This window comes from Hyperoodon ampullatus (genome assembly GCF_949752795.1).
Source record: "Hyperoodon ampullatus genome assembly, chromosome: 15".
Classification (NCBI taxonomy): Eukaryota; Metazoa; Chordata; class Mammalia; order Artiodactyla; family Ziphiidae; genus Hyperoodon; species Hyperoodon ampullatus.
In genome coordinates, this window is record NC_136928.1 from 38,276,226 (window position 1) to 38,420,404 (window position 144,179).

General features: G+C 45.9%; 1 protein-coding gene across 9 annotated transcripts; it reads left to right on the forward strand.

The window, feature by feature from the left end:
- Positions 1-4,373: 4,373 nt before the first annotated feature.
- BCL11A (BCL11 transcription factor A) lies at positions 4,374-101,370 on the forward strand (the record flags this gene model as incomplete). 9 transcript variants are annotated; one of them, XM_079720486.1, is made up of 6 exons in its annotated part: positions 4,374-4,428; positions 11,360-11,689; positions 86,146-86,247; positions 91,508-91,650; positions 92,188-93,250; positions 101,269-101,360. In XM_079720486.1, the coding sequence occupies 6 exons, from the start codon at positions 4,374-4,376 to the stop codon at positions 101,358-101,360; spliced, it is 1,785 nt and encodes a 594-aa protein (XP_079576612.1). The 9 variants fall into 9 exon arrangements, with proteins under 9 accessions (XP_079576612.1, XP_079576607.1, XP_079576613.1 ...); XM_079720481.1 differs by having other exon boundaries at positions 91,508-93,402; positions 101,269-101,370; XM_079720487.1 differs by lacking the exon at positions 92,188-93,250 and having other exon boundaries at positions 101,269-101,370.
- Between the last annotated feature and the right edge of the window lie 42,809 nt (positions 101,371-144,179).

Consider the following 144,179-nt stretch of genomic DNA (forward strand, 5'->3'; position numbering starts at 1 on the left):
TAAAAGCACTGTCTTTTTTTTCTAAAAGGTTACGTCTGGAGGCCACGCGGCTCATACTTCATACCGAAAACTACTGAAAGGACTATGAAATCCTCTATGATTTACACTCTCTCACTGCATTAGGGTATAGATCTACTCGACTCTAAAAATACGGTGGGTTTCTAACCGACGTGAATATATGTGCATTATTTCAGAAAGTCTGTTAGAAAACTTGTCAACACATTATAAAGCATAAAACAGGACTTGGCTATTAAGTACGAGATCAGAGGCAGAATATATACTGCAGGAAGTCCTGGGGAGTCTCCTCCGCGGGCAAGATAGAAAGGGGGAGGAGGGGAGGGGAGGGGTCGTCTGTTGGCCTGGAGTTTACACGCAATGTCGTCACCAAAGGTTTGGGAAAGAGCCCACAGAGCGTATTAGCTCCTCAGTGGAATCAGCAGAGGTTCTACAGCTCCAAATGAAGTTAACCGAACGGCCATAAAATGATTTTAACGTTGTCATAATTTATTATTTTCTGAAAGCTACTTTTGGAAAGTAAATATACTTATTGTGTATCCAAGTGTGCGCGTTTAAAGTGACCTTTCACCCCTCTACAAACCCACCTGCATCATTAATCAATACTTACGTAATATTTTCAAAGCTCTTAAAACAACACATTTTTATTTCTTTAAACACACATACAAACCTTCCCCCTCCCCCAGTTTTGGGCGCTTTAGCGAGCATCCAGCAGCAATGAGGGAGGGGGCGTCACTCGTAGGGGCGAGCAGGAGGGACCGCGAGTGGGGGTCCGCGACGCGGAGGGAATCAAATGCCGATACACAGCCCTGGTTTTCTGGACTGGGTGAAATCAGGCTGGGGGAGGGGCGGGAGTGGAGGGCAGTTCCTGTTTCACTCTGGGCATTTTATGATGGTGAAATTAAATATATGTTAATAGTGGAAACGTCGCTACTTACCTCTCCATGGGCACCCAGGGAAAGCAGCTGCAAAACTGGGTTTTAAATGTTATGTTTTAACATGTGGTTTCGGAAGGAACCCCCTGGACTCTGAAACAAGTGCAGTAACATAGCAGACCTACTTGTAACTAAGTGCCTAATACGCTATGATTTTTTTTAAAAAGAAAATCAATAAAATGTTGCCAGTTATTTATTGGAAATAACCACAGATAGCGGCCCTGATAGGGTGCCGGTTTTAGAGAGCACACAATTGTGTAATGAATTGTATTTCAGAAGACTGTTAAATGTGAACCACAGAATCTTTCAGAGGTAATAAAGTCATTACTTTTTACACTACAGCCAACCCTGAAAAGCTCTATACACACCATTATATATAAATCATACATATATATTTCCACAACACACATTCACCCATTTATATACCTTTTCTATATATGAACTTTTATGGATGGATGGGAAAAATATTTAAATTTGAAAAGCTCGGTTCCGAAATAATCTGACTCACTATTGTTACCTGAAGGGGCTTTTATTTTATTTATTTTTCAAAGGCCTCCAGTTGTACTTTTTTCTTCCCTCTCCTCACCTTCCCCCCAACCATTCTCCTCCACGTCCCGCTCCCCCCACCCCTGCCCTGCAATAACATTCTTTTGGTCGCTCCAAGGCTAGTGGAACAAGACAAAAAAATAGACAGTAGTGGAAAAGAGATGCTGACCTGCTCTGAAGAACTCGTGAAAAAGGGGAAATGGTGTAACGCACACGCTACAGAGCTTTACTGCAAGTGAATCTTCCCGCTTCTTAAACAGGTTTTTAGTTTCCCCCCGCCCTTAAACTGGAGGAAAACAATAACAACAAACCATATTTACACAAACCCAGCCCAGCCCACATCTCTCCTAATGTTGAGCATCAAAACCTCCTTTTCTTCCTTAGAGGGGCCCGAAGCTTCGCCGAGCTAGGCAAACCAGTTATTTTCTAATGGGTTTGAAACTTTATGAAGGCAACATATGAATAAACAGCCGCTGGCCGGCGCGGCTCGGAGATGGGTGCGCGCATGCAAGCCCGGGGCCCTCGCTTAAAACAATAAAGCCCCGCGCCGGGTAGGTGAATTTACGAAAACGACGTCCCTTAGACTGAGGAGGGGGAAGAGAAGACACAAGGGGTTGTGGAGCCGCTTGGAGGAGAGCGAAGGAAGGCTCGTCGCTCTGCAGACACACACTCACACACGTCCACCTGCAGCTCGGAGTGTCGCGGGCCGCGGCTCTCCGCCTCCACCCTGCACCCTCCGCGCCTCCCTTGGACCTGAGTCCATTTTGCTCTCCCCCCGTGCCCTTCCGGATCTGGAATCGCAGCGCGGTCTCGGCGTCGGCGTCGGCTGAGGCTACAGGGTGGCGCAGGCAGGCGGGGAGGCTGGGAGGCGGGAGACGCCGGGGGACTTTGCGGGCACGTTTCTGAATAAACTTTCCAATCGCAGGGGGTGCTGTTGCTGTACATTTTACGTAAAACTGAAAGTATCCCACGCCAGAGTGAAGCCCGCTTTTTGACAGCAGTAGCGCGCGCGCGCGCGCATTAAAGAGACAGGGGTTTATTTCCAACAGGTCTTCCCTAATTTCCTGGGAACGTCTGCAGAAAGGCCAGAGAGGGGCTGCGGGCTCCGGGATGTGCGGCTCCGCCCGGGGCGCCCGGGGAGCGTGGCGCTGACCCGGGGCTGTCACCGCATCACTGTGGCTTCCCCGCTGCTCCCGCGAGCCAGTCGCTCTTTCTTCATTCCCCATTCTCTTTCCCCGGGTAACAGCACTGGACTAGTTGTGCTCTGCCCGTAAGAAACACTTTCTTGCCATTCCTCGGTGCTTTTGCAGTAGCTCTGGAGTGGGAGGGGGTGTGTCTTTCCTTGGGACCTGGCTTGGGGACCTCCCGCGGCCCCGGGAGCAAGTTCCCAGGCACTGGCACTCCCGGGACTGCCCGGGCTTTGTCCTCTGGCCGGCAGCAGCTCCGTTGAGGTGGACGCCTCGGCGCCTCCCTCGCCCTGGGTCCGGGCACTCCACTCCCGGGGCTGGAACCTGCCCCGAGTCCGGCTCCCTGTTTTTTATTCCTCGGCCTTTCTCTCCCTTTCCGCGACCGTTGAGAACCTCGACTCCCTGCTCCCAGTTGCATTCAGACCCTATCGTTTGTCGGGACGTTCAGATCCCCGGCCCCCCTGCTTGGCCTGGGGGGCGCCCTCCCGGCCCTTCGGCCCTGGTCTGCACCGCTTCCCTCGCCCTTGCCCCCTCTCTCCAGGCCGCCCGGGCTCCCGGAGGCCCCGGCGCTGCCCTTCCGGACCCGCAACCCTCCAAACTTGAGCTGGACTCTGCTTCGCCGCGCGCTCCTTCCCGCCTCCCCTTGCCTGCCGCGTAGCTGTAAGTTGGAGGCTCAGCTCTCAACTTCGGGTGATTTTTCTTTGCCATTCTCTCCTCGGGCAAAGTTTCCCGAGCGCAGCCGCGGCCTCAGGGCTTTTGCTTCGGCCCCCGGCGTCCGCACGCGGGGTGCGAGCGCGGCGGCGGCGGAGAGGGGAAGTGGGTGTGCGCACGCAGGAGGGTGTCCGGGAGCAACTCTACCTGGCTTCCCTCCGCCCGCGCTTCCCCGGCCCCTGCAGCCTCCCCGTACACTCTGGGTTTTGTTTGTTTGTTTGTTTTGTTTTTTAAATTTTAAATCATCTTTCATTTTAGAGTCCGCGTGCGGGGGTGGGGAGCAGGGCGCGCGTCTTGCTCCCCACCCCCTCCGCCCCCGCCACCCCTTTCTTCTCTGCCGGCCACGCCGCTGCCTCGGCGCTTGCTGCGGCCACTGGTGAGCTCGCGGCCCCAGCGCCCCCTCCCCTCGGCCCGCCCCTCCCACGGGGGCCGCGTCTGGCGTCTGCGGAGCCCCCCGCCCCGCACCTCCCCCGCCCCGCACTGGCCATTGGCTTGTCCTGGTCTCTTTTTCATGTCCAGCCCCTGATGTGTGTCCATTGGTGTGAGCTTCCCCTTCCCTCCTCCCCTTCTCTCCTGCTCGCCCTGCCCATGTTTTGTGTGTCTCTGTCCATCCAGACTCCTGACGTTCAAGTTCGCAGGGACGTCACGTCCGCACTTGAACTTGCAGCTCAGGGGGGCTTTTGCCATTTTTTTCATCTCTCTCTCTTTCTCTCTCTCTCCCCCTCTATCTCTCCTCTCTCTCTCTCTCTTTTTTTTTTTTTTTTGCTTAAAAAAAAAAAAAAGCCATGACGGCTCTCCCACAATTCATCTTCCCTGCGCCATCTTTGTATTATTTCTAATTTATTTTGGATGTCAAAAGGCACTGATGAAGATATTTTCTCTGGAGTCTCCTTCTTTCTAACCCGGCTCTCCCGATGTGAACCGAGCCGTCGTCCGCCCGCCGCCGCCGCCGCCGCCGCCGCCCGCCCCGCAGTCCACCATGTCTCGCCGCAAGCAAGGCAAACCCCAGCACTTAAGCAAACGGGAATTCTCGCGTAAGTAACCCAATAATAGTAATAATAATTATTAATAATCACAAGAGCGCGCAGGACGAGAAGCAAGAGAGAGGGGGAGAGAGGGGTGTGTGCATGCATTAAAAATTTTTTTTTCACGAGAAAAAACCTCCGAGCGTCGGGATAAAAGAGATTAAAGGGAGAGGGGGAAAAAAAAACCCCAATCTCATCCCATCCCGAACCATAGCCGTATGTACACTTTTGGGATAGCACGAACCTTTTAATTTTATTTAATTTTACAACAATTTGACTGCTCCTCTTTCCTGCTTTCCTCTGCTTTATTTCGCTTTTCGAAAAGGAATGCAATGATTTCCCCTCCAGTTTTGCAAAATAATGGACAATGCTGTGGATGCTAACAACTCTCGTGCAAACCTAAGGGAGGGAACTGAAGGGGAAAGGGGGGTTGCTTCCACTCACCGTAGGAAGAGAAACGGGGGGGTGGGGAGCCCAAGTCTAAAAAAAACAATTCCCAGGGAGAAAAGAGGTGAGACTGGCCCTCGGACATCAGCGCGCTCACGGTCAAGTGTGCACCGGGAGGAAAGTAGTCATCTCCACAATAGTGAGAAAGTGGGATTGTGGGAGGGGGCCCCCGGCGCTCTGGAGTCTCCCGAGTCTGGAGAGGGACCGCGGCGGCAGGGAGAGCTTGGGCAACCGGGAAGGACGGGAGCAGCGGCCGGCGCTGCCGCCTTTTGTTCCGGCCCGAGGTGGGTGTTTGTCCCGCTGCCTTTTGTGCCGGCTCCTCGCGCTTGCCCTCCCGCGCCGCCGCCGCCGCCGCCGCCGCCGCCGCCGCCGCCGAAGGGCAGGGGCAAGGGACGGGGGCGAGCGGGAGAGGGAGGGAGGGCGCTCTGGCCGCTGCCGCCCGGGTTGCCGCTGCCCGCCCCTCCCGGCCGAACCTCAGTGGCGGCGAGAAAACGTGAAAAATAAAATAAAATAAAATAAATAAAATAGGGCAAAATTTCTTGCCCCAAAACAGAAGCCTAACGCTCCGCCGGCCGTTTTCTGCCACGCTCTCCTCTTTGACTCCCCCATCGCCCCCCTCCCAGCAAAAATCTCACAGTCTCTAATAGAGGGGATAAAATACAATTATCCCCTTCACCAAAACCTCTTTAGTTGCAAACTTAGAGCGCCGGCGGCACAGAGAGGGAGCGAGGAACTCCCTCCTCTTACTATTTTTTGGAAGATTTTCAAAAAAAGTGGAAGTGGATTTTGATTGGGAAAAATCTCGTGTCTGAATGTTTACAAGCACCGCGTGTGCGGGAGCCTCCTGCCAACAAACAGACAGAGAACCGAGCGCTGCGCGGCAGCCCGGGAGCGGGCGGCGGCTGCGGCCGGGCCTCGCCGGGGCCTCGCCGGGGCCTCGCCGGGCCTCGCCGCGCCCCCGCCCCGCCCGGGATCGCCCACCCGGCGCCCGCCGCCCGCCCGCTGGCACAGCGGCAGGCCGTGCAGCGACTCAGCGCCAGCCGGGTCGAGGGTCCTCTCTGACCCCCCAGCATAATGCCCAGACCTCCTCCCTGCCAACCCTACTGCGAAATCGGCTGGGGAGAAACTCGGCTTTGCAAAGCATTTTTATTCTGCAGAGCAGCCGTAAAAGCGAGTTCTGTCCGCCCCCTACCCCCGACGCCTCTAGCCCCCAGCTCGGGGCGGCGGAGAGGTCACCACGTGCTTTCCCTGCCCCCCTCCCACCGGGACAGGCCACCAGCCCCCAGCTCCTGAGCGCGGCCAAGCCAGGTGGGGGTGGGTGGTAGGTGGTACGGGAGTAATATGTTCGAGTATGCTTTTGGGGAGTGTTCGACCCTGGGACTTCACGCACCCCTCCCTTGAGTTCTTGTCCTCTACCACGGGCCTGTGTCGGTCAGGGGGCCCTTGTGAGTCTATATTGGGGGTGGGGGTGGGTGGGTAAGTGGGTTGCTGTCTCCTGGCTAACAGAATGCGCCTGGAAAGGCAGGCGGTGGGCACTTAGGAAAGTTTGGCTGCAAGGGAAAGAAAGGAATAAGAGGGCCCACCTCCTTCCCCCTCCTCATTCATGACCCTTATTTTAATTTTTGCTGCAATTTTAAAGGACCACCCTATACCGAGTTCTGTATTTTTTTAAAGGGGTGTGTGTGTTTGAGGGGGGTGCGCAGAGGGAATTGAATTTTTCACTGGGCCCTGGAACTTGTCACACACTTCGAAAGCTCCCCCGCCCGGGCACGTTGCGGGGCCCTCCCTCTCCCCACCCCCGCGCATCCCTCCCTCGCCGCTCTCCCCCGCCCCCCACTCCCCCGGCCGCGCCGGATGCGGAGCAGACGCGGCGCGCGGCGGTGTGAAGTTACAGCCCGGCCAGGTACCGGCGGGAAGGAAGGGCAGTGTTCGCAGCACTCGGGAAAGCTGGGCCCTTCTTCGGAAGGATGCATTGGGGGCTCCAAGGACGGACTGAGGCGTGCAGTCCGGGCTGCTCCCCCGTCCCCCACCCACCCTGGGCCCATCCGGAGATATTCCAGGCTGGGTGGGTTATCCCCCTCTCGCCGTGTCTCGGCTGGCTTAGCGTTGAGGAACCAGTTTGAAGGGCGTGCGGTGGTCTAATTTTCTGGGTGCGCAGGGGGGAGCGGGAGCCATTCCGGTCTTCAGGACCCCCTTCCCCTCCCCGCCCCCATCCTCCGCTTCTTGGGCTGGCTGAGCCATTCGGTCGCTAGGAGGCAGAACAAGATCAAGAAAGCTCAGCGAACTTGAACCTGTACCAGAGCCTCCCCCACCCCCGCTCTGCATTTCTCGGCCGGGAGGGAAGAGCTTTGCGAGGGTGGGGGTGGGGGAAACGGACGGTTAGGCAGAATTCCCTTTCTCCCCCCTCCCTCCCATCACCCCTTATGTCTTTGTTCTTCATTTTGACTTTAAAAATGCTTCTTGCCAGGGCTGCAGAGAAGCGCGCGGCCGACACCCCCGGGCTCCGGGAGTGGAGCGGGGTGCAGTTTTCGTTCTCTTTCGGGCGGGCATTTTTGGTAGGGAGGAAAGGGGAGTGCGCGCTCTCCGGCTTCGGGGCAAGGCCAAAGGGCGGGATCCTGCAAGTTTGCACTTAGTCTCCAGGTTCACTTCTTCCACCCCCTCACCCCCATGCAAAGCGCGGACCGAGGCGGCCACAGCGGGCTTGCAGGGCTGCTCTGCAGCCCGACCCCCCCGGCTCCTCCGCCTCCTGCAGCTCTCGCCTTGAAGCCCGAAATCACAACAATAGTAATAGTTATCATAATGATGCGGGCGAGCGGCGTCATTAATAATGAATAACCGCAGCCGCCGCCGCCGCGCTGCGCACACCGGTGCCGGGAATTGCGGGAGAAACGCATTTGCAGAGATCCCTCAAAGTAAAAAGTGTGAGCCTCTGGACACAGAATGAATTTCAGGACCCGCGCTTTTGGTGTGTGCGTTGATACCGAGACAGCACCAGGTTAACCTGCCGAGTTTTCCAAGCCTCACTTCCCAGTTCTCCAACTGGTGGTCCTGGGGAACCGTCGTCACCCCGCGGCCAGGCAGGACCGCCGTGGAGGCAGCAATCGGGTCCCCAGGCTGCCCGCCGCCTCCCGCCCCGGGTTCCCGGCCCCACGGCCCCGCGGCAGCCGCTGCACGTGTTCCCAGCGAGCGCGGCCGGAGCCTGCGGCCAGCACGCTGCTCGCTTTGTGCCTCAGAGTCCCGGCGCCCAACTTCACTTTCCGCACTGCCCACCCCCGCCGGGCCCCCTGCCCCCGGCCTGTCGCCCCTGCCTTCGCTTTTGTTTCTTTGCTTTTTCTCTCAGCATTTCAGCCTCGGTTTGCTTCCTTACCCTGTTAAGACAATCAAAGGGAAGGACTTGGAAAGCAAACTTGAAGGCAGAGCTCTCTTTCCCCCTCCCCCTCCCCAGCAGCCCTCGTTTCGCTAGCTCCTTCCTCCTTCCCTACATTTCTTCTAAGGCTTTTTTTTTTTTTTTTTTTTTTTTTAAATTTATTCTTTTGCAACTGCAGAGAGAGGAAGGAGATCTCAGTCAGCCGCTGGGGCATTGAGACGTTTCAGTCAGTCTTGCTGTTTGAACGCAGAAGCATTTTATTTTCAATTTCTTTTTCCCCTTGTAGAGAATTCGCGGCTAATTATTATGATTATTTGCCCACTCCTTTCCACTTCAATCCTGGACTCCCCGCTTTGTAGCCAGGGCTTAGGCCGGAGCTTAGAAACGGTGGTTGTGTGGGAGGGAAGGAGGATGGAATTGAATTGAGGGAGGGGGTAAAATGGCTGAGGTTAGGAATGTTTTTAGGGAAAGGGGAATTTGCATTAAAATACAGAGAAATTATCAGAGCCCAGAAAGGAAATGTTGATTGCCACTGAGAAAAGATGTCAATGCAAATCAGTAGACTACAGCAAGAGAATTGTATTTTCATATTTTCTTTGTGCCCCACTTCGTCTGATTTTTAATAATATAGTAGCAATGATAAAACATTTTGGTATTTCTCTGAACATCACTAGCCAAATGTTTAGCAGGGAGCCTGATGTTAACCGTATTTCATACATTAGGATATAATTCTTGTTAATTAGCAATAATTTATGTTAAGAGCATAGAAAATGTTGAGGTTATAGGTTTTATATCTGTACATTTGATCGTCTTGTTATTTTCAAGAACTTTGCCTCCTATAAAATTAATTAGGTGAAATGTGGAGGTGTAATCAGCAACCTCTGAATTACCACTTCATTTCCTGGTTTTGATTGTAAATCAGTTCAGTCACTACATTTAGAAGACTTTAACCAAGTCTGTTTTGTACCACATTACCTTTAACTGTTTGATAACTAGGGGAATATCTCCTTTTGCTCCCAAATAATATTTCCATTTTCAGAAATGTGTCAGGGCTTGGGAATAAAAAACAAATCTTAACGGTGGAGTTTAAAAACATGTTTTTATGCAAAGGTTCTATGTACTACTAACTTTAATAAAATGAAGGTTTTTTCCTGAGTCTTTCTTCAATCCGTAAACCTCAGAATTTGTAGTTAATGCTGAACAACAACAACAAAAGCCACATTTGTTAATGTGTACTTAAAATTCTTAATTCACATAGGAGGGATCTTGGAGAATGACTTCCTTATTCAGTTCCTCACTTGGTCACAATGAAAGCAAATAGGAGAAAAATGACATAGAAGCACTATGCAAAAGCTTTCTGTTTGTCTCCTTTTATTTGAAAAGTATGCATGTGTATTTATCTTTTGGTCAGTATGTTGGGCAAAGAAATATAAGTGCTTACTTTGCTGTCTTTATTAGTAGGAATATAACCTTCATATTCCTGTGGTGACCTTATGTTAAATTAGGAGGAGTACCAGAGGCTAGAAATTATGACATGTCCTACTTGAGCACAGGTGCAGCTAGGCAGGGCTCTCTCAATATTATTTCACCCAGCACATCTGGGAGTTACTCCAGATCTTCCCCCTCAATATTCAGTCTGGATAGGGTTGAAATAAATTTAACCTGAGTTCACTGGATTTTTGCACTTTATCAAAATCTGTTCCAATATTCTACACTCAAATTAAAATCTATTTTTTGATTCTCTGTGGCTTTAAGTTCATTAAATGTGAAATTGGCAGCTTGCTAAAGAAGGTCAGACTGATTAACTGTTTAAGACTTGTACATTTTCTGCTTCAGTTTTATTAACTGGCAGCATCCTGGATATGTTTCGTATTTTGTAATTTTGTGTGTGTGTGATAGAGTAAGCATAAGGTTTCAGGAGCAGAGACTTACCAACTCTCTTTTCCCCTTTGGAAGTTTAAAAAAATGATAGAAGCTGTTCAAATAGATGCTGGAGTATTTTGGTGCACGGTTAAAGAAAAAAAAGAAACAGGAATGAAAGACATATCTACCTTGTTATACCATCCGCTGGTGATTATGTGTGCAGAAATAGTCCCATAATGAAGCGTTCTGGAGCTCATTCAGAAAATTAGACAACTTTGACAACATTAGGCAAAGTATTTCAAGTCTAAAGAAAGGACTTCTCAGCCTTGATCTGAAATGTCGCGTTTGCTTGACCATTCTGATTTTTACGTGATGGGGGCCACCAACTGCAAACATGTTTAGAATATTTTAGACATTCCTTTCTTCAGAATGAAAAAATGACTAATTGGCTTATTTTCTTAAGTACTCGAAAGTATCCCATTTAGCTAATGTGTCTGAGAAGAATTGCCAGTGAATTTGGTATTTCTTTGATTTTGTGGCACTGCTGAGAGTGAGATCAGAAAGGTTTTTGGCAGTGTGAATTATGCTGCGTTATGACTATTATTTAGATCTGTTTCACAGGTGAATGCAGTCTTTTTCTTATTACGGCAGTGTAAATGTGGCACATTTTCTGTGTGATGTAGTAGCTTTCTAATTTATGAAGCCATGTCTCTGTATATTTAGAGTTTATATGTTCACACACAAAGGGTGTGTGTGTGTGTGTGCTTATTCACCTCTCCTTTTATTCTTGGGCACAATAGACAACTTACTCTATATGAAAAAGAAACAAATTTGGTTTCAATCCATGTTTTTACCAGTTTTTTGGGGAGTAGTTATTATTTAAGCTTACTTTATGTTTCTGCATTAACTATTTATTTAACAGTCACATTCTTTCTAAACTTACAGACCAGACACATTTGGGGTGTGTGTATGTGTGTGTGTGTGTATATGTGTGTATGTATGTGTGTTTTCTCTGGAAGTATGCAAGTCAGGCAGTTTTCTTTAAATATATGATGATTTGCCTCATTGATAAATTTGCTTTCTTGTTGACAGTTTCCACATCCGTGTACATTTTAGACGCTCACATTTTTCTGGGCATTAAATGGAGGAGGCTAGAAACCCTTTACATAATGTGCTGGGATGGGATGGGGTTGAGAATGTATTTCCCCGTATTCTCTCCTTTCTGGCACTCTAATAATTGTGCTTTTGTTTCTTCAACCACAGCCGAACCTCTTGAAGCCATTCTTACAGATGATGAACCAGACCACGGCCCTTTGGGAGCTCCAGAAGGGGACCATGACCTCCTCACGTGTGGGCAGTGCCAGATGAACTTCCCATTGGGGGACATTCTTATTTTTATCGAGCACAAACGGAAACAATGCAATGGCAGCCTCTGCTTAGAAAAAGCTGTGGATAAGCCACCTTCCCCTTCACCAATCGAGATGAAAAAAGCATCCAATCCCGTGGAGGTTGGCATCCAGGTCACGCCAGAGGATGACGATTGTTTATCAACGTCATCTAGAGGAATTTGCCCCAAACAGGAACACATAGCAGGTAAATGAGAAGCAAGGAGAAAAGCTGTTTGCATGTTTTCTTTTCATTTTCGGAGGCGCTGTAGCCAAGCACTAGGAGTGGTGAAGTGCTTTTTGTATTTCTCCATGTGACTGTCCATGACAGCCCTGTAATGTTAAAATAATCATTCCTATTGCTTATGTCCAGAACACACAAAAATAAATATTTTCCACTTCACCGAGTCAGATGTAGGCAGAATAGGTTACACACACCTGATACCCTCTCTCTGGATCTGCTGATTCTGAATTTCTTTCCTTTTCTCTCCCCTTCTCATTTTTAAGTGTTGAACCTTACTACACCTAGCCCAGTTTCCAAGGTCCATTTCCAGCCTTGGTGACAAGTCAGAGGCAAAGTGGCGTATAGGCATTTGTAGTTTGGCCAGTGACCTGTTTGAGTCAGAATACCTGATCAGACCTCACTAGGGGTGCCGTTTGTTCTCGATGCTTCCATGAAGTTGGGTGGGCTGGAAGGGCATTTTGGAGGGGCTGGAAAGAGTTAACTGAGTTTCAGGGCTAGCCTTGGATCCATATTGGCTGTCAGCCCGTATGGGGCTGTAATTAAACACAGCCCCGTGGTGGGATGACACCGTGACCTTGACTTTAAGATGCCATTTTCGACTGGCCAGGCCAGAGTAGAGAGGGCAGTTGCTGAAGCGCACAGACATGCTTACTCGAAAAGTTTAAGGGCATGTTGGAAATTTCAAAAGGTTGGTTTGACAGGAACGGCTGCTCCCTGCAGCCTGCCTCCTCAGCTAAATGATAAATGCTTCTCTGTGCTCTCTCTCGTCTCTGATGTGGTTTTGACAGATGTATCTTGATTTTGTTTGTGGTTTACACAACCACATGTCACCCTTACAAATGTCCAGTCCAGACTTCCACTGTTTCTGCTATAACGTAATATAAAAATTCTCTTGGAAAAATACATACACACATTGAACAGCTCTGCTTCCTTTGGTTAATTTTAGCAGAAAGGTAGCTAGGGGTGTGGGTTTCTCAACAGCTCAAGGGAAAAGGAATTAATGGCTAACAGAGGGACTTAAATCCCTTCTCTAAGTGATAAACAACAACACTGTACAGCGACCCTTAAAACATTTTTAAAAATGAAACAACGGTGATTTAATGTACAAGATGAAGTGAATGCAGATTCTGTGGTAACAAAACCGGCATGCCTGTCGGCTGGTCACTCCCCTCTATTTCCCCTGCTGCTGCCCCCAAAAGGCAGACGGTTTGTTCAGTTTTAGGAAGGGTAGTGCATAGAATCAATTGATTCATTGGAACTTGTCCCTTCAACCTAGTTTGACCAAAGAGCGGAACTGTAGTGGGTCAGTAGTCCAGAGGGGATTAAATGTCGTAGTATTTCTTCTCCCCCACTCTGGAATTTGATCATTAAAATCAAACATGGCATTTTTTCTTTTTTCTTTTTTTTACTGCTGTCTGCAACAATACTCATACTTTTCCTTTAGTGAAATGAGAAATCTGCTGCCAGGGAAGGTGCATTCACAAAATATTTTTCTCGAATGCACCACATGTAGCTTATATGACATGCAGGTTAAGATTTTATCCACCCCTCCCTGCCCCCCAGCAGGATATGGCAATGACCATTTCCATGTGCTGTCTTGTGACTGGAAGGAAAATGAACAGAAGTGTAAGGCATGATTAATGAAGCAAGAGCAAGCGGAAGGGGATTTGTCGTCTTAGGAGATCCAAAGCCTTTCTAAATCACCAAATATGGAGTAACACTTGCGTGATGTAACATCGTATTTACATATCGAGCTGCTCGTTTAAAAGACAAAACACAGTGTCTGTCAAGCAAGAATTAAAACCACACTTCTTACTGAGGTCCCAAATAGGTTATTCAGTCTCAGATTAACCAGCTTGAAAATTCTGTGCCTCTGTACTTAGAGGAGAAATCTAAAAGCTGGGGGGAAGGCTCTATAGTGAAGGCTTTTCGCTGTCACAGTTGTAAATCTACGTAGGGAAGAAGAAGAGATATTTTCCTTAACTCTCTGGTTGTCATAAAGGTTCTTTTTTTTTTAAGGACTAGTGCAGTAAGAGAGCTCAAAGAAGCCCCCCAAAAAGCACATTTAAAATATATTTTATAGGGCTAATGCTAAGTAATTACACTGAGATGAAGAGCTACCTAAGCTATCTAAGATATTCAATGGGTGCACCAGTGCTGCGACCCAGGTGAGGTAAACCTTTCACTCACGAATAGTTACAAAGTCTTGATTCCTTTCATTGTGTTTAATCACCTGTTCCCACCCTGGAATTGGCTGAACATAAATAGCGTGGTCACATCGCAAAGCGAGATGTCAGTAACTAGAGTCACGACTTTTCATAATTCACGGTAATGAATTAAGGAGTTTCCTATGGTGAAATTAACATTCTGCCATCGCACATAAATTAAGATGCCCTGGCCCTTAGGTGCCCCTGAAGCAAAGTTCTGGAAGACGGCTGTGTATTCCCAGCCCATTTCCCTAGAGCATGTCTTCACAACTCCAAGTCTGCTTTTCTTTTTACAGTGAGGAAGGAAACAATAAGAGTAATCATTCAGTAGATATTTTAATTGTGTCACAAAAAGAAAGGAGAAGCAATGCTCTGTATTAGGAAAGAGATACATTGATGAATCTCTAGAAGAATATGCTTGGCAACCATATAAAAGGTAGTTATTTAAATGCGCTGTGTAGGAAAGGCCTTATTAAAGTGATGTAAGTTGGATGTGAGCTTACTGTGTGCTCTATGCTGTTTTATAGGCAGGAAGCTGGAATCAAACAGTGACAGATCTTCTTCCTGAGATAAATAAAGCTTAGAATTTGGGGCTTTCACATAGGAGATTGAGTGTTCTTTAAAACTTCAGTAAGATGGTGTGGGTTTTGGCTGTACATAGGCCTCTCAAAGCCGAGTATTTTTTAGAAAGGATGATTTTTACCTGGTTGAATACACACGTATATGTTGATCCGTTTTTTTTTTTCATTTTATTCAAAATATTGTGTGATTGTGATCCACTGAGACCACTGAAGTAGTACTAATTTAACTGGAAATGGGCAGGTTATATTGTGCAGGGCCCAGTTCATCAATGTTATGTGTCAGATATCCACCATCAGATATCAGCAGCCTTTGACTGGCAGTCAGGGCTTTTAATTAGGGTTTTGTTTTGTTTTCTAGACTCATATTTTATGAGGGGGAAATATTCATTGAAGATTAGTGACTGTGGAGCTGCTGTTCACTTATAGAAAAGGCCAAAAAATATTCTCCCACAGTGTCAGCTTTGAGGTTTTGGCTATTGCACATAGAAATCTTTAAATTAGGGTTGGGCTGTCATAAAGTTAGCTTTTTGAGAGAATGGGAGAAAATATGATTAGTCCTGTAAAGTGTAGTGAAGTCTCTCGCTATTGATATATAACGTTTTTTCTCTTTAAAATCATGAACATAGACATTGATATCAGGGCATTGAAAAATTATTTGCCTAGACAATACACCTCATACCCAGATAATAATATGTAAGACAGAAGCTCTGTGAGAGGAGAAATACTAATTCAATCCAGAAATATATAAGCATGTTACTTAAAGGTAAATCAAGTATAACATACTCATGCTTTTTAGAATTTAGAAACTCAACTTTCCTTTTCTTTTTGTACCCATTTGAATTCTTTCTTATCTCAGACTGAACTGGAAGATGTACTTTATGGTATAATTGTAAATGAGACTATAAATTATAGTATCCTATTATAACCTCTTATTTTTCATTTCTCTTTATTTGTGTGATTCTGAATAAAAACCACTGACTTCTGAAGTGAATTTTTAGCATGGCAGCTAAAACAAACAAACAAACAAAACCCCAGTTTACTGGTGAACAATTTATTTAACCTTCACATCCAGAGACTAAAGAATATTGTTTCCTAATAAATACCTAGGATTTTCACTGGGAGCCTGTGTTTGTGGGACCATTACCCAAAGGCTCATGTTCATGAGACTGGGAGTCCTATATACAAGATGTATTTGTAAATAAGACAGAGAAAGGTTGTGAACTGGCAGCTTGGATGTTTTGTCAAAGTACAATGTGAGAGAAACTCTTTCTAAGACAAATTGTAAATAGAACTGTCACAGCGATTGCATGATTGAGCCGCAGAAGTGTCTTACAATTGTTGGCATTGTCAGAGGACTTTTGAAAGCTTAATTAAACACAGTGGCCCCCATGGCTGCTAAATTTACTTCGGCAAGCCAAAAAGAAAAAAAAATCTACAATGTGGAAGATCCCAAAGATCCCAAAGTTCTTCCGATGTTACCCTTTCCGTGACACAGAAAAGATGCATTGTGCATTTCCCTAGTTGTCTTTTATAAATAGTTTTGAGAACAGGGCCATGTGATATGAAGATCATCCTGTGTGTGATGTGGAGATTGTGTTAGTTTTTCTGTCTCCTGCTGTTACAGACAGTTAATGTAAAAATGGCCTTCTATTGGAAACACAAATATGTATTCACTTCAAGAACAGGAGGAGAGGGGGAAAGTTTCCCTCCCATTCTCTGTGTTTATTCTATGAAAGCTTAAAAAACAGTGCTGTAATTTCTCAAATCACCCAATTCCTCGTTGTATTGCAAGTTGTGTCTTTTACTTTTAAAGGACCTGAAATCTGTTTTGCACACCTTTCTCCTGGTGAATGTGGCATTTAATTGTGGAGCTGCCCATGGGCTGGAAAATGCAAGTGAGTATAGACACGTGCAGGCAGCGTCAGGACAGCAAACTTTAAGCTCAGGGAAGAGGTGAATTGGATGCATATTAATGGCACATTTTAGAATCCTGGAAAATCATTATTGTCACACTGCAGCCTTAGTGCAGTTTGGCTAATGTTGGGGGGGGTACTAAATTGAAGTATATAACAAATGTGCAAATCCTAGGGAAGCATTTTTCAGAATTTTGTGATTTCTTAGTGAAAGTATTTCAAAAAGGAGAATAGGTGAATGGTGGCCTTGTACACTAGTCAGTGAAAAAAAGAAGAAAGTTCGGCTCTCGTTTGGGGGGAAAATATGAAATTTAACTGAAGTAGCACAGCTAGGGAGATGCACCGAGATTGCGTCACTTGATGTTAATTTAATCTACTCTGGTTGCTCTGTTCACACCCTTATTGCACAAAGAAATCATTTGACAAAATTTACCCGAAGCCCAAGTCTGTTTTTACATACAGTAGTACCAGCTTTGTGCAATAAAAGTTACTTAGCATCAAACTGGACCCAGCCTGGCACCTTGCCACCTTTTTAGCAAGAGATTTAATCACCAAGGATCTTTAGTACCTTTCTGCTTGTTCAGATTTCATTTGGGTCATGGTTATGTCAGCAGTGTTGTTATTACAAGGATTAAAAAAAAAGATTTAAACTTAGGGCCCATTTTTAACACTATCTCAAATCGAACAGGTTTTAATTTTATGTGTCAATTTGGAGGATATTAATAAAGTTCATAAAATATATTCAGACTATATATTTTAATGGATAATGACTAGTATTTTTATTTGTAATACCAATAGAAAATTGGCATCGTATCCCTCCCTCCTCTGTTCTGTCCTCCTACCCAGGTAAATAAGCATCCTTAAACTGCTTCTCCCCTTTACTCCCAGGGGTTAGAGCTCTGGCCAATATCAGTAAATTTACCTTTGTAATTTGCCATGTAGTTTTTACAACAATGACCTAATTAATTTGAGCACGGACCATATTATTGCTAGTAGAGTCATTTTCTGTCACAAACTTAATTTCTAGGAAATGTAACCTGACGAATAAGAATGCTTGAGCTCTCCACATGTGCTCCTAAAGACCAAAGGCAGATTTAAAATAATAATAAAAAAATGCCAGCATTATTAAAGCTAGTATGCTTGATGCCAAACTCAATTTGAAGCCAGTAAACATCAGACTGTATTTCTAATCAGTTTTAGAATGTAACGTATTCCATATTGGGTTCACTGGAATTTGTCTCTCTGCTTTTTACTGGCCAGCTGCACTCCCTATGCATTTTTAAAACATTTCAGCAAAGGCTTTTGCTGTTCTTAGCAGGGTTAGTAACTTAGGGTCTATTTCTGAGCTCATTCGTCATTCTGCGATGGCATTGAGTTAGGTTGGCAAGGGAAGGATTTGAGGCACGGGGGGGTGGTGAGGTCACTTCTGACCCCAGCAGGGAATAGGTGAGCTTCATTTGCCTTTACAATAGGCGCACAGCTACTGCACCTTGGAAGATCTCTCAGGTGCCGCTCAGATGGGCGCATGTAAATGCCCTGTCAGATGCAGAGCTGGAATATTAATGCTTCTTCCACCAGCGCACCATAATAAAGCTGTACACAGCCAGCTTAGTATGCAGCTAGTCTGGGGAATTGTGTAAACTTAGATAGCCCAGTGTGAAAGACAGCGATGTAAAAATGCTGGATATGCCACAGTTTCCATTCTTGTTCTCCTTTGATCTATAGCAAAATGAAAACATCATCCTTTCCTCCTCTTGGAGTTGTCTCCCCGACTCTGCCACCTCCCAATCCCCCACCCGAATTTTTTTGCATGTTCTGGTATGGAGAAATGCGACATAATTTGTTTCATATGGTTAATTACAGGCATTTGAATATTTAAAATTTTAAATAGCCACAGTTCCAGGTTTTCCTGTTAAAAGTATGTGATTTGAACAAAGGGAGTACAGTGTAAATATTTGTGGTGATTTGCAACACCCCTCTTTCCCCATTAAACACACACACGCACACGCGCACACACAGACATTCAGTTTAAATCTAGCGCTAACTTAAAGGACTTTTGTACCTTCATTTGTACTCTTTTTTTTTTTTTTTTTAACCAACTCTCAACTGGAACTCCATTAAAATATTTTACCATTATTTTTGAGTCCACTGTTGCTTGAGGTTTTAAAGAGGATTTTTATAATGTGTTCATTTAAGAGTATCAACAGCTGTCAGAACCAGTTGTGGTAAATCCACAAAACATACAAAGAAAAATACACACGTTTCCTGAAACAAAACACTCGGAAAAATAAGCTGCCAAGAACTGGCGAATGAGAAGTTTGCAGACAGGGCACCGGAGCGTTTCACCTCTCGGTTCACCCTGGAGACTGATGTGATCGGATCTGATGCAATGCCGCTGGAAGTCTTACCTGCACAGGTTGCTGCTCTGAGCTAGCACCCTGCACAGGGGCCAGGCCAGGCCCCAGCTTGCTCCCACTCTGCCCTCCTTTTTTCTTTTTGATCTCTTTAGATAGATAAAATACCAAGTTCTTGGTGTGCTAAACAGCAAGTTATACCCACTGGAGGTGAGATGATTAGGTTTAAACTTCCTCTAAAAGAGGCGAGAAGACTCCGTGCACACCCTTTTCCAGATAGGGTTCTCAGCCTGTTATTCAGAATTTAATCGGCCCCGCCAGGGAATTCCCAGTGGGGACCTGGAGCAGGCATGTTGGTGAAGGGGATACCTGGGGACCTGTGGCCACTCACAATGAGTTTCTGTTTGTATCTTTGCTGTTGTTAGCATTGGCAATGAACAATTACACCTACAATTTGATTTTAGTTTTTGATAGAGGTGAGTCCACTGATTAAAAACTACCATTACAATGAAGGATGGAATTATTGTGAAACCTGCAAAGGTGCTTTCAAAAAGAACACAGGTGCTGTGGTGTCCCCCCTTTCTATTTTATTTTGGAACTTTCTAAAAAACACAGGGAAGCCTTTTGCTAAGCATCGGGGCATTTACATTTATATTCATCAGTTCATCTTCTTGATACGTAATGATGCATAAAAAGCTGCAGGAAAAAAATCACATCTGCCAATTTTTAGGGAAATAAGGTGTAGCTTGGATTCTTACCTTAGCTGGAGCACAGGGTACTACATGCCACGTCTGCTTTTTAGGTTTTAAATATGGAGTTTCTCTTTGGGTCAAAAAAAAAAAACAAAAAATCTGCAGCATTTCCTTTTACCGGCTCAGGGGATACCATGATTTCGTGATTTGTGTACATTTCGGGGCGGCTTACAATGAGCCATTTACGGCTTATTTCAGCCCCCTCTCCCAGGCCTTTGAGTTCGTAGTTAAAACAATGCATTAACCAATGTTAAATTTTAAATTTCATGAGTTTCTCTCTCCTGCTCCATCCCGTTCTAAGATTAAAAAAATTATTCTTTTACATTTAAAAGTGAACACTGGCTACTGAAGAACGATTTAAAGACTGAGAAAAATTTTAATAATAAATCGTAACCTTCTCACGTTATGTTTTTGTTATGTTAAGGGGAAAAAATCAATAAGGAAAAATTTAATTCTGATAAAGATACTCTTGGATCTTTGAAAACAACTGCTGTCCTTTTAACTAAAACATTTGAGCAGCTTCAAAGACTATGTATTTCTTCTGATCTTAGAGCTGTGTGACTGGTAGCAAGAAAGAAAAAAAAAATCTTATTCTACATACAAGTGGATTGCTTAACAAGTCTGCACAGACACGTACTTGTTTGTACAATAGAGATAAAAATTCCTGTATAAAAATAATTCAGCTGCTGACAGCAAGCATTGTGGTTGGACCTGTCTTTTGTGCTTGTCCCAGCTCCGGGCCCCCTCCTTCACTATCTGCTTGGGGCAGCTTGCTGCCTGCAGACTCCTGACCAGAAGTTAATTGCTATATATTAAATATATAGGTATTGTATCTAAAGGGGAATGTCTCAAGCCTTCCTATATGCATTCCACTCTACTTTCTGATGTGACTGCGGCATTGCCAGCAGAGGGGTGGCAGGCAAACGCTCTAATAGGGAAAATGACTTGAAGGCAGTTAGGGGAAATTTGGCCTTCAAGTCCCATTTGCTCTGCAGTGTAGCATCGGTTTCTAAACTTTTGTTTTTAATCTAATTCTGATTTACTCTGTCACATCCCATATCAACCCTCATTGAACTCTACTCATGTAGAGTAACATTAGTGTCAGATGGAATTGGTCAGGACTGCAGACCTGTGGTTCATACAGATGGTCGTGAATGTGGGTTCTGTGCAGCTTTGCATCCTGTTCTTTCTAACAAACGTTAAAATGTGGCACATTTCTGAGCAGGTCCCATGGGTAAGGGAGTCAAGGAATTGGGGATAGTACCTGAGGTTTTCTCCCTTCCCTCTCCTCCTCTTTCCCACTTCCTTGATAATACCTACATTTCGGGTAAGATCAACTCCAGGAAAACTGAGGCTGGGGCGGTGGAGAAAGGGGGAGAAGGGTGGCAGAGAGAAGCTACTGGAATATTTTCAGTGGGGGTTCAAACACAGTCACCAAAGCAGAGAGCCCTTTGGGTCCAGCTTTGGAGCAATAAGCATGGGCACGTGGTCCTTTCAAAGCTGTTATTCTCAGTCTGACTTGTCCACCATCTGAGAAAGGGTTTACACGTAACCTCCGTGTTTTGACCTGGATTGAGTGTTTGGGATGGCAGTGGGGGAGACTTTCACTGGGAATGCTGTCACTAGAATTTCTTGAATGTCGTGAGGGTAGTAAGGTATGTGCTAGCATTCAAGGTGTGAGTTAGGTTCTTCTCCAGACTGGTAATTGGGAAGCATGAAAATCCAAATTCCCACGATGCTCTCTAACAACTGGGGTTGGGCGGGGGGTGGACACCCTAACTTTCTGAATGTCAGCTGATGTCTGTCTGACCTGTTCCTCTTGGGTTAAATGCTGCCAGTGCAGGAGGGGGGAACCCCCAGGAAGACACATACCCAGCGACAAGATTTTCACTCCTCAGAAGTAGACCAGATCTCGTTCCTCTGCCTCATACCCTCTCCTTCCTTGCTCTTTTCTCTTTGGAAGCAGAAACTTCTAAAATGAATGCCACTCCAAGCCGATGAAAAAGCTGTTTTTATACCATAGTGGATGTTTACACAGGAGACTCAACTTGAGGGGAAAAAGGCTTTTTGGGAGGGTGGTGGGACTTGCGTTAATCTGTTTTGTTGGAGGACTGTGCAGTATTGCCTAGGAGCAACTCTGGGCTGTTTTTGATAAATTACCATGTTTAGAGATAGGTTTGGCTCTTAAGGGCTTAGTTTTATGAACAAAGTCCGTAACGATGTTTGCAGCCTCTGTTTGTCTCTTAGCCCCTTGGCTTCACTAGAAGCTCAATGTTTAGTTTAAGCTCAGTCTGGAAGATATAACAATTTTGCATTAAAAAAATGAGGAAATCATAGGAAGAAAAACCCTTTGCTTTTTGGATGAATCTTACTGATAATTTGCTAAAGCTCATTTGAATTTTAAGCACTTCTTTAATCTTCAAAGGCTAAATTGCTTTATGAATATGCATGGTGTGGGCAGACTTCAGTTCATTACCTAGTTGTAAATTCTAATGACCATTAGGTCCTTCCAGTAATTGCGAATTGTTTTGCATTTTTGATTGGCCTATTAACATGTACATTCGGTGCACATCAGGCTGGCCTGTCAGCCTGCTGAAGGAGAAAAAAAAGGTGAAAATTGTTTATAGCACCAAGATTCTTAGATTTTCAATCTTGCAAAATTGATGATGTAAAAAAATTAAAGCCGTGTTTTTTCTTCTCAAGATTGAAAGTTCACCAAGAGATTTGACATATTTAATTTACATGATGACTTTGCACTCCTTCATTAATGCAATTTGCATATGAAGCTGTTGTTAATCACTTTTGATCATGTTTTGTGTATTAGCTGCCTCAGTGGCTCTCCTCCTCAGATGCCCCAGTAGAAAGGAGCAAAATGATGCATCTTCTTGCCAAGTTTCCTTTAGTGAATTGAGGAATTAGATGTCTAACCTTGAGTAATTACATATGTTCTATCCGTTTTCTTTTAACGTTAAGTACAGTTTGTGGAAGTGTTGGCTGGAAGTCGTTCTCATTTGGGGAGAAGACTATAAAATTTAGGTGTATGATGGAGGCACATCCAGATACGTACAGAAATATGTATGTCCCTGTTCCCTCATGCAAGTTGTCGGGCATTTTCACTGTTAGCAGTTTGATGGCGGAGAGACTTGACTCTTCCAGTGTATTAAGACATCAGGCTCATTTGGATGAGAGACGCCTACAAACTACAGACCTTTCTAACAATGCTTTGGGTCTCTGCTTTGAATAGATGGCTTGCACCTCCACGTCTTGGGCCTGGGTTTGGCTGACTTCTTTATCTTTTAGCTCAAGTAAGTGTTCCTGGGGCCTTCTGCTCTTAGCTGCTCTCTCTGTGGCCTCGCCTCCCTTGTCACTAAAGTAAATCGTGGTCTCTGGGCTACCGGGTGCCTCCCTCAAGGTACACAAGTGCCCTGGCTGTGAAAACAAGGTGCTAACGAACGGTTTCCGATTTTTGAGAGCCTGTGATTTTGGTGTTTGCCTTTGCTGTTGAATAGCCTGTGCTGTATTATTGATGTTCGTCTTTGGTTTAGGAGTTTATCACTGGTTAACAAGCAGAATCAGAACATTGAAACTGATATTCTGATTAAAAGGAATGTTTAATGAAAGAAAATAAAGTGTGATGGAAAATGAACAGTGTGTAAGAAACATAACTGCAGTTTTAACCTCCGAGGGACCCTAGCACTGCCCTACCGTGACTTCTAGCCATACCATGCTAAAAGCATGCTTCAGTTCAAAGTTGTTAATATTCAGCTGGGAAACAGTATCCAGAACACAAATAAATTATTAAGTGCATGAACTTTTTAGGCAGTAAGATGAACTGATGGGGTCCATCTGTGAGATCCAGGGGCTTTTTATTTGTGTGTGTCGAGCGATTCTGCCCTCTCCGACTTCACAGCCTTTGGTCTCCGGCCAACTGCATGCATAATTGATTCCACACGCACTATCATTTTCTTGATGTAATTGCTTTACTAAGATATGATGAAATCTAATGGATAATTTGCTATTTGAAAATGGGCAAAAAAATGTTCATATTTTTTATTGGAGGGAAGGTAGTAGACAAGGGGGTATTCAAATGACCCGGTATTTAAGAAAACAAAACAAATCGAAAAAGGCAAAGCTAACTTAGGCAGGCTGCTTCGTTCTCGTTGGTTGTGGGTAGGAAGGTCTTTGTGACATATGGAAGCCAGTGTGTAAATCTCTCTCTTTCTATCATATCACACCCCCACCCCCATTCCTCCTCTCTCTGTCTCTCCCCCAAACTTTACAAGAAAGGGATCCTAACAAGGTAAAAAGTAAACAATTTAGTCATCACAAGCCTTATTATTCAGTCTATCCAGGAGTTTTGCCATGTCGGTTTATTTAACTTCCAGGAATGTAAACACTGACACAGCCCTAGAAGCAGCAAGAAAGATTACAGTATTAGAGTTAAAAACCCTGAGCATGGAGTAGCTGTGCTTTATACTCAGCTATAATAACACTTTACATTGAAACATAATGGTAAGTCAAAACCGACTGGAAACTTCTGCTTATATGGAGTACAAATTTCATTCTAGTAGATTGGCATCATCTAGTGTACCAAGAGTAGATTGTTATATAATGGAGAGACTGTATAAATGTCAAGTACACAAATAACTCTATAGGAAGTAAATGAAAAGTATTAGAATTTCTTAAATCACCATTAAATTTTGTTGGTGGGACAATCCCATTAGCTTCTTCAAAATCACGTGTGGCTTTGTGTAAGTCTTTTAAAAATGTATTTTGAGGGAGTTTACAGACATTGAAACATTGTTTTAATCCAAACCAGTTCATGCTTTAGATGTACCTTAAAAAAAGTACACTGTTTTTCAAAGTACTTAAAGGGAGTGGAGGGGTAGAAAGCATATAAAGCGAATCCATCTCACTGCGGTAAACTGTTTTTCAAGCAAAGTCATAATAATGAACAACACATGATCTGAAATTTGATCAGCAAACATACACTTATGCCAAGGAATTTTCTTTCTTTTTTTTCTTTTCTTTTCTTTCTTTCTTTTTTTTTTCTTTTCTTTTTTTTTTTTTTTGCCGTTCACATACCAAGGTTCTGTAAATCAGTAAACCAGGCAGAGAGTAACTATTGTAAGGGGGTGACCAAATCGTAATATACAGAATGGCACAGCTAAGCTGTCTTTTGGAAGAAACATTAACATCATCACCACTAACAACAATGACAAAAAAAAAAAAAAAAAAAACAACCCTTTTTACAAAACTGGAAATGACAGAATAGTTTTAAAAGGAAAAAATTTAAAAAACCCACCCTACCTTCTGATGCTCAAAACTTCAAACTATTAATAGACCACCAGTGAGATAGACTGTCTTTGTGCCTTGAAATGCAAAATGAGGGAAATAATTAGCAGAGGAACAAAATTCTCAAAATTTGAAGAACTTCTGTGATTACTGGGGGTACAGTGAAAAGAAAATGCAAATTTTCTCCTGATCTTAATTAGATTCGATTGTGTGGTGGGTGTGTTGGATTTGGGGGGAAGGGAGGGGGTAGGGAGTGCTGGGGGTGAAGCGAGGGGCTTCGGGATGTGGAGATAGGTTAGCAGGGGCCTGGTGGTGTGGCAGCAAGGCAGCTTACAGCACTGGTGCAGTGAATGGTGCTGATGGGGCGTGAATCCTAAGCCCTTAATTTAGCAGGGCTCATTTCTCTCTGGGTCTAGAGGATTTCGTTTGTCCTTCCAGGGGAGGAGTGGGCACTGAAGTAACAGCTTGGGCTGCCTTAGGAAGGGGAAGCCGCCTGTGGGTAACTTTTCCCAGCCACATGGGAAAGCTGTATGAGATGTCATGGGCCGTGCTTTGTGCACCATGGCCATCAATCAGCCTCTCAAGGTGGCATCTGCACAAAACCCCCAGCACCAGGGCACTACTGTAATCCCCCCACCCCGCCCTGCAGCCAGACATGCTCTTTAGAGTTCAGTGGTGATGGTTGGCCAGCGTCCTGCCAAAGTATGTGTAGCAAGTTTCACTGGCTGGATTTCCCCTTGTGTGAGATAATAAAAGCCCTGGCTAAGGCTTCTGAATCTATTTTTGTTTCATTAATATTATTTATTATGTATTTTATTAATATTTTTAGGAGGGACTGTGCTCTCATCTGACCATTTGTAGTTGTAATTAATACATTCCGTACCGGTTGTAAAAAGTGTACTTGCATTTAATTGCGAGTCAGGAGAAATTAATGGATGTGATTGGAAACAAAATTCACTTAAAATGTTCTTGCAGGGAGCAAAAGAAGGGGTAGTCCCTGAATTTCATTTCTTTTCTGGGTGAGTGTCTGTGCTGAGAGGGTCCAAAGGATTGTGTGGGTCTAACGGGATGCATGTATGTGTCCAAGGGAAGAGGGGGCCACAGGGGGAGCAGGAAAACCTGGGCAGGAGGAGGGGCAGCCAGGAGCTCCGTTCTTTTCTTTAATTTCTGAGGTTACCGGGAGGGCCTTAAGCAAAGTGGTCGAGTCCATACGCTCCCGAGAAGGTGGTAAAGAAAAGAGGTTAGTAGCGAGAGGGAAGGAGCACAAAGGGAAAATTGTACGTTGGGAGCCTTGCTCTCCTGGCTGTGGTGTAGCCAGACTGGTTTAGCAGACAGAATGATAGATTGTTTTGTCAAGGGTCCCAGGGTGTGCCCTGAACTTGAAGCACTTTGTTTATCTTGAATAGAAAGGGAAAAGTGCAGACATAATCGATGTCTAGTTTTTAGGAGCTCGAAAGAGGTAGGAGAACAGAGAGGAGTCGGGGAGGTGGGGGAGGTGCAGGCCTTGGTTGTGGCTGTCCATTAACAGATGAACTTGGCCGAGGGCCAAGCTTTAGATGCGAGCGTGTCAGGGCCCCAGTGCAGCCAGGCCTTTTCAGTGGTGGGTTTTTTTTTCTTTTCTTTCTTTCTTTCTTTTTTTTTAAATACCTGCCGACTGTACATCAAATGCTCCCAGGTCTTTGGCTAAAGGCAAGAAAAAAAAAACATACACAGCTCAATTTTTTTTCCCTCTGAACCAGTTGAGGCTAGTCTTTTGGCTACATACACAGTTTCTATCATCTTTCCTGGCTTGCCGTTGGGAAAAAAAGAGTTGTGATAACTCCAGTAACCCAAGGGCTGGGGATCGGAAGGGTTGGTGTGTTCAGGAGACCAGAGTGTGTGAGTGCATGTGCCGGAGTATCTGTGTGCCGAGCCAGAGAGGGGCACGGCAGGTGGGCCTGCATGTGCAGGTAGGAGATCGGTGGGAACCCACTTTTTTAAATGGCTGAAGTTAAACTCCTCGTTGGAAAGGACCTGTGAACTGATCTGTTGGTGGCTGAGCAAGATCATATACAAGCAAGGCCCAGGAAAGGCCAGGAGTGGGGGGAAAAAATGCCCTGTTGGAAGTACAGCATTTCCCAAGCAGGGCTGATGGCAAACCCATGTGTCTGGGCTTGTTCTGTTCTCGATCATCTTATCTTCTTTGGTCTGTTTCTGTGTTTTTTAGTTTATTGTGACACTATGTATTCACTTATGAGTGTTGGCAAGCAAGAGTCATCAGCCCAATAACTTCCTGACATTTTTGGCTCTTTTAATGTGCAGTCTTTGCCCTCTTGCCGCAAGTGGCGAGGTAATTGAATTTCCCTGTTACTCACTGGCAGGCGGCATGTTCTGGCTCCCAGCAGAGGGGCTGCTGGGGCTAACGCTGGGTCCAGAGGATTCCATGTAGGGGACACTGGGGTTTTCAAGTGGTCTGGAGGCCTGTCCAAAGTGCAGTTCACACAATAAAAAACATTTTTTCCCATCATGGACTTGAAAAGGCACCATCGTGAACATCCATGTAAAATATGATAAAATCATGTATACTTCCCCAGGCTGAAGCCTCACAAGGGAGGTGGATTTTTTTTCCCTGTCTTCGTCTGGGAGCCAATAGAAACTGGGAAAATTTGGAGGTCCCTGGGCTCATCCCACAGATAACCCCCAAAACTCAGCCAAGCCCTTAGATGCTGTCTTCTCTCTCACCGAGGTTGTCTTTGTAACCTGCGTGGTAAGAAAAGGAAGAGGGCCTGAATGAGGGGAAATAAACTCTTAAAAATATGTGTATGTCCTTTTTTTTCCTTCCCTTTTTAGCCTCTGTGAGTACATAGAATAAAATGGCAAAAAAGTGCTGCCATTTCTGGTTGTGTGAGCTTGGGCACATTTCTTCATCTTTCCAAGCTCCGTTTTCCTCATCTGTAAATGGAGGCGGGGGGTGGGGTGTCCCAGGACCCACCTCATGGGACGTTGTGAGCATTATATGAGGATGCTTGCCTGTTTTCCCAAGTGAACACTTGAGGAAAGCTAGTTACTATTATGATTATGACTCATGGCTTACAACTTTTTTCTCCTTTAAGGACTGGGATCTCGATGTAGTTTCTCCCTGTGTGGGGAGAGCTGGTTGGGATGAGAGAACAGGGCAGGGAAGGTTCTAAAGCGCTCACAGCCTCTTTCTGCCTCAAGGTGGGCTCCTGTGGGAAAGGGCCCTTGGGTGGAGAAAGCTCAGGAACCCTTGCAGATCTGGTGTGGTGGGGCGATTGGTGTGTGGGGGCTTCTCTCCATCGGCAGTTCCCTCAATGCTTGGCCTCTCTCTCTGCAGTCATGTGCTGCCTCACCAGGAGAATGTGCCTGGGTGTCTGACATAGTTGCTGTGGGTTCAGTGTCCTGCTTCACCACTGACTGGTCAGGAGGGTTTGGGTGAACCACTTGACCTCTGTGAAATGGAGACCACTCAGAGAACCTCCCTGCCAGGGTCTATGCAAGGGGTAAATGAGAGAAAGCATAAATACACAGGATGCACACCGAGAGTTGCCACTGCCATACTGTGGATCCAGCACATGGTTACTCTACCCCATAGCAACCCCAGAAGGGAAGTCCTATTAGCCCCATTTGGTGGAGGAGGAAATCGAGGCTCACCAAGGGTTAAGTAACTTCCCTCCTTAAGGGCTCACGGTATCAAGGATTCTATCCTTTAGCTCTAGTCATTACCGTCTGCCACCTCCTCACGAGGTCTGCAGCTTTCTGCAGTGGTGCTGGGGCACCAACTGGGCGGGAAGCTCTGGTGCTGGAAGGTTCGCCCTCCTGTGGGTTCTGTGGTTGAGTTTTTCAGTCTTCTGGGAAGGAGAAGAATGTTCCCATCCAGTCCCTGGGCGGCTGTCCTGGGCGTATTGGAGGAGTCTTCGAGCTAGCTGTTGGAAAAAGCAGCAACGTACGGAATTCTGCTTTGCAAGTAGCCGCTTCTCCATCTGTCCAGAGTGATCCACAAGTGGGGCGAGGGTCCTGAGAAGATGAGGGAGGGGGCTTTACTATGTGTGTGTGACTTGCTTAGGAGACACTGGAAGGCTGACCAAGACACCCAGCTAGCGCTTTTAAGGAAGGGCTGGTGGAGTCTGGCTTTCAGCAGTTCTGTTCTGTTGTCTCTTTGGCATTCTCTTCACTCACTGCACCTTTAAAGGGTCCGGAGAATCAGAATTACACTGTGAGGGAGAGAGTGGGTGTGCGTGTGCGTGTGCGTGTGCGTGTGCGTGTGTGTGTGTGTGTGTGTGTGTGTAGGAGGTCCTGAGCGGTAATAATCTGCTTCAAGGCGGTTTTCATTTCTGGCCAAACAAGCGCTGTGGTAAGGCGAGTCCGGAAAGCAGGCGAGGAGACTTGAGGGAATTTTTGAATGGAAACTGCAGTCAACAACTCCATATGATCCACATGTGGCTTTCCCCGAGGCAAGTTTTCAGCTGCATGGTGGCCTCCCCGAGTCACTCCGCAGGCTGCTCTGACACCATTAATATTTGCTGAAGCAAGACCTGAGGTTCGTTGCAGAGGGATTACATAATGTATTCCAAGGCCAAATGGCAGGGGTTTCCTTTTATTACCCATCCTTTCAGATTGGCTGGGCCACCAGAGACCACCATTTCTATAATTTTAGAGTCTTTGGGTAGTCAGGAGGCGCCTACTGTGTGCGGAGGCCCCATGGGGGAGCCGACGAGTTGACCTCAGCACCGACAAGTGTCACCTGGGACCTCTGCTCACTTGGTAACCGTTCTCTTCGAACCGAGGCAGGCTGTTTAGGTAGACCCACCACCAAGAGGTTGCCGTTGGCATGGATGCAGGTGGTCTTCTGAGTGGGCAGTGGGGACGGAGGTGGCTGCTGAGAATACATGTGGGTGGAGAACTGCAAACCTTTCATTTCAGTTCTCACTCAGCCCTGGGACTAGATCCGTGCTTCCTTCCTTCCCCCTCACCTCTTCACCTGGCTCCCCACATCTCTACATGCCCCAGGTTCAGGACTGAGCACCCCAGAAGAGAAGCTCTGAGTTTTGTTTGCTGGGACCCCTAGACTGAAAAGCTGAAGTAATAAAGAAAATACCATTGCTTTAGAGCCCCTAATTCCCCCCCCACCCCCAGTTTTCTCTCCATTCTCTTGAAAATCAGGCCAGCTCTCTGATGGTGGCCTTTTGTTTCTTTTTCTTTTTTGGTTCTGCCTTCGTTAAGGTAAGCACGAATTTAATGTCCCAAGAGGCAGGCCGGTGACCTTTCAGGCCAAGTGCCTGGATGTGGCAACGCTATAATAAATATTGAATGGTGAGAGCAATGGAAATTTAACAAAGCCATAACTGAGGAGACCGCAGAGGGGCAGCGGACTGGTTAAGAGGCTGTTGGATGAGCTGGGTAGTATTTCTACTACAACCTGATTGAAATGTCGACTAAAAATCAATGCTGTTGACTAGTGATAATTTACTGCATTCCCGGTGCTAAGTAGTTCCCCGCTTAAGAATGTGTTGGCTGGGCAGAGATTAGTGCAGGGAGTTGTGTGTGTCACAATGAATCAGACGCATTATAGGTCAGCCCTTTATTTGTTTCATCATGACTTTTACACAGTTGTCATGTAATTTATGGCTGCTTTCACATTGTCAAACATTCTCATTGCATCTTCTTCCTTAACACACTCCTGACACAGACGCGCTGTCTTGGAAGGCTTGTGTTATTTCCTAATCTGAGAGGAGGCCTATAAACCATCAAATTACACTATCTTTGGGCTAATCTAAATGTGCTGCAGATTAAAATCAGAGCTCATTTGTCCCTGATGCAAATTATTAAGTTCTAATTATAAATATCCATTTAATTACCCCATACATTTTTATTTTGCGGACCCTTTTGAGCACTGCTGTCTGCGACGGGGGGAGATGCATAGGAGACAGTCTGTGATAATTAATGTACACTCCCCAAATGGTAAAGGATAAACATATGCTGCTTTGTTTGTCTTATTTATTGATTGATTAGATGTATAGAGATTTTGGCATTGGCACAATTCGAAGTTGAAATCCTTTTAAAAATGAAAACTATTTTAAAATCTTTGGGGAAAGAAAACGCACAATATAGCCAACCCAGAGCTTTCAGTTAGAACGCCTTGTCCTGAAATACGGGATTTTAACCAGATTCTAAATTTGATCCAGTCTAGATTTTGCAGGAGTTAAGAGTGAGAGAAACCATACCTGTTTTGCACCTAGAATGTGAAATCATTGTTATAGAAAAACTGTAATCTTAAATAAAAAAACCAAAAACAATATTCTGGTTTCCAGCCCTGCCACTATTTGCTACTAGGAAACTACAGTATCTGCCTGTAAGAGGAAGACAGTTCAGTTGAGAGCATTGTGATGAACTGTTTTTGATTACCAAACAATAAAGTAAAAAAAAAAAAGAGAGTGATAAAATAAAAGTTAGAACTAGACATTTACTCTTCCATGAAAGCAATGGAAAAATTACCAAGACTGGTTTGGGGGATGGTGAGGATTCAGGTCTTTTGGGATTTTTCTAGAACCAAACTTTGACTTTTAATGATAGTAGAAAGACACTGGTCTGGCAGCCAGTATGCCTGGGTTCTGACCCTGAGCTGTGAGACCTTGGGTTCCCTTCATTTCTTGGTGTTTTAGTTTCCTCACCTGTAAAATGGGTAGTCTGGACCAGCTGGGTCCTTAAGCCCCCGTCATATACTAGCATACTCTGAACACCACAGGCAGATTCCAAACTTCCTCTCCTTCGTGCTCTTTTTTGGAATCTAGCTGCTGAATGGGGCTCACCTGCAAAGAGGCCAGAATATTTTCTTGATTTGCCTCAAAGTTGGAAGCTACATTGGAGATGAAGGCTTGGGCTCATGATCCCTCGGCAGAAAGCTTAAGAGCAACTTTCCAATTGCTGGAAGCAAAATGGAAGCATGGTATAATGGAATGGTGATAATTCACAGAAGTTTCCAGCCTTACAAGATCTCTCCATCTTTTAATTATAGCAAGCTGTTTTTTTGATAAACTCTAAAGAGTGTAATGTGTATTTTCTCCAAGTTTGCTTTTTTGGGCAACTGTAGCTGTGTCAAAATAGAAATACGTTTGACAAAGAAATCAGTTGAATTCAAACAACCAGGTATTTTAAATTCAATTAACTGACTGAATTCAGTGATATTTTCCTCCTTCCTCCCCCCAGAGCTGATTTCTCTGTATGGACATAGCCTGCATATGCTGAGTTCTTGGAGTTACAAATTCTTGCTTGTTAGAGGCATCCGATGCAACATGTTTAGAAGAACTCTCCCTCTGTTAGTGTTGAAGACAGCATAAATTGAAGGAAAAATGTTCTTTTTTTATTCATCATGTAGGTAAAAGCATATGGCTGCTTCTGGGACATGTGATCTTTGCAATCCATTTTCTAAACTTGGTGTTTACCATTGACTTTTAGCATGGATGTTTCCGTTTTCCATGCTGTCCAGCAGATACCATTGATACATGGCATTAAATTAGATGTAAAATGATGTTTTCAGAAGCATGCTGAAAGCCAACATTCAAAGTTAGCCCTTGGATAATGATTATCTGAAACTTTCTTTTATTATCCCACGTGCTAAGAATAAGGGGGAAATGAACCAGTTGTGAAATACGTGTTTTTGGTAGGACACAGGCACTCTTGAGATCTATAGCTTCAATAAAGAAGTAATTTATTTAAATTACTGCCTCTTTACTTTATAATGTTTTAGGGATTTTTTTATTAGGAGTGCTCTATTAGGGCGCTGATAATCAGCTATTTCAGATTTTGTATGCTCTTCTGTCTCTGGTAAAAAAAAAAAAAATGTTGGGAAAAAAACCCCAACAGTGAAAAGGAAAAAATTTAGCTCTAACTTAAGCCAAATGAATATAACGGACGGACCGAATGAATGGCAGCCACCTAGAGGCACTATTTTCCCCTTCGGTTGTTACCTGAAGAGAAAGCACGATAACATTCATGCCAAAGAGATAGGCGACAAAATATGTATTCAGATATGAAGTTTAGGATTTCATAGCCCGATAGTCTCTCTCTCTCTCTCTCCCCTCCAATTGTATTGTGCAAATGTATCAGCTGTTGTATTGTTAATGTCTGATAGGATGCTGCTGCTAGGACAGTCTTGGCTTACTAATGGGGTCAGCTGTGTCACAATGTGATATATGGATTATGTTTACCATGGCATATTTTGTTTGCGAGCTGGGCTGTGAGATGGGAGCAGATGATAAATGAAGATACCCTACAGTTTTCACACTAGTTCCTGTGGTCCCGAGTCTCCAAGACAATCACAAGCAGTGCTGACAATGGAGAAGTATTTATGGGGGCATAATTGACTTCAGAGTTTTACATCTCTGGCTGAAGTTTAAGATGTGATAGTCCATTATGTTAATGTCTTTATTTAAAGGTCCTATTTGACTTCAGGGTTTGTTGCTAAAACCTTGGTAAATTCATGAATCTTTAGGCTAGTTAAATGACTTTCCAGTGGCTTTCTGTGCCTGGATGATTCATTTGCTTTGGCTCCTGTGTGTGTGTATGATTTCTAAGTTTATTTCTCAAGTTTCACTGGCAATGAATGATTTTTCTTACTGGAGTCTTGTGTGGTACACCTATAAAAGACTTGTGATGTCTTTTGAAAAAAAATTCCCCAATACAGCAACACTATCGTCATGAGATAGCATATATATACACATACACACACTTATACATACATATATACATGCTACATGAATACACACATACACACGTTACATGTATATAGTGTGTGTATATATAGTGTATGTATATACAGTGTGCGTGTATATCTACATATACACACATACATATTCTATATATACATATAGAGAGAGAAACATTGAGAAAGTAGGAAGATCTTTAGATTTACCATGATTCCATTAAGTTAGTATAAAAGTTTTAAAAAATTGTTCACGTGAATACCTCTTTTCATCAAATTCTGATTTAGGCAAATAGCATCTTCATACTATTTGTCTTTGAGGGTCTGTTATTCACATAGCCCTGGATTGAGGGGCATAGTTGCAAATTTAGGGACAATAATCTCAAGCTGAAATCACGTATGGCCGCCTGTACCTTTTGCCTTCGCTGAGTTGAGAAGGCTGGTTTTTCTCTTGCTCGGTGGCTGTAACACTTGTTGCCTGGAAGTCCCTTCTTCAGAGTTCTGCCAGGAGTATATTTCCCCTGACCTGCCTCTGCATCTGGTTAAATGGACTTCAGTAATCTGTACAGTTACTTCTTACTTATTTTATATCCTGAAAGATATTAAGTCCAACAAGCTTTTACTCACCGAGTCTATAGAGAAAACGGCCAGGCAATTTTTGTTTCAATCTCCGTGTCTCTCTGGAGCAGTAGTTCCAGAGGCTGATCAATAGGTTTTATTGTAGACCTTACTGTCTTTAAAAGCACTGTGACCTTATCCTGTCTAAAAATAGTATTTGCTCTTGCCTGTAGAACCTTGACCTGTGAAAACCCATTTGGAACATAAGTGACATATCTAGTCAGCTGTATATCCAAGACATGCTCTGTGAATGAATTCTGTGCAGAACTGTCCAAGAGAACACTTTCTTCAACGAAAAATAAATACCGGTTCTGAACACTGGGAGTGCACCTGCCTGCCTGATGCGGTGATGAGCCACCTGGTGGGGAGTAAGGGAGACTTGGGGGCTGGTGGGCATTGAGAGGGGTGAGGACCCTCATAGAGGACTTTCGGAGCGTGCATTTGGCCCCCAGTAGGGCAAGGAACTGCAAGGGGCAGGAGTTTGGGCTAAAGTGCAAGATAGCTTTAAACAAAGTCTGTGACCCTTTTTAGAGAGTGTGATTCTCCCAGTGCTTTCCTTGGCAGCTTTAGTCTGGAACCCTGGTGAAAGGGATTCTCCCAAGCATAACCTAGATAGAAAGAAGTATTTCAGAGTCTAAAGTGACTTCCCTATTTAATGATAAGAAATTACTTTCACTTTATTTATTTTTTGGTGTGATAATGGTTTTGTGGGTTTTTTTTAAAAAAAGAATCTTTATCTTTTAAAAATACATACTGAAATATTTACTGATGACATGATGGGATGTCTGGAATCAGTGTAAATAATCAGTGGGCAGGGTTGGCAATAGTTAAAACAACACTGGCCGCGAGTTGCTAGTGGTTGAAGTTAGATGATGCGTACCCACGAGCTGATTTATCATTCTCTCTACTTCGGTATATATGTGAGATTTTCCTGAAAATAAAGGCGCTGCCTGAGTGGTAAAGAGCAAAATGGCCTTGTTCGGTGGGTATTGTTTCTTCACCAAGGGTTTGGCTCAGAGGCAGTGAAGAGACGGGGGTCCTGTGGTGAAGAAATCACCTGTGAGCCCAAGTCTTGCATCTGGAAGGTTCGCTGTTAAGGGGGTCATCTTAGCATCTGCACTGTGCTCCATGCTCCTGGAAGAAAAGAGAGCCCATGGGTTTTTTGGTGCATGAAGAAGAGTTGGAGGTGGAGTTTGACCAAGTTTCAGCACCGGTGCCTCTTTTCACCCTGGTGGGTGTTAGGAAGAAGGAAGTGGCCACTTCCCTAACAGTGTTGAGGAAGACAAGGCTCTTGGGCCTTCCTGTGGCCGTTGGAGCCCTGGCTGTTAGAGAAGCGTGGTTTGCCTGACAGGAGGCTGACCACGCTCTAAGGAAGAAGGGGACAAAAAGTGCTAGTCAAGGGAGGACTGGGGCACAGCCCCCGACAGGTGAAAGGCAGGGGTGCAGTGATTGCACAGTCATAAAGGGGCATCACGTTCTCCTGTTTAGCAACAGCCAGGACAGTCACCTGCCTCCTGGAAGCTGAGACCAGCCTCTCTGAGCCATTCCCAGGCACGGGTCCCCCTGGTTTCACAAAATGTCTGCTCCTGCTTGCTTCATGCGGAGGCTATTATTAGCAAGTGTCACTCAGTTATCTTGAGAGTGGCGCTTTTAGCTGCCATCTAAGTGGCAGCTTGGGTTTATAGCAGATTAAATTAAATTTTAGGCTGGTTTGGCTTCACTGGCAGTAGACAATAGGAGCAGCTGTTGTAGACATGTATCCTGGCACCCTCCAGGACCGGTGTGTGCGTGTGCATGTGTGCACGTGCTCAAAGGTGCACCTGTGGGAGTTCTGAGCATGCAGGTGACTCTTGGGTGATTAGGGACCTGATAGGCCGTCGTTGAGGGAATGGGGAAGGTGCCATTGTCTGGGGCTGACTGCTGGGCTACACCTCCTTTTTCTCTTCTCCCCATTTCATTACTTCTTCAAAAAAATGTTCAGACAAATAGTTTCTCCAACTTGGTTTGATGGTGCTTGGTTGGCAAAGGAAGTGCACAAAGCTGGAATAATCTTTCTACTGTTTGCACATCCATGTCAGTGTTTTTCTGCAAAGAAGGGGCTAAGCTTGCATAAAAACACCAGTGGAAACAAGCAGAGAAGGGTGTGGATGACTTCTGGCTTATTGCAGCCTGGTGACCAAGTTGTTCTGATGGGTGATGTAGGCAGAATATCTGGCTGCCCCCTGTCCTGCTTTATGTCTCGGATTCCTGTAGGTCCAGCAGGCAGACCCGCATGGGAGTGGGAGAAAGGTTTTTGCTCTTTTAGACGCAAATATCTTCTTGGTGCTTGTGCCTGGTGTGGTTGTGCCTGTGAATTTAGGACCTTTATGCCTTGTACTGTTGAGTCAGAGCAAAGCAGTGCACACCAACATCACTTTTAAAAAATGCTTCCGAAAACTCTGTGGGGATAATTTCTCTTTCTTATAAGCAGAATGCAAATGTGTACATTATTCCACAGAAGGGCAATGCTCTTTACTTTCATCATCTAGATTTAAAAAATTCTGTGGCACTTGATTTCAGTTCCTCAGACTCCAGAATTTATACTCACTGATTAGTAATACATTATGCAAATAATTCAGTTTACATATCCAAATACTGTTTTGCATCATTCACACCTCATGTCTTGGAAAAAAAAAAGTGAAATGTTTCCTCAAAATAAACAAAACCTGCAGAAGAGTTTATTGTAAGGGTGAAAATTAAAGAGGCACCCATTTGCCTGGGAACTTTTGAGGAAAATTTTAAAGATACTCCTGCATAAATAATTTTGCAAGGTTTTTTATTTCTATTTTTTTTGGCTTTTTCCCATAGGCCATGCCTTTCAAGGTATAGTATGTTATCTTTGGCTTTCTGCAGTTTTCAATTTTTGGAAAAAAGAAGCCATAACACCATTATGCATTTGTGCATAAATACATCAGCTGTAAGTGAAAATTGAAGCTGAATTATTTGAAGGAGGTACAATAATTGCTTACCAGTGACATGAGTGTTCTGCCAGAGAGAGGGGAGAGTAAGTAGGTACAAACTTTTATGCTCTGTGTCAAGAGAGAGTGAAGTAAGCATAGCCACGAGTGCTTAAGTTATAGGTTGGCAAATGGCAGTGCCAAACGAAAGTGTCTTTTAGCAGCCAGTGGGTTTCTGTTGTCACTGGAGTAATTCACGAGAACACCGGATGTGACCTGGAGCCCCTGTCTGAATAAGCACGTTCCCGTGGCCACGTGAATGTCTAAACCAGTGGCTTTGACCTCATGTGTCAGAACAGAATTGCCCTCAGCCGTCTGCCCAGGATTTCAGCGGCTCCAACCTCACTCTCTGGAGTAGTTCACTTAATGCTGTTGCAGAGTATGTCAGATTTGGGGAGAAATTTCCTTGAGAAGGCAGGGAGGACGGCAGGAAGGGAGGAAAGCAAGGGGGGACCTTATTTTCTCTCTGCGGCGTGAATGCTGTCATCTCTGTCGGACGATGCTCCACACCCATCCCTCCTAAAAGGGTATAGACACGTTTTTGGCACCACGTGAAGTCAGCGTTCCAACATGTTTTTAATCTTTAACTTTCACATCGTTAGAAGTCTCATGTACTGACTTTCAGCTGCCTGGAGATAGTTCAGGGCACAGCACCTGACAGGTGTAATGTTTTGTGTTTTATGTCTGAAAAATGCCTTAAAGATGTTGATACCCACATTCTGAACATGCATGGTCCTTCTTGCTCCACTTTTACACCTACTTTTTTTTGTAGCCCGTGTCTGATAGGGCCCTTGGTGTATTTGGGAGACAAGAATCTTCTTGGCCTGGCATTACCTACCAGAGTGTCAGGTTTGGGAAATCCCAGTACTCTTCATTTTCTCTCCCGGGTTGAGAGATGTCTGCCATAGCTCTCATTTTGCTGTGGATTGTGGGGAGACAGATTTGGTGGGTGCTGTGGCTTCAGGTCTCAACTTGAATGGTGGAAGGTCAGCAACAAGCAGCCCCCTGAACTGCTGCCATGAACGACTGTGTCGATTTTTGCCAGGAAGCATGTTAATGGGGTCCATCCAGCTTGACTTGAGCCTGAGGAGTCATTGCTGGGTCCTCAGGATGCCCTGCGGCACCCCGCCTTACGTCTGTCTGCCTCTGGATGGACTTTTAAGGGAACTCTGTGATGATGAGCAGGCTCTTAATATTTCCTCAGCATTCTCTGGTGGGCTATTCCCCACCCTAACCCTGGCCCCGCCGGCGTGTGGCGATTCTCAGATGGAGCGCGATGCTTCTCACCTTGTCCGCCAGGTCCGTGTGTGTGAGAAACTGACATTCTCACGTGCGATGTCCTCCCAGGCTGGGCCCCACCTCTTACTCTCCACTTGAGTAAGTGTATTGAAATTCAGGTGAGTTGGAATGCCATTTTACAGGCACAATCTTGAGTCTACTCTAATGCAGACACTTCGAAAGTAAATACATTTTATTAGTAATAAGTGGTAACATTTCTCTGGACTCACTTCACTACCGGCTGCAGCACAGCCATGCGGAACCGAAAGTCTGATCCACGCCGCCTTCACCTCCAGTGCCTTAGGCGATGGGGGAGCGGATGCTGGTGGAGGGAACCAGGCAAGGTGATGTCAGGCCCAGCGTTGTCGGAGGGAGTTCGGGCCTGATTTTGTCTTTTTAAATTAAGATAGCAGAATCTCAGTAATTAAAGTGTTTTTTTAAAAATTTCTCTCTCCCTAAAATTGACTTTCAGGGCAAGGCTCTTGTTTCTCAGTGACCAGAGTATCTGCAGAATCACAGATGACAGTACAAGTCTTCGGGCATGGACATTTTCCTTCGTGCAAGGGGGAAGTAAATACTTACTGAGCATCTTCTGTGTAGATGTAGAATTGTGAAGTCCTGTGGTTTCCTGTGTCTTTTATAGATGAGGCATGTTGAGGCTGAGAGGGGTCAGGTGCCTAAGTCTACTCACCGGGCAGTGATAGAACTGACAGAGCCCGGGGCCTCACGCTTTCATCCCTGGCTTTGTCCCTGGCCCTCTGTCCCAACTCTCCTGGCCCAGCGGGACCCAGGGTGGCCCTCCTGCGCTTCTTCTCAGAGACCCGTGCTACTCCCAACGCTTTTAGGTATGACAGCTGCAGTGGTTTTCAGAACTTTTGGAGCTTTTGCTGGGGGAAGATCCCGGAGCTCTCTGGGCAATGCTGACCTAGGGATCCCGTGGTTAAAACCCAAACAACAAACACCCAACCACCCGGGCCATTGCAGAGGGTGATCGTGTTGCTTTGCCTTGTTCCTTTCCACGTCCTCTGCCTGGTTTTGAGTGGGCCTTCCCGCTCCGTTTCCTGATAGGGCTCCCGTGTTGTGGCAGTTCTGAAGTTTGCACCAGGTGCGCGTGGAACAGCTTGGTGGTGTATCCAGATCACCAGACAGATGGGGTGGATGGAGTTGGGGTGGTGGCGCCCCTCTCACTGCAGATGGGTCCTGAGAAGTGGTCGGCCCAGCCTCTTCCTCCACCAGGGCTCTATTTTTAAAGACACCTCTCCTCCTTATCTGGAAATCCTTCCTTTCATCTGCCTTAAATCCCTTATGCTTCAGTTTAAACCCATTTCCTCTTCATTCCAGAGAAGACAGAGGATCTCATCCCCAGCTCTGGGCTGAACCCCTCATAGTTTAGAACTCTTTGCTCCCTGCCACAGGCTCCTTCCTGAGTAATCTCTAATCCCTAAACTTGAACTCATAGATCTATTATTTTTAAACCCATTTATTATTTTTGTCCCTCTCTTTAGAACTTCCTGGTCTCCCAGATCTTTTACTCACACATTAGTCTAATTACTGCTGAGTGCAGTGACAAGATGCCTTAGTTTTCCACATTCCTTACTCCTACAGCTGCACTTGGGTATCTTTGCTTGTTTGTTTGTTTTTTTTCCCGGTACGCAGGCCTCTCACTGTTGTGGCCTCTCCTGTTGCGGAGCACAGGCTCCGGACACGCAGGCTCAGCGGCCATGGCTCACGGGCCCAGCCGCTCCACTGCACGTGGGATCCTCCCGGACCGGGGCACGAACCCGTGTCCCCTGCACCGGCAGGCGGACTCTCAACCACTGCGCCACCAGGGAAGCCCTCTCTGCTTGTTTTTAAAAGACCAGTGCTTCATTGATGACTCATGCTCAGCTTGATGTCCACTCGGAACCCTAGATCTTCGGCAGCCATCTTTAAGTGCAGTTAAACGTTCACTCAGCCGTGTGGATGCCACACCTCTCCCTTGCCAGACACCCTTCTCTGTCCTTGTCTACACTGAACTTGGTTCTCCCCTCCTGTCCGAAGTTCCCTGGCCACCTTTCTGCTTCACCAGGTGATGGAGAGTTACGATCCTGTCTCTGGAGGGGCCTCCTCCCTCTTGGTTCCTCTCCCACTGACAACTTCACGGAGGCTTAGAAATACAGTGAGTGGCCTTTCTTGCCTCACTCGCTGCTGGGGAGAGAGCTGTTCGTAACTTTCCTCTGACATCTGGAGAGCATAGGTTTTGGAGGAGCAGAGCCCAGATTCCCCACGAGCCGGCAGAGCCAAGTCTTCTCGGAGTTTCCAGCACAACCTGTGTTAAAACAATAGGAGTTGGTCATTGTGTTTAATGGTAGAACAGAGTCTAAGTGCACGTCATAAGCATATCTTTCCTGTGTGCTGGGGTGAGTGGAGGTGACCGTGAGTGTGTAGGATGACATGAAGAGCATCACAGACATGGGAAAGCATTTCAGAGCACACAGACATGGCGTGAGTAATCGCAGGCTTATAGCCACAAGGCTGCATTTTCAGTCCCTGCCTCCCTTTTTTGTACCCCAGTTCAATCAGTTAAGATGGAAAAAACGTGATGAGAAGAGGGGCCACCCGCCCTTCGGACTCCAGTGTGTTTGTAGCCCAGGACCCCTGTGTGAGTGGTGACCCAGCAGAGCCCGGAGAACATGCCCCGCTTGGATCTTTCTCGGACTGACTGGCTCACTTCCCGTTCTGCCCAGCCCAGAGGTGACTCGGTAATCCCCGCAGTGTATGACCTCACAGTGAGCTACGTGGTCTGGGAACTTCTGCCTCCAGTCTCAAGTCAGGGGCAGAAATGGGCCATCTGGGAAGCTGGGTGATCAGAAGTCGGTTGGAAACGCCTGTGTCCGTGTCAGAACCCTCCGTGCACCGCCATGTTCTCCTTTCCTGAAAGCACTGGGCTTGTGTTTCAGGGAAGAGGGAGGTAGCCAAACCCCACATACATGCACTGAAGGCTTGTTTCTGTGTTGTCTTCCCCCTGGGCTGGAGCTCCAAGGCCCTTCCTGCAGGTAACTAAGAACATCTGAGCCTGGACCTAGCACAGCCCTGACGGTCGCTTTCTTTGGAGAAAGCGTCGCTCTGGGATTAGTGAGAAGGCATCCGTAGTATCCATGTTGCCTCGTGGGTTTGGTGTTTTCTCCTCCCCAGACTATAAGCTTTTTGAGAGCAGGGATCGTGTTTTATTTTTTGTGTTTTCATGCCCCACGTAATGCTAGTTCATTATGGGATTTAATTCATACTTCGTTCTGGCTGACTGATTGGAAATGGAAAGGCCAGGCTCTGAATCGGATGCTTTGGCTCCCGAAGTGGAAAGGTGCCGAGGCTGGGCAAGTTTGTTTGCCTCCTTTTTCCCTGGGGAGAAGATGAGAGAGCTTGGGGCTGGGGTGAGGGATGGCATCTTTACAGCCTTCACTCTGTGCTCGCCTTTTCTCTTGGCCGAGCAGTAAGGTGTCTGCTTGTAGTCCCTGCCCCTTCTCACCTGAAAGTGGGTGCGGGGAGGCTCCTCAGGGCTGGGCAAACACGGGGAGGGCAGCTAGGGGTTCCCCTGGGGGTGTGGGAAGCTGGGAGCCGCGTCCTGCAGACAGCCCGGAGCTTACCGGAAGGGAGTACGGCTGCGCTCAGAGGGACCGAGTACTGCTGTCCTGGCAGCTCTGGCTCACGCTGGGTTGTCTTTGGGTGATTCTCTCTCTTTTTGGTGTATGTGTATGCAAGACCTTTGATATTTGAGTAGGGAAATTCTCACTTTGTGTTACCCTCTTCAATGTGTTGGGAAGAGAGTCATCTAGACCAACTAGATTTCTTTCATAATAAAAAAGAACCTCAACTGAATTCTATGTTTAGGTGGCTTGTTCTCCAAGTCCCAGGACTGTCCAGAAATGGGTTCCTCAGAAGGGCCAGTCTCAGGACTCCTGTCGCATCAGTGGCCAGGGCAGCCCACAGCCTTCTAGTTGAGCTGTCATCTTTCTCGTGGTACTTTTTTACCTGTTCCTACCTGTAGGAGGTGGCCAAGCATGAAAGCTTTCCCCTTGGAGAGCTGTTGGAGCACTGCTGGCTGGCAGTGCTCCAAAGTATTGGTAGCCCAGGACCCGTTTGTAGGTGTTGACCCAGCTGTGCTCCATTCTAGAGCTGGGTCTCATTTCTAATTTCCCAATACTGGCGCTATGGGGGTATTATTTGCTGTGGGAGCCCTTTTCCCATCCTGGCCAGGGTGGCTTCTGCTGTGGGTGAGAGTGGGCAGCCAGTCCTTTGAGGTTGGGGGAAAGGAGAGGGCCGGACAGAGAAGATTCCGGCAGGACTTGAAGATATGCTCCAACAAAAGAGAAGCAGGAGTTCTTGCCAGAAGCTGACCCAGTCCCCACGCCTGCCGAAGGCGCTCGCAGGGGTGGTGTGGCTTCTGGGCTTTGGGCGGTGGCTTCTGCTGCAGAGTTGGGGGGGCACGGAAGCAACATCTCCCTCACCATCTGGCAGTGAACACCACTGAGGAGTGGGCCCCCGGAGGCAGGAACTCCACCTAGAGCCCCTCCGAGGACCAAATTCCTGGTCCCCTCCTTCTCCCACATTCTCCCATCGTGGAGCGGGGTTGACTGCATGGATTGGACACTGGGACGGTATTGGAATGTGCCTCAAACCTACTTAGCATGTGAGCCCCTTGCTCTGATCATCCTCCTCCCAGGCGAGGCCCTTTCAAAGAGTAGTGCTGGATGAGAAAGTCATTCACCACCCTTCAGAGATCTACATGGATTTTGGTGGGGGGTTGGGCGAGTCCTCACAACTCTCCCCGAAATGGGACTGTTCCGTGGACCGTCCTTTCCCTGCCTCTCGGGGGTAACCAGGGCTGGTGGTGTGGTCAAATGTGACTTGTCCGCTTTTGCCCTGGGTGTTCTTTTTTGGGTGAGATTCACCTCTGAGACAGCTCACAGGTGAAAGTCCTTTCTCCTTGTGTCACTGAGTGGCTGCCATGTGGGTTGGCAGTGTGGTCAAGTGTACTCCTTCACCGTGGGTGTGCACTTCAGTAAAACCTGCCTGTTCTACCCCTGGTTAAAAGTGACTCATAGTTGAGAAACTGAAAGAAAATAAACCGACTTCACCAGACTGTGAACCTCTCCAGGCTCTGAACCAACTTTAAGCAACCTAGGGACGCCCTGGTGCCTACATCATGGAAGCCTCTTAAATGAGATAAGCAATGTGAAGTTATTGGAGGCTTTCATTTCCACAGGATCAAAGAATTAGAGCTGAGAGGTGAAGCTGCCATCTAATCTCATTGTTAAAATTCAACATGTGTTCATTGAGCACTTACTTTAATGCCTGGCACCGTGTTGGGTGCTGGAGATGGCAGAGGTGAGCAAGACCAGGCAAGCTCCCGCTCGTGAAGCATTCTCATTTAGGAGAAAGGGTGTGTGTGTGTGTAGGGGTGCAAATCCCTTATACCCGAGAGCCAGACACGCAGCCAGAAAATCTAAAGGACCCAGGCCAAGAGAGGTGAAGTGACTTGCCCAGGCCACCCAGCTACCTAGCAGAGCTCAGCCACAACCCAAATAGGTTTTTCTGAGTCCCAAATCCATGGTTTCTCTAGCACGTCATGCAGCCTGCTTTAGCGACTCCACAGAGCTAGATGTGGGGTCTAGGTGCCTTCTGAATCACCCCCTTAAAGCATCCCAGGTGAGCAGGCTTCCTCTTCTAACAGCTCTCCAGGGAATCTGCATACAGAGCTTCCTTTGCAACTCCCAAAGCCAGTGTTTCTTATCCTTCCAAGTTGTTTGGATAAAGTTGCAGGCCCAGATGGCTGCATACTTCTTTTGGAGTCACTGAGATACTTGTATTTCTTGGGAAGAGTTACTGTGTCTTTGGCCCAGTAGTAAGTACTGAACCCATTCTTTTGCCTTTGAACACTTATCCCGTTACTGGAAGGACAACTTGCTGAGTTGGGTGTAGCAGATGAAGCACCTCACATTCTTATTTATTTGTGTGTTTGTTTGGAAAGAGAAAATAAATTCCCATTCACTTTACCATCCCTCTTCTTCCTGGAGACAGAGTGCACAAAGCTTAGAGGAGAATCAAAGGCACCCTCCCTGGAACCATGTCTAACATTACAAGCTTCTTCTGTGCCTATTGTATTTTCAACTTATTACAGCTTTTCTATGGCTCGGAAAAACCCTTGACTGAGTGATGATTGTTTTCATGAAATGGTGCAACATGTAAAGCTATAGTTGTCATTAGTGCAGTTATGTAGAGTGTAGCTCTTTAAGCCTTCAGTTTCAAATCAGATTAGCGCTCTGTTAACTTAAATAGCCCCCAAAAAGAAGAAAGAAAGAAAAAAAAGAACTGTCGGAAATCAGAGGGAAATATTAGCATTATGAAACATGTTAACAAGTGGCCATTAGCACTTTATGTCTGCATGAATAGCATCTTTAAGTGTTTTATTGGTAACAGAATAGAGTGGAGTCACAGAGAACGGCATTACTTTTCAAATTGGCAAGTTCTTTAAATTCAGACTTCTTGTTATTGCCTGCCGGGGAGCATTTATTCACCTGTCAAAATGTGAGCCAGGGTGGGAAAAGGTACTTTAGCTTTCCTGGCTGATCCCGGGCTCTCAGGTGTGAGGGATTTGTCCCTTCACTGTGGCCCCCTCCACATCCTCCCCACCAGGAGGAGGGAGAGCCTGAAAGCACAGATGGAGGAAGAGTAACGCCGTGCAGGAAGCTGGCTTCTCCGGGCTCTGTGCCTGGCCCAGGGCCCCTGCACTGCGCTGATGTGCGTGCCCACGTCTCTGTATGCCTGGATGGGTGGCTGGCTGCCAGGAGTGTATGGGGACCGCTGAGTGGAGGTGGTGGGGAGCTCTGAAGGTTGGCACCTCCCCAGGCTCAAAGCGTCTTCTCCTTCTAGTGAGTCCTCATAAGCCTTAGGGAAAAGACTCTAATTTGGTCTTGACTGGCCCGTCTCGAGTCCCCCCCACCCCATTCTTCTTTTCCCCAAGCCAGCTGAACCCCTCCATTTATATTCTAATGCAAGATGCTCTTCCCCCTGGGCTTAAGGGCCGGTGTGGGCTGGGGGCAGGATAGACTCCAAAGCCCAAGTGCACCCAGATCGGGCTGCCTGGGTTGAGTGGCCTCCTGGCAGGTTAGAATTCTGGAGGTTCACTCATTCATTTTTCAATACTTTTTTGGAACACTTGCCACGTGCCAGGAACTGTTCTTGGTGTTGGGCATATAGTGATGATCAAAGCATTCAAGTGTCCCTGCTCTTGTGGGATATCCTAGCTGTGGAGACGGACAATAAATGAATGAACAGGTGAGTTATAGAACATGTCGGAAGATGGCCAAACTGCTTCCCTATTCCAAAATAGGGAATGTGTGGTGAACATGCTTTTAACAGGGTGGTTAGGGACCGCCACTCTGAGAAGCAAGGGCTCCCAGGAAGTGAGGCAGTCGCCATGTGGCTGTCTGGGGGAAGAGGGTTCCAAGCTGAGCGAACAGCAGATGTGAAGGCCTGTGCATAGCCTGCCTGGCTGTAGAGCAGGAGGGGTCCGGCGGTCAGAGTTGAAGGAGTCAGGGAGGCGGGTGGAGGAGACCAGCCAGCGCCTGCCTGTAGGCCGTCGTGAGGACTCTGGTTTTGACCCCACGAGAGATGGAAGCCACTGGAGGAGTGGCATCGTGTGGCTTAGTTTCCAGAAGGTCACTTTGGCTGCTGTTTAAGACTTGACTGTGGGGTGGTGAGGCAGAATCAGTCAGGAGACTGTCGCCAAAATCCAGGCAAGACGATGGCAGCTGGGATCAGGGGCCCAGGGATGTGAGAAAGGGTTGGATTCTGGACATGTTTGGAAGGTGAAACCAACAGGATTTGCTGACAAATTGAACGTGGAAGAGAGGCATTAAGGTGGACCCTAAGATGTTTGGTCTGGTGCCTGGAAGGGTAGAGTGGCTGTCTTCCGAGATGGGGAAGGCATTGGGGGTGCTCGGGAGGATGGGATGCCCGGTTCAAGCTGTGGGTGGCTCCTCCCCCTTCTCTCCCCAGCTTCTCCCCTTCATCCTCCTCTTCTTCCCCTTCCTCCTCTTCTTCGGGCCCTGGGTGAGGGTTAGACTTCCCCTGTTCAGGGAGGCTTGCCCCTTTTGGGGCAGTTAGGAGAGATCTAGCAGACTGCCTGTAGCCAAGATGACTCATGTCAAACTCTAACTGTAGTTTTTTAGAGAAGGTGTTTTTCTGAACTTTTTTTTTTTTTTTTTTTTTTTGCGGTATGCAGGCCTCTCACTGTTGTGGCCTCTCCCGTTGCAGAGCACAGGCTCCGGACGCGCAGGCTCAGCGGCCATGGCTCACGGGCCCAGCCGCTCTGCCGCATGTGGGATCTTCCCGGACCGGGGCACGAACCCGTGTCCCCTGCATCGGCAGGCGGACTCTCAACCACTGCGCCACCAGGGAAGCCCTTCTGAACTTTTTACCCAGTTTCCTTCTCTATTTTTCTTTAGCTACCAGAGACAACTTTTGACTTTGTTTCTTGCATTTCTTTCCCTGAGCTTGTTTTCTCAGAGTTCAGGTAAACCATCAGGGGCTGCTGGAGAACCATGGGATTTGGAAATGGGTATATAAGCTCTTGCCCTGGACAGCACCCTCTTCAGATGCCTGAGGCTTTTTAGGAATCCACTGCTGTGTCTTGTACCTCCGGAGAGTTCTTTTGCGAAGAAGCCTTTGTGGCTCTGCTGTGCTCAGATCTGCTGGTCAGCCCCGGGTATGGAATTTCTTATGGAAACCCGTTGTTCTCCTTTCCCCTGGTCCTCCTCCTCCCTTTCCCCATTCCTGGAAAGAAGTTGGCTGGCTGATAGAGTGTTTTTCCTTGAAAGGAGAGTGGAGAGCCCTCTAATGGAAAAGTAAAATCATTCTTGGAATCCTCGTAACAACCAAGCTGGCCAAAGCTGAGACCAAGTAAATTATTTGGGGGTAATTTGCAAGAACCTGAATGAAAACAAATTGCTTTCTTGCCCTGGCCTCAGCTTGAACCTTTAGTCCAGAAGCCGGTGATTTTAGCAGTTATCGATAAGAAATAAGAGCCAGCATTTCTGTCTGAGCCACCTTTGTTTTGAGGGTGTCTTTGAGGTTTTAGGGCTCACAGGTGAGCATCTTTTGTCAGCAACAGGTTCCTTATCATAGGAGGAGTGCCTTTGCCCTCAAATCTCAATAAAGATCTTAAGTGATAGCATTTAGAGCATGAGTTTAACATCCCTCAATTCAGACCTTAGTTTTCCATCTCCTTTATGGTTCTGGCTTTGCGACACGTAGAACAAATTATTCTGGAATCATAGGTGACTCAAGGGAGAGCTCATGGAAGAGTCTAGGCTGCCAGCCTGGAGGTCGAGCCCCGCTGTTGAAGAGATTCTCAGGGACATCCAAAGGCCTCTAGCCACTCCCACGGTCCCAGATAGGTGAGCATCAGCCTCCTCCTGAAGCTTCTCATAGCCACACCCCTCTTGGACCAGTTTGCCCAAGTGCAAGTTCCCGAGACCCATCAATATCCTTCCCATCCTGGAGCAAAGGAAAGTCCTCTTCAGAAAGGGAAGAATCCAGCACAGTTCCACACTGGCTGTTCCATACCTTATCTCCACATTCCTTTAGAAATGTGTCTTGAGGTGTTTGTCTCCCAGCAACTGACAACCTCCTCGTTTTTGTAAATGTCATACTCAGTAACTGGGCTGCGTGTGGCCCCTTTCACCACTGCAGGGAGAGTGGCCTGGGCGGAATTCTGTGTCTCCAACAAGCTTTTCCTGGGCTCCTCTTTCACATCAAGCCTTCTTCACCACGTTCTAGGGCAAGTGTGGCCGAGTTTGCGTTTCCTCCTATTCTTTCTTTCTTTCTTTCTTTTCTCCTATTCTTTATTTTTATTTATTTTATTTTTTTATTTTTATTTTTTTTGCGGTACGTGGGCCTCTCACTGTTGTGACCTCTCCCGTCGTGGAGCAACAGGCTCCGGCAGCGCAGGCTCAGCGGCCATGGCTCATGGGCCCAGCCGCTCCGCGGCATGTGGGATCTTCCCGGACCGGGGCACGAACCCGCATCCCCCGCATCGGCAGGCGGACTCTCAACCACTGCGCCACCAGGGAATCCCCTCCTATTCTTTATTTATATAATTTTTTGCACTTGTTTGGAGGAGGGGGTAGACATGCTGGGGCAGTCAGCATGTTAGTTTGGCTCTTTGAGATGAATAACTACTTAGCTGTTGCTCAACTACTTTTGTTTGTGAAATAAAGGGCAGTAAGCACCATGACATGAGAGAATTTCAGGTTTATTGTGATTTCTTTTTTGTGTCTGCATCTGTCCTGCTCCATTAGGGCATTACCTCGTAACTCCATAGGAACCAACACCGAAGCCCATATGATTTTAAAGCTTTAAAAATCTGCGTGTGTAATAGGTCTTTTGTGAATTTTTTTTGTTCTTTTGCTTTAGAAACTGTAATAATAATCCATAGTAATTATCCCATAGTATGCTGTCCTTTGTTACAGGAGCACTGGATTAGAGTGAAAACGTGTCCTGTATACAGTTTCAACAGCTTGATTTTGCCTCTTCCTCCCCCTCCACCCCCCTTTTCTGTCTTGTGCTATTTGGAAGACAATTTCCACATTTCTGCCATATGTCTTAGAAAAGCTCGGGACTTAGAGGCAGTAGCAGACTTAGGACAGCAAGCTTAGTTCAGGTGGGGAGGTGGCCCTGTGTAACAGACTATTATGCAGACAGTGAGCTGTTCAAACAGCTGCATTTGGGTGCTTCCCCCTTGCCTGCCCTCTTTTCTTGAGAGACTCCAAAACGTCTGAAAATGCAAAAGCACTTCACCAGGTTTTAACTTTTCTGGCTTGAACAGAAGCAGCTTCAAGTCAGCATGAGCACAGCAGTCTTTGTATGTTTTGTACACATTTTTTCAGCTCTTCAGAAGGACCAGCCTTCTTTTTTCTTTCTCTCTCTCTTCCTCCTTCTCTTTCTTTTTTCCTTTTTTTCTTCCTTCCTTTCCTTCCTTCCCTTCCCTCTCTGCCTCCCTCCCTCCTTCCTTCCTCCCTTTCCTCCTTCCTTTCTTTCTTGTCCCTTCCCTTCCTTCTTTCCTTTCTTCCTTTCTTCTTTTCCCTTGTTTTGCATTCTGTTGAATTGGAAGAGCATTTAATCCTTGGCCTCCTGTCTGTTGAGATATTATGTTTTTTTAATAGTGCTTGTTTATGACTAAGGTCAAAGACAGTATTTCAGAACAAAAATTAGAGTTAGTTCATAATTGAGTACATATGTATGTAACTGTTTATTTTTATAGTTTGCTAATTTATTTTTAAACAGCTCAGTTATGCCAACATGTTTATAGCTCCGTTCATCACATGCCTTACCAGTCAGGGTGTTAAAAGGCACATGCTTTTCAGTAGTTTGGATCCCAAGTTAAATTAGATAATGCCATCAGGTAGCAATTTAATTACATTAATTGAATGTTTAGGCGGAAAGGTAGTTTTGCAGAAGCTATAATGAAATAACATTTGTAAGTACACATGTATAAATCTCAGCAGTATAGGCATTATTTGAAGTGGCTGACAGGAAGATGGATACATATCAGGCATTTAGAAGGAAACATGAGGGGGCTCCCTCATCAGTGGTAGACGCTGCCTTCGCAGTTTAGGAGGCTGCTGGGCACGGCCATTTCCTGCGTGCGCTGCGCTTATCGTTAGTCCTCTGAGCAGAGACACACAAAGGCACTTGGGTCATTTTGTATGTAAGCAAGCCAGGGCTTTCCTGGGAGGCAGCTGGCCAGCCTGGGCCAGCTCTCTGAGCCTGAAAAGGCGAGACACACTCTTGTGAGGGCTTTGTCACCTTGGACGGCCGAGGCTTGGCACTCTTAGATCTCTTTCCGTGGCACTACAAGCCAGCTCTGTCCAGAATCCGAGGAGGGCTGTCTCAGGGTTCCAAGGGATTTTACAGCCCAGGATGGCAGCCGCTGCCAGAGCCTTGGGGCATAAGATGTGGCATGTTCACCCACAGCTCTTGCCAGTAAAGGTGACTTTCTGTGCTGCAGAGGGACTTGAATGAGGGCCCAGAGCCCCAGCCCCTGGTCAGCTGCCCTCCCTCCATGGCCTTGGACAAAATGGGAGCGCCGGCATGTGGCTAATAAGTCAGGCTCTTTGGGCCCGTGATGTAGTGTGGTGGGTATCAAATGAGGGCTAGCAAAAAGGTATTTTTAGGTGTGCCAACAACTGATCCTTTGCCTGTGAGTAACTCGCTGTCTTCTGACACCATCTGGTTTCACCCAGGCTGTGAAGCCCGGTGTGGTGTCCCATACCCTGGAACACCCTATGTGGATTATTCACCAAATGTCCCACGCCTCCCGTACAGCGACTGGTAGGTCTGCTGCGACTCCTGGGTGTTTGTTTCCTGGGTGCAAATTCTTCCGCCCGTTGTTGATTTGGGGGTACTGACCCCCTCCCTCAGGTAAAATCGTTCCTGGCCGTCTCTGTAATTGGCTCGTTCCCCTTAGGAGTCAATCATGAATGACTTGGTCTGAAATTAAAGGCCCAGAGGGAGGATTACCATCCTCATCACAGAGCAAGCCGCCTTGTGTCCCGCGTCCTGGGAGGTGGGACGGGCGGGAGGGGTTCCGATTTTACCACAGTCTTGCCTTGGTGGCCTGAAGGTCTCTGTTCCTTGAGGGAGCGTTGAGGGACCTGGAAGGAAGGGTGGGAGGTGTGCCTTTGAGGGGAAGGAGGCCTGCTGGTTGGGACAAGAAGGGAAAGGAGGGTGGGTTTGGCCCCCAAGGGAAGGACAGGAAGGCTCTCGTTCCCGCTGTGGTTGCAGTGTTTGTCCAGCTGAAAGCAGCCCCACTCGGTTGACTACCTGATGAGTGATTTTCCCCAAGCTGACAGCTGCTCCAACACATTTCACCTACAAGTCCTGACAAAGCGGGGTGTTCTTTTGGGGCTGTTGTTGCTGCAGCAGGCGTTTGGAAGAATCTGGAAGAAAGGGGCTGCAAAGGACGACCTTGAAGCAATCTCCCGGTCTCTGTTCCTTCCCCTCTTGCCAACCCTCTAGCTTTTTGGGTTTATGAGAAATTGGGACCCTCCCTTTCAAACATCCATTGTGCTCTCAATAAGGGGACTGGAAATAGAATCATGGTGTGTGTTTATGGTTCTGGAAGAATCCCTGGAATGAGCATCGTCATGTTTGAGTCTCCCCTAGCTAATAACCTTGCGAAGAGCCAGGGGAGGGGGTATCTGAGACCCAGAGTGCTAAAGGGCGCGTCTGGTCTCACACAGCTTCAGGGGTAAACTTCGGATTTGGACCCAGGCCTCCGCAGTCCGCCCACAGGCCAAACAGCGGGGCTTGGGAGGCGCTGGGGCAGGGAAGCTGTGTGCCAGTGCTCACTGGTAGGGGAAGCAGGTGATAGGGATTAGTTTGATCTTTGAGAGTTTGCAGGGACCAAAATGTGCCAGACATTCAGCTTTTGTATATAATTTCAAGAATTTATTGCCATAGTCCCAAAGCACCAGGGGCAATGTTAACTTGGAGGAGCTTCTCAGTAAATACCTCAGGTACGTTTCCCAGGGAGCAGCAGTACCTGTTTCTTGCGTTTATCCGTCAAAGCTGAGCGAAGGCTTTGAGGAGGAGGGCTTGGGGGAGACAGGCATGGAGCACTCTTGACTTTCTGTTTGCCTTTTGCTTTAGACTTTACTTTTCCTGGGTTCCAGGATGCTGAGCTCCCATTTCAAGAAGAAAATTAGTGTAAAACTCAGGTAGTCGGAGGGTGACTTCTTTGTTTTATTCTACCTTCCCCTCTGGGAGAGTGGGCTGGCAGGGTGGAGGGTTCAGGCGTGTATAACATGCTGGCCTTCAGGTTGGTGGCCTCCTTTGCCTTTGCAGTAGGTGGCTGGGCTGGGTGAGCCCCGAGGAGGCTTAGAAAGGGAAGGGTAGACCCAGCAGGCCTCGGGAAGATTGTGCAGCTTCATCATCACGCCTGCATGCGTGCCAGCCGGCGACTGTGCCTGGATGGCTGGGGAGCCCACCATGCAGTGTGAGCCCCAGGCGCTGGGTCTCTTCCTGCGAAGGCTCCCCTTCTGTTTTGTTGGGGGGAGTCCTGCCAGGCAAGTGCAAGTCAGAAATGAGACCAGGGCCCTGTGGCAGAGAGGTGGTGAAGGCTCAGTGATACTCTCAGAGTTGTCAGACTCTGCCACCCAAAGCTGCGAATGCTTCCAGCAGGCAGTGAGAAATGCGAGGTTTTGGTCTGGTTGAGCCTTGACGCTCAGTGTCTTTCACTTCCTTCCTCCCTCCCTCCTCTCCTTCCCCTCCCTCCCTCCCTCCCTCCCTTCCTTCCTTTTTTAGTTTGGTTGAGCCTTGACACTCAGTGTCTTTCATTCCCTCTCTCCTTCCTTTTTTCTTTCCTTTTAAAAAAAATCAATAAAACAATCAATTTTCAGAAGGTTTACAGGAATGCAAATTATTGTTTAATTTTTAAAAGTTTACAAAGAGAATTAAACTCTGATAAATCAAAGAGCCAGAATACCATCCCTCTCAATGGGCATTGGATTTCTATCTTGTCTCCCAAATCTTTGGGTTGGGTTAATTTAGCCCTCCCAAAATGTCACATTTTCCTGGCAGGGCCATCTGGGTATTTGATGAAGGCTTTCCAGTGCTGGGTAGGAACTGCTGGGTGTGGAAACCACCAATTGTGAACCGTGAGACAGTCACTGGTGGTGGAGTTTGGACAGCATTCAGGCCTGAGCACCACAGATTCTTTCCTGGCCTTGGGTAGTGCATGGGGAGTCTGGCTGGTAGGTGGGAGGCTCGCACCCCATCCTGGGGATAGTGGAGGAGCCGGTAGAGAGGAAATCGTGTTGTCGTGCAAAGGAGGCAAGAGCCAGCTGTCTCACAGGGAGAAGTCTGTGTCCTGGAATGCCTGGCCGGTTGGCGGTGGGTGTGGCGTGGGTGAGGGTTTTAATAAGAAGTCGAAGTCCCTGGAGAAGTGAGGTTCCTTTGCAGCTGCCCCCCTTTTCCGTCTTGGGTCTCCTGGTTGGACCTCAGTCTGCCCTTCCACCCGCTTGGAGGCTGCTGGGGCTTCAGAATGGGGCCGACATGATCAGGGGTTGTGGGCCCCCCCTCCTGCGACAGGGGGTGACCTGGTTTGTAGGAGGTGGCCTCCTCCCCCGCTCCCACCCCTAAGGCAGATGCAGTGAGTGGGGCTCGGTCTGCTCCCTTCCCCACAGATACCTTCCTGACTGGCTTTGATCCTTATTTAAACACATTCCCTGCGTATTAAGATGACAGGCACACTGGTTTTGCTCCAGGTGAGTAGCCATGCACCCTGGATGGGCCCCGGGCCCCAGCGCAGGTAGGTGTTTGGAAGGGAGTGAGCGACAAGCCTCACTGTTTCTTCTGGTAGCCCCGGATGGGCCAGTGTCCTCTCAGTCTCGCTCACCCCTTCCCCTGTCTCATTTTACCCATGAGACACTTGGATCTCTTAGAGATGAAGTGCCCCCTCCTGGTCGCATAGCCTCTCAGTGACAGGACTTAGGTCTTTTGGGTACTAGCTAAGTGCTTTTTTCTGCTGTACTATGTATTACCATGATCAGAGCCAAATTGGTGTTCTTTGATTGATATCATTTAAAGGCATATTTTATTACTAGAAAGCATGGGATTGGGTGTGAATGATACTTTCTGACGTAGGAGGGAGATGAAGGGAGGAAGCCGACTGGGGACAATTCCAGAGCAATACCTGAGAGCCAGGAGCTGTGATCACGGCAGAGCATAAACATGTGCTAGCAAGGGCCCACTGTGCTACCCTTCTGAATTCCACGAAGAAGTCATTCCGTCTATGTAATTTTATTAGGCCGAGACTTTTTCCGATGGTTTATTTTTCCGTTTGCTCACAGCCCATAGAAGTGAGCCAGGGAGGGAAGCCAACATGCTTGCACTATTTACCTACTCTCTGACTTTGGAACTTAGCAAATCTGCTGTGTGTGGCTTTGTTTCGCCGACTTTTGCAAATCAAGACCATAAACTGTAAGCACATCAGCTTACTTCGAGGGACCTGATAGCTGATTGTTGCTTTGATAAGTGTCTGTACAAATATTTATATGTTTCTGATAGTCTTGAGTTGCGTGGTTGCAACATGCAAAGCTGTCAGGTTTCCAGGACTTCTGGTGGTTAAAGCTTCTCCGTGGAGCGACGCTTATTTTCAATCTGGCTTTTCCTCCCTGAAACCTTGTTAGCCTGCGATTTCACCTAATGCAGCACAAGTTGTGGAAAAAGAAACAGAATATTACCCCATTCCGTCATTCACTAGTAAAATAACTAGAAGAAGAGGCCATTCTGGAATGCAGAGAGGCTGGTATAACTTTTCAGAGTGTGTTTTCCTGATCCCCCTTCTTAAATTTTCATGTGAGACGAGCACATTGCTGTAATTAAGGAAGCAGTGTGGTCTTTTGGAAAGACCTTTATCTCTTGCCACTCAGGTGGGCACCTAAAGAGAACCTGTAAACCATTTGGAAGTGACTAATCCTATTACAAAGGTGTCCTTCATTTCCCTGAAGGACCCACGGCTTCCTGGGACACTTACATGTCTATTTACAGATCATTAAGGATTAGAGCTGCTAGATTGTGAGCTCCTTGAAGCCAAGGAATGAGGTTCATTTCATTGAATTCTCCCCACCATTAACAGTACATGTTTGGAACAAATGAATGAAATTGGGTGCCATTACATATCAAGTGGAATGAAGGTAGTACTTCTGGAATGAGGATGTAAATAAGTGCCAAGTTGGATATTCACTGACTCCTTTCCGGAAACAGCTCTCGTTTGGGAGAGGCTCCTGAGGTGGCCGGAGACCTCCGTTGTTGATTGGGACAAGCAGTTAAGGCTTTTTCTATATTACAGATGAGGACTTGGAGACCCAGGAGTGCTTGTGAGCCCTCAGGGCAAGGTTACTGTGTCCTAGCAGGTCTTGAGTTCCTGCTCTGGGCTGAGTGTTTCACAGACACTATTTTAATCCGTTTCCACAGCAACCCCAGGAGGCTGGCAATACAATACTATCGTGCGCATTTTACTGGTGAAAAGAAATGAGGCTCAGAGAGGTTAAAGAGCTGCACTGGGTCACACAGCCAGGAAGTGGTGGTAGATGGAGATGCCAGTATCTAATCTGGGAGCTTGAGTGCCCACTCTGCTGACCCACCAGGCCTTGAACTCACATACCCCACTCTGAGCTCTGGGTTTGCAGTTCCAGACCTGCCAGCCTTGTACCTGGCCTGCTGGCAGGTGCTATCTCTAGAGGTAGTGGCCTCCAGTCTGGCTCTGGACTTGGTCCCTAGGGGTTGGGAGGAGTGGAGTGCCCTCAGTACACCTAGTCCTTTCCACTCCTCCCCCGTCTTTCACAGGGCCTCACTTTCCTTCCCTGCTAGAGACGCTGTCTGCCCGCTCCAGTGTGCATTCCTGCCAGGGGTTATTGCTCTGGCCAGGCCGTGGCTTCTCCCCGTCCCGGGCTCTGTCAGCCTGCAGGGTGTCCTTTGGGGGTGGAGAAGTCAGAGGTGGCTCAGCCTGAGGGGACTGGTCCCAGGGAAGCCCACCTGTCCCCTCTCTCGTCCCCACCTCTCTGGACCGGGGGAGTTGCACTCTTAGGATCGCCTCTCTAAACACAGCCCCTCTGCTGCCCCAGGTGCTACCCTCAGACCTTTTCAGGCCTCTGGGTTTCCTATCCCGGTCAGAGAAGCAGGACTGTGGGAGTCCCAACCCTCAGTGCCCTGGGCAGAGCCCTGACATGCAATCGCTCTGGCAAGCAGCCTTCGGCAGGCCTGGGCAGAGGATGCAAAGGAGGAGAAGGAGAAAGGAGAGCCTGCAGCAGACCCGGCGAGAGACAGAAGCCAGCTCTCGAGCAAGCCGCCGGCCGGGCAGTGCAGTGGGCGCCCCGGAGGGAGGGGCTGGCCCGCTGGGGAGGAGTCAGGTTGGCGCCTGCTGCCTCAGAGTCTGCGTCCTGCTGGGGGCCGCTCAGCTGCTGGACTGGGTGTGGGGCAGCGGGTCTTGAAGGTTATGGGCTGGGAGGGGAAGAAGGAGAACTGAGCTGGCAGAGCACCGGACAGCGCTGGCCTCTGCCCCCTTCCCCACTGTACACTGTGGCCCACATGTTGTCCCCTAGAGCTGTTTCACAGTAGCCTCTCCCCTCGAGGCTGAGCGGTTTTCTTCACTATAGTCCGCACTTTGGTCCTGGGGGTCTCGTGGTCCCTAGGGCTGGTGGGTAGGTGCGGGGCAGTTGGCAAACATTGTCTTGAGAAGGCAGCCCTTTGAAAGGCTGTGAAGCCAGGTACGTCTGAGTTCCTTCAGCCATTGGCTGGGTGGCCTGAAATGAGTTGACCCACCCCATTGAGCCTCAGGCTCCTTACCTGTAAAATGGAGCTCATTACCTTTCCTGTCCACTGGGAAGAAACGTTCCGCTCAACTCTCATTCACTCAGAGGTGTTACAGAATGTACATCTTCTCCCAGAGGTATTGCTCCGGAAGCATAAGGCATGGTGGTCTTTTGACTTGAGCCTCAGCACTGGGGGTTGAAAGTGTGGCAGGGGAAGAGGTGTGCCTGCGCCCCGGTGGCCTACTGAAGGGCGCTGTCTGCTGACCTTGCCCAGCACGTGTGGCTGGCCCGAGCTCCCCCTGGCCTCCCCAGCCTCTGTGGCCAGACATTGTCCTCCAGCTTGGCTTGGGCCCAAAGATGGGGAAAGGTGACAGCAGCCCTAGGAACCTGAGATCCAGGGGATGTGTCCTGCGGTCACCTCCCAGATGGGTTGCCACTGTGGTGTCCTTCCCTTTCAGTGCCCGTGTGCAGAGAGAGTCAGAGGAAGGGAAAATGCGGAGGAGCCGCTGCCCCTGCGTCACACCCCTCACCCTACTTGCTTCCTGTTCTGTTAGAGAAATGTGGTTTCTCCGTGAGTTGGACAATCATCTAAGGCTGGTCAAGGTTTATGGGTGATTCAAATGAGTATAAGGTCCCTATGTTTTAGTACACAAATCCAAGAGGTTTCCCTTAGCAACAAAGTCTCCAGGCTCCTCGGAGAATCAGCAGCCTGGCAAACGATGAGGGTGAGTCCAGGCTGACCTTGGACCTACCGGTGTCCTCAGTAACACCGCTGGCTTCTGGTTTCCTTTTCCCTCTTCCCTCATCCCTCATCAGCCTGCTTCCCTCTTGCCTGATTGTACGTGTTGGTGAGTAGATGGGTGGATCAGATCACTCCTGCTCATGTCTCTCCAGCACACTAAACCTGTTAGCCATTAAAATTTTTAAGACAAACCCAAATGCCAGAGGTGGCTGTGTTATGAATGTCCCAGACCACTTCTAGGAAGGAAAATGGGCATGGAGCAGCCCAGTGCTTCGTGGTGTCTTCCTGGTACCAGTATGATGCAATGCTTGCAGGCTGTCACCTCCCCACCTCCTAAGTGCACGCCCTGCAACCTTGCAAGGACCCCTGCGTCCAGCCCAGCCTGGGTGTACATCTTGCATGCTTGGTCGGCACTGATAGGGGTCACCAGTGGGGAGGGTTTCTCCTTGGAGCACACTGCTGCACGTCCCGTGAGCTGTCTCGGAGGCTGTGCCCAGCCTGCAGTGTCCAGGGCCTCTTCTTCCAGGGCCCTGCTGGTTATCACCATGGGCATTATCTCCACTCACCACCTCTGTGCCCAGGGCTGTGGTGTCCCCTTGAAGAACCACACACCCATCTACGCAGAGTCCCTTCTAGCTTAGAGTCTGACCCGATCCCCACCCCTCACCCCCACTTCCAGGGACTTTTGACTCACCCCGGCCTTGCTCAAAGCAATGTCGTTCCTTCCCCAGAGGACCAGACCTGGCTCTCTAGGGGCTGCCCTGGGGGTCCAGGCCATCTCAGCAACGCCCAGAAGTCTTGTGGTGGCCCTCGGCTGATGAAGTGGTTTCATTTAGGACCAAGCACAGGACCCTTTTGAACATTTCTGTACTAGACCATTGTCCTGTCATTGGCAAAGAAAGAAATGGGACAAAAGAGGTCACGGAGTCCTCTAGGGGAAATGTGTGCTGAAGATAAGGTGGTAGCACAGAGAAAGAGGGAGTAGAAGACGGTCTACAAGGCCTTCCAAGGAAGAACGGTTTGTTAAATTGCTCTGTAAGCTGCAAAGTGCTAGTCAGTGGCATCTGTTATTATTATCATCATCATGGCCATTGTCATCACCATTAAAGGATATGGCAATGAGGTAGGGGGTAACTGTAAGCACTGATTGAGTTTCCAGCTGATTTCCTGATTTTAGAGGCCGTGAATTTGTCTACCTGGAACATGCCAATTCAATTCAGGAGCTGAGTTTTGAGTCTAGACTTCAAAGCTCTCTGATAGTTCCCTGGCTAGTTTCCAGGGTTTGACTCGAATGCTTGTCCATATTGTGAAAAATCTGAATTTATCAAACAGAGCAGTAAAAAGGTGATGCTTCATTTTACAAAAGATTTTTTTTCACTTTACAGAAGGATCCTCAGTGGTATTCCTTTTCAATGGAATGTTTGTCTAGCTCAGTAAGTGTTTACAGGTCGTTAACGACTCCATGGTAGCACTTTGGTAGAGAAAAGGAAACCTGCAAGGACATAGACTCACAGCTCTAGCGTAGAGGATGCTAAAGAGAATTAGACTCTGTTGGCTGACAGGTGTCTGCTAAGCACTCTGTGTGTCCAACGCTGGGAGAGAAGTAGGCAGCATGCTTCATTCCTCGGAGAACTGGTAGTCTCTCTGGAAGCAAGACTTCTCATGAAATAATTGGGAAGACAGTATCGTGAAGACAGAAATTAAGTGCTAAGTTGTGTTCACCCATCTCTTAGGATTTATTAATGGGAGAATGGGCTTTGCTTTACAAAGATTCAGTTTACATACTGCTTTTCAGGAATACTGTTGTGGCGCACAGTGAGGGAGACTGGAGGAAGGAGTTGGCCTAAGACTCCTCTTGGGAGCACGGAGAGAGCTTGTGATGGAATGCAGAGGCTTGGCTGTCCTGGAATTTAATTCTGTGTGATCAGAGTTTGCCTCCCAGAAATGACCCAGGCCCCCGCTGGATGCCGGGGGAGAGACATCTGTAAGGCAAGAGGTTTGTACAAGGGGGAGAAATGTACTCATCAGACTTCCCGGAGGGGTAACTGGCTCAAATCCGAGTTGCAGACTAGTGGCAAAGTGGAAGATGGACGTCTTCCTTTCCTCCCGAGCTCCTGCTGGCTGCTGCCCTGAGCTCACGTTTGCCGTGTGTCAGAGGTGACCAGAGGACTAGGCAGACCTATCATCAGACGGTCAGCACCAGCTCTGCCTTTGCTGGGAAATAGAGAACCACAAAAAGCTCCTGGTTCTGGCCTGGACTCCTGCCTCAGAAGGCTAGGCACTTGCCCCTTTAGTAACACCTTTGGGATGGTCAGCTCTCACCCTTCCCCGTCTGTGGCAGTCTGCCCCACCTCTTTGGGCCAGGCATTCTGTAAAAGGGTTTATTGGGCTTCCGGTGTATAGATCCTAATTTGTTTTTCCAGCTTCGGGGGACCCTCCTTGGTCCTAGCATTCTGGGATTTCAAGAGCAAATCCATGTTCCCCTAGTCCATTTCCTCTGTATATGCAGAGCTTTCCATCATCCCCCTTCTTTTTTTTTTTTTTTTTTTTTTTTTGCAGTACGCGGGCCTCTGACTGTTGTGGCCTCTCCCGTTGCAGAGCACAGGCTCAGCGGCCATGGCTCACGGGCCCAGCCACTCCACGGCATGTGGGATCTTCCCGGACCGGGGCACAAACCCGTGTCCCCTGCATTGGCAGGCGGACTCTCAACCACTGTGCCACCAGGAAAGCCCCAACAGTTGCTTTTATCGAAGTCCCCGTGGAATGGTTTGGCCTTTGATTGGGGTGGGGGTGAGGGTGGGTTGGAAGAGGAGTGAGATCTCCAGGTCCGTGGCCTTTCGCTTAGGTGGCCTCTTTCAAAAGGGTCTCTTGTCGGTGGAGAATTTGATTTGATTACTCAATGGGAATAAAATGATTTGTATGCCATGGCAGGTGGACTAGATCATCCCTCCCCAAATTGTAAAGGAGGTGAGGGCTCCCCTGTCTGCACTCCCCCCACCTCATCACTATCCATCCATTTTTCATCTGTCCATCTGTCCATCCATTGGTCACATACAGGCGCCTATCAGCATAGTAGCTTAGAATCTGCATTCCCAATTGACCCCTCCCCCCAGCCTCACGTTCCTTGATCTGTTCTCTCCCTCTTTCCTTTTCTACTGATCCCAACTTCCTCTTGGGAAAGGGGCTGATGACCTCATTTCTGCTGAGGTGTAACTAATAAATACCGGGAGGCATGTGTTTCATTTCACAATAAAATGTACGTACTTACTCTGTTCTAAGTACGTTACAAATATTAAGTCATTTTACTTTCATAACAACCCTATTAAGCAGATACTATTATTCTTCCCATTTTACAGATGAGTCAATTATTTAATTCCAGCTAAAGAAATAAAGTTTGGTGGTGAAACATTAGGAATGAGCCAGGAGTATTTGTCATCACAGAAGCAGTCTGTATCTCCCCCAGGCTGGCTTTGCCAATTGGAGATTAGGTAGTTAGAATGAATACTCTTCCTCCCCTTTGGTATTTCATCTCAGCTAGCTCTGGGCCATTTCCACTCTCCTCTCCCCGTACTCCCATCTCTGCAAAAACGGCACAAGATTTATAAGACATTAGGGAATTAGAGATAATTTATTCTAACTTCCTTGTTTACCGTGGGGCAACTGAGGTCCACAGTTGGGTCATGAGACCCAACATGGTCACCCGGCCAGGTGGTGGCAATGCACAGGCGAGAAGCCAGTGCCCTCAGCTCCCAGCCTCACATCTTCCCACGCTCCTGTGCCACTGTCAGCACCACCCTCCCCCTGCCTCATGCTTCCTTAGTCTATATAGCTAAGGGATCTGTTGCCCCAGGAGTACGGGTGTGTTCAGGCATCTTAAGTGATGTAGGCATGCCTCACTCACGGGGCTTCACTTTCTCAGCTTATTGCCAGTAGCAGTCTCTGTTCTGTTTCCTTCAGCTTCTTCCCCTTGAGTTGTTGTCTTTCTATTTATGGTGGCTGCCCCTTCTTTTTTCCACTCTCCCTCCACTCACTGTGTCTTCCCTCAATCTGCCTCTGCCACTGCCTGGGGCCACTGCAGCTCCAGTCTCAAGGCTCCAGCTCCTTCACCGATCCTTCTGCTTCCTGGTCACCTGTTGACCCCCAGCCCTGCCCTGTCACAGCCAGTGAGGGTCGGGGAGGGGGAATCTTCCCGTCTTCCCCTGATTCTCTGCTGTCCACAGCACTGGCCAGCAGCTGAGGGCCCTTCTGAGGGAGACCTTGGTGTTGTCTAACTTCCCAAGGCCTTTTGGCAAGTTAGAAATTATCTCCAGGACCCTTGGCTGCTGTACAACTACCAGGTCTACTAGTAGGTCAACCACCCTGCTTTCTGACCTAGGGGGGCTCTTAGGGCTCTCAACACCACATTTAATAGTTACCCCTGACTCAGCAGGGGTCTCAGTCCAAATGAATGCCCGTTATAAAAATCTTTTGGGGTCACTTCCCATCACTCCCTTAGAATAGTGGCAAGGTTTCTTCTTGGAATAAGATGACATTTGGTAATTGAACCAAACAGATGGCTGCGATACAGGCTTTGGAGCTGTACTCCTCGGGGAATGGGGTGGAGATGGGGCAGGCTGTAGGGTGACAAAATGGGGACTCCCTAGACTCTCAAACTCAGAACCTTTTCTGTGTTCTCAAAACTTGAGTTGCTCTGGATATTTATCTAAGGGAAATGAAGACATGCATTCATACAAACACATATACACAAATGTTCATTGTAGCATTGTTCCCAATAGTCAAAAAGTGGTAACAACTCAAATGTCAATCAATAGGTGCATGGATAAACAAAATGTAGTACAGCCATACAATGGAATATGCAATATAAGAATGAAATAGTAATACACCCAACAACATGGATGAATCTCAAAATCATTCTGCTCAGTGAAAGAAATTAAGAAAAGGTTTAATGCTGTGTGATTCCATTTTTGTAAGATTCTGGAAAAATCAAAACTAGAGTGATGGGTAGTAGATATATGATTAAATGGGGTCAGAGGATTAGGGGAGGGGACTGGCTGCAAAGGGGCATGAGAAAACTTTTTAGAGTGATGGAAATGTTCTCTATCTGATTTTGGTGGAGGTTATACCACTGTATACAATTAGCAGAATTCATAAAACTGTACACTTAAGTTGGTGACTTTTATTGTATGTGAATTATACCTCAATAAAGCTAAAAAATGAAAACCAACCACTTGAGTTGGACTATCACAGAAGGCTGTCTGTCTGTCTCTAGCCTTTAACTGTCTGCGTCATCTCAAGACTCCAGCCGTCTCTGAAGGGGGTGGGGGGCACACTAAAGTACATTTCAGGGAACTCAGAATGCTCTTTCAATTCGGAGATTTCATGGAAGTTGGTAATGTCTGGGAGAGAGACAGAAGCAGACTGAGATGATGTTTTCCACCACGAGCAGAGCACGTGTACTTATGTGAAAAATGCGTGAGCACTTGTGAGTGTTTGAGGCGAGAGACAGTAAGAGGAGAGGTTTATTTCATAGAATTCTAGAGGGCTTTAAAAGATGAAAGGGGAGAACATGCCTGAGTCAGTCTTGCTCATTGATATATCTTCTCCTTGTGTGGAGATCCCAACTGTGTGACTGTCCGGTGAATTCCTGTAGAGTGAAAGTTTTTGTTTGTTTTTAACATCCATCTCTCTCTCCAAATTGTCTCTCATGCAGTTTCCAAGGTAGTCAGCATTCATGTGATATCTGAACTTTCCTCATTCATCTGGCAGACGTGGGGAGAATGCCTTTTCTGAACCCAGCTCTGTGCTAAGGCTGCCATAGATTTAAGTCCTTACGTGGAAAACTTCTGTGCATGTGTAGTGTTGGGTTGCATCTGGCCACACGGCCTTATTCTGGGACTTGACTGTTAGGGGGCTTTGATATGAACAGTCAGCCCAGGCTGGAGAATTGAGGGCAACATTTCAAATAGTACTTACATTAGCTGCTGCCTTCGTTTTTGCGGGACCTTCCCTTTACCACACCCAATAGATAAGGCGGCCAAGAACATCCATGTTTCCTGCTCGCTGGCATCAAAGCGAAGTCCTTTTTAGTGGTGCTGGATTCAAAAGAATATTAAAAATATGTTTTTAGAGCTTAGGGTTTTGCATTCAGGGTGTGCTTCTGCTGAGCTTAACTTCTTTGCAACTGACCGAGGTTGAAATAGAGCTAGAGGATTGTACAAGCTTAAAGATGGGTTTCCCATAAAGATGTTATTTTTTGGTAACTGACAGCCAGACTCAGTCAACCTGGCACACATTCTGGTTGGTGCATGTGCTTCACTTCTGCTCTCTCTAGGGTGTGGGGTGGCTGTTTAAAGAGGGTGGATATTAATGCTAATCTTTGTGTAGCATAACAGGTTACTGCCACTTGCCTTTTTTTATCTGGAAATTCAAGCAGATATCAGAAGGGAACTGTTTGTGGCTACAGAGATGGTTAAAATTGTCATTATGAACAGAAAAGATACTTGGAAAAGTAACTTTCCTTTTAGGAAGGCAAATCAGTCATTTAACCACTATTTGTTGAGTTCCTAGGATATATGTATATCATATATCACATGCTATGCTGGATCCTTTGAAGTAAAACAAAAATAAGTAGAAGACAGAGTCCCCACACTTAAGAAGCACACTGGAAAGAAGTAGAATTAAGAAGAGGCACAGAGAGGTAACCAGTGATGTAAGGACTGGTTATGAGTCCAGGTGGTGCAGGGAATGAGTGCTCCTTAAGGTTGGGAAGGGAAGAGATTGATTCTTTATACTAAGGTGACTAGTAGACCTTTAGCTGGGACTTGAAGTATGAACAGGATTCCAGGAAGTCGAAGAGGAAGAAGAAAAGCCTGAAAGGGAATGAGAAAGGAAGGGATTTTTACTTGAGCAGAGTATTTTCCTTGGTGCATAGAGGGAGCTAAGCCTGGAATAAAAATTTAGGGAGGGACTATGGAGCTCTGTGGATGCTTAAGGCGTTGGACCATATCCTGTAGACCATGGGAGGCTGTCAATCTTCTGAGCAAAGGATGGAGGCAGCATTCTAGGATGACGTAAATTAAGGACTCTCTCCAGAGGAAGGATGGGGCCAGTTGTTGGGATTCTCTCTTTAATGTCCTTCATGCTGAGTTCTCCCCTTTGACAGATATGTTCTAGAGGATGGAATGGTTGACTGTAGGGTTTTCACAAGCAGAATGGAACCAAACATTGTAGGAGACTAGCAAATCAGTCTGTTATTAGTGTAGAGTCTCGGAAAGTTTTCATTTCACCCCTATTGTGAGTGGGGAGAGGACAGGAATGAAGTTTGGAATCAAGAGCCCGTTGGGTTCCCAGTGGACCCGTGTCCCTCTCCTCCAGACCATCCATGTGGGGAATTGTTCAGGGCATGGTTAGTTTTTCATGATGGCATTTATCATTCAGATGGTGTGTGATGAAATAAGGCAGGCACCAAATTCACATCCTTACGAACTCTCTTTAATAGCACCCTCCTACTTTGGGGATTTTTAAAGCTAGCCTGAATTTGAATGAAGCTTTGTGGATGATGTTAGAGGAGAGTTGATAAAAGGAGTATTAGATAGGCATTTGGGAGGGAAAAGGAGGTCTAGGGGCTCATGAGATTAGCCAGGGACACACAGAAACTCAAAAGGAAAGCAGAGATCCTAGTGAACCCAGAATGTTCTAGAGGAGGACTAGCCTCTGTTAGGATTTGAAATGGTCAGAACACCTTTTCAGCCTCCTTCATGGGACTTCCTCCTCTAGCCAGAATTTTCTTTTGTGACAGGTGCTGGTCAGACAAGTGTTTTTGTTTGTGGTTGGTCTCTTGGCATACAGCATGGCTCCTTGTCCTGGACAATGAGGAGGGCATTTTAGCAGCAGGCAGGGTAGCTCTGTGCACTGCCAAGGAATATAAGCTTCTAGGAGACTTGGTGGCTTTGGAGAAAAGCTCACAGTGGCAGAAATTAATTAGAAAGTAGAGTAGAACCGACTTCCAAAAGCTGGTATTATGTGGATCTGGATGTGCTGTGGGCCAAATGACAAAAAGGAAATGGAATGAGAAATGGTGTAAACGACTAACAAGGACCCTGTTGGCAGGGGGACTGCTGTTGACCAGCTCCCCGAAGTGAATGTAGTTAGGTGTTTCCACTTTATCTTCCCCAGACTCTCTGAAGCAACAGTTTCATTAGGGTCTAAGACTTCCTTCAGGAACCTCTTGGTCACCTATTGTTTATGACCAACAGCAATTTTTTTCTTTCTTTCTTTCAAGATAAATTAATTTGGGGTGGTAGTGACTTCAGGCTGATTTTGACTCTTTGGCTACTGGTTTGAATTTTTTTTTGTTATTATTTTCACATCGACCAAAGCTAGAAAAGTTTCACTGAATCCCCCTGCAATATAGATGTTTCCTTTCATCGGGGAAGCCAACTATTTACAGCCATAACAAGGTTTACGCTGAATTGTATAATTGATACTGACTTCTGTGTCAGCAAAAAAATGAAACAAAAGCTGATCATAGATGACGTTACCTAAATGACGGTACCTACGTGTGTCCTTCCTTTCACATTTGCTGTAATCTTGTTACGGCATTGTCCTATTACCTCAAATACTGTCATCTTTAAACGCTGTCAGATCATAACTGGATTGCCAAGCACAGAGGACAGGAATCAGCGAGAAGTCAGTGGAGTTTCCCAGCACACCCCAGAGACGGGCTTCTTTCCCCTCGCGTACGTTGAATTCTTGGAGAAATTGTTTAGTTAAAATGATGACTCAGGGCTTCCCTGGTGGCACAGTGGTTGAGAGTCCGCCTGCCAATGCAGGGGACACGGGTTCGTGCCCTGGTCCGGGAGGATCCCACATGCCGTGGAGCGGCTGGGCCCGTGAGCCATGGCCGCTGAGCCTGCGCGTCCGGAGCCTGTGCTCCGCAACGGGAGAGGCCATAACAGTGAGAGGCCCACGTACTGCAAAAAAAAAAAAAAAAGATGACTCAGGTGTCTTTTACAGGCTTTGATGAAATAGCCAAGTTCACTCCTTGTGTTCCTAGACGGAAAGAAAGAGTCTCTTCCAACAGCCAATGAGACAGACTCTTCCAGGATAATGTTAATGTTTCTGCACAATGGGAATGCATTATAAGTATTATTATTGTGTTTTTTTAAAACCAGCTCAAAAGTAATAGCAAAGAGAGGTCTCTGTGTGAGAGTTTAACATCCAATTATTCTTTATAATGTTTCCCCAGATTTGGTTAGGGGACTCCATTTTTTTTTTTTTTTTTTTTTTGCGGTACGTGGACCTCTCACTGCTGTGTCCTCTCCCGTTGCGGAGCACAGGCTCCGGACGCGCAGGCTCAGCAGCCATGGCTCACGGGCCCAGCCGCTCCGCGGCATGTGGGATCCTCCCAGACCGGGGCACGAACCCGTGTCCCCTGCATCGGCAGGCGGACTCTCAACAACTGCGCCACCAGGGAAGCCCGGGACTCCATTTTAGAGATGGGAAAACTGAGTCATAAGACGCTTAGAGGTAGACATCATTGGACAGCTGGAGTCGGGAACATTCCTGTCTTATGTTTGTGCCATATGTCCATGTTCCTCTCATATATTTAGACCAAATTCTTATCCAGATTTCTCATAAAGTGTTCATAAATTTCCAGTCTTCACTTTTCTGTAGCTTCCTTAGTTAGAATAGCTGATAGAGAAATGGCTGCATTGAAATTAATCCTCTTGCTTTTTGCATTCCGTTGCTCATAAATAAGGGAGTGAGAAACGGTTACTTTGAACGCCCTTATTAAGGCAGGTTTGGCTGCCAGAGAGTAGGGCAAACTGAAGGGGATGGGCTAAGACATCTTTTTCATGCCTCTTTTTTTTTTTTAACTTTGGCTTTTATAATGGTATAATTTAGTTTTTCCTTAATCTGATTCTGTATTCATTTTTTAATATATAATGTTGATTAGTATGTTCTATTATTTATAGCCCTCCAGAAGGATCCCAAGGGAAGGTAATCTCCATTTGAGAAGACGATTTCCCAATTTCCATACAGATGACGAAAGAGTCACTGCCCACTGCATGCCACCCACCCCTTGCCCCCTGCTGAGTTTTCTTCTTACCCTCTCAGTGTGGGGCATTGTGGGCCGCAGATACCCGAAAGCCTAACTGGAGATGCAACATGGGATGTGCTGACATTAACGCAAAAGGACTGCCTAATTGACTTGCAAAATATAGGTTAGGGAGTTTTATGGGATATCAAATTATCTTATTCTTTCTCTGATTAAAGACAAAATATTATATTAAGTAGATCATTACATGGGTAAAAGGTTAGAACTTCGCACACTTAGAGGTGTAGCCTGGCTTTCCCCATCCTGCCTGTGGCAGAGGCTCGTGGTGAGTAACTGATCGAAGGCGGGCAGATGCCTGTTCGTAGAACTCTGAACTGTCTGAATAGTCAAGTTAGATTTATAGGAGGGACGTTTGCCTTAGCTTTGAATTTCCTGAGTCCTTTTAATTCTGATAGAATAGTAATCTTAAAATTAAATTTTAATTTGTTCTGATTCCATTTCTTTTAGCAGGGAAAGGGGTGAATACCTGAAAGGGGGAATACAGGGCGAGAGCAGTGGCCAGGTTTGAGAGATGAGTGGCTTCACAGGGTTTTGGGCAGAAATGCCACTCCGTGTAGGGGTGTGGTCATGTTGAGACTATGGGCTGCTTCTCTGTCATACCATGATGCCTTGGTCCACCACCTAATGCTTTTAATGATGCCTTAGTCAACAGTCTAATGCTATAAAGGTCTTCCTGAAAGACATTCCAGACCCAGTCCTGTTGTCGAGTTGGAGCTTCCATGTGTCTGATAATAATCTACCAGCTAATCCATCATGCTGCCCACTTCCGTGCAAAATGTGTGTGTGTGTGAGTGTGCACATGAACGTGCATGTGTAGTCTAAGCATAGCTTTCTTGAATTTCTCACTCACTTCAGTACTTAACGGTACATATGTCCATAAAGTGGACTTTCAGCATTTGGCCACTGCGTTCTCTCTCATTGTGTGGGAAGAAGGCACGGGTGCCCAACTGGAGGTGGGTCAAGGTGGGCTGGCAGAGCTGTGATTGATGTCTCCATTTGATGTGTAGGGGAGAGAGCGAGTCACAAGCCATTCTCTGCAAATGAGCCATGGTCCACCTGCAGAGCTGTAACCCTGAAAGCCCCAGGACTGACCTCCCCAGGAGGTCTTGACTTTCAGCAGCCTTTCAGTCTAATCCATTTCAGAATGGAGAACAGCTTGCCACTGTCCTTTACTCTTTTTTTATTTGGTTTTTTTTTGGTTTTTTTTTTTTTTTTTTTTTTTTTGCGGTACGCGGGCCTCTCCCGTTGCGGAGCACAGGCTCCGGGCGTGCAGGCTCAGCGGCCATGGCTCACGGGCCCAGCCGCTCCGCGGCATGTGAGATCCTCCCGGACCGGGGCACGAACCCGTGTCCCCTGCATCGGTAGGCGGACTCTTAACCACTGTGCCACCAGGGAAGCCCCTGTCCTTTACTCTTGATTTGCTGACAAAGCAATGGTATTAGAAACTTGGGTAATATGGAAATAGATCCCTATATATATTAAACATCTTGTGTGTGTGTGTGTGCGCACGTGCATGTGTGAGCACATGTGGGTGTGTGGAAGGAGAGAACCAGAGCAGAGGGTTGGAGAAAGAAAGTAGGGAAAGTAACACTAAAATGTGCAGTATCATTCCCCAGCCTCCCGAAAATGGGGATCTGATGTAGCAATATGTATTTCTAAGAGAGGACAAAGCCATCTATTGGGTGAAGGGGTTTGTCTGGGGGGACCTGGAATTGCTGTGTGACCTTAGGGAAATACTTGCCTTCTCTGGGTTGAGCTCAGCCCATTGTTCACAAGGGGCAGTGCTGGTATTTATAGACCATGTTTGACTGTCCCGAGTGAAAGACAGCTTCACTTCTCACCTCAGAATAGCAAGCGTTGTTTCTCATATCTAGGTTGCTGGGACAGTTTCCTAGGAACCTAATGCTCGGCAGCTTTGTGACGTTGGAGGGAGGGTTTTTCTTTTTAAATGACTTGGTTGGTTTTTGCCACTTTTCACATTATTTCCCAAGTCTGGGGTTTGTCTTATTTTCCCTCACAGGCAGAATCTAAATGGTCTTGGTTTGGTTTTGCTTTGTATTTTTTTTTTTTTTCAGTTAGCTTAAATGTACCAAGGGCTTTCCTGGGACTGGTGTCTGGAGGCCAATGGCCAAGCTGACAGCAGCATGATGTCGGTGGAAGCCTGGGGTTAGCTGCCCACTGTGCCTGTTGAGGAGGCTGGCTTTGGGATTCTTGCTGGGGTTACCTTGCTCCACCCTGCCTGGTTGCTGTGACTTTAGCTCATTCTGGGTTTGTGTGAATTCATCAGTCTGACCTATGGCATCCCACCCCATTCCATCCCATTGCATTCCATAAGCCAACAACTGCAAGACCAGGCTCCCAATACCCTCAGCTTCCTGCATTTGTGTGCAGGTCTGCTTAGGGAATTGGGCTTTGACCTTGAGATCAGTCCACTTGGGAACTATGGCGGCAAGGGATAGCTGTTCTTCCGGGCTGTCCCTTGTTGTTTGGGGGTGGGGTGTGTGTGTGCACATAATTTTTATATTTCCTATTTTGATTCAAATACTGGTCTCTTTTTTTGGCCAAGTCTTAGGCAAATGCCACAGAGGGTTTCTTTTTGGCTTGAACTTGATGAGATTGAGATGAACTTGATGAAATAAACGCAAATTTATGCACACATGGTCATGGACAGATCACCACCACTCCCTCTCCCCGCCCCCCCCCCCCCAGCACATAATGAGCTATTCCTAAGTAAGACTTCCTAAATTTTGAGGTCTCACTTTGCATGGTGATAAGTGCAGAAGACCTCAGCCCCATATGCATTTTGGCTTGAGTTGTTAACCTTTCCTTCCTTCCTCCTCCTTTTCTCTCCCCCTACAAGGTCTTCCTTCCCCTAAGAAAAAACGTGTGAGCCATGCTGGGAGTATAGACTTGACCTCCACCTCACCAGGTGCAGCTGCTGACCAGCGCAAAAAAAAAAAGGAAATATGTATTTTTTTAAGGGGGGGTGGTTTCTGTTCCACAATCACTGTTGTTTCAATAAAAAGCAACCTGGTTTATCTGTAAAACCTACTTCCCTTTCTGGTGAGTGGGACCAGTTTGAATGGCAGAGGACTCCGTTGGAAGAGAAAAGGGAGGGGAGATAAGAGAAGGGAGATGTAGAAACAGAGGTGGAAAGGAGAAGAAAAGGGGGAAGAGAGAAGGAAAGAGGGAGCGGGGAAAGAGGAGTGACATTTGGGCTATTTTTAGCTGGACTCCAATGCAGATTTCATCAGGCTCATTGGCTGTGGGGAAACCGACTGTACGGACAGTCACCGTGCCTGTAACTTACTGTGAAGCGGCTGTGGTGACTGAATTTTCTGACACTGTCAGAGTTTGGACAACCCTGCCAGCTCCTGGAAGGAGAGCCTTACAACTGTCACAGGCGAAGCATCAGAGGCACGTGCTGTCGATAGTGACCTGCATTTGCAGAAACTCTGAGGGCTTTCTAATTAACGGAGGAGATCCAAATTAGAGGAAAGCTGTTCGACAAGCCCCCTCACATGCGCTAAGTGTCATGGCGCAGATAATCATTACATCTAACAAGCTCCTGATTTTTAACGGAAGCTATGAGATGAACTGGCCTATAATGGTTCAGTTTCAAGGGAAACAAAAAAAAGCACACCCTAGCCCCCCGTCTGAAAAAGAAGAAAGAAAGAAGGAAGGGAATAAAGAAAGAACAAGAAGAAGAAAAGAAAATAGGGGAAAAAATAGGAAAAATGGGGGGGGGGAAATGAACAAGAGGTTCTCATGCTAGTGCTTTGGGCAAATGTTCAAACCCCATCCCTGAATTCTTGCCTTTGTCACTGGCTGGAGCAATCAGATACATCTTCTGTTTTAGATTTTCCTTACTGTAATCTATGTCTGCTAATATGCCAGCTCGTTCATTTGATGTTTCCCGGAGACGAGCCTCCTCCGTGAGTTATTTCTGACCATCGCAGCATTCCACAGGGTCTGAATTGTTGAAAGCAGTGACCCAAACCATAACAACTTGAATATTACAATCGAAACGTGATGTAGACAACAGTTGATTTGGGGCTCAACCTTGGATGGAGAAACAGACTGGGGGCTGAAGGGGACCCCATCTGTCCCTGGAGACTTGCCTGAGATCCCTTGGGGATCTGTCTGAGCTCAGGCCTCCTGACCCCATCCAGGGCTCTGTGCACAGGGCAGGGGAATTTAAGTCCTGGTTTGAGTCATTGATTTAAACCAGCTTTCAAAGGCCTGCGTGGAGCCGATCATTTGCGTGCCTTCCTTTCTGGGTGTTCCCCTTGTCAAAACCATTTCTCTACGTGGGACACACATCAGAGGGGGAAAGGGCTGTAAACCTTGAGGGTTGGCCGACATCGTTCAGGAAGTGCAGTATTAAGAGCAGCGCTTCTCTTGTCCCCGTTGATTCTCCCCAACTACCCATACTATCCTTGTAGTTATTCATGGGAAGTAAAATAATATAAATCACGCCGCCTGATTCTTCTCAAACGGCTCACAAAGTAATCACAGGCTGAAATGCAGCTTTTCTTGCCGTGTCTTTGTCAGTAAATCAGATTTTGAGCATTTATCAGCAAAAGTTAGATTTAAGCATCATTCCTGTAATGTTTGAAAGAAAGAAGATTTGTTTGGGTAGGGACTCTGCCAATCAGTGAGCTTCCAGCTTGACTCTGCTATCAATTATTGCTGCAATTATTTGTCTAGTTGGATATTTAAAATGTCATCAGAAAGAGATGATTACATATTCCAGAAAGCAAGGCACTGTATAATCAGATGAACTGAATCCAGTTAAATGTAGTGTGGTACCAACCTGTCCTTCAGAGTAGAATTCTTGAGCTACCACCTAAGCAGCAGCCTTCTGCCCAGTTTTTAGGAAGCTGATCTTAACCTTGGGCTGCAGTGTGTTGCTGAGGTCGGGTGAGACCCGATTATGGGAAACTTTCCAAGTCTGAAAATGGAATTGCTCCTTCAGATACATGAGAAGTGCATTTTGGTTATCTCATTCAATTCATCTGCAAATCTATAAATAAGATGTCCCTCTATTCTTCTTGCTTCCTGTGGATTTAAATGCCACATCCTGATTTGTGGCAAAGTTGTCACATGTCCCTTTTCCCACTCTCTCTGCCTGGTGCCCAGGATCTAAGCAGTGGCAGTAGAAATTACAACTGTTTGGAGGCCAAGAAAAATCTCCATTTCTCGCTTTTCTCCAATCCCGGGTATTCTCGGCCCTGCTCCATCCATCAGCCTCCCCCACACACACCTCCTCCAGCACACACCCCCCTTCTGTCTGCACCACCAACAGGAAACCAATACAGCTCCAATTTTTTTTTTTTTTTTAATGGAGGAAAAGAAACCACAACCTGAACAAAAACTCCAGCCAAACCGAACTCTCTACAAAGAGCAATCCCAAATGTTCTAAACGTATAGAAATCCCCCCTTTAACAGGTCTGCCCCCCTCTCTGGGCATCAGGAGTGCCCCTGAAGAACAGCATGTTAGATCTGAAAGTGATAGCCAAGCCCTCAGCCGGGAAACAGTCCATCCCCATTCTTCTGACACCAAGATTAGAACTGACGGGAGGTTCTGGAGATGTTTTCTGTATCTGAGGTGGGTTTCATGAATTTGAGAATTTTCTGTGGGGCTTTTCCCAATTCACTTTCCAGAGAGCATGCTTAGCTGTTATGATTCCAGAGCACCACGATGATCAAAGGACTTTCCCACCATAACATAAACTTTGGGGGTGGGGAATCTGTTAGAAAACTAATCTCATCTGTGGGGCAGGGACGGGGGAGAGGGGGTGGGAGATGGCCTTTTAAAGCACAGGAGCCCTGGGTTGTGTGTGTGCTGGAGCATGTGGGAGAGAGAACGGTGTAGAGGGTGGAGCATCCAAAATGACTTGAAAAAAGGAAACGCATTGAAATGGAGAAAAAATATTGTCTCTGCTGCAGTTAACCTCCTGTCACCTTTGTCCCTCTCCTCCTTCGCCAGCTGTGCTCAAGGACATTCACGTCTTGCCTGGGTTTCCCTGCCAGGCCCTGCAGCTTGGGGTGATCCGGGTCAGCTGACTACACTGCCCTACTGGGGGGCAGAAATTGCTTTGAGCCTTGAAAGCAGGTTATATGCTTGTGGTGGGTGGGGTGTGTGTGTGAAGACCACAAAACAAGAGGAGTGAAGGGCCAGGTTTAGCTCTTAGGAAGCAGATAGGAGGCCCAGGGTTCTGAATGTGTTTCCTTTTCCTGGGATCCCTGCCTCATTTTAGTTTTCAGGGTGTACGTGTTTCTCTCATGTTCTCCAGCGCGTCCCAAACAGAGGCAGGGGCTGGGCTTGGGCCTGGGCTTGGGCCTGGAGCTCTGGCTGGGCAGGGACATGCCAGTCATTTGGCTGGGAAGCCCCAGCCAGCACTCCAGGGTTTTGCACTCTCTTCTCTGGGCCTCCACGGGGCTGTGCCAGGATCTGGTGCAACTTGGGGCATGAGCTGTGGGCTGCTGCAGGCACTCTCCTGCATCGGAGGCAGGGAGGCAGATGAGGTCATCCAGACAGCCTTCCAAGGCTAGCCTTATTTAGTGGAGCAAAACTATGTGTTCTAAATAGGATTGCTTGAACTGCAGGACTTCACACTGTTCTTTCTCTCGGGGCAGAAAGATAGGGGTGTAGGTGGGGAATGAGAATAGAGAAAAGTGTGGGAGATTACTAAAAAAAAAAAAAAAAAAAAAAATTGAGAGAGGGAGAGGAAAAGGACCCAAACTAGGTAATTGGGACCAATTCATCAGAAGACTTAAGGAAATTTGACATCTACTGTACCTCTTCTAACTGTATAATGACACAGCATTTGGAAAGTGAATTATTAACTTGATTGTCCATAACGACCATTGAGTAAATATACAATCACAGGTTGTCAAAATTGTACAGTGAACCGATGGGCCAGCAGCCACTTTCAAGGGACTGTAATCATCTCCCGGGTCAAGGCTGACCTGGAGGCTCCTTGGTTAGTGAATCATTTACGGGAGAGACCTCAGCGACTCTGGGAAGGCAAGGTTCCCCTGGTCACTGCCGGGTCCTTGGCAGCTCCTTCCAGCCAGGTCATTTAGAATCGCCCTCCAGGAAGAAAAGTTCACTGAACAGCACTTGATTTACGAGTATTGATTAAGGGGCTCTTCTTTGCCCAGAATGGTGCCAGGCGAGGAGAGGTGGACAGCACGCTGTTGGTTCTCAGAAGGCTTGGACTTTAGTTGGGACCAGTGGTGGTGGATACATGATGATCGTGTGGAGCCCGGGACCCAAGCATAGTGTAAGGCTGGGGACCGGGTGTGGGACATCCTTCACCGGCCTTGCCTTTGTCTAACCAGGGGCCTTGGTGCCCCTCACCCCCTGAGCCGCGACGCTCCCGCCCTGGGTGCAGGCGGGCACGTAACCTCAGTGGGGCCTCCTCCCGGGGAAGTCCGCAGCCTGCTCCACACTGGAGGAGCAGCCGTGTCAGCCAAGAGCCGCAGGCCATAAATGCAAAGTATGGTTTAACAAAAGCAGCTTTTGAGTGAGAAAGCTGAGTGGAGTTGTCCCAACCTGTCAACTTCAGATTTCTTTCCTCCTCCCCATAAATCAAAAAACGGTTGGTGGAAGGGAGGGACAGAAGCGTTTCATTTTCAGATTTTGTAAGAAAATCAAATCAAATCAAAAGAACCTGTCCCACGCTGATACCTTACATGCCAGGTTTGAGCCCGAGGCAAATTTTTGTGGCCGTGTAATAAGCCTCTTTAAAATGGTGACAGACCCTTGACTCTTTGCCTTGAATTACAGGGATAGAAGACATTTTATTGCGTTAGAGCCAGGCCAGGAGTACAGGATGGTTCTTGCCTGGTCGGCCCCTTTGAACACACACGCCCTGCTGTCCACACTCCCACCACCTGACAGGGCTGGGCCGTGATGGTGGCGGAGATCTGTGGGCCGGTGACAGAGGGGGCTTTCTACCCAGCAGTGGCAAGTTTAGGCTCTGGAAGCAAAAGGATTTCAGCCCGAGGGGCCTGTTAGGGAGAGAGGAGTGTCTGCGTTCTAGTGGACCTGGGAGACCTTGACATGGGCGGCTCCGGGTCAGTCTCACTGCTGGTGCTGCATGGAAATAGAGTGTAGCTGAGGCCTCATTGCCCAGGCAGTCTTAGATTCAAAACAGGAAATGATACTGGGGACTCCCCTGGGTGGGTGGGGGGGCTTGATGTCTATGGAGACGGGAAAGGGGACGGTGGCTTCAAGGTCCAAAGAGGCCAGTTCTCCACAAGCTGAGTTTCCAAGTGGACCTGTCCAGTGGGTGGAAGGGATGGTGTGTTCTTGGTTTGAGGAGCTGGGAGGAGTCTGATAACTTTGGGTGTTGCCCCCGTTGTATCAACAGAACTAGTAAGCCCGAGAACAACCAGCAGCACCCACCCTGCGGCTGGACTGGGGCCCCTCGAATGACTGCAGATGATACACATGTGCATCTCCTTTTTTAGTCAGGAAATTCTTTCCAGGTTGGTCAGTGGGATAAATGAAGGATTCGACATTGGGTAAAAAGCCAGGAAAATATCTCTGAAGCCAAGAAAATAGGCCACCAGTCAGTAGGCTGTGTCTGCCTCTCCTTTGTTCTGTAGGGCTGTCAGAGAGGTTGGGTCTGAGGCCAGGGCTCGGAGGAGGAAGGTGCTGAGGGACTGAGCAGATGGTAGCAGAAGTTGGAGGAGCGTGTGGGCGGGCAGAGGCCTGTTTCTGAAAGAAGGACTCTCTGCCATGGGACGAGGCCTGGCCTCGAAGCCCCAGAACCCTCCTTGATTCAATCTCACCTCAGGCAAGAGGGCAGCCTAGTTTTGTTTCTGAAGAAATGTCAGAGCCTGACCTGCTAGACCATTTTTTTTTTTTTAAGTTTGTAGAGCTTTGAAGCCTTAAATTAGTTCTCATAATTTCTGAGCAGTTCTGTATTAACCATGGGACATAATAGGTTTTAATTCTGGAGAATGGCCAGTTCTGGTTCTAAGAATCTCTTGGCCAAGATTGTCACAGAACATTAGGCCCATAGAGTGTGCCTTCCCCATTTCCCTGGACACTCACACCCTATTTTATCATCCCGGGAAGGCAAGTGATTGCCTGCAAGTGGCTGTAAGACTAGTGCCCGGACACTCTGCCTCACCCCGCCCGGAGGTGGGGTGAGTGAGGTGAGAGAGTGGTGACGAGGGGCAAAGGTTGGTCCCCAAGTCAGTGGGCAGGACTCTGAGTTCCAGCTCTGCTCTCACTGCCTGCAGCAGGATGCCTCTGAGATCTTCTGTCACCTGGGGAGGTGAGGATAACACCTTCCCTCATCCCACAGGATTACTGTGGGGTCAGAATATGAGGAGAAGGCTTTGGGAAGAAGATAAAACCCTCCACAGCGGCCACAACATACTTTCTCAAAAAGGGCCAGGCTTGGAGGCTACCCGTGCTTCTGGGCCCTTTTCCTTTGAAGGTTGCACACATCAGTCCTGGAAGATAAAACCAGAAAACTCTCCAGCTCTCTGGGCCTGCTCACATCCACCAACCATGCCTCTCCCCTCCAGCAGCATCACTGCCTACATTCCGCAAACATCCTCCTCCGCAAGGCCCAGGGACACCTGAAAATAACAGGGGTCTTCTTATAAGTGCCAAGCTTGGTTTTCTTAAACTTATTCTGGTATTTTCTTAGACTGATGAAAATGGAGATAGGGAGGCCATAAATTACGTTTGGTAGTTGACGCAGATAAAAAGTCTCGGGGTGGCCTCTTCAGAGGAATTTGGGAGTTGCATGTTCTGCTTGCTTTGATAGAGAAGTCCTTCTCTGCCCTGGCTGGTGTTATCAGAATTAAACGTTTGCTGAGCAAATGGTCAGTCTCATTGGATCCACCTTTACAGCCCAAAGGCCTTCCTCCCCTCAGTTGAAAATGCTCGTTCCCCCAGACATCGAATCCTTAAATCAGGGCGAACACACGTGTAGTTTTCAAGGCTTTCCAGGTGCTGGCGCTAGGATTTTCCATCCTTTTCTTCCTTTCTCTGTGCGGTGAGTGGGGTCTGCGAATACATCTGCGTGAGACCGGATGATTTGGGCAAAAGAAACAGTGTTGTTCAGGACTTCAGCTTCTTTCATTCCTCACTCCTTCTTCTAACCACAAAGATACTGAGGTTGAGCCCCACTTTAAGAAAGCCCAATACACACCAAATCTCATCAATGGAAACTGATAAATTAGAGGGTGATTTTTCACATTACAGAAAGATTGTTAACTTTTCAAAAGGTTTCCCCGCAGGGTTCCTTTAAATAGTGAGCTCCCCCACTGAATTTAAAGTGTTTGTTTACAGATCATTAACTACTTGACAGAGAGGTTGGGGAGGGGGTGGAGGAAGAAGCACTTAAAAGGTAAAAGTGTTAGAAGCCCTGCCAATTTTCGATGAGCCTGGAAGGGTGATGAAACATCCCTGAAATTACGTCCCTTAGCAAATGTGATTCAGTTTACAGAAATTCAGTTTACACATGGCTTTCCAGGAACCCTTCAGGTTGGCTGAGGCAGGGACCACAGGGCGCTGGGGCCTTGCCTCCCTGGTTTGGGGTGGCTGGGAGAGGACTCTGGCTTTTCTTAGAGTCCTATGCGTGCCCTCATGTGCAGTGGGTACCAGGCTCTGACAGGAGGCGGAGCTTTGCCACTGGCCTTCGGACACGGGCAACAGAGACCTTTCCCCTTGGCATTTAGCCTGAGTTTGTGGGAAGTTTCTTCCTGCTTCTCTCTGACCTTCAGTCTCTTTGGCTCAGGACTCACCTAGGTTTCCTGCTTGAAACTTAGGTAAGCTTTGCACGACTGTGCCCCAGGAGGTTGCAAACCACCACCAGGCCTACTCTCGGAGTCTAAGAATTAGCCTGGGGACCAGACCCAGCCCACACAGGCCTGTAGGTTTTTTTCTCATCCCTGCAAGTTCATAAGGGGCATAGGCCCATCCTGGCCAGCTTCTAGGATGGCCCATAGTAGTTCTCTTAACTGCGTCCAAGACTCCTGCCCTTGATCTGGTCTCAAGGAGACTCAAGACTGGCCTGGGAGAAAGAACTCATCCATCTAATCCAGTCTTCTCTTTTTTTCTTTTTTTTTTTTTTTGCGGTATGCGGACCTCTCACTGCTGTGGCCTCTCCCGTTGCGGAGCACAGGCTCCAGACGCGCAGGCTCAGCGGCCATGGCTCATGGGCCCAGCCGCTCCACGGAATGCGGGACCCCCCCTGGACCGGGGCACAAACCCGCATCCCCTGCATCGGCAGGCGGACTCCCAACCACTGTGCCACTAGGGAAACCCCCAGTCTTCTCTTTTTAAAGATGGGAAAACTGAGGGCCAGAAAGGGGAAGGGATTTACTCAAAGTCATGCTTAGCCGGGGAATGGCAGAGTTGAGATTGAAGAACTTAAATTCCTGACTTTGTTCTAGCAGTCTCTCCAGAGGAACGAGTCCCTAACGTCCTAAAGGAAGAAAGGAATCTGGCGAGAGTTTCAGTGGGACCCATGAAGGAATGGATTAGGCAAGGCCTCTTTAAAAGTAGTTCCCCAATTCCCCCAAATAACCTGAAAAATAACCTCAGGAAGAAGCAAGCCTGTGCCCACACATGTACACTCCCTCACACCCCACCACACACAAAGTCCTCCAATAAGGACTCAGAGCGGGAGTAAGGTTACCCCCGCTCTTCCCGTGGCTCTGAAGAGAAAAGAAAGAGGGGAAATTTGGAGGGAAGGTCAAGGTGATGATTGAAGAGACACAGAGGTATAGGAAAATCTCCACCTTTCTTGCACAGTCATTTGTTGAGGATGTGTCAGCAAGTACAAGCCCATGTGAAACTGGCAGTGCTACATCTGAAATAGATTATTTAAACCGGGGAGGCAGGGTTGCAGGAAGAACATGGCTATCAACAGTTGTTTGTCTGACTCAGAGGAATAGAACACAGTGAATTCTGCCTTGGTAGACCACTCACCACTCATCAGGGGGCAAAACAATCAGGGTGGGGGGAAACAAAACAGGACAGATGACCTTTCATAGTTTCACCAGCGTCCACGTGGCTGCATCCATTATTGTAAGAAAACGTGATGTTTGAAAATAAGAAGTTGTGAAAGGTGAATCCTTCACAAAAGCCCTCAGAAGGTTTATTTAGGTGACCATATCCTCTGGTATCAACAGGATGGATTGGTGAGTAATATTTTGATTTAAATGTACTACCTGTTGGGCCCCATTTGGGTACACCTCGAGCTTTGCTTCTCTCTGGGCATCAATACCTGCTTTTTTCTTTTGTCTAGAAAGTCCTTCCTCTTGGCTCTCCAGGTCCAGTTCCTAAGTTCCCTTTTTCCTAAAGCCACTCTCCTCCCTTCCAAATGGAAGTTCTTTGTCTCCTTTGAATTTCCGTTCAGTTTATCTGTACCTCTCTTATGACACACTTTCTACTTTGGAGCAGAGTGATTCCTTTCCAGGCTTATCTTCTCTACTAGATGGAGGCTCCTGTAGGGAAGTCTGTGTCCGACTTTTCTTTGCGTTGCTCACAGAGGTAACCCATTGCTTGGGGCAATATAATCGTTTACTGAGTTCGGGCACTCAGTAAATAGTTGTTGAATGAATGCGTGAAAGAATGAATGAATGGAATTTATCCCGGGTACACACGTCTTGCATAGTGAGGTACACAGTTAAACAAAGGAAAAAAAAAACTGTCCTAAAACAATTTGTCTTCTTATGAGCTGCCCTTCCAGTCTCCTCGAGACGTTCCACCATTCTAAGGCAAGAGCTTAAAATGTAATAAAAATTTATCTAATTCATGATCAAGTGAAAATACTTAGGGCCCAGAGCCAAAAAATATTATTGGAATGAACTTTTTTCAACACCCTAAATTTAACCAGTTGGAATTCTTTTTTTTTAAGTACCATCCTATTCAAACTTTTGAAATGAAGGATTTGCCTTTTAGTGGGAAATCTGCATTTCAACACAAAGATGGAACACAATGTCTTTGGCTTACTTATTCTTCAGAAAAGCAAGTTCCTTTTTTTTTTTTTTTTGAATTATATGTTTTGCTTATGTTAAAGACACAGATTGCAGAAAATTTTGTTTAGGCCTGACAGATTGGTGGCTTGCATTTTTTGCATTTTTATAGATAAAGGGGCATGAAAGATGTCATCTCTCCTCCTCACTCAGAGTGGATGCCTAGGGTGAGAACTCTTAAAAGGTGAAATTAGTAATGTGTTGTTAGGTAATCAAGGCTCTGAGGTGATAGGCTTGGTCAAAAAAGAAAAAAAAGTTTTTCAATGAGTGATTGATGAGATGAAAGTCATTGGTGAAGTCTCTACGAATATAAGGACCATGAACGAGTTTCAGCAAAGAAATTCTATAGTGTGATGTCTGAAGAATTCTTGCTTGCTTTGTGTATACAGAGCATCACGATTCGGTAAAATCTTAGCTAGTGAAAAAGCATAGTGATGGGGAAAACACTCGTGTAAATGCTCATTTCTAGAACAAAAGGGAATGCAATTTTGACAATATCAGAAGGTTAATTAAGAAGTCTGTGAGCAGTGATAAAGCTGGCACATTTTCAGTTCAGACTGACACAACTCAAGACAGGCATTGCTAATGTTGGCTCTATAATACTCTAAAAAGTCACAGGATCTGAGAGATGGGGGCTGGTATCTGTCTTATGGAGGGTCAGGAGCTAGAAGGAGATTCAGTGGATTTGCTTTCCAGTTAGATAAAGAAGCCTCTATCCTAGACTAGCTGCACTGTTGTTATTTTTGTGATTTAGATCCAGTAATATTGATAGAACAGGAATTGGTTTGTTCAGGGAACTTTACAAACTTTCGGGATGCATTTTAAGTGTAGTCTGTAAGTTGGCTACTGGCTGAGGACAGAGAGGGGACTTGAGAATGTTGGAGCTAGAAGGGGCGGTAAGTGTCCTTTATTTTGGCCTGTCACCAATATAGAGACCCCTCCCCATCACAGTGGGTTGTCATCTTCTCTTTTTTTTTGAAGATGCAAGGTGAGTGGGGGGTCACGCTTCACAGGGCAACCCTTCCTCTTGGGGATGGCTCTACCTCTTTTGTGCCCCATCTTGCTGGGAAAACAGGGAAGTTACCTAGAAACATATGTTTAAGAAAAGAAATACATAAATGCACATATATGTTTTCGTGAACAGCAAACATCTATACGTGTATCTACTCCTCTAGAGAAGCCTGGGTTTTTAATTCCTATAAAAGTCAGCACCCGGAGCAGTCATTCAGTGTTTTGGAAATAATGCTTTGTGCTCAGCTGTTTCAGCACATTTGTAGATCAGCGGTATTACTTGTTGATTGGTAGACAGTGATGTGGCTATATGACACACCCAGTGATTAGTTTCAGAAACATATAACAGGTCAGTAGTAAAGGAATCTTTGAGAGGTTCTTGGGGAAACCTAAAACTTGATTTAATGATCTTCAACTCCAGGGACATCCCACCTGGTTTATAGAGCTCTGTGTCAAAAGTTGGTCCCGATGCATATAGAAATCTAAAGTGACCGATGCATAACATTCAATCAAAACCATTCCCAATTTGTGGCAGATTTTTTAATGAGACCTGAAAGATAAGATTCATTATCTGTTACTCAGCCATAAGGAAGCATTGCAACCTAATAATGCATAAGGCATTTCTGAGGCCCTAAAGTGGAAATGCTGGGTCTGGAGAGACTTTTTTTTTTTTTTTTTTGGTATGTGGGCCTCTCACTGTTGTGGCCTCTCCCGTTGCGGAGCACAGGCTCCGGACGCGCAGGCCCAGTGGCCATGGCTCACGGGCCCAGCCGCTCCGCGGCACGTGGGATCTTCCCAGACCAGGGCACGAACCCGCGTCCCCTGCACCAGCAGGCGGACTCCCAACCACTGCACCACCAGGGAAGCCCTGGAGAGACTTTTATGAAACAGAACAGGTTAAAATGCTTTTCACCAGAGGAGTACAAGGCATTTGAAAAGATTAATTCAGAAGAGGGCAACACATTTGAGAGTCCAGAAAGGGAAACAGGAGTCCAGTGCTTATTGCATCCGTGCAGCGTGCCATAGCTGCATTTGCAAACATTTCCGCATTTATGGAAGCAGTGAGGACACCATCTGCCTGACATAAGCTGGTTTGGATGTTATGCAAAGAGCATTCCCTGTTTGAGTCTGGGCCTGTTCCCTGTCCTGGTCAGTGCGAGAGGGTGGAACCTTGGATTCCACATAGAGGGATCCTTAGGAATTTCCCAGGCTTGCTCTGGTCCTAAAGGAGGTGAGTCCCAGACAGCAGACAGAAGGGAAGAGAGCCTCATAGCCAGTGGATCTCTGGCTGCCAGGAGAACATCAAAGCTTCCAGCTTCCATTCCTCCCCTCATGCTAAGACAGCACTTATGAAACTGGATTGTGTGTACGAATCACCTGGAGTGCTTGCTAAACATAGATTCTTATACTCTACACCCACTTCCCCAATCCCAGTTTTTGATTCAGTAATTCTGAGGAAGGGCCTGAGACTTTGCATTTCCAACAAGCTCCCAGGTGATGCTGATGCTGGGCCTGGGTCTGCACTTTGAGAACCACTACCCTGAGAGAACCACCAAGGAAATAAAGAGAGCATAGCTAGACCGCCCACTTCCCTGCCAGCCACCGGAGCCCACCTCTCCCTGGGGAGAAGGAAAATGCAGGTGGGAGGAGAAGAGGCCCTCAGTCAGGGGCAGCCTGGGGAGGCAGAGCTGCTGGTTGAGGGTGATGCTTAGAAGCATTAATTGTGAGACTCTACTCTGCCTAAACTGTGATGGAATAATTGAAAGCATCATAGCAAGAAGTTAAACCCTAGGGAAGCTATTAACAATTCAGCATTTCCAGTTCCTGTGGGAATGTTGATTCTACTTACCAATGAGAACGTGTTCAGAGATGTGTTTGGCGGGGGAGGCTGCAGAATCAGCTGGGGTCCCCATTGTCTTTGGTTTGACACTCTTCTTGGAGGAAGAGAAAGGCAAGAATGAGTCTCTCTCACGAAGACAGTGTCAGTAGCTTGTTAGGCTGATAGGAATGGTTTGTTTCTCTTCAGCTGGCTGATTCTGCAGGGGAAGCAGAAGTAGAGGATGAAAACAGTGGGGGTGAGGCAAGGTGCAGGAAGTAGGTCAGGTGTTTTCCAGTTCTGAAACCAAGTCAGTTCATTTGGACCTTTTGAAAGGTCCACTCAGCACCTCTGGGGTGGACTCGAGGTTGTTCCTCCGAATGGGTCAAGAGAAAGAGATCCCTTCTCACTGGTACTTCTTGAGCAGTACAGACCAGGGTGGGAATGACAGAGGGGAGGGAGAGAGATGGATATCCCAGAAAAGAGCACTGGATTGGGGAGTCAGGAGACTAATTCTGATCTTCACTTTTGTGGTTAACCATCATGATAGCTGTGAGCCAGTCACTTAATTTCTCAAAGCCTCAGTTTCCCCACCTGTAAAATGAAGGCATTAGACTTGATGATCTCTAAGGTTTTTTACAACTCAAAACCAAACCCAAAACCAAATAATGGTGGCAGATACTCAGACACTCTCCTTGATGAGCCCTCACTTTGCCTTGTGGCCTAGTGCTGTGGGGGAACTGGGCCAGGCTGCTACCCCCAGAAACTCAGCTTGCTCTAGGCCAATGGGTTAGTAGATGAGTTTGCCAACAGGAGATGCATGCAAGTGGTCAGGCCTGGACCAGGTTAACGGTTCTCCCATTGCTTGCTGGGGGTCTATTTGAGGCACCTCAGGGTCTTCCCAGAGTAAGTGGCAGGGAATATGAAATGAGTCTTTCCTGGTGTGAGGGTCCAAGTACCTTGTTGCTTTTATGCTGGGGTCACAGTACTCAGCCGTATGGGTCTCCTAAGAAACAGACTTCAGTCTTGGCGACAAACAAACTTATTAAGTAGCTGAGGCAAGAACAAGTGCAAAAATGGATTCTCAGATTTCTCATTGAAAAACGCTATGACTAAATCTGTAGTTAATTTTACCCTTGCCTCTCAATTCATAGAACATAAGCAGTTAGATGAAGACATGCTTGCTTTTTAAGTCTAGTCTTCCTGCTTTTGCTGGTTCATTTTGTGGTATTTGTTTTGTTTGGGGTCAGGGAGGAGGACATGCCTCTGTAGATGGTCTCGGGCTAGGTGGAGCCTTCGTGGCAGCCTCCCTGGGCAGGCCCAGTAACAACAGATTTATGCCTCTGTGTAAGAGCTTCCACGAGCAACACGCCATTGTTACCCACCAGGCTCCTCATGAAAGGGAACCTTGTGCTGACTGCCCTGGCTGTTCTTGGCAGCATGATCTATAGAAGGAGAACAGGATGTATTTTACACTTGAGACCTGCTATCCTAGAGTATAACAACAACTCTTCTAAGTGCTCTTAATATTAAGCTAATGGAAAACATACTCTGTTTACTCACCATCAAAGTCTGTTTTTCTTCTCTCCCGCCTCCCCCAATCATCACAAACTCCAAGCCTCTAGGACACACGGAGTGTCCCTGCTCCATCTCTCCTCCACTCTGTCTCAAGGTTGACCTCTCCATGCTTGGTTAGCTCAAGGTGGACTTGGAAAAGCTAGGAACTCACCACATAAACCATACAATCCCCAGGTTGCACAAACCAAATATTTCTTTTCTCACAAAAATCTCACTGCTAGAACTGCTTGATTTACGGCTAGATTTATGTTTATCAGTGTGAGAAGTCATTTTTCCTCACCGGAGTGCAACCCAGTGCAGTAGAATAGAGAAGGTGGGCCACTTTTTTCAGGGTGCTGCTATTTTTGGAATGCTGCTTCGCTCCTTGTCATTGAACGGTAGGATTCCTTACCCTTAATGTGAGGACTTGGCCAAAGTTATCTTAACCCCAGAAGTCTAATCTTTATTGCCCACTGCTTTGTGTTGTAAGAAGCCATGTCTACATGGGGTACTCCATGGATAGAATTCTCAGTCCTGAGATGCCCAAGGTTTCCCTATCATTGAAGGTGCTGTCATAAAAACAGAATGGGAAGAGTGGGACAGGAAAGGCAGAGTGGGACTCTGTTCCAGAAGAAAAGGTTCACAAATCTACTCATTTCCTGTTACCGTATTGTTTTTTGCTTGAGCTTGTCTATAAGTAAAGTAGATGTATGCATGTAAACCAGCCTTGCAGATAAATCCCCCCATTTTACCAGGCTGCCAATCATATTACCAATTTTCCCCTTGCTATTTACACATCTCTTATTATAAGACAATAATCAGACAATAACAAACAAACAAATGAACCAAAGAACCCCACCCCGCTGCCCCATACCGAAAACAAACTCCCTTCCCTTTTGTCAAAAAAGACCAAAATTAAAACCAAAACAGAACTGTGGGAAAGAACTCACCACTGTTCTTTTGATACAGGCCTTGGGCCTGTTAACTATCTGCAAGGCTGTTGTAATGATGTTAATCTATTTTAATGGAATTGAAATGTGATATCCTGTGGTTTAAGATGCACATTGTTTATAGCTTTAGTGCTTGATTTTGGGTTTCTTTCACAGATAAACTTCTGCACTGGAGGGGCCTCTCCTCCCCTCGTTCTACACACGGAGCTCTAATCCCCACGCCCGGGATGAGTGCAGAATATGCCCCGCAGGGTATTTGTAAGTTGAGCATTATTTCTTCTACAAACGTCCATGTGTGTAGAGATGAGAGTTTCTGGAAATTACCCTTCCTTTTTAAGTACTGAAAGGAGTTATTTCCAAAATACATTGGCATCTGCATATGTATGTTCCATTACTCACTTGGCATCCAGCTCCCCCAATCCATTCAGCCCCAAGTGGCTTTTTTCCCTCCCCTTTTTCTCTCTCTCCTTACTGAAGGCATGGGGCTGAAAGCAGCTCATCCCTGCGGGTCTCCTCCCCAGGGTCTTGTGTGGCTCCATGGCTGGTGACTGCATACATCTGTGTGTTCAGGGCCCATTGTATTGCTGGACATTCACTCCCATGGCCTCATTTAGGACTTTGGATTTACTCCATGGCATATGTCTTTAGCAGAGGCCAGAACTGAAAGGAGTCAGTTCACAGTTACTCTAGAGTTATGCTCACGCATGTTATATATGCATTTACGTGTGTGTTTAAACATGGTATATTTTTATATATGCATCGTACATTATATATGCGCATACATATGTGATTTCTATTTGTTTTTCTCCTAGATTTAGAGAAAAATGCATAGCATTGTTACTAAAATTCAAAGATACCACCCCCCACCCCTGCCATCACTACGACTACCACCATCCAGTTACTTGTTTAAGCCAACTTTCTTATGAAATTTAGATTTATATGTTTATAAAAATGTTTTTGGGAAAAAAATGTTTTTGAAAGGTGTTGTTTTAGAAGGTAATATAGTTTGCTTCTCTCTGTAGGAATAAATGGTATGAGTCATGCACGGCTGAAGAGTCAGATGGGGGGAGGGGGAGGGGGAGGGGTGCCGGGGGATTGATTCCACCCCAAACACAGAAAAGCAGGTTCAAGAAGAAAAGAAGTGTGGCATCTAATTTGTATTTAAGGAAAATATTTTTATTTTTAAAGTAAATGAAAAAAATAACCTTTTGTGGAAAGAAAAAAAGAAAGGGAATGATGTGTCGTGGAGAGGGAATAACAGAGAGCAAGATGCAGGGGTTGGGGCCTTAAAGGTGACTGGTTTTCAGATGGGAGGTCAACTAGACCCAACCTTCTTGTGAATGGTGTCTGCAGGGCAGGGCCTGCACCCTGAGACCAGACTGGAAGCTAGTTGTTTATTTTTATTAACTCCTAGGTAATCCTAGGTAACAAAGAGTTATTGTATGAATTTCACAAGCCCTCAGGTCCTGAGGGCTGGGTGGTGCAGGGGTTAAAAGCACCTCTCCGCCACGCACTGCCCCCCCACCCCCACCCCCACCCCCCCGCACCCACAAGCCTAGCTGGACAGAAGCCTGGGTTAGGTCACCGATTATACAGAGTTTAGGGGTTTGGACTCATGGTTTCAAGTCCCTACATGCTGACTGGGTGGGGAGAACTCGCCTCATTTTGCTGGGGGTGCCTGGGGCCCTTACTTGGCTGTGGGAACAGAGCCACCCTTGGAGGGAAGGGGTAGGAAGAGAGTTCTCTCTCTTCCTCTGGATCCTCCTGAGGGCAGGGAGTTTGATCTAGGGGGTGGGAAACCAGTAGCCTGATAAGCAGCCCCTGTCTTCTCCCTGCTTCCGGCGGTGGGAGGGGGCCTAGTCTGCTGGTGCCCATGCTGGCAGGACCAGTTTAGGAGTGACCAGAACAAGGTATGTGGAAATGGGTTGTAGGGATCCAGAAAGTTCTGAAGCAAAACTGGCCCGCACCGCACTCAGCTGCCTTAACCAGTACCCTTGGCTTTCAGAGCATTTAGCACTGACCTTGTGGCCTCCCTGCTGGGTGGACCATGGGCAAGGACCTTAAAATCACCCCCTCTTGCTTTCTCCTAACCAGGGCCTCCCCTTGGCCTGGGAAAGCCCGGATTCTGGATTCCAGTCTTTCCTCCAGAAGCCCTTGTGGGTGTGTAACGTGTGGTTAGTCATCATTCGTGGTAACTAATCAAGCCTGGTAATAATGAAAACTCACATTCGTGTTGGACCTGATAGATTACAGAGAGCTTTTATATATGTTTGTCATTTGAGCCTCACAATTCTTTAAGGTACTGTTTTTTATGCTCATTTTCCAGATAGGAAACCTAAGACTCAGAGAAACTAAATGACTGTCCCAGAGCTACCAGCTAGTAAATAGTAGAGCCAGGGGTCCTTCATAAGACATCACTCTTCTAAATCCTGACTCTTGACCCTTGGTGACAAACTAGGAATGGTGTTATTCCTTTCCATACAAAAAAATGAAATAAAAGAAAAGCTGTGTAGGTGAGCTAATAGCTGATTTTAACCGTTTTGATGCCTCAAGTTCCCATGCTCGGGGCCAGGTCTCCGTTTATTGCTCTAAATCAAAACAATCCCAGTGAATGCCCAATGAGGCTCTCAAATAGAGAAGTTGATTTTCATCAGAGTAAATGAAGAATATTATTATATTTTACACGTCAATAAATCAATGTAGCCCTAATTTTGCCACACAGGAAATCAATTCTGGTCTTTCTAAACCATCAAAGATGTTATGAACAAAGTAATTTCACAAATTATGGCAAGTAACACATTTATTGATGACTGCAGTTTAGGAATTTAGAATCTGTGAGCACTGTAATATAATATGGTGCACTGGCATGAGCTGAGTGAAATACAGATTATATGGTGAAACTGTAATGCATCATTTGCTATTAGTGGACTGGTAATAATTACCAGTTTCAAAGCAGCTCTTTCCATGTAATCTTTAGTCTCAATCGTAACAGCCCTTCTCATTGACATTATGATTACACTAGCTGCCCTCATGATCTAGAATATCCAGTTGATGGGAATACTAAAATGCGGTAGTGAAAACTGTATGTTGTATGCTCATTATAAGATAAAATGTCATTTTCTCTAACCTGATGTATGAGAGGGAGGGGCGGGTAACAGCACAGTGTTAACATATTGTAGCGTGATCACATAGCTTTGAAAACAAAAGTTTAGGAAGCTCAGTGCAGCAAAATAAAATGGACTTTTCTCATTTAAGCCTTTTTAAAAGGATCCAGATGAGATCCTTGATGTAGTGCTATATAGATTTTGGCATTTACCAGTGGCTGCATTCATGGTGCATGCAAAACCAGCATCGCTAATTATGGGTCCAGTCCTGGGTTTCAATAGAATATTATAAGGTAAAATATGATTTAAAGGCATTTGTAGTGATGAAAGTGTTAACGACTTGCTTCAGCTGACAAATCTCCTCTTTACTTACCCAATTCAGATTGTCAGGCTAAATGTATGATAATAACACAGAGTCCTAGAGAGGCAAAGGAGAAAGCCACAGAGGGTCACGGTAGTTGGAACTAGATAGTTTTTTTCCTGCCTATTTAGGACCCAAGTCATTGTTCAACAACAACAAAAAATTTATGAAAATACTCTCAATGATGCTTTTTATTTCCCTTTGAAGAGAGGAGGCAAACAAAAATAGGCAGATAATGTGATACTAATGTCAGCGGTTTTCTTTCAAAATCTTTCTGCCTTTTTTTTCCCCCCCTCCACATTAGCAAATGTTTGAAACCTAATTTTGGTATCTTATCATCTAATCTTGTTAAAGAGATTTACCCAGGAGTGGGATATATTGAGTGAGATTATAAATGCATTGTAAAGTAAATTACAAGGTCAGGGCACGGAGTCCATTATTCAGACAAGTGCTTGAGTGAGGCTGGCTTGTTTTGGAATATGAGTGTTTGGGGCTCCTGAGAAGATGCTGCCAGCTTTTCTGACTTGCTAAATGGAGGAATCATAATTGATTAATTCCTCATTCCCACTCTTTAACTCCATGGTGAATTTTTTCCTTTTTCAAGAGTTACTGACAAATACTATCTGTGGCCTTAAGGAACTCCTCTTAAAAGGGGGGACTAAAGTGTATTTCTCATTTGTGCTTTATACAGTGTCTTTTTTGGAATTCCTGGGAAGTTACTGATTTTTCTCATCCCAGTCCTTTGGCCACCAGCATCTGAGCCCTTTTTAATGCTGAGTTGACTGGTAAACTGTTAGTTACTCCCTTGTTATATGTGTTTTTTAGTTTAGCTATCACCGAAAAGGAATGATTGGGAAGTCAAGCTGGCCCCTCTTTGCCACAGCGGCATTTCCCACTCTCGGGTTCTTTTCAGCGAGAGAGAAATAATGTGACTTAAGCAGGGCCCCTCTCCAGACGGCTTGGCTACTGGCCAAAGAGTTGACTAGCTGAACTGTATCTTTCTGTTTCTTTCTCAACTGGAGCTGAGGCTCAGCTGAGGGCGCAGGATGTTGTATAATTTGGTTCACGTTGTTAGCCTCTCAAAATAATGAGGAGGAGGCTAGTGTAGCATTTCTCAGCCTGCTACCCTTCATGGTGCTGGCTGCTTTAACTGTTCTTAAACTAGGACGCTGTGTCTGCTTAAGCTGGCACTAGACACTCCACCTAACTTCTCTAGACTCCCGTTTGTTTGAGTGGGGGGACAACTCCTAAAGATTTGATATGGCCTGTTGGTTAGATCTGAATTAAATTTCTCTATTGAGATTTTCTGTAACAGCCCTTGAGATAAAAATGGGAATCCCCGTGGGGTGTTGTGGAACCAGAATTGGGACTAACTGACCCTCACACTGGCTGGGATTGTGAGGATGTTGCTAGTCTCTCTTCCACGTATTATTTCATGAGTACCTTCTCATTTTTAACAATATCAACAATTAGTGTGTTTCAGGCTAAGATTAAAAGCATCTCTAGGGCCATAGAGAATTGTAATGAGTTGACCTTCTCTTTTTTCCTATCTCCATGAAATGATTGCCTATTTAGAAAGTTCACCTGCCACCCAGGGAGATTTAGGAAGCGGGAAAGTTTCCCTTAGGCCAGCCTGTCCAAATCCCTCACTTAACGGACAAGGAAAACAGAGGCACAGAGATGAAATGGCTTGTCCCAAAACACAGCTGGTGAAAGACTGGAAAGTTCAGAAGATGTTTGCTGAATTTCTCTAGAATGTAGGGATCCTCATCCTCAAGCTTGAATCGGTCTAGATCTTTCTACTTTGAAGACTGGATTTAAAATTCTTAGAACTGAGTCAAATGGCAGGAAGACTGATTTGACAAGTTTTTATTGGGCACCAACCTCCAGATGTGCCAGCACCATCTAGGCACAGGGGATAAGGTCAGTGAGGGCTTAGGCCGTGGGGTTGAGGGCTGGGGGCAGGGAAGGCTGGAGGTGGAACATAAATAAGCAATTGCTGATGCCCTCCTTGGTGATTAAACATTGATGTTGGTGTTGTATTATTTTGCAGGTAAAGATGAGCCCAGCAGCTACACATGTACAACTTGCAAACAGCCATTCACCAGTGCATGGTTTCTCTTGCAACACGCACAGAACACTCATGGATTAAGAATCTACTTAGAAAGCGAACACGGAAGTCCCCTGACCCCGCGGGTTGGTATCCCTTCAGGACTAGGTGCAGAATGTCCTTCCCAGCCACCTCTCCATGGGATTCATATTGCAGACAATAACCCCTTTAACCTGCTAAGAATACCAGGATCAGTATCCAGAGAGGCTTCCGGCCTGGCAGAAGGGCGCTTTCCACCCACTCCCCCCCTGTTTAGTCCACCACCGAGACATCACTTGGACCCCCACCGCATAGAGCGCCTGGGGGCGGAAGAGATGGCCCTGGCCACCCATCACCCGAGTGCCTTTGACAGGGTGCTGCGGTTGAATCCAATGGCTATGGAGCCTCCCGCCATGGATTTCTCTAGGAGACTTAGAGAGCTGGCAGGGAACACGTCTAGCCCACCGCTGTCCCCAGGCCGGCCCAGCCCTATGCAAAGGTTACTGCAACCATTCCAGCCAGGTAGCAAGCCGCCCTTCCTGGCGACGCCCCCACTCCCTCCTCTGCAATCCGCCCCTCCTCCCTCCCAGCCCCCGGTCAAGTCCAAGTCATGCGAGTTCTGCGGCAAGACGTTCAAATTTCAGAGCAACCTGGTGGTGCATCGGCGCAGCCACACGGGCGAGAAGCCCTACAAGTGCAACCTGTGCGACCACGCGTGCACACAGGCCAGCAAGCTGAAGCGCCACATGAAGACGCACATGCACAAGTCGTCCCCCATGACGGTCAAGTCCGACGACGGCCTCTCCACCGCCAGCTCCCCGGAACCCGGCACCAGCGACCTGGTGGGCAGCGCCAGCAGCGCGCTCAAGTCCGTGGTGGCCAAGTTCAAGAGCGAGAACGACCCCAACTTGATTCCGGAGAATGGGGACGAGGAGGAAGAGGAGGACGACGAGGAAGAGGAAGAAGAGGAGGAAGAGGAGGAGGAGGAGCTGACGGAGAGCGAGAGGGTGGACTACGGCTTCGGGCTGAGCCTGGAGGCGGCGCGCCACCACGAGAACAGCTCGCGGGGCGCGGTGGTGGGCGTGGGCGACGAGGGCCGTGCCCTGCCCGACGTCATGCAGGGCATGGTGCTGAGCTCCATGCAGCACTTCAGCGAGGCCTTCCACCAGGTCCTGGGCGAGAAGCATAAGCGCGGCCACCTGGCCGAGGCCGAGGGCCACAGGGACACATGCGACGAAGACTCGGTGGCCGGCGAGTCGGACCGCATAGACGATGGCACTGTTAACGGCCGCGGCTGCTCCCCGGGCGAGTCGGCCTCGGGGGGCCTGTCCAAAAAGCTGCTGCTGGGCAGCCCCAGCTCGCTGAGCCCCTTCTCCAAGCGCATCAAGCTCGAGAAGGAGTTCGACCTGCCCCCGGCCGCGATGCCCAACACGGAGAACGTGTACTCGCAGTGGCTCGCCGGCTACGCAGCCTCCAGGCAGCTCAAAGATCCCTTCCTTAGCTTCGGAGACTCCAGACAATCGCCTTTCGCCTCCTCATCGGAGCACTCCTCGGAGAACGGAAGCTTGCGCTTCTCCACGCCGCCCGGGGAGCTGGACGGAGGGATCTCGGGGCGCAGCGGCACGGGAAGTGGAGGGAGCACGCCCCATATTAGTGGTCCGGGCCCGGGCAGGCCCAGCTCAAAAGAGGGCAGACGCAGCGACACTTGTGAGTACTGTGGGAAAGTCTTCAAGAACTGTAGCAATCTCACTGTCCACAGGAGAAGCCACACGGGCGAAAGGCCTTATAAATGCGAGCTGTGCAACTATGCCTGTGCCCAGAGTAGCAAGCTCACCAGGCACATGAAAACGCATGGCCAGGTGGGGAAGGACGTTTACAAATGTGAAATTTGTAAGATGCCTTTTAGCGTGTACAGTACCCTGGAGAAACACATGAAAAAATGGCACAGTGATCGAGTGTTGAATAATGATATAAAAACTGAATAGAGGTATATTAATACCCCTCCCTCACTCCCACCTGCCACCCCCTTTTTTCATCACCCTCCCCTTTCCCCATCGCCCTCCAGCCCCACACCCTGTAGGATTTTTTTCTAGTCCCATGTGATTTAAACATACAAACAAACAAACAGAAGTAACGGAAGCTAAGAATATGAGAGTGCTTGTCACCAGCACACCTGTTTTGTTTTGTTTTTTTTCTTTTTCTTTTTCTTTTTTTCCTTTATGTTCTCACCGTTTGAATGCATGATCTGTATGGGGCAATACTATTGCATTTTACGCAAACTTTGAGCCTTTCTCTTGTGCAATAATTTACATGTTGTGTATGTTTTGTTTTTTTTTTTAAACTTAGACAGCATGTATGGTATGTTATGGCTATTTTAAATTCTCCCCGATTCGTTGCTGAGAAAACATGTTGCTGTTTCCAGTTCCGTTCTGAGAGAAAAAGAGAGAGAGAGAGAAAAAGACCATGCTGCATACATTCTGTAATACATATCATGTACAGTTTTCTTTTATAACATGAGGAGGGAAAACAGTCTTTGGATTAACCCTCTATAGACAGAATAGATGGCACTGAAAGCAAATCTCTACAAGCTAAATGTCTGTCTCTAAAGGGTTAAATATATCAATTGGAGATGAAGGAAAGGCCTTGAATCGACAAATTAACAGAAAAATAAAACAAGTTTATTCTATCATTTGGTTTTAAAATATGAGTGCCTTGGATCTATTAAAACCACATTGATGGTTCTTTCTACTTGTTATAAACTTGTAGCTTAATTCAGCATTGGGTGAGGTAATAAACCTTAGGACCTAGAGTATAATTCTATATTGTATTTCTCACAACAATGGCTACCTAAAAATATGACCCATTATGTCCTAGTTAATCATCATTTTCCCTTTCGTTTAATCTTGTAAGCAAAACTGATTATACCAGTATAAAAGCTATTTTGCTCCTGATGAGAGCTTAAAAGAAATGGGCTCTTTTGCCCAAAGTTTTATTTTTTTTAAATGATGATTAAATTGAATGTGCAACGTGCAAAAGCTCTGGAACATGATTAAATACATTAGTAAGGAATTCATTTAATGAAGATAACTTGTTTTAAATAATGTCTTTTGAAAAAAATTCTGGCACCAGAAGAAATAGATCCAGATCTACTTGGTTGTCAAATGGACAATCAAACGATAAACTTTAAGACCTTGAATAGCATGTTAAAAAGAACAGACTGACAATAAGCTTTGACAGAGGGTAACAGAGGAAAAAAATATGTGATGTATTAGCACAATGTGGTACTATTTGCCATTTTAAACTAGAACAGGTGTATAAGCTAATATTGATACAATGATGATTAACTATGAATTCTTAAGACTTGCGTTTAAATGTGACATTCTTAAAAAAGAAGAGAAAGAATTTTAAGAGTAGCAGTATATATGTCTGTGCTCCCTAAAATTTGTACTTCATTTCTTTTCCATACACTGTGTGCTATTTGTGTTAACATGAAAGAGGATTCATTGTTTTTATTTTATTTTTTTAATTTTTTCTTTTTTATTAAGCTAGCATCTGCCCCAGTTGGTGTTCAAATAGCACTTGACTCTGCCTGTAATATCTGTATCTTTTCTCTAATCAGAGATACAGAGGTTGAGTATAAAATAAACCTGCTCAGATAGGACAATTAAGTGCACTGTACAATTTTCCCAGTTTACAGGTCTATACTTAAGGGAAAAGTTGCAAGAATGCTGAAAAAAATAATTTGAACACAATCTCATTGATGAGCATTTAAAAAAAAAACTTTAAAAAAAACTTTGCCCGCCATTTACTTGACTAATGAGCTTACTTACTCGGACTCAACATTGCAAGCGCTGTGAATGGAAAACAGAATACACTTAACATAGAAATGAATGATTGCTTTCGCTTCTACAGTGCAAGGATTTTTTTGTACAAAACTTTTTTAAATATAAATGTTAAGAAAAAAAGAATTTTTTTAAAAAACACTTCATTATGTTTAGGGGGGAACTGCATTTTAGGGTTCCATTGTCTTGGTGGTGTTACAAGACTTGTTATCCATTTAAAAATGGTAGTGGAAATTCTATGCCTTGGATACACACCGCTCTTCAGGTTGTAAAAAAAAAAAAACATACATTGGGGAAAGGTTTAAGATTATATAGTACTTAAATATAGGAAAATGCACACTCATGTTGATTCCTATGCTAAAACACATTTATGGTCTTTTTTCTGTATTTCTAGAATGGTATTTGAATTAAATGTTCATCTAGTGTTAGGCACTATAGTATTTATATTGAAGCTTGTATTTTTAACTGTTGCTTGTTCTCTTAAAAGGTATCAATGTACCTTTTTTGGTAGTGGAAAAAAAAAAGACAGGCTGCCACAGTATATTTTTTTAATTTGGCAGGATAATATAGTGCAAATTATTTGTATGCTTCAAAAAAAAAAAAGAGAGAAACAAAAAGTGTGACATTGTACAGATGAGAAGCCATATAATGGCGGTTTGGGGGAGCCTGCTAGAATGTCACACGGATGGCTGTCATAGGGGTTGTACATATCCTTTTTTGTTCCTTTTTCCTGCTGCCATGCTGTATGCAGTACTGCAAGCTAATAACGTTGGTTTGTTATGTAGTGTGCTTTTTGTCCCTTTCCTTCTATCACCCTACATTCCAGCATCTTACCTTCATATGCAGTAAAAGAAAGAAAGAAAAAAAAAAAAGGAAAAAAAAAAAAAACCAATGTTTTGCAGTTTTTTTCATTGCCAAAAACTAAATGGTGCTTTATATTTAGATTGGAAAGAATTTCATATGCAAAGCATATTAAAGAGAAAGCCCGCTTTAGTCAATACTTTTTTGTAAATGGCAATGCAGAATATTTTGTTATTGGCCTTTTCTATTCCTGTAATGAAAGCTGTTTGTCGTAACTTGAAATTTTATCTTTTACTATGGGAGTCACTATTTATTATTGCTTATGTGCCCTGTTCAAAACAGAGGCACTTAATTTGATCTTTTATTTTTCTTTGTTTTTATTTTTTTTTTATTTGGATGACCAAAGGTCATTACAACCTGGCTTTTTATTGTATTTGTTTCTGGTCTTTGTTAAGTTCTATTGGAAAAACCACTGTCTGTGTTTTTTTGGCAGTTGTCTGCATTAACCTGTTCATACACCCATTTTGTCCCTTTATTGAAAAAAATAAAAAAATTAAAGTACACAATGTAAGCTTCTTGTGTCCTCATTTGACACACTCTGTAAATTACTTTCAAGAAAATAACAGGTTTTAAGAGAAGGCCAGTCAGTCTTTTTCAAGATTATTTCTATGGGCATTTTGATGCGTGTATTATACCCTAAAGGAACATAAAATACTTACTATATTAAAATAGACATATCTCAAGCCATGGAAATAGTTTAGGCTTTATAATTCTAGAATAATTTTCAAGAAATGGAAAGTGTTTTCAGTATGACGTTAAAAACTTCCCCTCCATCTCTTAGCAGTAATCCATTCAGATATAAATGAAAAACTTCCTGATAATGGCATCTTAAACCTTTATTCCCTTTGGATTTTTTTGGTGTTCTTGTTGTCTAAAAGTTCTTTTCTATTCTCCCATCATGCCCTATCTTAGAACATAATGTAAAAAAGTTTTGTTTTTTTTTAATCAGCTCTTTTGTTTCCACATAAGAGTCTTTCCTCATACCAAAAATAATCCCACCCCTCAAATCTAAAACTCCAGAAACAAAAGCATCAGGTGAAAGAGAGAGGGGGGAAAAAAAGAAAGCAAGCAAGCAGCAACTAGGAGTTTAGCCAGCTTTGGCCAAATCTGTGGAATCAGCCACTACTTTCCTGAGATATATGGTGGTTTGCTTTGTGATTCTGAGATCCTAGGGACCCTAATTGGGACAGATGTTGTAGCTGTTTTTATAGGGTCTTCCTGGTTGATAGCAAATGAGGGTGGGAATACCCTTCAATTATCTTTCGGCCAACCAACAGATTTATAAAATGAAGTAATGTCTTTGAAAAGCAAGTTAGGTCTGTTTTAAAAACCCCTCCTTAGAAATTTGTGTTGTCAGTTTTACAAATACTGCATGTTGCAGCATCTATTTGCTTTATTAAAACACATACCTCTGTGACACTGTCTCCCTGTTCCCAGTGTAGATGAATGGATACGACATTGTTCTTCTTTTTGTAAAAAACAAAACAAAAACCGTTCTGTTGTCTTGTGGTAGCATTTCTGTTGCTCAGTTCTTATGCCCTGGTGCCTTGTGAGGTGGCCTTTTCACAGAATGCCTTTTATCTGAGGCAAGAATTGTTTTATCTTTCTAAAATATAGAGAAAGTAAGTGTATTTTTTAAAAGTCTGTTTGGGTGGGAAGCAGAGAGTGGAGGCAGAGAGGAATCCGGTAAGAGATGATTTGGGAGAGCATAAATGGTACAGGAGCCGGGATGGAATGAGGGGCTACTTGCAGAACTTGATAATTGGCAGTGAAGTGAGGGGTGATATATGTGTTTTAGATGAGTTTGACTTCACAAGGGAATCCAGAATGCTGTTCAAGACAGATAGAAATATTCTTCAAGTGCCATGCCAGTTTCAGACATGGTGACTTCTGCTCCACCATATTAAATGTCCATAAAACCGCTGTGTATTCCTATTACTCTTTTATTAGGAGCTATGAGTACAGCTGTGCAGGTTTTATATACAGTATTCATTTAAATTTCTCAGTATATGATGCTCTTAGTGTAATTAGGTTTTGCATCCTGACAGACAGAATTACTGGTGGATACTGTATGCTCTTGTATGCTCAAATTTCTTAAATGGGGAATGAGGAGGGGGCAAGCGTCTGGTGATAAATCACAGATTATGTTTGATTTACATGGTCCCAAAGTTAAATAAATTTATTGGGAGACAGGTTCTTCAGGGTTCTCAGTCTCCTGACTTATTGAAGCCCTCTTATAAAATATTATTTCTGAAGCTGCATGAACAAGAGAAGCCTGAAAACCTAGGCAACAAGAATATAACTTATAAATGACATCTTGTATCTGGAACCCTAAAATTAAAAATCTTAATATAAAATAACAAAAAACATTTCCAACAGAAGGATGAATTCATGATAAAGCTTTAAAACGAGGAACTACTAAGGACATGAACACATTTCAAAATTCTCAACTTAAGTTTATGTGACACCCCTGACGTGTTGAATGCAATGTTCTCTACATACTTGAACTCCTAAAGCTTAACGTGTTCCTTCTTATGTTCATTTTGAGAACAATTTAATAAACAGGAATACAGTAGATACTATTTCTCACAGATTTTAACCCAGACACTCTCCAGTACATGTACTACCTTCATCCTGAAACCAATAACTCTCCTCTCTCTGCTTAGGACCTTCAAAAAGATTGAGACGAACGTATTTTAAAGGTTGCTAAGAAGTGAGGTGAACGCTTGGGTCTTCATTTGTACCAGCAATGGCAGGAAGTGTGAAGTAGCTGAGTTTTTCCCAGGGCATTCTGTGATAGAACTGTTTATTTAAATACCATTTTTGTATATGCAATAAGTTCATACTGTATATATTCATAATGCTTGAAGTGAGGACTTGAAAGGAAGTGGCGGCGGGGGCTAGATATCATTTCATTTGGAGAAATAAGGAAATGAGCTGGTTTATTCACAGACACTAAAAATTTGTTAAAAGGTACTGGGATATTTCAGGCCTTCCTGGAAAGGAGTTGAGAAGCCTCAGGCCCCATTCTGTCCTGCTTCAAACACTTTACTCTCAGAGAGTGAGGGAGGAAATAACAGTGTTTTCGTTTTTTTAAACCCCTCCCCGGCTCCATACACACAAACATGATTTCTTATGACTGTGTTGTAGTCGTGTGTTCTTCATTATGATTCTGTTACTCCATTGTCCCTGGGCCTGGTGTGTTCAAGAATGTACACATCCTATACTCTCTTTTTTCAGACTACTTCCCATTTAAAAAAAAAAAAAAATTGTGGGACTTTTGCTGGCATGAGGATGGGATTGGCAGTGTTCTTTAAACCTGCTTGGAAAAACGTTTTATAAAAGGCTGTTAACTTTTAAAAGGCATTAGCCACTTAGCAAATTTTCCTAAGTGTCTCCTAAGGCCCTGCAGCTTTCCCAATTAACAATAAATGGACCCATTTTTAGAGACATGGACATCAGAACACATAGATGGAGCTGGGATTATGTACATTTATTCCAAGGTTGCTTTAACTACAAATTGTAGACATGGGTCGGTGGGTCTGTTCTTTTGCTTGCTGTCATCTTGTTATCCCATTAGCCCGCTGTTTCATTTAGTAAAACACATGGCCAGTGAATCAGCCTTGAAGGGGATGGGCCTATTTCTCTCTCTCTCTCTATTTCCCAGTGTCATTCCTGATCATGGGATGTGATCAATTCCTCCCTTTCACATGGGAAAAGAGACCAATACAGTTCACGTGGGTCCATTGTACTCAAGAACCTAAACTTGGCTGAAGGCAACTCAATGGTTGATCCAAATACTGTTTTCCCTTTCTGTAAAGTGATAAAGGGAGCATTTATCAGGTCTTTATGAGATGGCAGAAAAGGCAAATTAAGCCTTTTCCCCAAAGTCTATCCTTTAAAGCAGGACCCCCAAACCCATAGGGGGGCTGTGCTTTTAAATAACAGTGGATGTGGTACATGCCCATGCTAGCTATACTTTGTCTGTTAGGATTTTAAATATTGGTAGCAGGTCTGACAAAGGGGTTTGATGGGGGGTATCAGCGAAAGGGGCCTCAACGACAGTGACTTAGGGCTGGGCTGGGAATGGAATTCCCAAGAGCCCACCTGGACACAGCAGGCCCCTCAGCCCAGGTCTCCACTGCTGGGGGGCGGGGGGCGATTCGAGAAAGCAGCTGAGCTCCAGACCCTGGGCCTCCTGCGGCGCCAAGTCAGGGGAGAGGAGGCCCCAGGCCCCTGCTTCGGGTCGCCATGGCAACGAGGCCTGGAATGCCACAGTCGTAGCCCTCTTCCTCGGCACATCCGGACTCCCAGTTCTGCTGCTTCGAGTCAATGTACAAAGCAAGGGAGGAACCCTGGAGGAAAATAACCACTCCCTTCTTCCCTTCACCACTGCCTTGTCCCCTTACAAAAAAGAAAAAAAAGGAAAGAAAACTGCATGTTTGAAAGAAACTACAGGCAGTTTTTGGTGCCATTTGGGAGCAACTATTTTGAGTTCTGGTTTCCTCTTCAGAGATTTGTTCGCCTCTTGTAAATCGTTGGCTGCTTTGACGTTGAACTTGATGACATTTCATGTTTTCGTTGTGCTGCTTTTACATCAATTTTGATTTTTTTGTTTCTTTATAATTTTATTATTATTTTAAGGAAATGTCCCCCTCCCTCCTCCTTCCCCTGTTCTCCTCAACCAAAGGACTGTTTCCTACTCAGTTTTCTCAGTCATAAGGGAAAGTGTTTCCTTCCAGGTGTGTCCCCAGCTTATTAGGACTGTCCTGTGATCGGGGAGGGGGTCTGGGTCCTTTGGGGGAAGGCGGGGAGGGAGGCACGGGGAAGGCACTCAGAGGTCAGAGATTTGGGGGAGGTGGGGGAGATTGAGTTTGAAGTCATGTTTAAGATGCCGGTGGCTCAACCTGTGCTTGATTTAAGTTATAATTTTAAAAAGCTAGTTAGAGAACAGAAAATGACTGGGCCAAGTCACACCTGTACTTTTTTTTTCCCCCTCCTCTGTCTCCAACCTCTTTCTAGGTTCTTCACACACCCCCGTTCGGCGTAGTACCCAGAGAGCTCAAGATGTGTGGCAGTTTTCGGATGGAAGCTCGAGAGCCCTTAAGTTCTGAGAAAATTTGAACCCCCAGGGGCGGGGTGGACGCGTGCCGCCCAGCCAACATCTGCGTGGTCTGTCATCCTGCTAGTTTGTGATGTTTTCTGACAGTAGCCTCCAAGAAGCCGTTGTGCGAAGACAGAGTCCTGCAGTGTCCTTCCTGCCCGGGCCTGCAGTGCCATTTTATTTATATTTTTTAATAAAAAGTAAAAACAAAAAAACAGACCCACATTGGAACAGTGAATCAGTCCCATATTGAGGGCCCATGGACCATCGCTGTCCTGAGTGCCGTCCTGGCCCTTCTGAGACCAGCCAACCTAATTCCCCGTATTGTGGAAATGAGCATGAGTCCCCCAGACCCCTTGTTTCTATACATCCTATGTTGTCTTTTAAAAAGTGTGCTTAACATTGACACAATAAATGTTGGAGCTTTAGGTGGTGTTTGCTTGTTCTTTAATTATTAATGCTTATAAGACAATGCAGCCGCTTAAGACTGTATTTCTGTACCCGTTTTTGCAGACACCCATCGGGTGGGAAGGAGGAACAGATTTGAGGAATGGGTAGGAGGTGTAGGAGGGGAAATAGGTTACTGCTTATCAGATGGCATAAATTTTCAAGGAGAATCAAAATGCAAAACTTGGGAATAAATCATAGCAATATCATAATTAATGTAGTAGTAGTGTTGCTGTTTATTAACGCTAAAGTGTGGTTTTCCTAACTGTCTGACATAATTTGCATACCATTAAATAATGCATAATATGGCATGCTGAATTCTGTTTTTCAAATATATGCTTTTGGTGGCAACCATGCAGGATTTGAATTTGTCTTTTAATTTAGCTCAGGAAAGCTAATGTCCCTGGATTAGTGGTAAATCCCAAAGAAGGTGATGAATATCAGTAGTTGTTTATTAAATATTCCAATTTTAGGTTCCCCAAATTTCAGCAAATATATCTTAATGCAGACAAACAAACAAACATAAAACTTCTTTATTACTCACATCAGGAAATTTGGGGCAGGTTTATAAGGGGAAAAAAATGATAGGAGGAAAGAGGTCCACATCAGAACACGCTATTGTAATCGTAATAGTGCCCCATTCCTTAGAAATTAGTGACACAAATGTTAGGTCTACAAAGGAGTGATAAAAATTCCTTCTGGTCCAGTTAATTTGCAAAAAACTTTTCTAAGTTTGGTGTTTTCTATTGCCTGCACATCCAGAAGAGAACTAGAAACAATATAGCATATTAAAATAGATTTATAAATAAATAATAGAACTCAGACACCTGTGTATTATAGATTTACATATTGGCTATGAACGTAAGTGGGGAAAATCTTACCCAGTCACCCTCTGGCTAGATTACCTAGCCTGGTGAGAAGACAGAAAAATAATTGGCATCTGGATTCTTTCCTGCTTACTCATCATAAATAATGACTCCTCACAGATGTGTGCTGCCTTATACGTTATACAGTGCTTTCATGTGCATTATTTCATCTGATCCTCGTTGGGACAGATCTCACGGCTTCCACTTTGTGGGTGGGGAGACTGAGGCTCACCAAAGTTAACGGCCTGCCCAGGGCCACGTCCATGAGAAGGAGAGCAGAGAAGCCAGATGTTCTGATGTCTCATCCAGTGAATTCCACTGAACTCTGTGACTGGTCAAGGGGATTGTCTCTCCCCGTGTTAGCACACAAGCCATAAATGTTCACAAACACACACATGTATGGCTCACACACAGAGATCCAGGATGTCCCCTGGTAAAGCACACAGAAGTGTCTCTTCCTACCAACAGCTGTGCACACTGCTGGAGGGAGTTTGGAGCAAGCAGCGCTCCTTGCCATCATCTCCTTTCCCCCAGTGGCTTTTCCATGACAAATAAATAACCCTGCTTAACTAGGTGGCCTGGATGAGTTTTTGAGAGTTCCTCTCATCTAGGTGAGATGGGACCTTCAGACAAGTGTTGTTTCTTAAAGGAACATTCCCTGTCCCATGCTCTGCCTCTGTGTTACTGAAACCTAAGACTATTAGGGATTCTGTGATAGCAGCCTCACGGAACATGCTAAGCTCCTTGCCATTACCTAGAAAGAGTGACTCTGCTTCAAAAGGGAGACCTAACTGACACAGAACTAACAAACCTAGATTTTGGGACACCTTCAGCCCTGGTGTTCACTACAGTTTCATTTCTGGTCTGTGTTTCCACCTCCACCTCTTATTTCTTCTTGGAGTCAGTTTGTAAATAAATGGATATCTCTAGAAGTGGGTTTGGCAGGGGGAGGGTTGGGGGGAGGAGGAGGAGTGGGTAAAGGATATCTTTTTCTTCTTCCCCCGTTTGGAGAAGAAAGATCCCTCGTTAAAACAAACAAAAAACCCCCCCAAACCCCACATAGCTTCCCCCATATCTTTTTTAGCTGAAAGAAAATAAAAATTCATTATGAAATGATGGTGTTAGGCGAGGGCTAGAACTTTTGAAAACCCACGCAAGATTGATGATTTGGGAAGACATCTCCCCGTGTGATATGTCAAGGTCATGTTTCTCTGTGAATGGTGGAAGCAGCAGAAGGGACTGACAAATCTGATTGGGGTCCTCACTGTGCCCTCTCCCGAGAGTGAAACTTCAAATTGCAGAGAGATTAATTGGCTGCCCAGCATGCACTGAGCACGGATTAGAGGACAGGGTTCCGGGTTCTCGGGGTGGTAGGGACCAAGTATGGGACATTGTTCTTACCCTCCCAATTAATGTCTATGAACATTAATTTTGTGGTCTGTCCAGATTGTCACACTAAACAAAAAGATCTGTTAGCTGTCTGGGTCCATGATGGCAGAGACTCAGTAGCTCCTACAGCACCCAGCACCTGGCCTTTTGAATACTGGTGGTGATGGAGAAATAAATGATTGTATCAAAACTGGTGGTAAAGAAAAATCTTAGGGAAGGAGAGAAAACTTGGATCCTACTGAGGTCTAACTGAGCGCCCCAAACCTCGGTAGAATGTCTCCTAGGCATTTTTGCTTGGAGTTTTCCAGAGTATTTGTATTAGAGCCAAACCTATCGAGTGGTAAGAAATATCTTTCAAGTTTTGTGTGTGCTGACATAATTTTCTTTTTTTGAGGGCTAGGCAGTGAAGTTAATGTTGAAGATGATCATTCCTATTAACATATTTTTTCTCAGGGTTAATGTTTATTCCTATGAAGAATTCTTATTTTATAAAGCAGGGTCCCCAGAAAGGAGTGGTAGAGAGGATCAGAATGGAAGTATTTTGCAGGTGCTGTTTCTCTTCTTACAGGCCCCATAGCTTTGGCTCCTTTTTGGTTGTAGTGTGAGGGAAGAGATTTGAGGAATATGCATATTGGTTGTAAAGTCAATATGGAATTCAGTTGCAAGTTCAGAAAAAAAGGTGTGCTGCAAGCACACGTTCCTTCTTTAAGGATCCATCCTGAGTTCTTAATCAACAGGGAAATAATAATGTTATGTTGCTTTTCTCTGACTTCCTAGCAGAGACAGCGCTTTTCAGTTTGCACTTTTCCAGGGTTACATTAAGCTAAAGAATGTTTCAATTCCAGCAAAATCCAGAAGCAGTAATTCTTTTCCTTCCTATCAGTGTAAATTAAGATACCTATTGTTAAATCCTGTTACCTTTCCCCTTGCTTTATATTTTAAAAAATGCTCCCAGGAAACACTTAAGGTTTATAGAGTACTTTTACGGACATGATAGAATCAATTTTCCTAGTGATTCTAGAAATTAGTTAGGACAAGAATAGGCTAAAACTTGAAAGGAACCACAGCAATCATTCATTTTACAGATCAGGGCAACAGAGGCCCAAAGATTAAGTGAAGGACCTAAGATCACACAACTTGAAAAAAGTGAGAGCCAAGCTTGAAACCACACAGTTAGTGGCTGAGCCAGAATTGGAACCCAAGCCTCCAGCTCCTGTGCAAAGGAATTCAAACGTCAAATCTCTCCCTTGTGACCTACTAAATTCAGAAGCAGGAATGGCAGAAAAAGTGTGCAATACAGAAGAACTTAAGAATGAAATCAAAAGCTTGTTTTGGTGCCAGTCCTAGTGGGGAATATGTAAGCGTGTCCCATATTTCAAGGGTTTCTAAGCGGCATCCTGATGACAGGGCACATTTAGGTCACTACCTAGAAAGGTTCCTCTTTTAATCCACCCCTCTGATGGTAGAAATGAATTTTAGGAATCAAGAATTGCTGGGAGACAGCATTTAAAGTTAAAAGGGCATAAAAAAGAGCTACTCACCAAACCAAATTCATCTCAAATGTCTTAAATAGATCTCACAATCTGTTCCATTCTCTAGGCAGGATTTAAGGGAGACACCCACTTAACTTGCATTTCGAGGCCTCATCACATCCTGTTAGAGAATTCAAATAGCCAATAGCATGACCTGAATCCTGTTACTAGGGATATTTAATTTTGAGTTCAGAGACGGTGAAATAACAATGAACTAAAGGGAAGATTGACTCAAGTGGTATACAACGCTGGGTTGTGAGGATTATTCCGCTTACTATGCTATTTAGGCTGTACAGTCTTTTTCTGCACAAGGTGAAATCTTAGTCATTTTCCCCTTTGGTCAGGGGTTCCTGGCTCTGTTTAGAGATGTACAAATTCTGCTCTGTTCAGCTCTTCTGCCGCCATTTCTTTTCTTGCCAACCATCCTTTGATTCACATTTCCTTCTTCGAATGGACATGGGTTGACTTTGAATGTTTCGGGGGCCCGATAGCGCTGCAGTTGCTGTGTGCAGCAGCTGTTTCGAGCCTGCACAGGCAAAGTTATCCCTGAAATAGGAGCAGGACAGCAGGAAGCCTAAGAGAGCAACAGCAAATCAAATATCCCTGTTGAGGATGGTCTGAGAGGAAGTAACTTGCCTGATTTTTTTCCCTGCTGATAGTTCCCTGAATTTCCTGAAACGGTAATGCTAACAGGGAACTTCTACTGTTCCTTCTGCTCCTCTCTCCCTGCTGATTTTTCCCTCTTCTCCGACACACAGAAAGCAAACCTACGGAGAGGTGCATGAAGATTTTCCCCCTTTGGTGCTAAGATTTGTGAAGTGTTTCTCATGCCCTATTTCAGAGTGCCTGACTTTTTACCTGTTGCTGGCTTCCGCACGCTAAGCGGAAAAACGAAAATGCAAATACTCCTCTTCGGAAACTGGCCCAAAGTTCGGAACTCAGGAACACGAGAGGTTTTCTTTTAAAGGGGTCCCCTTTGTGTGGATTTGCTGGTGGCTACTTTGCCTTATTTGTGGAGTCCTTTTTATTTTTTGGCTTCTCTGAGAGTACATGTTCTTTTCCCTCTGACAGGCTGATGGGCCAGGGATGGACTCCTGGTGTTTTTGGTCCAGGCTGGTGAATGCGCCTGGTCTCTGAGCTGACAGCTCTGGGTTGTAATCCTGGCTTTATCTTCATCTTGCTCACCCACCTGTTGTCCTCTCTCTGTGCTTAACCCCTTTCAAGGCGCATTTGTCCCTCCGAAAAAGGAAAGACACACATTGCTTCCTACCTCTTATCAAAGAGCAGCACAGAACAGTCACACAGTACAAACCATCCGAAGGCTCTGGACTCTACGTAGGATGGGGGTACTGAAAACCAGTCTTGATGACTGGGGGGAAGTGGGGTTGGGGTCCATCTTAAGAGTGGCTTTTCCTTTGCTTTAGGTTAGTAGACCCATTTCCTTTACAAGTTTATGTCACAGAAAAAAAAGCTGCAGTGATTTTTGTTTGAAATCTAAAGCTGTCATCATGTTTTTAAAATGCCCCAATTTTGGAAATGGTTGCATTTGCAATGGTCAGGGTGAATTTTATCACTTTGGTGCACCTTAGGGTTGGAGGTCCCTCTCTACCCCTCTCCCACAGGCCTTGTGCATCTCACCAAGGGTCACTAAGTACCACACATCTTCTGCTGCCTTGGGATTGAGGGCCTGGCCATGTCCAGACTGTGACCTCTGACTGAAAACCTAACTCTTCTCATCCTCAGCTTGCAGACTGCCCGGAGCTTGGTAAAGAGCAAAATATAGGTTAAAGTAGAAATAATAATATCAGATAATGTTTATTGAGAATTTACTACGTTCTAGGTACAACAATAAGACTTTTCCATTCAAGTTCTTATTTCTTCTTCATTATCATCGTGTGGGGTAGATACTATCATTATTTCCATTTTACTGAAGCTTAGAGAGACTAAAGTGATCTGTCCAAGGGTATACAATTGGTCCTGCCACTGTGATATGACTTAGGAATCTTCACTCTTATCCTCTACCTACTGACCTCCAGGATCTCATTTTACAGTTTTGTCACCATATGTATGCCAAAGTTGGGGGGTATCATATGAAAAAAATGACAACAGTGCTAGTTAAACTGATTAGGAAGCATACTCAAAGTGGCTTTGCTTAATGGGTTCTGGTTCTGTTAACTACTGAGCAAGGCCAGTGTCAGTATTTCCCATGGTGCTTGCATTTCGGTCCGTCCTTGGCGCTGGGAGGACCAGTTTGATTTTGTCAGGCGTATCTGAGGAATTCACTTGTGCATCTGCAGTAAGGCTCATTCACTTGTTCAATCAACAAATATTTATTAAGTCCCTGCTATAAGCAACCTACAGAGCTAAGTGCTGGGGAAGGGATGCAAAGAAGTAAAAGACACAGTCACTGCCCGTCAGAAATGGCCACCAGTGGAGAATTAAATTAATTAGAATCTTCTTAAATAACTAGTCTTAGTTAAGCTGATGTGGTGAGAACAGTGGGCCTTTTAAAATGCTAATATATAATTCACTTTGCCAGCCTAGACAGCAGTCCCAGGCAAGGGGCTTCAGAGCTCCCAAATGAATGGGAATGTTATTCTTTATACCTTATCAGTAGGATGCACACTTAAAAGTTGTTTTCAGACGGTGGAGATAAGTATACATTGATGTTTCTTCATCTGGCTCAGTCTTATTGGGAAAAAATAACAGCAAATAATTTAGAAGGATGGTAGTAATAGAAACAAAATTCTTGTACTGTGATCAAAGGTAAGTGACCTATACAGGGGATAAGTCCATGTATTCAACCCTCTAAGCTGATCTGTAACTGATTACCTGCCTCTAATTCAATATAAAAGGAACATGACAAAGAAATCTTTACTTCTCTATGTGCGGTCCTATGATCTTTCTCAGAACGTCAACATAAGCTAAGTTTGTTTTCTCTACCTACAATGTGCAAGGTGGTGTTCTATGTACTTTGGGCAACTATAAAAACTATAAGACCCCACTCCTGTTTTCAAAAGGATTATGATTGGCCCTAATGCAGGGGATAAAGACTATAAACATACAAGCAGATAATTAACAATTAAAAGGTGCAGGGACTTTCCTGGTGGTGCAGTGATTAAAAATCTGCCTGCCAATGCAGGGGACACAGGTTCGAACCCTGGTCCAAGAGTATCCCACATGCCATGGAGCAACAAAGCCCGTGTGCCACAAATACTGAGCCTGTGCCCACGAGCCCACGAGACACAACTACTGAGCCCACGTGCCACAACTACTGAAGACTGTGCGCCTAGAGCCCGTGCTCCACAACAAGAGAAGCAACCACAGTGAGAAGCCCGTGCACCGCAATGAATAGTAGCCCCTGCTCACCGCAACTAGAGAAAGCCCACATGCAGCAATGAAGACCCAACACAGCCAAAAATTTAAAAATAAATAAATAAATAAATAAAATTTATTTTTTAAAAACCCCAAAACAAAAAACAATTAAAAGGTGCAATATGATTAATTCAGAAGTGAGAGACATGAACCGTAGGCATATGAAGGAAGACAATGCCTCTGGGACCCACAAAGATGTTGGGCTTTTAGTTGGTCGTCAAAAGCAGGCTGGGATTGAGATGATAAAGAGAAAGGATGAGGCAAACCACTTCAAGGCAGTGCTGTGGTGCTTGGAGGGCAATGGCTAGACCAGTAAGGCAGGAAGAGAAGGGTTGTCTATGAAAATCATGGAAAGTAAGGTTGGAAACTAATTTGGAGCCATTTTATGGAGCACCCTTAATGACAGGCTTAAGGGGGTTGTATTATAGTCAGTAAAAAGGTTTTCAAAATCATGTCCATAGAAAAGGTTTAAGAAGAGTGTGGCAGGGTATGGAATGGATTGACGGTGAATGCAAAGGAGACCAAGAGACCAGTAAGAAGTGATCCTTGAAAGTGCTGGCAATTTCCTAGAGGAAGGGCTCTGCTATGAGTATAGTATTTGGGTCAAATTATGTAGTCATCCTCATCACATTCAAGCAGACAATGACCACATTGTTCAATGGTATATCTAAATTCCCCCCTTGCCTTAGTCTAGACCTGTTCCAGACTGTCTGTGGAAGCCCACAAAATGTCTTCCTTATATGTTGACTGCTGCTAGAAGCCCACCCAATGAAGAGCCTAAAGATGAAGACCTTGAGGCTCAAGCAGGTCAGTTAGTTCCTAGAGATGGACCATGTTTATAATACAAAGGGAAAACATCATGTCTCATGAAGCATTTAGTACTTTACCATCGTCTCAAGCACAATGATAAACTCAACTCAAAAAAGAACAGAAAGCTACAAGAGTAGGCTCCAAGGATTTTCCTTTTCAGGGGGGAAGATTTACAGATTTTTTAATCCTCTTGACTCCTTGTAAAAGTTATATTATGTTGCTTTTTTCTTTGCAGCATGCTTGTTGATACATGCTATATCCTGTAATAATATGATTTTATTGTCATTTGGCCACAAAATTAGATGAATTTCATAATGAAGGCATGAATTAGAAGTAAGCAAGCATGTTTACCCAGAATCAGAGAAATGTTCTCTGTATAAAGTAAGGCTGAGCAGGCTGGGGCTTCACTCTCTTGGAGTTTACATTTCAAAAACAGAGACCTTTGTATTTTTGTTTTGCAGTCATATAATCTGGTATCCTTCCATGCCTCATGTCCCCTGCCTATCTGTTCCTTCTGGAAGCAAGACTGGTCTATGACTGTCTGGTGTCATAAATCAGGACATTTAAGGCACATAAAGAATACTTTTTGGCACTGGCTTCCAAATTCTCCCTTTCACCCTTGAGTTTCTCCCAGAACCCCCTTCCCACTCCTGTGACCTGTCCACAGCCGCAAGCCCCAGCCCTGGACCCACCCCTCAGGAGGATCGTCAGGATGTAAATACATGCTAAGTGAATGGCCAGGAGATTCCCAAAGGGTTCAAAACACATGGAAACATTCCCCTGAGGTGTGAAAACATTTTGATATTACCAGTATGGCCTATATCTCCCCTCCCACTGAAATAAAGTATAACTGAAAAAGTTAAGTGTTCCCTACAGACCTTGATGGGGGACAGGGAGGAAAGTAAGGCCTCTGCGAGATGCAGCCTGTGGAGCAGAGGACGAATCTCCCTTCTCCAGCTCGGTATCCCCGCTTCCATGTCCGCGCCTCAGCAGAATGATATGTATACTTGGTTAGGAAACACAAGGGGCCAAACAACTGTTTAATGTAATAGTTTGCATATAATCGCTCTTTCCATTTTCCCTGGGAGTCAGAATTACGGTGTCTGTACAGGAAGCATGTACATATGTACAGTTTCACCTCTAATTCCTTATGTATACACCTGTTTACAACATATGCATATTCATATCTTGTGTGTGCTGCCTGTCCACACACAGCCAGACAGGAAAGCACCCCTTGTCTGTAATGACTATGATGATCTCAAGGACATTATTGGGCTTTGATTTTTTTTTTTTTTTTGCGGTACACGGGCCTCTCACTGCTGTGGCCTCTCCCATTGCGGAGCACAGGCTCCAGACGTGCTGGCTCAGTGGCCATGGCTCATGGGCCCAGCTGCTCCGCGGCATGTGGGATCTTCCCGGACCGGGGCACGAACCTGTGTCCCCTGCATCGGCAGGCGGACTCTCAACCACTGCTCCACCAGGGAAGCCCCGGGCTTTGATCTTTGATATTCATCACGCCCAGGTTTCTAGAGTCTTATCTTCAGAAATTGTATTCGCTCTGGGCTTCCACCTTTCTTCTTCTGGAGTTAAACGTCAAGGCGACAAAGCTGGGCTAGAGAAGCTTGGTTTATCCTTTCCAGGCCTAAGGAGTCATTGTGTCTACAGAACAGATGTGGGATGGGCAGGAGCGGAGTAAACCTATCCCGTCTCCTACTGGAAATCACATTTAATTCTGACCCAAGGGGCCTCTGTGCTGCAAATGGAGAGGTAATTAAGCCTCCAGACTCTGAGCTTTTTGGGGTGAGAGGGCTTAGTTTTTCATATATACATCCAGTATATTTTTGAAGAGCAGAGGGTGGGGGTCAGAAAGTCTTAGGAAGCCTTGAAGAGAACGGAAGCAAGATGACAGGTGTTGGGCGTATTGCCGTTAGGTGGCACGGATAAATAGAACACATATTTAAAAATTCATTCCTGCTTTAAAAAGCTCAAAGAATTCTACCAGCGTTCTGGGTGGTGTGACAGAGGAATGGGGACACTGACTTGCACGGTGAGGGCTCACGTGAGGGAGTGGAGGCTGGAATGTTCCTCCTGCTATCATTATTATTTTAAAAAAATATGATGAAGCAGAAAAGTTTCACCTGCAGAGACCAGAAGTGAGACCTCGAAGGACAGGAGCCCTCCTCTGGTAACCATATTTGGTTGTTAACCAACACAGCCAAGGTCGTGGAGCCCAGTGACCTAGAGGGAGATGGCTGAGGTATCCAGTCCCTAGGAGCAGTCCCCCCGGGGAGTGTCGGTCCCATTTCAACCACTGCCGGCAAGGAACATTCCACTTGCTATCGCTCTGTGTTGATTCAGACCTTGCCTTCTGGGTGTGTGGCTGCAGTAGAGCTTGTAAAGTCTGAAGCAAGCGAGAGGACTTAAGATTTCCATGTAGGAATGTTGACACCTTCCAGGGACACAGAGAGCATGTGGTGTGTGTGTGTGTGTGTGTGTGTGTGTGTCAGGCTCATACAGAGGGTGGGGGTCACTCCCTCACTCCCCCCAACTATGTTAGCACTGGTGAAGCGAAAGTTGCCCCTGTACACTGCAAACCCTCCCCTTTCACCACACACTTTAGGAACCAAGCCGAGAGAACTCTCTAGCATGGGCACCCTTAGTTTTTTTTTTTTTGATGGGCCAAGCTTACAGTTTTCAAAGTGCTATGACAGGATGGTTGCAAAAATAAAAAGCTAGTGAAAGCTTAGTCACAATATTTCTATAGCTGGCAATCAAAAGATCATATTGCACGCAACTTGTAAAATCATCATAGAGAAATTATGCATTTTCCAGAATACCTTATTCCCTTCTGTGTATTAAACATTACTTTAATATTCTGGTGACAATGTTTTATAATTAATCTAAATGTAAGGGAATGAACACACCAGAGATTATGTCTCAGTGCAAAGAGGTGAAAAGGCTTTTCTGCAGGGGCAGACCGGATTACTGACTCAACTCCTTCCACTTAAGAGCAGCCATGGATGTCACTGAGGCTAATATCCCGTCCCATCCTCCAGTGAATGCAAACATTCTGTACACTTTGGGGAGCAAAACCCTTTCTCTCATAAGGGTGTTAATGTTAACACAGAAGAAAAGCATTTTAAAACTTGCATTAGTTCATAGACTTATATTGAACTCATGAGGGGAATCTAGCCCCAGAGAGATAAAAACTAAAGAGCTGAGACATAAACCAGTATGATAACATCCTTATTATAAGATGCAAATTGAGGGACCCGATTCACTAAAACACATGTTACTGGTATTTAATTTTGCTTGTGGGAGTATATCAGAAGCTGGCCTATGCCTTTTGCACAATCTACTTAAAAGGAGGGCGAGTAACTTTAGCTATTAAAAAAAAAGTGATAAAGAAGCACAGGGCAAGCCAAGACTGAGAGAGAATTGTGAGGATGTAATTTAAGTGTCACTGTACATAGCTTTCTTTCCTGGCTTGGGCTTAGAGGTACAACACTGGCATGGGAAGGCAAGTGGGGCTGCGTTCCTGGGTGGGGAGCCCGGGTTCTCAGCAGGGCGGTGGAATGGGCTAGCCAAGCCAGTAGGGAGGGAGCTTCTGTGGGTGGGGGCCAGAAGAGGCAGGCCCACGCCCAGTGGTCATCGCAGGAACTTCACTCACGATAGCATGGTTGTGAGCCTGTGGTTTGGAGCAGAGAAGATGTACTTCCCTGTGAGAAACAGGTCAGTTCCTCTTTCCTCGGGTGGCACAAACAGCCTGCAGGGTGTACTTGGACTTCCTGCCACTGCTTCCAGCCGCCCCCGCCCCCCCCACCCAGGCGGTGAATTATGCTTCCCTCTCAAGCTGACATTGTGAAGTTGTACCCCGCATCTCCCAGGTGGCCATTCCTGTGGGTATCAATAGACGGGAAAACTGGTCCTCAGCTCTCCCCTCCTCTTACCACCTTCCTCACCTGGGGGCTCTTCAGGAAGGGATCTCTCCCCTCAAGACTCAAAGTGCCATCAGTGGATCAAAGTGCTGTCACAGAGACTGGGCATCACCTGGGAGTCCATTAGAAATACACAACCTACAGATCCTCCCCAGAGATACTGAGTCGTGTTCTGCATTAACTTTTTTTTTTTTTTTTGCGGTACACGGGCCTCTCACTGCTGTGGCCTCTCCCGTTGTGGAGCACAGGCTCCGGACGCGCAGGCTCAGCGGCCATGGCTCACAGGCCCAGCTGCTCCGTGGCATGTGGGATCCTCCCGGACCGGGCCACGAACCCGCGTCCCCTGCATTGGCAGGCGGACCCCCAACCACTGCGCCACCAGGGAAGCCCCTGCATTAACTTTTGAGAAGTATGGTCAAGCCCATGCTCTGACCTATTGCATGAGCCCCTCATTTTGCATCTACCATTTAGGGTTTGTATAATGAAGAAAGGTTCCTCCAAACATTTATTTGTGTGTGTGGGGGGAGGGGCTGGAAGAGTCAAATCTATGTGATTAGAAGGAAAAAATATCATAGAAAGCATAGGGATAAATTGGAGGTTGTCAGGGCACAAGCATGACACACTGTTAAATACTACCTTAGATACCATTGAGGTCACCTTGATGTTGGCTGAAGATGGAACGGGCGTCCAGCCCGTGGGGGAACGGAGGGTCCGTTGAGGGGATACATTTGCTCTGAGAGTGTTGGCTGAAGCTCTAGAAGAAGCTTTGGACATAAGGGTGGTTTGCCCCTGCCTAGCCCTCTCCAGAAATATGCTGTCAGCAGCCTCCTTGAGAGCAGAAGTTAGGGAGACAGGGAGGCGGGGCAATGGGTGGAGGACAGGGAACCCCCAGGCCACCTTAGATGATTAAACTTGCTGACCCCAAGGCTGGCCAGGTAAGCTTTCAATGATTTTAGGGGCTTCTTCGGCTAACTCTGCTCCCACTAACTTGCCAATGCCTGAAATTCCTTTAATAAGATGAAAATCCTTTCGTAACACAATTAGGAGAGAAAATGCTTACACTGCAAAGTCTGGGTTGAGGTAACACTTAAGTGTGAATGAGTTGAAGAATAACCAGCCAGGACTTCCCTGGTGGTTCAGTGGTTAAGAATCCACCTGCCAATGCAGGGGCATGGGTTCAAGCTCTGGTCCGGGAAGACCCCACATCCCACATGCCACGGAGCAACTAAGCCCATGCGCCACAACTACTGAGCCTGAGCTCTAGAGCCCACGAGCCACAACTACTGAAGCTCGCACGCCTAGGGCCCATGCTCCACAGCAAGAGAAGCCACTGCAATGAGAAGCCTGCGCGCCACAGCGAAGAGTAGCCCTCGCTCGCCACAACTAGAGAAAGACCGCGTGCAGCAACGAAGACCCAACACAGCCAATAAATAAATAAATAAATATATTTTAAAAAAAAAGAATAACCAGCCAATCAATCCTCAAGTCTGGACAGGTAAAGAGATGGGCCTGTCTTGGTTTGGCTGGGTCGACAGACTCAACTAAACTCAACTAAAACAGAGAAGAGGGCTGGGTGCAGAACATGAAATTTGAAGATTCCACTCTTAGCTGTGAGTGGGGCCCAGTTTACTTCACCCTGAGCAAGAGGAGTGGAAGCATCTAAGGAAGTATTTTAGTCTTGCAGCTGCAAAGGCACAGCACAACTTTGCATTATTCAATGATGGTTTTGTTTTTTGTTTTTAAACCCAGGTTATTTCATATACCAGGAGTTTGTCTCCTAGGGCTTTATTAATTGGAGCATTACATTTAAATGTCTTATCTCTCCACTTGTCCCTGTCCCACAGTTGCACCTTTCCCTGGAGCAAGCACAGTGCCTGCATATAATTCGCTGTAGAGATGCCCAGATGTAAGTGGCCCTTTGGAAGGGCCAGCAAGACCTTCAGTGGGATAATTTACTCTTCCAGGATGGATTTTACTCATTGTGTTATCAACAGGACAGCCCACGTGCATCCAGGTCTCTGGAGTGAGTACCTTGTTCTTTTCTTCTATTTTTTAAAATCAAAGAGGATAATTTTCATGAGGCTCTCAAAGTTCAGATTACACCATCAGATTGATCTAAGTGCTTTCAGATGCGCAGGGGATTGACGAAGGCGTGGGGATGGGATCGTTAATGAATGCTTTCAAATGTGCAGATTAAAATGCTCATGATTTTCCCATAGTTCAGATCCAGGCTCTAGCCTCAGTTTCCTGTTTGGTCTTTGAGGATCCATCTCTCCAGGTGCTTCCTTTGGAAAGGAGAGCCCCAGGTGCTTGACTCTGCAGTGTGGGATCAGAAGGAATGATTGCTGAGCACCTGAGAGAAATGTTTAAATGATAGCAGCGAATTGCTGGGGAAGCAGCCCCAGGTTTTTGGAGGAGGCACAAGTAGTTCATGAAGGTCTGTAATTCTGTTTAGATTCCCAGTCATTTTCTTATTACTGTTACCACTGCATTTGTGTAACTATTGGCCTACAAAACAGTTCACAAGCATTCTCTCATTTGATGCTCACAGTAGCCCTGTAATATGTTACAAGCAGGACACATGCTGTTACCTCCATTTCATGGACTGGAAAACTGAGGCTCAGAGCTGTTTGATCACACAGCTAGTTAGAAGTCAAGTCAGGTCCCAGGGTCGACGTTTCAGTACCATGTGAGGATGGCATAAAGTGAGATCTGTAGACCACTGTTTCTCTGATGAGTTCAAGTTCTCTGCTTTGCTTCTTCCTCCCTCCAAGGCAATAAGTTGGTTCAGTGTCCTCTCCTGGAACAAACTTTGGAAGCATCTCATCAGTGCTAGGTAGCTATGATTTGGTCCAGCAGTTCTACTCCTCTGTATATATCCAGAAGAATTGAAAGCAGGGACTCAGATATCTGTACATCCATGTTCATAGCAGTATTACTCATCATGGCTAAAAAGTGGAAACGACCCAAGTGTCCATCAGGAGATGAATTGATAAACAAAATGTGTTATGTACACACAATAGACTACTGTTCAGCCATAGAAAGAAATGAAATTTTGACACAGGCTACAGTGTGGATGGACCTTGAAAACATTATGCTTAGTGAAACAAGGCAGTTACAGAAGGACAAGCATTGTATGATTCCGCTTATATGAGGTACCTACAACAGGCAACATCATAGAGACAGAAAGCAGAATACAAGTTACCAAGGGCTGTGGCGAGGGGAGAGAGGAGTTGTTTAATGGGCACAGAGTTTAGATTGGAGATGATGAACAAATTCTGGAGATGGATGGTGGTGAAGGGTCCACAGAATTGTAAATGTAGTTAATGCCGCTGCATTGTACACTTACACGTGGTTAAAATGATAAAGATTAAATATTATGTTATATCTATTTTACCACAATAAAGAAAAACTTTTAAAAAAGCAGGCAAACAAAACCCAAATATAAAACAACAACAACAACAACAAACAACAACAACAAAATAAGAAGAAGTAAAAGAGGAGGCAAGGCAAGCAGAGAAAGCACAGGGTAAACCAGGGTTCCCCAATCCCTGGTCCGTGGCCTGTTAGGAACTGGGCTACACAGCAGGAAGTGAGCGGCAGGCCAGCGAAGCTTCATCTGTATTAACAGCTGCTCCCCATCGCTCGCATTACCGCTGAGCTCTGCCTCCTGTCAGCATTATGGTGAGTTGTATAAGTATTGCATTATATATTACTGTGTAATAATAATCGAAATAAAGTGCACAATAAACGTAATGCACATGAATCATCCCGAAACCATCCCCCCACCCCCGAGTCCATGGAAAAATTGTCTTCCACAAAATCGATCCCTGGTGCCAAAAAGGTTGGGGACCGCTGCGGTAAAGGGCAGGGCTGGTGTGGGAGACACAGTGGCATGGAAATGGAAGAGGGCAGAAGGAAAGGAAAGTGCCCAGAAGCAAGTGCTCGACCCAGGGGTCTGCAGCCTGTGGAGGCAGGAGGGTGATCTCTGGGGCCTGAGTCTACTGCACGAAACCATCCCAGACAGGTTCCACCAGAGGAGGGCTGGTTTTCTTTTACTACGAGAGAGTGTGCCTGGAGCCCTGGGGCGGGATCACCTCCCTGGGGTGGGAGAAGTGTCCATTTCCAGTTTATTTATGTGTTTTATCCCAAGAGTGGGATAAATGGCTGTGAAACCGACCTGATATTTATGGCCATTTTAAGGCTGGTGGTTGATATGAGTGCTTTCTAGACGAACTGCGCCCTCAGAGCCATTTGCTTTGGTAGACTATTTCTGTTGGAGAGGAGACTGGGAAAAATCATCAGATTTCCTGCTTGCTGCTCCCTCTAATTGTATTCTCACCTTTGAATAATTTCTGAGAATTAAGGAAGCGTAAGAAGTGGGGCCTCTTCAAGTTATGGGGGCATTCCAAAGACAGGTAAAATGTACTCTACTGGGGCCGGGCTCTTTACTGTTAGTTTGTGAAATCTACTTTTACCATTCTAAAAGTTTCATGTTGCCCATACTACCCGTTAGGAAAAGTAGAAGATCAGGCTTTCAGAGATGTGCTCGGGCTGGATCAGGGAAGAGAGATTCTAAATCACACCTGGTCTGTTAATTTGTGTGGTCATTTCTTTTTTATTTAGAATTCCCTCTTTTTTTGCCTTTAAGCCACAGGTATAATCACAGCCTTTGCCCAAAGAACTCCCCACCTGTCAGACCCTGAAGGTTCAAGTCTGTGGACAGAAGAGGTGTGAGTACTGAGCTAAAACGGAACATGGGCAAGAGTTTTGTCTGGTCACCACTGGGCTTTAAGAACTTGAAGGCCAAGAACTGGCCTCAAAAACAAAGGAGTGGTGATAATTTTGTAATGTATAAAAATATCGAATCACTATGTTTTGCACCTGGAAAAAAGAAAAAAGATGAGGCAAAGTCAATATATGCTTTAAAAAGGTATAAAACACACACACACACACACACACACACGCGTATATAATAATTCCTTCTCATATTCTTAGAGCCACAAAAAAAAAAAAAAAAAAAGCAAAGGAACTGAAGGGACTTGAAGTTACATTCTGAGACCAAGGCAAAAGACCCCACATCTTGGGATCTTGCTGTAACCTGCTTTCAGGTGGTATTCAGCATGCATTTGCTTGGTGATGGAGGCAGATGATTGGAATTTGTTTTTCGCCAAATGATTTCATTGTCTGAGTCCTGAGCCCTGGTCAAATCTTCTTCCCTTTTTATCTTATTTATAAAAACATCAATTGGTACAGGCTGGGCTTAACTGCAAGAGAATTTAAGCAGGAGGAGAGCCTAATTCATACAAACTACCTAGTAAATCTGGGACTTCTCTGAAAGGATTCCAAATAAATGTATTTGTCTGGGAGGAGGGCAAGGAAGTAATTATATTATTACTAATAATGTAATGAGAAAATCGTACCTTTGAAAACTATTTTTACCTTTGTTGAAGAGTTTTCTCATTTTGTCCCCATGCTACCCAGGTATTGCCATTAGCCTCATTTCTCCAGTGAGTAACCTGAGGCACAGAGAAGTCCAGTGGTTTGTTAGGGGCCACAGAACTGGTTAGGAGAATAGGCAGGGATTAGGACTCATCCTGCAGACTTTCCCTGCGGCTTTTAATCTTGTCCTTTCTGGACATGCCCACTCCTGGCTTTCGACTCATGCTAGGCGCTTGGTGAGATAAGTGTTGGATACAGTGTGATGTGTCGGGTAGGGGGTGGCTCCTGAAAGTGCTAACGTGCTCAGGCTGCCATGGTGAGGTGATGGGAATTGAGGACAGACCCGTTCCTGGAGGGAGAATTGTGAGCACCGGGGTTATGATACTGATCTGCGGTTCTCAGTGATTCCCTTTGTTATAGACCCTTTTGAGTTGGGCCCCATGAAGGGTCCTCCTACCTTCTATTGGTCTAGCCAATAGAAGGAGACGGAGTTTAGTTCAGAAGTTTTGTTCTTTGATTCGAGAACGGAGAGGTGCAAGCTCAGGCTCTAGAGCACATACTCCGCCCAAAAGGCCATGGGCGGGGCTGCTTTGTAGGGATCTCGTCAGCGGGGGGCGGGGCGGAGTTCTCCCAGGGCTGGCGCACCTGCGCTGATCCCGGCTCCAGATCTCTGGGCGGGGTGCAGCATCTCGGCACTCGGTCTGCTGCCGCCATCTTGAATTGAGTGTCGTGTGCAGCGCTTCGCCGGCCGAGCTGAGGTGTTGCAGTCGTTTCCTACTGGGAGCTCCGGTTTGAAGGGCCCGGTACAAGGCCTCTCTACACGCAGCCCACTTTGAGCAAGTGAAACTGGACGAAGCACAAAGGAAAACAAGGTTAGACGTTATTTTATTACCCAGCTTCTATTTTTATTTCCCAGGAATTGTTCATGGGGGCTTTGCCGGTGACACATGCAGGCTGAGAGAGCAGGTGCATTTACGTACCACCTGCAGCCTCTGGGCTACCTCTGGGCCTGGCCAGCTCCTACCTCTTACCTCTAAGAGGGCAGGCAGCTTGCTCCATCACCCCTGAAGTTTCAAATGCCTTCTTTTAAAGTTACTGTACTGGTCGGGACAGCAAAGCCATTTCCTTCAGAAGGCCTTTTTTTGTTTGTTTGTTTGTTTGCGGTACGCGGGCCTCTCATTGTTGTGGCCTCTCCCGTTGTGGAGCACAGGCTCCGGACACGCAGGCTCAGCGGCCATGGCTCACGGGCCCAGCCGCTCCGCGGCATGTGGGATCTTCCCGGACCGGGGCACGAACCTGTGTCCCCTGCATCGGCAGGCGGACTCTCAACCACTGCGCCACCAGGAAAGCCCTGTTTGTTTGTTTTTTAGAAGGCCTTTGTTTTAACATTCTCAGATTATCTAGGAGGAGTCATTAGTCTCCTTTCCCCAGATGGATTCGTTTGTCAGATTTTGTACATCTCACTTTATTCAAGAAGGAAGGAGTCTGCCCTTGAGAATACATGGTGCTGGGAAGTCAGCTGAGACAAGCCTGGAGGCTGCAGGGCGATGGGCTATGGAGGGTGGCAGCCACACGAAGGCTACCCGGGCAGACAGCTTGGAGGCCAGGCCGGCAGCACTGAAGGCAACATCCCTGGACCTCACAAGCGATCCCACTGGAATGTGTGCCGGGGGAGGGGCTGCTGGGGACGCCTTCAGGCCGGGTGTTTGGTGGCGCAGTGCTGGATTCAGAGCCGAGACACCTGGGCTCTAGTCCCTGCTCTTTCAGTTCATTTTCTTCTCTGGGCCTTAGTTTCCTCATCTGTAAAATGACTAGATGAATTCCAAAATCACTTCTGACTCTAAGATTCTATGTGACTCTCCCTGCAGGGGAGAACCTGGGAGGTAACCTGAGAGAACACAGCTCAGGGGTGGCCAGGTAGGAATTCACCTGGCGTAGCCATAGGACGAATCAGTGAATGGCTGTCACAGCTGTGAGCAACCCGTGGCGAGAGAAGTAGGCTTAGGCCAGTCAGGGAAGGAAGGTGATTCTTAAAAACGCCAGGGAAGTTATAGAAGGAGGTTTTGCCTAAATGACGGGCAAGTAGGCAAAATAAACCAGCTCAAGGTCTCAATTTGGTCAGGAAAGGAGTGCCCTTTTTTTTTTTTTAAAGGAAATAAATCCAATCGGGTCTTTTATCTTGTTTAGAAATAATAAATTTTACATGTATTGGGGTTAGTAGACCAGTTCGGGGGCTCTTTGGGGGCATGGGTTCATTAGGCTGGGAGTATTTATGAGGCAGGGTTTATAGGACACCATTCAACGATCCTTGGGCCAGGGCTGTTTTGGCTGCAGCTTTGGGTGATCTTTTGGAGCTCTGTTTTACTGAAATATAGTTTAGAGCACAAAGAATTAAATGGCTTTTGAAAACATTTTCCTCCCACCCCAACTAGTTAAATTCCCAACACTTTGCTACCATGGCTATAATTCAGTTTACAAACACAAATGGAGTGCCCACATGTCTTCCTACATTCAGGGTACAGTATGAGGTATTTCGAGGAAAATAACAATGAACTACAGCAGGGCCACGGCAGGTGACGCAAACATTTTCCTGTAATCAGTTTTGGGAATTTTCCTTCTCATATGAGAAGGCACACCAGCACATACCTACACCATGACCTCCACGTGCCTTTTTGCTACAGGACTTAGTTTTGGTTTCTGGAAACTTTTTCACAATTGATAGGCCACACTTTGTCCTAATCAAAATATGGTAGACCACTGGTTAAAATATGGCATGAACATTGTTTTAAAAAAGGAGATTCTGGAATAGAAACTGGTTAAGACAATAAATGAATGCTGTCTCACTGGGCACTTGGTGAAGGTAAAGGGCATGCTCTGTTTCTGAGCACCACTTACGTGTATGTCATTTGCTCCTCTGATCCATGTAGTATTTTTTTTTTTTTTTTTTTTTGTGGTATGCGGACCTCTCACTGTTGGGGCGTCTCCCGTTGCGGAGCACAGGCTCTGGACGCGCAGGCTCAGGGGCCATGGCTCACGGGTCCAGCCGCTCCGCAGGATGTGGGATCTTCCCAGACCGGGGCATGAACCCGTGTCCCCTGCATCGGCAGGCGGACTCTCAACCACTGCGCCACCAGGGAAGCCCTGATCCATGTAGTATTATTGCCATTCTCCAGATAAAGAAACTGAGGCTTGAACTAGTTAAGTGACTTGTTAAAGGTCATTTAGCTTGGATCTTAAGCTGGGTCTCAGAGCATGGAAAAGATTTGCAGGGGCAGAGAATAGAGAGGAGAGTTCGAACAAGGTATGTCTTGGGAAAGAGTGAGGTGCAGAGGTCAACAGGAATGGATGGTTTAACTTCGCAATGTCACAGCCTTTTGGGTTGAAATATATCTACCTGAAGTGGCTTTTCAGTCCCCCAGTATTGCAGGGGGTAGAAGTAACCTGCACTGTGCTACTCCCATCTGTCTTAATAGTGCCCGTCTCTAAGTCCAGAAAGAGAACTGGGAGGAGTGAGAATATAAAATAATTACTCTTTGATGGCAATTTCCATATGCTTCCTAAAATGATACCCAACCCAAATTACCTTTCTACAGGTACATCTAGACAGCTGAGGCTTAATAAATCTGAAATAATAATGGGAAAAGCCATAAGAGTAATGATTTTAAAAGCCCCGTGTTCCCAAGGGGCATGTATTACCAGCTGCAGACTCCTTTCTGTGTGTGATCAAAACCGTTTTTGTTCCGTTTAAAAATAAGACACTTGTAAGAAGGTGCTTCATTGGTTGAAGAAGTAGTTGCTTGGCCGCTGGCTTGATTTCTGAAAACAAAAATGACGTTTCTGTGGAGTCAACCTGAACAAGGTGTTTTGTTCGGCTTCTCAAAAGTTGCAAATAAACTTTAAAGAGATTCTCAGGGAGGCGGTTGTGGTGATTGACTTATTACTCCCCATGCCCACCCCTCCCCCTCTTTTCGCCTGTTTACCATCCCTGGATAACCCCGAGGAGTTAGGTTGGGATGAGAGCGCAGGGTGTTGTGGGCCTCTGACGTTGGTCAGGAGAGGTTGGAGGCTGGGGGTGGAGCCCCAGAAGGATAAGGAGGCTCAAGGTGGTGTCGCCTCTTATCCACCACACTTCTCCCCAAGAGAAGGCTGCCGCCACCATCCTCTCCTTTGCCACTGGTGGTGACTATGGGAATACATCTCATAGGATTTGAGAGGGATGTCCAGGTTCATCTCTTAGGACCCATTAATTCAGTTGCTTGGGTGTTCTAGTGATGGACTTGTGTGGTATGGTGGAAAGAGTGCCAGATGGCAAAAGAAGCCTTGGCCCTGGACAGTTCTGCTGTGCAGGTTTAAGAGAGTTCCTTAAGATTTCTCCATCTCCATTTCCTCATATGCCATCCAGGATGGTTGTATTGGATTATCTTCACTCTCCCTCCCAAGTCTGTGAGTAGAGGCTAAAGTTGTAAATCCAGTCTCCCCTCCTCAGGGTATAGATAATGCTGCTTTGTGCCACAGTCAGACAGTGGCCCGCACCTGCCCTTATCTGGACTCCTCTAGATGAGGATGTCAGTGGTTCAGTACAAATCCTTTGTCCTTTTAGGTAAAACAGCTCCTGGTCGATGCAGTCAGCAAAATTGTGTAGAAGAACTATGGCGAACAGCTATGCTGGTTTGCCTGAGACTGAGACAGTTTTAAAACTGGCAAAGTCCTGGGAAAACTGAGACGAGGTGGTCACCCTGAGAAGGACAGTGTCCACCAACTTAGTGTGAAGGTGCTGCTCAGCCAGGGCCAGTGAAGATATCACTGAGAGATATAGAAACATTCTAGAAAGCTCCAATTTCTCTTGGCAATTATGTATTCCCTGGAAATCTCTTCAGGGCTCTGTTAGACAAATATTGAAATTTAAGTGATGAAATGTCTTCTCCCCCCAGGCCCCAGGCCTATGTAACTAAGACACTTCCTATCCCAGAGGCTATTTTGGCCCTGGTCTAATTGATCTTGCACCAGATGTCCCTGAAACCACCTCTTGCTCACCACAGCCTCCTAGTCCAGCATTCACCTGCCTGGTGCAGGAGGCATGATCCATACGAGTCTGATGGGACTATGGTAAGCCTCTGCCCAAGTTCTCACATACCCTCCCATCCCTCACCCTAGGCCTGGGAATAAGTAACCTCCCTTCCAAAACTGATGCTCTGACTGGGCTGCTAAGTAAGAAACATGTGACCGTAAGAAAGCAGGAGACTTAAATTAAGAGGTGAGTATGCATGTTTCATGCCCAGGATCCAAGATGTCCTGATTTAGGTGATTATTCTTAGAGGGAGGGTTCTGAGAGTGGCTGTAAGAGTCTAAAAGAGCCTATATTGGCACAACTATTCCCTGTTGCCAATAGCTACTCTTTGTAGGGATGTGACAACTTCTTTCTGGGGCTTGGACTCATTTTCTTCTGAACTTCTTCTGAGTTGGGGAGCAATGTAGGTGGTTCCCTCAAGTCTCTTCCCTTTTATTTAATTCTACTTCTACTCCTAGCTTTTCTTACTTGGGCCTTCCTTCTCTCTATGCTTTGGTGGCACAGAACTCTGAGCAGCGATTTTATAATTTCTAAAATCTGTTTGAATCATACAATTTATATACAGTTATTTTTTTGTTGTAAAAATTCAAATTTTGTCAGTTGGATGGATGAGAATGATGTGGTCTTGGTTTAGTTCACGTTTCCTTGGGTCCCTGAATGACAGTGTGAGGTAGGCCCTCCTTCATCTGCCACCCTCTGGATAACCTGCATCAGACTGTGATATAAGTGAAAAATACTGTTTTATTGTGTTAGGCCACTGATATTGGGGTTGTTTGCTACAGCAGTTGGCCTGCCCTGACCAATGCAAGGCGTTTCAAATAATAGCGGAATGCTGAAACCTTCTTGGCCTCTTAATACCACACCAGCCAGGCCCTGTCCTACCTGGCCTGTGTGTGAAGCTGACTTCCATTTCTTAAGACCTAGCCTATGGTTTGAAAACCCAAGTAACTACAGAGAACTGAAATAGTCTTTCCCCCCTCCTCTGTTTCTGTCTCTCTCCCATAGCCATCCTTCCACCATTGTCTTTGTGAATAGTCTTTTCCTTTCTCTCTCCCTATTTACAAAAGCAAAATGGAAATGTTCAAAGGTTAAAATAGGCCAATGATTCTTTGGCTATGTCAATGCATAACAAATTGGGGTGGAGAATTTTAACAATTAAAATTTTTTTTCCCCTGAATCTTCTTTTGGCCTTTAGTACTATCTAGATAATTAATGCCACTGTGATATCTTTTCTCCTCTCTTTGGGTGACTAAATATTTGCACCTCAGCTCCCTCCTTTTTGTGTATGTGTATAGAAATAATTTCAATGCCCTAGCTTAAGATCTGGCAAGGAAAAATATCCTTATCCCCTTGGAGAAGGTCATCCAATTCTGGAAAAGCTGCCTCAAGAAAGAACCATATACACGTTTTGTAAAAGCATGATTATTAAGTTTCAGGTTTATTATCATGCAAATGCTTCCATTTCCCCTCTTACCCCACCCAATCCCCTCCTACAGTTGTAAGTGAAATGACATCTGGGACATTGGGAATTTAACCAGCCAGTCAGGAAGGTGGAACAATGTATCCTCAGCTATTGGTTCACAGGGGTTTTCAGAGGGCCTTTGCAGGGAACTTAAGGAGTTGTTCCTTTAAACAAGGTGCTAGCTTATCTCACATTTTAAAACTCCCTTTGCTTTTGAATTTAAGTGTTTATCTCCTTGGGAGTATGAATTGGTACAAGCAATTTGGCAACACGCATAAGGAGCATTAAAAACGTTTGCTTATATTACCCTGTAGTCCCACTTCTAGGGCCTTATCCTAAGGAAATAGTCAGAGATGTGATGACAGATGTATGTACATGGATGCTTATCACAGTATAATTTATGATAGCAAAACTCCTGGAAACAGCCTAAATGCTGAATAATAAGGGTAGGGTAAGTCTGCTTGATAATGGAATACTATGCCGCTTTTAAAAATAGTGTTTTCTCCCCGAAAACTTAAGGACATGGGAAAATGTTCATGATACAGTGTTAAGTGGGAAAAAAAATATACAAAACAAATTCTCACCTTTTATTAAAAAATAGTTTATCGAGGTACACATACATAAAAGAAAATGAATAAATACACATAAGAGGAGTTTGATTCTAACCTCAACTCTGACATCTAACTGCTTAGCATTTAGATGCTAAGTGATTTAAAACCTGTGAATTTTTTTTTCAGGGTTGTGGTGTTTTCTCAACACATCTGAAAGAATGTTTGCAAAGTTCCTTGCCCATAGTGGTTGCTCAGTAAATGGTAGTAGCTATTATCGTTATGATTCTTACCACTATTATTTATTAGTGGTAGGATTGTCAGTGACAAAGCTCAGGTAAGAGTAGTTTTGTGGGGACAGCCTTCCTGTTACTCTCAACTCACTTCCCACTGTTGTCTACTCACTATCTTCTGTGAGGTGGTACTGCCCCCAATCCAGACAAAACAAACCCCAAGCCTCAAAGTGGACATTGTCATAGGGATAAAACCTCCTGGAAAATATGTGGATGGGGACATTTGGAGGAGAGCAGAACTTCCTCTGGTTGTTCAAACAAAGCAAGTTAAGCATTTAGGAAAATGACTTACTTGTTGGGTTGAAAACAAATGATAGTATACCGTCTGCGTGGTGCTTCATTATTTAAAGTCCTATTATCTCATAGGAGGAAGCATTTCTGTGAAGTAGCTTATATGGTTTGATCTCCTGTATTAGTTATCCATTGCTAGGTAACAGATCACCTCAACACTTAGCACTTACATCAACACACATTTATTATCGCATAGTTACTATGGGTCAGGAATCCGGATGCAGCTTAGCTGGACTGCGGGTCTGTCATGGACCGCAGTCAAGGTAAGGACAGATCTACAGTCTTCTGGAGGTTCAGCTGGGCAAGCTCACTCAGTGGCTCTTGGCAGGATTCAGTTTTTCATGAGCTGTTACACTGAGGGCCTTGGTTCCTCACTGGCTATTGGCTGGAGGCTGCCTTAAGTTCCTTGCTATGTGGTCCTCTACAGGGCAGCTACAACATGGCAGTCAGCTCCATTGGAATAAACAAGTTGAGAGAGAGAAAGAGAAAAGTCAGTCTTTTGTAATCTAATCTTGGAGTTGATATCCTATTATTTTTGCCATTTTCTTTTTGTTAGAAGCAAGGTCCAGGTCCAGCAAGGTCCAGCCCACACTCAAGTGGTGGGGATTACACAAGGGCGTGGATGCCAGAAGGCTGGGGCATTAGGGTCATTTTAGAAGGTAGCCTACCACATCCCCTTTTTACAGCAGAGGAAACCAAGGCTTAGCAAGGATGTGTGACTTTGCCTAAATCATCCATGAAGGAATACTCAAACCAGGATATTTTGGTTTCCAAAGCCTGTGCTCTGTCCACTCATGCAAACCTCTACTCATTCCAGTGTAAGCCTCATGCATGAAGGCATGCATGGTGTAATTTATTGAATGCTTAAGTATTTTCATATAATAAACATAGCCTAAGACACCTACAACATTTTATGATATTCTAGGTTGGGGCCACATTTTGGAGACAGATAGAAAAATATGATAATTAGAAAAATATACAGAGGCTCCATTACCTACAAATGCCATCCAGAGTTTTCACATAGGAGGGCCTGGAAAATAGTTCTTTAGGCCATCCAGGGTAGCAGCGAAGATTAATTCCAAGCTGTTAACGCATTTTCTTATGCAAATACTCCAGCAGCTCAAGCTAGGAGAAAGTCTGGGCACTGCCCCCTCCCCATTCACTCTGGACACTCAATTTGCAAGGAAATGTGGCTCCCTCACTAGGAGGAGACAGTTTGGTTCTCCTTGGTGGGGAGGGGGTGTTAGGATGTGGGGGCAAGGAGGTGGTGGAGGGAGATCCAGCTATCCATTAGTGACATTGATCATTTTAACACCATTTGTGGTTAGAAAAACAATGATATTACCTTAATTTAGTAATTAAATTGCTCCAAGCAGGAGAGATCAGCAAAGCCTAGGGTTAGTTTCAGGCGCACTGAATTTGGGGCCTTCCAGGAATGGGAGTCGAATCCTGCATCACCGCGAAGAAGGCTATTCCACAAGATCAGTGTTCAGTCTCAGTGGAGATGGGAAATCTTGTTTCTGGGGAGAGAAAGGCAAGCAAAAGGAGCATGTGTCTGGGGGCTAGATGGAGTTTCATCTGGGATTTTTTAGAATGGTCAATACTGGGTATCAAGGTGGTGATTACTGATGATTTTATGGCTCTTTCCCATTAAATAATACTTGGGGGTGGGGGGGCACTCAAAACTTTGTTCAGGGAATGAACAACCTCAGTTTAGGCATGGCAGGCTTGTGGGCAGTTAAGCCCTGTGTTGTCTGAGGCAGCTGTTGAGGAGGCAAATCAGAGGTACAGTTGGAGGCCTCTGGAGAGATCGGCCAGGACATTGGACTGACTTGGGAGGTGGAGTAGGGGTGCTGCAAGTTGAGGACTTGAGCTGCGCAGTTACCTGGAAGTAGGAGGGGGCCCCCAAGACTAGAGCAAAGGTGTGCTCAAATATCTCCGGGAAAGGCCCCTTTCCAGAAGGAGAGAGGGAGATGGAGAGATTGGTAGAGAGTTGGGATGTACATTCCCCCCCGCCCCCAAACCTCTACACACATTGAGAATGAAAGGACTCACTCAGGTTTTCCTACAGTGGCGAGGGAGTTCAACTGAAGGAAGATAGTGTAACTGCAGGACAAGCCCCTAAACCTCCTTTGTAATTCCTGCTTCTGGCAAAGAGTTTTCAGAAAAAGCATGTTTTTGGAGTGTGTTATCTCCATCCCTAAACCTTCCACCGTATGTCCCCTTCTAGACATTTGAGGGTACTTCTGCTCTATTTTCACTGTATCCTCACAATGCCTTCAAGCAGATAGGGTGGGTGTTATCATCCTCATTTGACAGAGGAGGAAAACCGTGGCTTGGAAAAGTTCAGTGATTGGTGAGTTTGGAGTAGGTGGTCCAGAGACCGGGTTTCCTGACTTCTGGTTCAGAGCCCTTCCTATTTCACCACAGTACCTGGGGAAGACAAAGCTGGTTTGAAGTGAATGACAAAGAAAGGGAGCTTGGTCCCAGTGGGGATTTTGAGGAGAAGCCACTAAGGTTCCTTGAAAATGGCTTCTGCTGATGGGTGGACGGAAAGGGAGGAAGCATCAGGGGAGACCCGTAGACCAGCCTCTGAATTTCTGGAACAGCTTAGAGCTGATTAACTGATTAACTTCTTAAAGAGGCTGGGATATAGTGGAAAGGTCATTGACCTGGGGGACAGAAGACCTATATTGTTTTGTAGTCCTAGTTGTGCCACTAATTCACTGTTTAACTCTGTGACTTCAGTCTCTCCAGTTCTTGTTTTGCCCACTTGTAAAACATGAACTAGATGATCTCCAAGACCTTTCTAACTCTTTCTAGGGGAAATCAGATGGAAATGCAGTCAACTTCCATTCCATTTCACCGTGATTGATTACTAGATTCCAGCCTCCAGGAACCCCAGTTTCTCCCTCTAGAATAACCAAGTTCTAAGCATCTTGGAACTTTTTCTGACCGTGAAACACAGTGACCTAGGTTATGAGAGAAACCTTCCTTTCTTTCTATTCACCACTTTCCTGTGCCACTCCTAGGGTGACACACTAGGAGTGACAATAGTCACTTTGACCCCACCCAAGAGTTTCCATTCCTTGTCCCCATGCCTGCATTTGACGCCACACCATTCCCTGCCTGTGTTCCTTCAGATCTACCTTCTCCCATTCTGCCCTCAGCCTCCCCTGCCTGCAATCATAGCCTCATTTCCCCAGTGAGGCAGTTAAATGACCGTTACTCAGGAACCATGAAGAAATGTAAGATAGGTTCCTTGTCCTCCAGGAGCTTAAAACATAATGGGGGTGAAATTGATCAAAAGATCAGCAGTTTTTTTGTTGAAATTGACAGATTGATTCTAAAGTTTATATAAAAATGCAAAATGTTTTGACTACCTAGAATAGTCAAAACAATTTTGAAAGAGAAAAACCAAGTTGGAGGACTTATACTACCTGATTTTAAGACTCAGTGTAAAGTTAGAATAATCAAGACATTGTAGTGTTGGTATACAGATAGATATGTGGATCAATAGAACAGAATAGAGTCCAGAAATAGATCCACACATACATGATCAGCTGAATTTTTTACAAAGATGCAAAGGCAGTCATGAGAAAAACATAATCTTTTCATCAAATGAACTGGAGTAATTAGAATCCATGTGCAAAAAAAAAGAACTTCAATCTCCATCTCACACCATAGACAAAAATTAACTCAAAATGGATCATAGACCTAAATGTAGGAGGTAAAACTATAAAACATGGGAGAAAATCTGTGTGACCTTGGGTTAGACAAATACTTTTTAAATAGGACACACACACACAGAGATCAAACTATAAAATAAAATATTGATAAATTGAACATTATGAAAATTGAAAACTTTTGCTTTTCAAAAGATACTGTTAACAAAATGTGAAGAGACTGGGAGAAAATATTTGCGAAAAATATTTTATACTTTATATCTGATTAAGAACTTGTATCTGGAGTAAAGAATTCTTACAACTTAATGAGAAAACAAACAATAAAATGTGCAAAAGATTTGAACGACAGACAGTTCACCAGAGAAGATATGCAAATGGCAAATAAACACATGGAAATATGCTTAACATCACTCGTCATTAGGGAAATGCAAATTAAAACCATAAGGGGATACCACTACATACATGCTCAAATGACTAATATTAAAAAGATAAAAAATATCAAGATTTGACAAAGATGTGGAGCAGCTGGAACTCTCATTCATAGGAATGCAAGATGATACAGTCACTCTGGAAAAGAATTTGGCAATTTCTTATAAAGTTAAGATACACTGACGCTATGACCCAGCAATTTTTCTGCTAATGAGAAATGAGAGCATACATCCACACAAAGACCTGTATTCCAGTATTCATGGCAGCATTATTTGCAATAGTGAAAAACTGGAATAGCCGTCAACTAATGACTAGGCAAAGGAATTGTGATGTAGCTGCACAGTAGAATACTACTCAGTAATAAAAAGAGCGGAAGTACTGATGCCTGCAACAATATGGATGAATCTCAAAGACATTGTGCTAAGTGAAAGAAGCCAGACAAAAGAGTACTTTCAGAATGATTCCATTCAAATGAAATTCTAGAAAAGACAAAACACTTGTGATAGAAAGCAGATCACAGAATGCCAGGAGTCGGGGGCCTGGATAGGAGGTTGACTGCAAAAGGGTGAGAGATAACGTAAGTGTTCTACATGATGGAGGTGTGGTTACATGACTGTACACATTTGTCAGAACTCATTGAATTGTACACTGAAAATTGGCGAAAGTTTTTTTTTTTTTTTAAATATAATAGTGTTTATTTTACTTGTTGACAGTTTGCTTTATTTATTTATTTATTTTTGGCTGTGTTGGGTCTTCGTTTCTGTGCGAGGGCTTTCCCTAGTTGTGGAGAGTGGGGGCCACTCTTCATCGCGGTGCGTGGGCCTCTCACTATTGCGGCCTCTCTTGCTGCGGAGCACAGGCTCCAGACGTGCAGGCTCAGTAATTTTGGCTCACGGGCCCAGTCGCTCCGCGGCACGTGGGATCCTCCCAGACCGGGGCACGAACCCGTGTCCCCTGCATCGGCAGGCAGACTCTCAACCACTGCGCCACCAGGGAAGCCCCTGGCGAAAGTTTTATTTATCTAAAATCACACCTCAATAAAGTTGATTAAAGAAAATACAGTGAGGAGAGAGGAAACATGTTGGCTTGAAATGAACAATGTCAGGTAGAGTAGGAGGCACTGCCCAGAGAAGAGGGGCAGAAGGAGCACTAGAAAGTAAAGATGATGCCTAGCTCCCAGCTGTATGTGGGCTGATCCTGGGCAGGTGGGGAGAAAGGAGATTTTCCGGGTGGTCCCTGAGGGCTCGGCCGGGCTGGCACAGGAGGAGAGGAAGGACAGAACCCCGGGGAATGCCAGCTTCTAAAGGGCAGGTGGGGAAGTGGTTCCAGCCGCCGTGGTTTTGGTCAGCCCCTTTACAGTAAGCTGTGGGGAAGTGTGGAGGTGCTCGAGTGTGGCGGCACTTTTGGCCTTGAGCCCTACACACGGGTCACTTTCATCAGAACAGGAAAACGAAACAGGCTCCCCTGAATGATTTATGGGAGGGCTTGTATTTTGGGGATGTGATACTGCAATTTGTGCTATGGGATCAGGACATCTGTTTCCAGGGAGGTGTGTTCTCTTACCATGAGTCTTTCCCACCAGGGATCTCTCACCCCCTCAGATAGTTGACACGCTTTGTCTGGGTTGCTTGTTAGCATAAAGGGGCCTTCTGGTAAAAAGTGGCCTCAGCAGTGTGTGAGCATGAGTGGTCTGGGGCCAACTGGGAGGTGAGCAGGAACTGCTTGGGTCCCACCCTGTCTCTCAGATGGCGTCCAGCAGTGCAGTAAGCTGTAGGATTAGGGTGTGTGCCATCGGTCAGATGGCATAGGCAGCCTCCCACTTAACAATTAAGTTTTAGCCATTTATTTAATTAAATCCCAGTTACACTAACTGTCCCCATGTGGATTAGTGTCCCTTGCTGGGGAACTCCACTGCCAGCAGATCTTGGCCTACAACCCCTTCTCCCCAGGAGGCACATTCCCCGGGGGAGGTCTGAAGCAAGAAGGCATGGAATCATCTAATATTCTGACTAGAGGGACTTGGGCAAGCTTCCTGTTCAACTCTGCACGTCACAGGTAACGAAATTGAGGCTAGCTGGTCACAGGGAGCCTGTAGGATAGGGACTTGCTCAATGTCACACAGCCTGTTAAGTGTCGAGCAGGACTTGATGCCTCTAGCCTCAGGGTTTTTTTCTAGGTCATGCGGACTCATTCCTCTTGGTTTACAAGGAGTCTGGGCTGGCTGGGCACGTGTTTAGACAGAGACACGGTGTATACTTATGGCGGGCAGGTACCCTGACTCTTACGTGGGAACCTTTGCTGGCGCCCACCTTTCCCTGCCAGGCTAGTTCAGGAAAAGAGCCCCCAGGAATAATTCAATTTGGAAGGCTCAGTACAAGCCACATCTTTTTTTTTTTAGCCCCATCCCTTTCTGCTTTTAAAAGGAAATACAAATCATCAACTCTTAGTGAGAAAGGTCTCCTTTAAATCTCAGGGACTTTGTTTTGTCCAAAGGGTGTTTGAGTTTCCAGAAGTCTCACCCCTCCCAGTTTTAATACTCCCCAGTAATCCCTTCTGCCCGAGGCCTTGGCCACATGGTGTTCATGGTCTCCTACCATGTCTGGGTGAATCCCAGCACCCAGCCTGAAAACCTCCTGTAACCCATGAGTGCCAGGAGCATATTAAGCAAGAATGTGTGTGTACAAGCTCTTCCCCCACACTGTATGTGGGATCGAATATTCATTGTATAAGTCAAATTAAAATGTATTAACTTTCCTTCCAGATGCCCCCTGATAACAAGTTTAATTACTCTGGACATAATTAAATGGGTTTAGGAGATTAGAAGTATAAGGGAGTAGTAAAGAGCATACATTTGTGGGGAAAAAAGGCAAATTTAATTCCGGAGTCTTTTGTCACTTGATGGGTAGAGTGCTGGGGACCAGGAAGCATGGAGGAAATGCTGGGGTAGAGGCACAATTAGGAGGGTTTTAGAAGGTTGAACCAGTTCGGATGTAGTGGGTTGGCCAAAAAGTTCCTTCGGTTTTAAAGTAAAAATAAAAGACACATTTTTAATTTTCACCAAGAACTTTATTGAACAGCATATTCACCCTTTGTCCCACTACCTTCTGCCATTTTTCAGGCAACTTCATAATTCCATCTTCCCAAAACCTTTTATCTTTTTGAACAAAGAACTGTTCCAGGTGCCTTTTACAGTCTGCCAGGGAATTGAAATTTTTTCCATTAAGAGAATTTTGTAAAGACCAAAATAAATGGAAATCCAAAGGTGCAGTGTCCTGTGAATATGGCAGATGAATCAGAACTTCCCAGCCAAGCTCTAACAGTTTTTGCCTGGTCATCAAAGAAACACGCGGTCTTGCGCTATCCTGATGGAAGATTATGCGTTTTCTGTTGACTAATTCCGGACGCTTTTCGTTGAGTGCTGCTTTCAGTTGGTCTAATTGGGAGCAGTACTTGTTGGAATTAATCGTTTGATTTTCCGGAAGGAGCTCATAATAGAGGACTCCCTTCCAATCCCACCATAAACACAACATCACCTTCTCTGGATGAAGACCAGCCTTTGGTGTGGTTGATGGTGGTTCATTTCACATGCCCCATGATCTCTTCCATTCCACATTATTGTACAGTATCCATTTTTCATCACTCGTCACAATTTGTTTTAAAAACGGAATGTTTTTGTTAACGTTTGTAGAGAATCGCATGTGGAAATACGGTCAATAAGGTTTTTTTGCTTAACTTATGTGGAACCCAAACATCAAAGCAATTAACATAACCAAGCTGGTGCAAATGATTTTCAACGCTTGATTTGGATGTTTTGAGTGTGTCAGCTATCTCCCATGTGGTATAATGTTGATTGTTCTCAGTTAATGTCTCGATTTGATCGCTATCAACTTCAACTGGTCTACCCGACCATGGAGCATGGTCCAGCGAGACATCTCCAGCACGAAACTTCGCAGACCACTTTTGACACATTCGATCAGTCACAGAACCTTCTCCGTACACTGCACAAATCTTTTTTTTTTCATTTCAGTTGCGTTTTTACCTTTCTTGAAATAATAAAGCATGATATGCCAAAAATGTTGCCTTTTCTCTTCCATCTTCAGTATTAAAATGGCTACACAAAAATTCACCAAGTTTGATAATTTTCTTTTTAAATGCACACTGATATGACAGCTGTCACAATACAGTCTAGCAAAATTGTTTTGAATGAAGTTAAAGACAACTAAGTGCTACTAGAGCCATCCTACGGAAAAAACCGAATGAACATTTTGGCCAACCCAGTATCAGGATGTATCAGTCTCTTGCCCTACAAATGTAGAATGCAGGAGGCCCTATGCCTGCATCTTTCCCCTGATTCAGGGTGGTCTCTTCCTGCAGGAGGTCCCATATACTTGGGGCAGATAGATCAACAGAGGAGCTGGCAAGCAGACAGTTGCGCTGAGTTCTGCCCTTTCTCCTGCTTCATTCTAGGGCATGACCCCATCCTGTGATAGGCTTTCCCTCCTGAGGTAGGCTTTTCTGGGGACTCAAGGTCAAGTCCACAAATGTCAGCATGTCTTCAACAACAGAACTGTTTCCCTAGAATGCTCACTGCTTTGTGTTTCTCTGGCTTTTGGCCCATCACACACCTCCAGGTACTTAACCCCAGCCGTGTCCAAGGAGCAAGAGGAGGCGGGCAGATTCCACATGGAGTCAGTAGACCCCTAGTCCTGCTGATTAATCAGATGTTGGGTTTCTCCATTACCCTCCCCCCCACACACTAATAGACACACTCACACTGATACACATACTCTCACACTCACATACACTCACCTGCATGAACACGAACTCCCATACATTCATACAGTCGCTCATAATCTCACATACGTAAACACACAGCAACACATATACACATATACTTACATACACTCCCACACATACACATTCACACACTCATATACATGTGTATGCACACTTGCACATACTTAATTCACTCTACATATACCTATTCACTTATATAGATGCGCACAAATAATGTACTCATGCATACACATGTCTGCTTACTCAAACACACACACAACTAGACACTCAGAACTCAAAGGTGAGTGCTTTGGAGAAAATATCCTCTTTGTGATGAATCTTCCTATAAGTCCTTCTCTTCAGAATCCAGTTTTTCAGCTGGAGGGGGTATTGGCCTCTGACTGGGAAAGGCGGTTGTGGTTTGTTAAATTTTTTAGCTGCACAGGGCGGAAGGATGTTCTTCCCTGTGGTTTAGAATTACGTTCTAGAAAGTTGCTAACAGATTTCCACACCCTTTCTGAAGGTGCCTTCCCCTGCACCGTGGCTGTTTTCAAAAGGCTGGTCGAAGCTCTAGATCAGGTCCCAATATTTTTTTATGAATGCAAAGAGAAAGCACCAAGGCACTGAATGAATAAGGAATGTGAAGGCACAGCAAACCTGCGATAAAGTGAAAATCCTCTTACGTTGGAGCCTGAGGTTGAGGGTGGGGGCTGGGGACTGCCAACTGCTGGAGTAGTGTGTTTAGAAAGAGAGTCTGTGTTATGTCTAGTGGTCCTAGTATTTTCTGTTACTCTGACCCCAGCATTGTATCATTTCAATGCAGTCGGGTGTGCAAACGTTCAGTTCTGGTCCATGGAAGGCATTTTGTATTCAAGACAAATCTACATTTCAGATTTGAAATGGGGGGAAGCTGGGGGGAGAAAGGGGGTGGGGCTGAATGGGGGCGAAGGTCAGTGTTCACAGGTCTGAGACCATGTTTAATATCACATGGCACCTTTGTCAAACAGTGTGTCACCCCCACCCCTCCGTACACTCAGGCTGTCTGGGTTTCAGTACCTAAGGGACCTTCCTCTGTATTGTCTTCCTGCCCAAACGCTCAGACTTGCTTTCCGTAAACCAGATGAAATGAATGAAATTTGACCTATCACATGATTTTTTTTTTTTTTTTAATGTGGTGGCATGAGAAGCCCTGGAGGGTCATGTGCTCCCTTCTCTCACTGTTCAGGCCTGTCCGCAGCCCCCTCCTGGGCTCCTGTGGGCTATCTGAGGCCTTGGGGATTGACTGGAGGCTGGCAGGGAGGGAGTGGTGTTGTGTTTCGTACCCATGACCTTGCAGGTGAGCCTCGGGTCTGCAACCCTAGGGTCGGGTCATCTTCTGAAAACTCAAAGGAGATGAATAAACCTGGACAGTCAGATGCATTCCAAATGGCCTCAGAGAGCAGTGATTAGGGCTCTGGGTTCTGGGACTGTCTGCTGCCCTGCTCTAGTAATGCCCTGCTCTAGCCCACAGGGAAGTGTGGGCTAATGGTCTACCATTCACCTTATGGACCAGAGTTCATCTCTGGCTTTGATCTTCACTTAAGACCCCGTGGTCTTCTGTCCCTGTCACTATGGTCCCTGCATATTCACTGCTGCTCTAGATGAGACCCTGGCTGGGATGGTGCAGTGACACACCTCTCTGTGTCTAGAGTCTCTGGGTCACTCATCCGTGCTCTATAAGAGGGGGTAACATGGATGGATATTGTAGTTGCTTTCTTCTTTCATCTTTCAGACCAGAGAGAGGTTTGAAGACCAGGGAGAGAGAGAATGAGCCACCAGAAATAGCAGTTTCCCAGTGAAACTTTATCTGAGCTTTATGAAAGAGATAGCTCCATTAATGAGCACAGATCAGCAAAGGCAGGACTTCGGAGGCACAAAGACCTAGGTTCAAATCCCAAGTGTCAGTTGAAGCTGTACCTTCTCTGAGCTCCTTCCTTCCTCATCTTGAAAATGGGGATAATAATAACTCAGCTGTGAGGTTACTGTGAGCACGGATGAGTTATTGCGTGCAAAGTGTTTGGTGTGGCTATGGCTTTCGATCTATGTTAGTCATTATTCATTTCTTAAGATTTATATCTAGCTCTTATTTCAAAGAGTTAGAGGCAGTTTGTACATATATCCATGGGGCAAAGGCAGAGTTTTGAGATGGGCATCTGGAGAGGGAAAGGGATCTTGCTCAAGAATGAGGTTTGAATTCTTTGATCAACCAATACTCCTGACAAAATCACGACTTCCCTTATTTTGGGAGCTGAAGAATTCTCCTCTCCTTGGTGCATTGTGTTGGGAAGAATCCATGCAGAAGCCAAGTGGTACCCCCAGGATGGGCATGAAGGCTCAGTGCCCTCCTTTAGACCAGCTGCTGTTTTGAGGGCTGTTCTTAAATGGATTAAGGTCAGTTTTACCTGCTTAATGATCTGCCTGGTTGAGGAAACAAGATGTCAGGAACCAGTTGGGGGAGACTGGACAGTGATACCGTGCAGAAGAGTCCTAGCAGTGTCCCGGCCCCCCTCCATCCTCTTCCCTGCCCCTATCTCCCAAGCCCTGCTTCCAGACTGCTAAGGTTGCTCTTCAAAATAAGACATAATCTTTGTAATTATGCCTGAGACATCACAAATCATACACAGCAAGTCATTAGTTCCTTCTATATGAGCTTCTTAATTCGTTAAAAAATCTGGTCCCTTTCAGTGTGGGAAATAACTGCTCACTGCCGATTTTGAAATTCCTAAAATCAAGGAAAAAGCCAGAAACACTGGGCAGAGGGAGATACTGTGATATGGTAGCGAGGCCAAGAACGGAATTTCATCTCTGGCTCTGACACTAATTAGCCACAGTTAGCCATAAGATCTTGGGCAGGTAAATCTTCTAACCCCTGCCCTCTCAGTTTCTTGTTCTGTAAAATGGAATGATGGTTCCTGCTCCATCTCCTGGCTTTGTTTTGATATACACTGAGATAATGGATGGGAGGGGAATAAAGTGCTCTGTGTATTATTATTTGTCCCCCCGCAACCTGTGATTCTTCCTTGAAGAAGCTAAACCCAGCTTCACATGGCCAGTTAGCCTGCCGTTCCGACTCAACGTATTTCCCTGAGTATTAGCAGTAGTCACCAAAAACCCTAACAAGGTCCAACTTGCCTAACCCTGTGGCTGTCTGGAGGGCTTGACAGACTGGTGACCATGCCCAAGACTTCAGTCCTTCTTGACACTGTAGCATGGAAGATGGCAAGATCTTCAGAGGCGGCCCTGTGATGCTCAAAAGAAGTCACAAAATGAGGGACTTGTTGGTATAGAACAGGGGTTGGCAGACTACAGCGCGGGGGCCAAACCTGGAGCACCGCCTACTTTTGTAAATACTGTTACACTGAAACACAGTTGTTCTTTTATGGATCTATGTCTGCCTAAGTCAATGGCTGCTTTCAACGGGAGAGTTGAGTAGTTGTTGCAGAGACTGGCCCTGAAAACCAGAAATATTTACTACCTGGCTCTTCACAGGAAAAATCTGCTGACCCCTGGTATAGAATGTTGATCAAAGTAGACTGTCACACAAGCCTCCTATGAATGTGTGATTTCACCAGTTATTTAGCTTATTTACTAATGAATTCCTATTTATATCTCAGGGGAGTTAATACTGGTTCTGGGCTCAATGGGGAAACAAAGTATCATTTTCTTTGTTTTTTCCCTTTTCTGGAAGTTTCCTCCACAAGAGACAGAAGAAAATTAACCATCTCTGTGCCAGACACTTTAATTATGCCATTACCTTTACTTTTTAGGATAAACCAGTGAGTTAAATATTTTACACGTGAAGGAACCGACCTTCAGAGAGGTTAACTCAGTCAAGATCACACAGCTAGTATGGGGTGAAGCCAGGATTTCAATCCAGGCCTGTTAAATACCAGACTCTTCCCATCAGAGGTTGCTGCCTCCATGCCCTCTGGCCCTCCCTCTGAAAGCTCCTCAGAGACCAGATCTAGACATTATCTAGGCCTTGGAGGCATGAACTAAAGCCAGGGGGTTACCTCTTGGGGCATGTTATAGCCTCAGTTCCAATCGTGGAGTAAAAGGCTTTCTAACTTACAGAAGGGATTTGAGGCATCAAATTGAAAGATGAGAAATGTTTTTGGAGAGAGGGGATTAGGAAAGTGTGACAACCTTCCCTGAGCCCTAAACTCACCTTGAGGGGTGATGCCTCATCACCCATGTGAGGGGCAGTTTAGAACTGTTGCTAATTTATATGGATTTGTCTATGTAACTACCCCAATCTTAAATGAGTTACTCAGTTTCACTGCATTAGCAATCCTTTACATACCCACATTTCTCTCAAGTAAGGGGTAGAGATCTGATAAGTACTGACCTGGAGGACCCAGGATCCGATAGCTCCAACCTCATCCATAAACTTTTGTCCATCCACCCCACAGCCTCTCCACCTGTAACAGAGCAAGTGCTCTTGCTGGCTTTGCTGTCTGGGTTGTTGGTGATGGCCCTGTTTTTGAAGGCAACAGGAGAGTTCCTGGATTCTGGAACCAGCCTGGACATGGGGACTGTCTGCACTGGCTGAGCTGTGCTTCGGCACTGAAGCCAGCCTGGGAGAAGAGGCATCTGATCTGTGATAAGGATGAGAAGCCAAAGGTATCTGCAGCTGCCTTCGACCTGGCCCTTTTGCTTAATATATGGTCAATCTTCTGATGAAAGGGCTGGGGGTTAAAGGTTGGCTCTGAGTTGACTGTTAATATACCTGCCCTCCTCTTGCTCTCTGGGGGAGGGATTTTTTTCCGTAAGGTTAATTCAGGGTAAATGCATTTTAGGGAGAAGCAGGAATGACAAACACGTTAAAAAAATTTTTTTTAAAGGAAAAAGGCCAATGATTAAGCTATTATGTTCTGAGTTGCAGATCTTAGTGTTACACATGTCTAATTCTTTAAAGGCTCAAAGCTCCTAGGCTTACGAAGGGATGATAAATAAGAAATAGTAAATAAATTAAGGATGCGCACACTGGCCCCTCTCAATTCCAGGAAGTTTGAAAATGGACTCACCCTTTGTCATAATTAAGGCCCTCACTAAGGATGTTCTGGTGGTACTGGGCTGAAGGAGGCATCACGGGATCTCCCCCAGGGGCGCCTCAAGCTGTTGCAGGTTAGCATCTCCTTTGGGAGAAGGAGAGGTGGAGAAAGAGAAGGCCCTGGGCAGGGGCTGAGCTGGCTGTGGCTGCATGGCAGTGAGAGGGAGAGGCTGAGGGGTCAGACAGACGTTTACGGCATGGGGCTGGAGCTGTCGGATTCTGGGTCCTCTGGGGCCATGTTTATCAGATCTCTACGCTAACTTGAGAGAAATGGGAGCATATAAAGGATTACTAATGCAGTGATTTATTTGGGACTGGGGTGGTCTTATGGAAAAGTCCGTGTAAAAGCCACACTGTCTCCTCTGGAACTGCAGCTCTGCAAAAGGAGGCTGCAGCAGGGACTGAGGGGGCCACTTTTTTAGCCTCACATGGAAACCTTGAGCCCCTCACTTTCCCAGGGCTGTCCCACCCAGAGTAATGTTGAAGAGACAGACCACGGCTCCAGGAACAATCAAGGATGGCCATTGCAGCTCGTAACTCAGGCTATGCGATTTTGAACAAATCTGAAACATTGAGATAATAATTCCTGGAGGGAGGAGGTCCTGGCAGCCAGACATGTGAGGGTCAGTCTTCATGGAAGAGAAGGATCAGAGGCATTGATAACATCTGGATGGGTGCGAGTGAGGAGGGACAGAGTCATGGGAAAGTCTGTCTCCTGCAGTCACTCGTGGGGCTGAGGGAATTGGTGTGTGTGTGGGCTGAGGTGGGAAGGGCTGAGCCTCTGACCTCTGGGTTAAGGAAATGCCATTTTCTTTCTTTCCTTAAAGAAAAAAACCACACACACACACACACACACACACACACACACACGCACCAAAAAAGAAAAAATTCCAACAGTTCATGGTCCTGTTTATTCTCAGACAGGGAGTGGACGGCCTTTTGGAGGTGTCCGACTGTGCCGTCCAGCCAGACTGACATCTGTGGGAGTTCAGGGTTTTAAATGTTTAGTCTGCGTGAGACCCCCAGGCCCCAGCGGGCTCAACTCCTGATAGGCCTGACTTAGCCATCTACCCACACCCCTCCTGTGAAATGGAATCTTGGGGGTTTGTATGAAGGAAGCTGGCTCCCCCTGAAGTCCAAGGGCAAGGACCGTGTGCAGGGCTGTCATCAAAGTTGTCGGGAACCTAAGCCTGGGGACTTAGTTAAGGCTGTAGGTCAGTATCTGCCCTCCCCTCCCCTTCTCCCCTACAGCTAGCCGACATCTTCTCCTCTGATGGGCATGGCCAGGGCTATGCTCTGTTCACTTAGCCCTTCACACTTACTGCTCTCACTGCACTTACACACAGCCCTCCAATTGTTTGTCAGCATGTCTGTGTCCCCCCAGTAGTTCTGTTTTTTTTTTTTGCGGCACGCGGGCCTCTCACTGTTGTGGCCTCTCCCGTTGCGGAGCACAGGCTCCGGACGCGCAGGCTCAGCGGCCTTGGCTCACGGCCCCAGCCGCTCCGCGGCATGTGGGATCTTCCCGGACTGGGGCACGAACCCGTGTCCCCTGCATCGGCAGGCGGACCCTCAACCACTGTGCCACCAGGGAAGCCCAGTAGTTCTGTTCTTTATTTTAAGTCTACAGCTCCTAGAACAGTGACTGGCACAGAGCTTTTGTTCAATAAAAACTCTTGGACTTGGCTTGAACTGAACTCAGCTGAACATGCTTGTCAAAAGCCCAAAGATTTCACTGGGCCTGGTGGCACTTTGGGCACACGCAGGGAGAGAGCTTTGCAGATCTCTGAGTCTGTGTCTGTAGAGTTCCTGGGCCACAGTCCTGGAGTAACCAGTGGGCAGGGGCTGCCCTCTGAAACCTGTGCTCAGCTGTGGAAGTTGGCCCATTTGGCCATAGAAGATGGACAGCTGGGGTCCGTGGGACAAGGAGGGGAGAGAGAGGGGATTACCCCTGTGCTGCAGGTGTGCACTGCAGTCACTGCTTTCCTAACTGGAGGTTCTGCAGGGCCTGGGAGAGAGGATACCCTGGGAGTGACATCAGGCTGGGTCTCATAATCACCTACTTAGTTCCTGCTTGAATAAGCAGCAGGCAAACCACAGTCAAATGTCTTGTTTAAAAAATATGTTGTTGCTAAACCTACACTTTTTAACCAGTTTATGTAACACTTTGTCCTTCAGGGTTCCCAGACACTAAAGGGCGTGAAGATGCATAAGGCAAAACAAACAAGTTCAGCCAGCAAATTATTTACATTGATAAACATAATTTATATAGATCAATTAGCAGAATATGAGTTGTAAAAAAAAAAAAAAAAAACACCCCCCAAACATCAGTTTGAACTGTATGTTAGAACAGTGGCTTATGTATTGTGCTAAATGCCTAATTTAGAGGTCACCTCCAGGAAGAGTTCTTGTCCTCCTGGGGTCTCTTTTTGGCAGCTCCTGCAGTTTGGCCAGTTGTTCTCAGACCACAGGAGCTTCGGATTTGGAGATTCTTTACATGCCAAGGACAATTCAGGGGTTAAGCTTAGCTTCGCTATTCTTCAGCCTACACTGTCTGCTCTGATGTTGATCCATGTATCTGTTTCTACTTCCACTTAACATTTATTATAGTGAGCCTACTATGTGCATTATGTAGCATTGTGACATTGTGAAGGTGATTCCAAAGATATGGAATGCCTTCACCCTGAGGAACTCACCATCTAATTCAGGATTTCTCAACCTCCGTACTATTGACATTTTGGCCTGGAAAATTCTTTGTTGTCAGTGGCTGTCCTGGGTATTGTAGGATGTTTAGCAACATTCCTGGCCTCTACCAACTAGATGCCAGTAGCGCCCCCTCCCCCCACTTCACCCTCAGTTGTGACAATAAAAAATGTGTCCAGACACTGTCCCCTGGGGGGCAAAATCACCTCCGGTTGAGAACTGCTAGTCTAATTGAAGACAGACACACCTGACACAGAGCAATGTGCTTTAATGGATGTTTGCTCCACTGGTTATGGGATGAGAAAGGACGGAACAGGGGACATTTGAGCTGCACCTTGAATAGGGTGTGGAAGTTTGCCAGGCACAGCAGAGAGGAAAGGGCATCGTATGCAGAAGGAAGAGTATGCAAGGTGGAAAGGCATTACAGAGCATGGCGGGCTCGGGGAGCAGAAGGAGTTGGACATGGCTGGTGCGTGGGCTGAATTATGGTGGGGGAGGAGGAGGCCGGAGAGGGGGCTAATAAAATAGCCAGGACCAGGTGAAACAGCACCCAGCAGGCAGTGATACACTTGGACGAAACCCTTTTCTGACAGTGGAGTATGAAGATCTTCATACTTAGTGAAGCCTGGGGTGGGGTGGGCAACTGGGATACCACTTACGTACTAACCAGCCAATTAAATCAAAT